General features: G+C 42.7%; 1 protein-coding gene across 4 annotated transcripts; it reads right to left on the bottom strand.

The window, feature by feature from the left end:
• Positions 1-16,247: 16,247 nt before the first annotated feature.
• LOC127577660 (Wilms tumor protein homolog) lies at positions 16,248-99,814 on the bottom strand. Of its 4 annotated transcripts, none has more exons than XM_052029033.1 (8): positions 99,162-99,814; positions 84,292-84,414; positions 79,654-79,756; positions 50,785-50,887; positions 45,131-45,281; positions 30,079-30,168; positions 26,182-26,274; positions 16,248-17,530 (listed from the first exon to the last, which is right to left on the bottom strand). In XM_052029033.1, the coding sequence occupies exons 1-8, from the start codon at positions 99,556-99,558 to the stop codon at positions 17,409-17,411; spliced, it is 1,182 nt and encodes a 393-aa protein (XP_051884993.1). In that variant the 5' UTR covers positions 99,559-99,814; the 3' UTR covers positions 16,248-17,408. The 4 variants fall into 4 exon arrangements, with proteins under 4 accessions (XP_051884993.1, XP_051884994.1, XP_051884996.1 ...); XM_052029034.1 differs by having other exon boundaries at positions 26,191-26,274; positions 99,162-99,778; XM_052029036.1 differs by lacking the exon at positions 16,248-17,530 and adding an exon at positions 17,550-25,960 and having other exon boundaries at positions 26,191-26,274.
• Positions 99,815-144,179: the final 44,365 nt, after the last annotated feature.

Below are 144,179 nucleotides of genomic sequence, written 5' to 3' on the forward strand. Positions count from 1 at the left end.
AAACGTCAACTCTGTTCCTCCTTCCACAGATGCTGTCTGACCTGCTGAGTGTTTCCAGCATCTTCAGTTTTTCGAGCTTCAAGGTGACAGAGACATGAAGTGGGAGCAAGAAGTAGTGAAAGTACACAGCAAGCTCCCACAAATAGGACAATGACCAGAAAATCAGTTCTGGTGATATTGGTTAAGGAAGAAATATTAGCCGTGATTCGTGCAACACTCCCTTGCTGTTCTTCAGACACAGAACCAGGATATTTCAGAAGGCAGGTCGCACACCATTCTCACTGATGACACCTCCAACAGTACAACTGTCCTTCCAACTCCCAGCAGTGGAGTAAACCACTTGTTCAAGTCTCTGGAGTGAGACTTGAACCCATGGCCTCTGACTCAGAGGCAGGAGTGGAAAGTAATCTACATAAGCCAGCAGCGGCCCTGTGTTTCCGTAAGTGAGGAATGTTTCCCCGATGTCGTGGCTGTGTTACAGTAAGTTAACATATGTTAGTCAAGCAATAAGACTCTTCTACAATGAGCAATGATTTCCCCAGAAACATGACTGTTATAGTAATGAGGTAGCCCAGTCTAGTAGCAGGAATGTGTTACAGTCTGTGAGATCTTATTTCCAGTGAGATGGTGAGGCCACTGTGACAATGATTGGCCATTAGGAGAATTGTTTATTATTTTTAGCTGTCTTCTAACATGAGGACAGACAAATCTTTCAAACAGGTAGAGAGGAGCTGAGGATGAGAACTCTTCTCATATTTCCTTATGACATAGAGACCATTCAGCCCATCAAGTCTTACTGGTTCTCGGAGCCTCCCTGCAATAATTTGCCATTTATATTGCCCTCAATTATTTACTGTTTTTATATTTACTATTTATACTATTTATATTAATAGCTTAGAGAAGGGCCAGAATGTAAAGTGTCCAAGTTTGCCAATGACTCAAAAATAAGTGGAAAGGTACAATATGATGAGGCTACTGTGGTTCTGCAACAGGATATGGACAGATTTGGTGAAGGGGTGAAATGGAGTTTAATGTGGGAAGGTGTGAGGTCATGCGTTTTGGTAAGAGGAATCAGAAGGCTGATTATTATCTGTGGTCCAACGGGAATCTGCTGTGTCATGAAGGAGAACACCTGGCCCATGTGGAAGCCAACATCTCCCTGTTGGGTTGTACGAAAGCAATAAGTGAAACAGAAAAATAGTGAAGACTCCACCGACCTTTGAGGGTTCTTCCAATCCCGGCTCAGTTAGCAGGACCCAATCCACATGAATAATGAAGCAATAACAACAAAAGTAAGGATAGAAATACTCAACAGGACAGGCAGCATCTGTGGAGAGAGAAACAAACAATGTTTCAGGTTGATGAGCTAGAAGTTACATACGTTTTAAGTTGCAGAGAGGGGTGAGTATGGTGGGAACAGGGAGAATGTTTGTGACAGGCCAGAGAATGGGAGAGTAATAAGACAGAGGGAGGTGGTGGCAGCTGAGAGAGGGAGGTGGAGACTTGTTATCACAGCTGAACTCTGAAGGAGGTGCAGATAGGGAGAGAATAGAAATAAAAGGTGGGCAGGCACGGTAGTGTAGCGGTTAGTGTAACGCTTTACAGCGCCAGCGACCTGGGTTCAATTCCCGACACTGTCTGTAAGGAGTTTGTATGTTCTCCCCGTGTCTGCGTGAGTTTCCTCCGGGTGCTCCGGCTTCCTCCCACATTCCAAAGACATATGGGTTAGGAAGTTGTGGGCATGCTGTGTTGGCGCCGGAAGCGTGGCAACACTTGTGGGCTGCCCCCAGAACACTGTACGCAAAAAGATGCATTTCACTGTGTGTTTCGATGTACATGTGACTAATAAAGAGATCTTATCTTATCTTAAAAACAATGCTGTGAGATACATTAATCAGAAATAAAGGAGAATGTTGGAAATACCCTGCAGGTCAGGCAGCGACTGTGGGGGAACCAAAAAACTGATTTAACTTTACAGATGGTGACCTTTCAGCAGAGCTAGCGAGCTCTGAAGAAAAGCTGGAGCGGCTGGTTATCTGAAATTGTTGAGACCGGAGGGCTAGAACATGGCTTGTCGAAAGGTGAAGCACTGTTCCTCAACCTTACAGTGGGTTTCATTGGAACAGTGCAGGAAGCCACAGACAGAGAGGTCAAAGCAGGAGTCGGGTAGAGGAGTAAGCTGAAAGCCCAGGGTCAACCTTGCAGACTGAATGGAGGTGTTCTTCAAAGTAGCTCCTCAATCTGCATTTGGTTTCTCTGTAGTAGAGACAGCAATGTGAACATTAACTAACAAGAACACACAAACAGTTGCTTCATCTGGAAAGAGTGCTTGGGTTACTGATACTGGAAAGGGAAGAGGTGTTACGTCCCCTGCTGTTACATGGGAAGCAGCTGTGCGAGTGGTAGAGCCACCCGTGAGTGAGGTTACATGATTCACCTCTGCTTTTCCTTTACTCCTCTGTCTCTTTCGGAGGGGATCATTTAGTGCATCCATTGCAGGCCCACAGCTATGATTATTCCACTCCCTCCTCCTCTGCATCCTGTCAGGGTGATTTTCCTTCCCCGCCCCCCCCCCCCCCCCCCCCACCCCCAGCTCTGCCGCATCTGTTCCAATGAACGCCGGTGCTACCGAAATGTCTTCCTTTGTTCTTTACTGTGGCCTTTCCTCCACTGGGCCCTCAACATTATCTGTTCTGTCTCCCTCACTTCTACTCTCCCTCCCTCTCCTCCTCCCCTCCACCTCCACCAGCCTCCACATTCAACAGATCACCCTCCAGAATTTATGCTGCCTTCAATGTAATGCTGTCACCAGGCACATTTTCCTCTCCTCCCTTTTCAGCATTCCAAAGGTATCATTAGTCCAGCACAGGAACAGGCCCTTTGGCCCATGATATCTGTGCCAAACTAATTAAACCATTAGTTAAATGCCTAACTAAACATCTCTTCTGCCGACACAATGTCCATATCCCTCCATTCTCTGCACATTCATGTGCCTGTCTAAGACCGTCTTAAATATCTCTACCGTATCTGCCTCCACCCCCACCCCTGGCAGCCCATTCCAGACACCCACCACACTGTGTAAAAAAACTTGCCCTGCACATGTCCTTTGAACTTACCCCCTCTCACTTTGTACATGCCCTCTAGTATCAGACATTTCGATCCTGGGAAAAAGATAACAGCTGCCTATTCTATCTATGCTTCTAATAATCTTTTAAACCTCTATCAGGTCTCTTCTCAGCCTCCACCGCTCCAGGGTAAACAACCCAAACCTGTCCAACCTCTCCTTATATCACTTGCCCTGTAATCCAGGCAGCGTCCTGGTAAACCTCTTCTGCTCCCTCTCCAAAGCCTCCACATCCTTCCTATAATGGGGCGACCAGAAATGAATGCAATACTCCAGATGCAGCCTAACCAGAGTTTTATAACTACAACATAACTTCCAGACTCTTGAACTCAGTGCCTCGAATAATAAAGGCAGGCCTGCCATACACCTTCTTTACCACTCTATCAACCTGCGCAGCCACTTTCAGGGAACTACGGGCTTGGACCCCAAGAAAGAGGATCCTTTACTATAAAGAGGAGCTGAATGGTAGTGTCTTGTTAGAAGCACTAGGTGCAAGAACTTGAAAAGGTCTCCAAGGCCAACCGAGATACTGACTGTCAATAGTTTGATGAACAACGTCAGGGAGGTAAACATCACAGACCATGGAATGTTCACGCAGAGAACCAGAGACACATCCCAGCGCATCATGGACAACTGCCTCCCCTCCTCAGACTGTCTTTACCTCTTGCTGCCTGGGTGATGCAGCCAGCATAGTCAAAGACCCCACCCACCTGGGCCATTCTCTCTTCTCTCCTCTTCCATCAGGTAGAAGATACAGGAGCCTGAAGGCACATACCACAGACTTAAGGACAGCTTCTATCCCACTGTGATAAGACTATCGAATGGTTCCCTTATACGATGAGATGGACTCTGACCTCACGATCTACCTTGTTGTGACCTTGCACCTTATTGCACTGCACTTTCTCTGTAGCTGTGACACTTTACTCTGCACTGTTATTGTTTTTACCTGTACTACATCAATGCACTCTGTACTAACTCAATGTAACTGCACTGTGTAATGAATTGACCTGTACGAACGGTATGCAAGACAAGTTTTTCACTGTACCTCGGTACAAGTGACTATAGTAAACCAAGACCAATACCAGAGGGCAGTGATTCAGCTCAAACTTTGAAGATGTTGGATAATGTGAGAGTTAATAATGTTGTTGCAACTGTACTGGTGAGGCCACACCTGGAGTACTGCACATTCTGCTCCCCTCATTTAAGAAAGGATATTCTGGAATTGGAAGCAGTCCAAAAGAGATTCTCGAGGCCAATTCCTAAGATGAGAGAGTTATCCTATCACAAGCAACTAAAGAAATTAGACCTATATTCTTTGGAGTTTAGAAGAATGAAGGTGACCTTACTGAAAAATATAAGATCCTGAGGCAGAATAACAAAGAAGTGAAAATGGCAACACGTGTGCATAGGGTGGTAGAGAAGGCATGCGGCACACTTGCCTTCATCAGTCGGGGCATTGAGTAGGAAATCATGTTGCAGCTGTATAAAACTTTGGTTAGGCCACATCTGGAGTGTTGCGTGCAGTTCTGGCCGCCACATTACAGGAAGGATGTGGAGGCTGTAGAGAGGGTGCAGAAGAGGTTCACCAGGATGTTGCCTAGATTGGAGAGTATTAGCTATAAGGAGAGGCTGGACAAACTTGGATTGTTTTCTCTGGAGCATCAAAGGCTGATGGACAACCTGATAGAAAAATATAAAATTATGAGAGGCATAGGTAGGGTAGACAGTCAGAGTTTCTTTTTCCCAGGGTGGAAATGTCAAATACTAGAGGGCACTGGTTTAAGGTGAGATGGGAAAAGTTTAAGGGAGATTTGTGAGGCGAGTTTTTTACACACAGAGTGGTGGGTGCCTGGAACGTGCTGCCAGGTGGTGGGGGAAGCAGATATGAGAGTGACGTTTAAGAGGCATTTGGACAGACACATGAACAGGCAGGGAATGGAGGGATGTGGAACACATGCAGGTGATGGGATTAGTTTAGGTTGGCATTATGGTCGGTACAGACATGGTGGGCCGAAGGTCCTGTTCCTGTGCTGCACTGTTCTATGTTCTATATTCTTTGTTGTAGATGTCGAGCTTGGAGGAAGGTATAAGGGGTAAGTTTTGTACACAGAGAGTGGTGGGTGCGTGGAACGCACTGCTGGCAGAGGTTGTGGGGGCAGATACATTAGGGACATTTAAGAGTCTCTTAGCTGGACACATGAATGATAGAGAAATGGGGGGCAAGGTAGGAGGGAAGGGTTAGATAGATCTTAGAGCAGGATAAAACGTCGGCACAACATTGTCGGTCGAAGGGCCTGTACTGTGTTGTAGTGTTCTATGTCCTATGTTTCCACCAGTGGTAGAATCTCGAATGAAGGGACATAGTTACAAGATTTGCGGGCAGGGCAGTCATCTAAAACTGAAGTTTGTAGAGATTTTCTCTCAGAGAGCGTGGTGAATCTCTGGAATTCTCTACACTGAAGAGCTGTGGAGGCTAGACCATCGGGGGTATTTAAAGAGGAACTAGATATATTTTTGAAACATCAGTGAATTGAGGGCTATCGGGATCTGGCACAGAAGAAGAGTTGAAGCCTGGGGCAGACTAGTTACATTTAATGGTGGGGCAGGCACGAGGGATCAATGGCCTACTCCTGCTCCCATTTTCTTATGTTCTTATATTTTTTATAACTTTAGTAGATACAAAATGTAAGTTGATGGGTGAGAGGAGTCACTTTTCATGAAGAAAGCTAAACACGAGTTAGTTCCAAAGAAAGAAGACTATGCTGGGTCATAAGAGAAAATAATGAGATTGGGGCTGGACAGGGTTAATCTCAGAGACGTGATGGGAATTATATCATCGGGGTAATAAATCCTATTGCACTCCGGATTGGCTAGTGTTAGACAATGCCAGTCAAAATCATCGGAGAGGGAAACATTGAGACATTTTTTTAAATGGAAATCATCAAGATTAGAGGCAGAGAGAAATGGGAGCCAAAATGGTCAGATTTCTCTCCGGGAAACCTTATTAGAAGAAGAAGTGGAAAAGAGGATTCAAAAAAGTTCCAGCTTTGGCCATGGCCCAGTGAAGTTGAGAAGCCAGAAGCTGATGCACTGTCTCAATAAAATTGCATTTAGCAGTCTTAATGGTAAAGTTACGATCAGGGATAAAGTTGCCTTAAGTGATCAAGAGCCCAGGCAGAAGCTTTGGAAGAGTGAGCAGAATTGTAGGCCAAGACAAGGGGAGAATATTGAGGTATGAAACATACCAGAATAACGTCAGACTTTTCTCTGGTGTAAACTGGGAGAAGGATTGGCCTGCATTTCTCTAGCATACTTCACCACCTTGTGGCCATTTCAAGGTCCTTTTTCAAGTGTCCTCACAGTTGTAATGTAGGAAATGCAGCAGTTCATATATTCAACAGCAAGTTCCCACAAACAGCAATGTAATAACAATCAAATAAATTGTTTGTTGAGGGATATATATTGACTGGGTCAACTTCTCTGCTTTATAGTAGTGTCATGGCATCTTTTCCACGACACTGAGAGGACAGGAGGATCTTTGGTTAAGTATATCTGAAAGACAGCATCTCCAACAGTGCAGCACCCCCTCAGCACTGCACAAGAACATCAGCCCGGATTTTGTGCTCAAGTTTCTAGAGTGGGATGAAGCCACTGTCCCCTGACTCACAACCAAGGTTGCTTCCTACTGAGCAACATCTGATAGCTGAGGATTCCCTAGAAAGATTAGGAAAAAGTGAAAGCAACAATTGAACTGGAGATAGTCAATAAAAAGCTCTTGGCCACCATCGTGCTTGGTTGATTTACTTTGCAAACCACAAAATGAGGATGTGTGGGAGGTTCTCTGAAGCAGAAATTCTACAAGGAGTATATCAGCTAATCACATGGAGTTAGGAAAAAGAACAACTAGTCTCAGTAATGATGACATGAAAACTACCAGATTGTTGTAAGAAACTATCTGATTCATAAATGGTTCTCAGGGGAGGAGATCTGCCATCCTTACCTGGATCTGGCCTATGTGTGACTCCATACCCATCCCATGTAGTTGACTCTTGTGCCTTCTGAAGGCAATCACCACTATTTTCAACGGAAGTATCTGAATGAGGTGCTGCCTCAAGAAGACAGCATCTATCATCAAAGATCCCCAGGTTCATGAACAGTTACTTCCTTTCAGCCATCCGATTCTTGAACCAACCTGCATAACCCTAATCACTACCTCAGTATGGCAACACCGTGACCACTTTGCACTACAGTGGACTTTGTTTTTTTGTTCTAATTGTGTTCCTTCTTGTATAATTTATGTTTAATTTGTTTTTCTTGTGAATGTTGTGTATCTGATGCTATGTGCCTGTGATGCTGCTGCAAGTAGGTTTTGCACCTGTGCACACATGTACGAGTGCATATGACAATAAAGATATCTTTATTAGTCACATGTACATCGAATACACACAATGAAATGCATCTTTTGCATAGAGTGTTCTGGGGGCAGCCCGCAAATGTCGCCACGCTTCCAGCGCCAACATAGCATGCCCACAACTTCCTAACGCATACATATTTGGAATGTGGGAGGAAACCGGAGCACCCGGAGGAAACCCACAAAGACACGGGGAGAACATACAAACTCCTTACAGACAGCGGCCGGAATTGAACCAGAGTCGCTGGCGTCATAATAGCGTTATGCTAACTGCTACACTACCGTGCCTGCCCTTGACTTGACTTGAAAGAGCAAAAGAATGTAATTGGGCATATGTAATCTTATTCAATGGCAGAACAAGCTCAAAGGGCCAAATGGCCTCATGCTACTCTTGTTTCTCTTGTTACTGTGTCGGCGGCATGGTAGTGTAGCAGTTAGCGAAACATTCTTACTGCACCAGCGACCGGGGTTCAATTCCCGCCACTGTCTGTAAGGAGTTTGTACGTTCTCCCCGTGTCTGCGTGGGTTTCCTCCAGGTGCTCCGGTTTCCTCCCACATTCCAAAGACGTACGGGTTAGGAGCTGTGGGCATGCTATGTTGGCGCCGGAAGTGTGGCGACACTTGCGGGCTGCCCCCAGCACGTTCTCAATAACGCAAAAAGACGCATTTCACTGTGTGTTGATGTACATGTGACTAATAAATAAATATCTTTTCTTATTATGATCTTGTGTTCACTGACCAAGCTCACAGAGTCATAGAGTTATACAGCACAGAAACAGGCCCTTCAGCCTAACTCATCCATACTGACCAAGATATCTATCCAAGCCAGTCCCATTTGCTTGTGTTTGGCCCATATTCCTCTAAACCTTTCCTATCCATGAACTTGTCCAAATGTCTTTTAAACATAGTCATTTACCTGCCTCTACCGTATCCTCTGGCAGCTCATTCCACATACCTACCACCCTCTGTGAAACAGTTGCCCCTCAGGTCTCTTTTCAATCTTTCCCCTCTCACCTTAAATCTACACCCTCTAGTTTTAGACTTCCCTACCCAGGGGAATAGACTGTGACCATCCTCCTTATCTATGCCTTTCATGATTTTATAAGATCTCTTTATTAGTCACATATACATCGAAACACAGAGTGAAATGCATTTTTTGCGTAGAGTGTTCTGGGGGCAGCCCGCAAGTGTCGCCACACTTCTGGCGCCAACATAGCATGCCCACAACTTCCTAACCCGTACATCCTTGGAACGTGGGAGGAAACTGGAGCACCTGGAGGAAACCCACGCAGACATGGGGAGAACGTATAAAATCCTTGCAGACAGCAGCCGGAATTGAACCAGGGTCACTGGCACTGTAAAAGCGTAACGCTAACCATTACACTATCGTGCCGCCAAACACACTACCATGCGGGGTTAAAAGAGAAAGGGAACCATTGCTCTTGAAGGAGACTGAAGGGTTAGCAGGAGACAGATCAATGTTGGGCTGAATGGCCTGATTTGTCCTCCAGCCTCCATGTTCTATTCTGTGTTTCTCCCTCCCAACGTCTGACTACTCAAGTCTTGGCTCATTCTGTTTCCTGGAGCATTTACAATCAGCCTGATATCAAAGTATGTTGAATTAACGCCTGGGATAATGAACAGCAAACCTCCTGCAGATCCACTGCCTCCCTCCACCAGCTTCCCTCTTGTCTGTGGGAAGTGACAGAACATCACCACAGGGGCCTTACTTTTGGCTTTGCTGCCAAATCGATTTCCTTGCAAGGCGTCAATCTCTGCTCACTGCCAGTATAGCAGCAAATAATAAATCATTTGCAATACTGTACTAAATTAATTATAATCAATCTTCTCACACAATGTATGTTTTTCACTTTGCTCATCAACTGCAGGAGTCAAATACCTTAACACTTTCCACTTGACATCTGCAAGGGCTCGAGTTGAACTTCATTGTTTTGAACAGTGTGGGTGTAGAAATATCCCTGGAATAATTACCAATGGATTGCAAGTTTGTAGAGTTGCCTGCTAAAGTCAAAACAAACCCAACAATCAGAGGCACCTTGGAAGAGATCACTAAGCATGTTTGTGCTTGAAATCACTGCACCAGCTCCATCTTGACGTGCTTGGAGTTTAAAATGGGGTAGGTGGAACTGGGTGATACATCTATCTACCTGTAGATTTAAGGTTGATATTGATGGAACCATGGATGCCACTTTACGCAGGGTCTAGATAGATAGATATTTATTCATTAGTCACATGTACATCGAAACACACAGTGAAATGCATCTTTTTGTGTTCCTGCGCTGGGGGGCAGCCCATGAGTGTCACCACGCTTCTGGCGCCAACATAGCATGCCCGCAACTTCCTAACCCGTACGTCTTTGGAATGTGGGAGGAAACTGGAGCACCCGGAGGAAACCCACGCAGACACGGGGAGAACGTACAAACTCCTTACAGACAGTGGCCGGAATTGAACCCGGGTCGCTGGCGCTGTAATAGTGTTACGCTAACCGCTACACTACCGTGACCGCAAGTTTGGAAGATGCTGTCAAAAATGGGGATAATTTGGCTTTAGCTTTTGCAAGCTGCAAGAGTCAACAGTCAAACCACTGTAGGCGCCAATTAACTCCGGAATCTTTGCCTTTTCTTTTAATCTCAATTACTTGGAAATGCAGCAGCCTGGATTTCATCTGAACTAATTATGGAGTCATAGAGTCATAGAGAAATACAGCACAGAAATAGGCCCTTTGGCCCACCAGTCTATACTGACCATTGAGTACTCATTTTCACACTCATTCCACCTTAACTCATTTTTTTATGCTCTCCATACTCCCATCAATTCTCCCCTAGAATCCACCACTCATCTTCACACCAGGGATAATTTAGAACATAGAACAGCACAGCACAGTACAGGCCCTTTGGCCCACGATGTTGTGCCAACACACCAGAGATAATTTACAATCCATAATTAACCAACCAACCCATACATTATTTTGAGATGTGGGAGAAAACCAGGGCACCTGGAAGAAACCCATGTGGTCACAGGGAGAACGTACAAACTCCTTACAGACAGCACCAAAGACACAAGGGAGACTGCAGATGCTGGAAATCTGGAGCAACACACACAAAATGCTGGAGGAAATCTGCAGGTCAGGCAGCATCTATGAGGGAAATGACCAGTTGATGTTTGGGGCCAAGACCCTTCATCAGGACTGAAACGTCGACTGTTTCCCTCAGAGACAGCACCGGAGGTCAGGATTGTACCTGGGTCTCTGGAGCTGCGAGGCAGCGGCCACTGTGATGCCTCAATTCAGGAAGTTCAATCAAACTACAAAACTTTGCAGAGCGCCTTCAGTACAAATTGCACCACATTGCACGCGTTTACTCATTTGACCAGGTATCCCCTGTTCCAAGTTCATTATCTTGTCTGTGACACTTTTCAGGATTGATCTTTTTCTATAAAATTTACCATCATTTATCTAAACTCCGAAAGTGCAGGAAGTGCTCAGCAGGCCAGGCAGCAGCCGTGGAGGGAGAAACAGTTGATGTTTCAAGTCAATGAATTTTCATCTGTTCTGATCATCCTGAAGCATTCAATCAGTTTCTCCACATTCGTTGCCTGTTCTGCTGAGTATTGTCAGCATTTTATGGTTTATTTCAGATTTCAAGCAACTGTGGTATTTTTCTTTTGCTATGAATCCCCAAAGTCCCATTTGAGTTAGTTCCTTTGTTTTTTTCATTCTCTTGGGTAAGCCTAGTAATTTCTAAGGTAGGGACTTGTTCGGCACAGCTTTATGGGCCGGAGGGCCTGAATTGTGCTGTAGATTTTCTATGTTTCTATGTTTCTAGAAACATTACTATGAACCATTTTCTGACTGGGACTTGTCTTCAACTCACCTCTGAACTCTCCACAAGGTCTAACTACCTTGGTAAAGAGAAGAGGGGACAGAAGACAGGTCCTTAAAATTGTGAGCAATTTTGGACCCCATATCTTAGTGGCCCTGGAGAGGGTCCAGAGGAGGTTCACAAGAATGATCCCAGGAATGAAATGTTTAATGTATGAGGAGCGTTTGATGGCTCTGGACCTGTACTCACTGGGGTTCAGAAGGATGAGGGGGGGGGGAATCTCATTGAAACCTACCAGATACTGAAAGGCCTGGATAGAGTGGACGTGGAGAGGATGTTTCCATCAGTAGGAGAGTCTAGGATCTGAGGGCACAGCCTCAGAATAAAGGGACATCCCTTTAGAACAGAGATGAGGAGGAATTTCTTCAGCCAGAGGGTGGTGAATCTGTGGAATTCGTGCTATGGAGGCCAAGTCATTAGGTGTACTGAAGGCAGAGATTGATAGGTTCTTGATTGGTGGGGGGGGGGGGGGTTAATGGTTTTGGGCAGAATGGGGCTGATATATAAAAATCAGCCATGATCAAATGGCGGAGAAGACTCGATGGGCCAAATGGCCTAATTCTGCTCCTATATCTTATGATCTTATGGTTTTAACCTTGTGTGTTCCACCATGGGGGTAGAATCTCTGCTACAGGTACATAGTGTCCTAGTTTGCCCCCCAGGGCATTTTGAGTATTGTGTTCAGTTTGAGATCTGCCTCAGAGAGGATATGTGGGTGCAGTGCTGATTTGAACTAAAATGGTAAAAATATGAGGCTGGTATTCCTTTAAAAATAAAAGATTTAAGGTCTGGTCTAATCAAGGCACTTAAGATGATTAAAACATTGGATAAGGTAAATAAACAGAAGCTCCTTCCTCTGGTGGGAGAGACCTGAACAGGAGAGCATAACATTGAAGCTCAACTCTTCAACCACAAGGAATTTCTTCACACAAAGGGTCAGCAGAGACATTTTTGTTGGTCAAAGGTTTAAGGTTTACATAACCAAGGAAGGTAGATGTTTTTGGGTACTAACCAGGCAAGATCTAATTGAATGGTGGAACAGATGAATAACTTAACCTTTTGCTAATTTACTTATTTATTCGAACACAGAAAGAGACCACTTGGTCCATCAGATCCATGACAGTTCCCAGCAGAGTATCCCACCAATACCTCCCCCCCACACTTCAATATAACAAGTATCTTACTTTCGGTCACATGTCCATCAACTGCCCTTTGAATCTTTTGCCACTTACCTACACTAGAAGTAATATCAAGTTGATGATTAACCTGCCCGTACATCTCTGGGTTGTGGGAAGAAACAGGAGCATCTGCAGAGGGAGAACATGCAAGTTCCCGAGACATCACCCAAGATCAGAATCAAACCTTGACTAAAGAATAGATTGTCCAGACCACTGTACAGTTAAAAAAGGCTATTATTTTTATTTTAAAAGTAATTAAAATACTGACAAAAAATTAAAAACATTAAAATAAAGTAACTAAAGCACATACCTTCTTCAAGGGGTTGGTCACCCCAATCAGATAAATGGAGCCACCATTCCTACACCAACCCTCGCTGGTGTATAGCTGAGGGTGCAGGCAAAGCCCTCAGTCCGAACGCTCGCTGTGGCACCTCTGAGCTCAATGGTGAAACGACCAGTAGACACGCCAGCAGCCTGTCTCAGACCTCTGCCTTTCACCTCACATGAAATTTAAAGCATGAAGGCTGAGTAGCCAGTTTGTTTGCTTCAGAACCATCAGCTGCCACTCAGCTCAATTCGAGCTATAGTTCAGGAAAAAATATTTCTGGTACTTGGAGTATCATGTTCAGTTCTGGTTGCCTCACTATAGGAAGGATGTGGAAGCTTTAGAGAGGGTGCAGAGGAGATTTACCAGGATGCTGCCTGGATTGGAGAGCATGTCTTATGAGGATAGGTTGAGCGAGCTGGGGCTTTTCTCTTTGGAGAGAAGGAGGATGTGAGGGGACTTGATAGAGGTGTACAAGATGATAAGAGGCATAGATCGAGTGGACAGTCAGAGACTTTTTCCCAGGGCGACAATGGCTAACACGAGGGGACATAATTTTAAGGTGATTGGAGGAAGATATAAGGGGGATGTGAGGAATAAGTTTTTTACACAGAGAGTGGTGGGTGCGTGGAACGCACTGCCGGCAGAGGTTGTGGGGGCAGATACATTGGGGACATTTAAGAGACTCTTAGATAGACACATGAATGATAGAGAAATGGAGGGCTATGTGGGAGGGAAGGGTTAGATAGACCTCAGAGCAGGATAAAATGTTGGCACAACATTGTGGGCTGAAGGACCTGTACTGTGCTGTAATGTTCTATGTTCTATTTGTTTTTTGGAGCAGTAGTCACATGGTGGGAATCACAGCTGGATGTTAAAAGTTCCAAAAGAGATGTAATAAATAGTAAAGTGCAGTAAAACGTAGAAAACTAGTAAAGTGAATGGTTTAGTCTAAATCAGTCTGCAGCCTGACCCACTGGGACTCATTTCCAACCATTTCTGCTGGAACATACTGGATGGTGCTTCTTTGAGGATATAACAAACAGGGCAGATCAAGGGGACCCAGTAGATGTAGTGAATTTGGATTTCTAGAAGGCATTCACTAAGGCACCACATAAAAAGTTTTTGCCAGAGAGTGGAGATGAATGGTTCATTTGAAGATTGGCAATCCACAACTTGTGTTCTGCCATGGGGATCATGCTGGGGCCTCAATTATTCACAACCTATACTAATGACAGATGAAGGGACCAGGTAGGAGATTGCGGGGTGACCTGATAGAGGTATATAAGATCATGAAGATCACAAGAGATATGGAAAATAAAAGTAGGGAAGTTTTGATGCAACCTTACAGGGTCTGATCAGACTATATCTGGAGCACTGCAGTTTTGGTCTCCACATTTAAGTTAGAATATGCCTGTACTGATGCCAGTGCCAAGAAGGTTCACTAGTTTGATTCCTGGGACAAAAGGGTTAATATATGAAGAAAAGCTGAGCAGGTTGGGCCTATACTCTTTGGAGTATAGAAGAAGGAGAGGTGATTTTATTGAAGCCTATCGGATTCTGAAGGACTGCAGATGCTGGAATCTAGATGAAAAACACGACGATGCTGGAGGAACTCAGCAGGCCAGGCAGCATCCGTGGAGAAAAGCAGGCGATCAACGTTTCGGGTCAGGACCCTTCTTCAGGACTTCCTAAGGGGAAGCCCAATATATAGGAGGGAAAAGCAGAGCAGCGATAGGTGGACAAAAGAGGGGAGGTGGGATGGGCACAGGGTGGTGATAGGTAGATGCAGGGTAGAGACAGTGATAGGCAGGTGCGGGGGAGGAGGGGAGAGCAGATCCACCGGGGGGATGGGTCAAGGGTAAGGAGAGAGAGGAAAAAAGGGTAGAAAAAAGACAATAGGCTAGGAAAGGGAAGAAGAGAAGAACCATGTTGGGGGGGGGGTGTGGGGAAGGAGGGTGGGGATTACCTAAAGTGGGAGAATTCAATGTTCATGCCGTTTGGCTGCAAGGTTCTGAAGGGAATTGATGGGGTGGATGTTGAGTGGATGTTTGCTCTGTTAGAGGTATCTGGAACTAGGAGGTTTAGTGTCAGAAGGCGTTGCCTATTTAAGGTGGAGATGAAGAGGAATTTCTCCTCTGAAAGGTCGTGACTCTTTGAAATTCTCTCCCCCAGACAGATGTGGAGGCAGAGTTATTGAATACATTCAAAGCGGTGATTGACAGGTGCTTTAACTACAAAGGAGTCGAGGGATGTGGGTGAGGGTTATTGAGGCCAAGAGTGAATCAGCCATGATGTGTCTGAACAACAGAGCAGGCTTGTAGGGCAAATTGACCTCTTCCTGCTCTTGTTCCTTATGTTCTACACCGAACAGTTCATGTCCCACTGGTCTGCAAAATCCATATTGAGGAACAGCTTCAGTGGTAGAGGTGCAAACTTTCAGATAAGCTGTTGACCAATGGTCTATCTGCCTTCTGAGATCCAATGGCTTTATATTAAGGAGCCTTTCCCTCGTATCCAATATTTATCACTCATTCAGTAGCATTAAAACAGATCAGGAGTATTTATTATGGGAGCTTGCCGTGAACAAACGGCTGCCTTGTTTCTCGAAGACTGCAGACACTGGAATCTGGAGCAACACACAAAATGCTGGAGGAACTCAGTGGGTCAGGCAGCACCTATGGAGGGAAGTGGACAGTCGATGTTTCAGGTCGAGACCCTTCTTCAGAACTGGGCCTGTCTCTGCCTTATATTATTTCAGAAGTATATCTTTGGTTGCAAAGCATTTTGGGGGATTCTGGGGTTGTGAAAGGATCTATACAAATGCAAGTCTTTATTTCTTAAATATTGTCCACGTCCCAATTCCTCACTTACCTTTGAGCAGCCAGTCAGAATGCCAAGCCAATATTTATGAAGCGGCATTCATAGCATAAGCCAGAGAGCCCCTGATGTTCAACATTCATCGTCTGACCTTCCCGATAATGTAGGCACCGCTTGAGAAGTGCTTTGCTGCTGCTGATTTAGCTCATGTGTAGCGAGCCGATTGCAGGAGGTGGTGAGAGTGGGGTTAAGCAATGATCAGAGCTGGAGTTCGTTTGTGAGACACATTAATATTCAAATGACAACAAGGGCTTGAAGGTTGGCCGGTGACCAAAGTAGCTGCTGGATTTTCGTTGCCTTCTCCTGTCTGAACATTTTCAGTTGAGCGGGTGGGGAGGGTATTGGGTGAGGGCTAGGTGGTTGGATTGAGAGACCGCTGATAGATTTTCAGTCTTATTGCAGAGTAAAGCAAACAAACCAAACCTGTGACGTACCTAATTCACCTGTTTATTCTCTACTTTTAATAACTCTTCTATTTTAGCCACAGCAATACATTATCAGATATATACATAATAATTTCCAGCTGGTAATAGTAAATAGATGAACAAAGAAATTTGGATACAGTACAATCCATTACACTACAACCTTTCTCTTCATATATACTTGAAGATTTTGAAAGTCATTAAGTTACTTGTTTTCAAGAGGAATGGTTAATGGTAGTTTGTGGTCCAGCCTCTTTGTCTTACGGTGTTTGTTAACATAACAACTAATCAGCCACATCGCCAGCATGGCCTCTCAATATATAGTGTACAACTTCGGAGCAGAGTCCTTCTAAAACATCGCTCATCAACCTCTCTTATTGTATCTAGTCAAAGGTTATCTCAAATGGATAAACAGTGTGATTATCCCAGCTAAAATGTCCCTCTATGGATCTACACGATTGATTAAACACCCATCAGCAATGCCCGCTAGTTTTAACTTACGTTCAGTGGCTACATGTTACATGGGATGAATTTGGATTTCAGAGTTAAAAGAGAAACAAAATACAGTAGTATTCAATTCTAACAGCTCCCTATATTTACATTATTTACAGAGGAGTTGAGTGGTACAGTACTGCAGCACGTTACTCAATCAGCACCACCATAGCTCTATATACAGTGTCTCACTACTGGTTTCCACAAACAATGGTCACATGCTTCTTCTAACACACTCATTGGCGACTCTCCAAGATTGACATGGACTCTTTTGGAATCTCCTGGGATTCTGGGAGTTACATTCTACAGGGTATTACAGAAAGTGTGTGCTTTCTGAATGTTCTTTGAAGGTGTTGGTTTATCAGTGTCAACAGTATTGGAGGAGGGAGGGAAGGTGACTAGGTAGGGCGCTTGGGAGGCTGGATGTCAAACGATTAAACCTCCAGGAGCAGAGCTGGCGACGCCAATTTGACACGGCAAATGGGAGCAAGAGACGCTGACCCAAAGGCGGTCACAGAGATGTGGGCATCGATTCTGTCGCGTTAGCTGCTGAACATTTAGAACAGGGTGGTGGTGGGGGGGGGGGGTTGCGGGGGGAGGAGGTGAAGAGGAGAAAGCAGACTTCTGCAGCAGTGCGCCGTCACCTTTCTGTGCAGTGGAGTCCCGTTCACCGCTCAGAGAGCGAGTTGAAGCTTGGTCAGATTTCTCTGGTGCATGTTATGGTGGCGAACCAGTTCATCGGATCTCGCAAACTTCTTCTGACAGTTCGGCCACCTACAGCTAAAGGGCTTTTCACCTGTTAAAACAGCAGCTGCAATGAACTTTGAATATTTTTGTCAACAAAGAACAGATACAGTCACTGATTACACCAAAGCACAATTTATTAAGGATTAGATTTATTAGAGTTTAGCTCGACTCCAGAGATTTTTCTCTCTGATTCAGTTAGGCAGGACTTTTTGAAGTGGGTTAATTTATGGGATGCCTCTTCGTAGGTTGTCCCCTCCCTCTCTGGATGTGTCATTTCTTACAAGGGAAGAAAGATTGGTCACACTGAAATCCCATCAATTTATGAGGGGGAGGGAGCAGGGCAGATGGATGCGAAAGGCGACTTGGCAGAGGAAAGAGAGGAAAAGGCCAAATCACGGGTGGTGATGAGTCAGCGTACAGGAGTGAGATGGAACATCTGGTCGAGTGGTGTCTCAATAACAACCTCACACTGAACATCAACAAACCCAAGGAGCTAATCATTGACTTCAGGAAGGGAAAGTCAGGAGACCACGTGCCAGTTCCCATTTTGTGTGTCAGAGGTGGAGAGAGTCAGCAGCTTCAAATTCCTGGGCATTAACATCTCAGATGATCTATCCTGGGCCCAGCACATAGATGCAATCACAAGGAAGGCATGCCAGCATGTTTACTTTCTTAGAAGCTTAGGGAGATTAGGCATGTCACCAAATACTCTAACAAACTTCCACAGATGCTCTGATGAAAGTGTCCTGACTGATTGCATCATGGCCTGGTACGGCAATTCCAACACACTGGAATGCAAGGGGCTGCAGAGAGTAGTGGACACAGCCCGGTCCATCACGGGCACAGCCTTCCCCACCATTGACAGCATCTACAAGAGGTGCTGCCTCAAGGATCACCATCTATCATCAAGGATCCCCACCATCTGGGTCATGCCCTCTTATAACTGCTACCGTTGGGCAGGAGGTACAGAAGCCTGAAGTCCCACACCACCAGGTTCAGGAACAGCTACTTTCCTACAACCATCAGGTTCTTGAACCGACCTGCACAACCCTAACCCTACCTCAGCAACGGAACACTACAGACCACCTCTTGCACTACCACGGATGTGTCTCTGTTTGTGTTATTTTGCACTAATGTCTTGCATTGCAGTCTTGTTTTCTCTTCACTGTCTTGTATAATTTACGCATCATTTATGTTCCATGTATTTTCTGAACCTATATGCCTGTGATGCTGCTGCAAGCAAGTTTTCCACTGTACCTGGACCTCACCGACCTTGTGCACGTGATAATAAATTCGATTTGACTTGACGACTTGAGAGTTTACAAGGACGGCATTGTGGAGGAACCAGAGACTGTAAATGCTGGAGTCTGGATCAACAAAAGAAGCGGGAGGAACTCAGCAGGTCAGGCAGCATCTGTGGAGGGAAATGGACGGTCGACCTTTCAGGTCGAGACCCTTCATCAGGGCTGAAAGATAGAGAGGCGGTAGCCAGTATAAAGAGGTGAGGGGAAGGGTTGGGGCAAGAGCTGGAAGGTGAGGAGGGGTGATCGGCAGGTGGAGGAGGGGAGGGTGGGAATAGCGACAGAGGCTGGGAGGTGGTAGGTGGAGGTGAAAAGGGCTGCAGATGGTGGGATCTGATAGGAGAGGAAGGTGGAGCATGGAACCAAATAACTGAGGTGGGGAGGGGGCAGGTGGGAACAGTGGGGGGAGGGGACCCAGTGGGAGGAGTGTGTGGGTGATGGGTGGATGAAGTGGGCTGGGGTGGAATTGTAGGAACCGGGTAGGTCAGGAGGAGACAGCACTTTCCTCGCTGTCATCAATATGGCATCGTTTGGGAAGTCAACATTTAGAAAAATGTTGGCCATTTATAAGAGATTAAATGCTGGAAACACTGGCATTGCTATGCCGGTTACACAGCATCTACAGAGAACGAGGGAACCTGATGAAAGATCATTAACCTGAAACATTAACAGTTTCTCCCTCCACAGTTGCTGCCTGACCTGCATTTTCTCTTCTTATTTCAAACTTCCAGCAAGCACACTGTTGCCCATCACAGGACATTAAACAAAAAATGGGCACCACACCATCTATTAGGGCAAAGGTTCGGCCAAGAGGTAGGTTATAAGGAGGGAAAAGGTTCAGAGGCAGAAAGGATTAGAACGTAGAACACAGAACACTACAGCAGTGTACAGGCCCTTCAGCCCACAATGTTGTGCCGACACTTTATCCTGCATTTTAGGATGCCGGCATTTTAGGATGGGAGTTCCCAAGCTGAGGACCTTGGCTGCTGATGGCACAGTCAGCAACTGGAGCCCTTACATTTGGGAAGTTCAAGAGGCCAGAACTGAAGGAGAGAGAGGAGAAGATTCCAGAAGTAGACAGTGATGTGATGAGTACATGGAAGGATTTGAAAACATGGATGTGAATTTTAAAGTCAAAGAGTTGATGAACCGTAATCCAACAGGGATTGGGAAGCAGAGGGTCGGCGGGTGAACTTCATGAGCTAGGATAGAGAGAGCAGAGTGTGGATGAGCTGGGGAAAAGAATGAGGGAGGAAAGCCAGGAATAGAGTTCAGAAGTAACAGGGGCACGGATCAGGTGTCTTAAACAGAATACAGCCCAAGTTAAATACTGATTACACCTACACACAGTATTTTAAAGACGTGGATTATTTCACCCACTCACTTCCAGTCCCAACAAACTCATCTAAGAGAAGCCTGTTCTTGTAACTCAGGATTCTAGGTCCATGAATCATGTTCCCTCTTTCTCTGAACTGCTTCCAATGCAGTTTCTGAAGATGAACTGCCTGGATCCTGATAGTCATTGCAGATTCAGCGCACTAACAACTGAAACAAGGCCAGTTGATTCAATTCACTGAAACAGTGTCAAGGCCTTGAGGAGGGGTGGTACCAGGGATGAGGACTTCATCTGGATGGACAGAATGACGTGGTTATTAGAGCAGAGGCTGTAAAGGTGAGTTGGGTAGTGGTGTTCAAATGGCAAAGGTTTTTGATGCAATAAGAAAGGAGAAGCTGAGTCAACGGGCAGATAATCTGAGGGTGGGCAATTGAGTCAAGTCAATATAAGGCATGGAGATACAAGAGACTGCAGACGGTGGAACCTGGAGCAACACACAGTCAGCTGGAGGAACTCAGCGGGAACTCAACCCAAAATGTCGACAACTCCTTTCCTCCCATAGATGCAGCTCGACCCCCAGGAGATTGTGTGTTGCTCAATTTAAGGCACAGAGTCTTAGAGTCATGGAACCATAACAGCCCTTCAGCCCAACCTTTCCATGCTGACCAAACTGCCTACCTGAGCGAGTCCCATTGCCCTGTGCTTGGCCCACATCCCTCTAAACGTTTCCTAACCCTGTACCTGTCCGACTGTCCTTTAAACACTGTAATTGTACCCGGCTCCTGTACCACTTACTCCACCAGCTGTTCCACATACCCACCGGCCTCTGTGTGAAAAAGTTGCCCCTCAGGTCATTTTTAAATCTTTCCCCCTCTCACCTTAAACCTCTGCCCTCTAGTTTTAGACTCTCCTACCCCAGGAAAAAGACTGTGACCATTCACCTTATCAATGCTGCATAAGATCACTCTTCAGCCTTCTACGCTTCAGCGAAGAAAGCCCCACCCTATCTTATCTCTCCTTATAACACAAGCCCTCCAGTCCCAGTAACATTCCTGGAAATCTTTTTTGTCCCTTTCCAGCTTAATGACATCTTTCCTATAGCTGGGCGACCAAAACTGCACACGATATTTCAAGTGTGTTCTCACCAACATATGAAGTCCCAAATGTGGGAGAGAGTAGGTCACAGGGAAATAAGTAGGGGAATGGGATGACTCTGGAAGCCGGCATGGATTTGATGGGACAAATGGTCTCCTGATATGTCGCATGAAAATATGAAATGCGGAGTGAACTGAGGAGCTCTGCCTAAGAGCTAGCACGGTCTTGAGGAACTGAATGGCCTCTTCTCTGCTGTTTCATTCTATTAAGGGTGACTTTGGGACTACCGCTCCCCATGGGAATGGCTGTCCAAGGAGAACCCTGGGATCTCAGAGGGAGTGGGCTTCTGGTTTCTAGTTCATTAAACAAGGGTCCAGAAAGTCCACCATTTCCCAACATTCACTCCCCTTTGATCACCCTTACAAGGGTAGGGAATATTGAGAAGACATCGGATCAAACGGAAGGATTAAAACTAGCTACATGAACTACAAGCTACAAACTAGCTACAAGACAGCAACATGAACCTAAACAGGACACATGGCTTGTGATAGTACTTCCAAAGGTCATCTCTTTATATCTTAAAAAAATAAAATCATTTCTATACAGGAAGGTGGCTTCTTAAACGTAACAACATTTTTTTTTGTAAAGATCTAAAACCAGGCTTCTGAAAATTAAAATATTGCAGATGCTGGGAAAACTGAAATAAAAACAGAAAATTCCAGGCACAACCCTCCCCATCATCGAGGACATCTTCAAGAGGCTGTGCCTCAAGAAGGCAGCATCCGTCACTAAGGACCCTCACCACCCAGGACATGCCATCTTCTCGTTACTACCATCAAGGAGGAGGTACAGGAGCCTGAAGACCTAAACTCAATGATTCAGGAATGACTTCTTCCCTTCCGCCATCAGATGTTTGAACGATCCATGAATCTGTGAATACTACTTCATTATTCTTTTTTTGCACTATTTATTTATTCTTGTAATTTGTAGATTTTATGTCTTGCACTGTACTGCTGCCTGACCTGCTGAGCATTTCCAGCGTCTTCTGTTTTTAAAACCATACTTCTGCCTTCTTTAGTCACAATGTTATCCTGCTTTGAGTAATTACACTCATCATGGACTGACACAAAACCTTTGAGGCCTTGACATTAGGGCACCCAATGATTTAAGGGAAGAGAAAGAAATCAAAGCTGTGAGATGTGCTAAAGAAATTACATCTGTAGTTTTTGGAGTTTATAAGACTGAGGGGTGATCTTACAGATACATATAAGATCCTAAGGGGGAATGACAAGCTAAATGTTCAGATGATTCCACTGGTGGGAGAGTCTCAAACAAGGCGACATGGATACAAGATAAGGAACAGTCATTTAAAATAGGGATTTCTTCTCACAAAGGGTGATAAACCTCTGGAATTCTTTGCCTTGGAGGATTGTGGGGGGTTAATCACTGGGGGTATTTGAAGAGGAAGTAGATACATTTTTGAAAGATCGGGGAATCAAGGGCTGTGGGGAACTGGCACAGAAAAGAAGTTGAGGCCTGGGTAGATCATCATCCTATTAAATGGAGGGGTAATCTTGAGGGACCAGGTGGCTTAATCAGGGGTTAGCTAGTCTTGGGCAATGTTTAAGGGTCGGCACAACATTGTGGGCCGAAGGGCCTGTATTGTGCTGTACTGTTCTATGATTCTATGATAATCCTGCTCGTATTCCTGTGTAAAGAATGCATTTATGATTATATATTTTTGGTTATTATGTTATTTTTGATTCCCATTCACTTTTTGTCCTGAAGAGGGGAAGTGTAAGTGCTGGGGAATGGGATATCGCCTTCACCAGGACATAGTTCTCAGACTCTGATGGGTCAGATGCAGCACAGTCAGTTACAGCTTCAAACTCCTTCACCCCTACATTGAGTCTTGTCTCAGCTGTGGCACTGAGAGGAAGTGCTCTTCTTACTTTAAGGTCCAAGAAGAGCACTTCCTCTCCAAGAAGAGTGTCTCCTCCTGGACTAGAAGGAAAGTTATTCAAGCCCAGCACCAGAGAGATACACGCACTCATGGAATGAATGTTGAGTCATGTTAAGATGTGGGAGAACATCAGACTGAATGTGTCATGTCCCTGCATAAACTCAGCATTTCTTGCAAACTCTGTAACATCTTCAAGCAAGGAAATTATTGTAGATGACATAAAGTTGGGACTTTATTCATTGGAGCGTAGAAGAATGAGGGGTGACCTTATAGAGGTGTGAAAATCATGAGGGGCATTGATAGGGTGAGTGAATAGTCTTTTTCCCAAGATTGGGGAATCAAGAACTAGAGGACATAGGTTTAGGGTGAGAGGGGGGAGATTTAATATGAACCTGAAGACAACTTTTTCATCCAGAGGGTGGTCCATATATGGAATGAGCTGCCAGAGGAAGTGGTTGGGGCAGATGCATTAACAACACTTAAGAGGAACTTGGACAGGGACACGGATAAGAAAGGTTTAGAGGGATATGGGCCAAACAAAGACCAGCTTAGATGGGAATCTTGGTCGGCATGGACCAGTTGGGCCAAAAGGCCTGTTTCTGTGCTTCATAGCCCTTTGATTCGATGACATTACTGTTCCATTAGTTGTTTATCTAGATACTGTGTTTTACCGTGTTTGGGGTGGCACACTAGCATAGCGATTAGCGTAACACTCTTACAGCACCAGCAACCTGGGTTCAATTCCCACCGCTGTCTTTAAGGAGTTTGTACGTCCTCCCCATGACTGCGTGGGTTTCCTCCGGGTGCTCTGGTTTCCTCCCACATTCCAAAGACGTACGGGTTAGTAGATTAACGTGGGCGTAATTGGGCGGCGCAGGCTTGTTGGGCCGGAAGTTTTTATAAGGTTTTTTTTAATGGATTGGATCTCTATTAAAATGGAGGGAGGGGAATTCATATCCATGGACATTACTTTGTTATTCCTTTTCTTGCACTCTTTATTTATTTTGTAATTTATAATAATTTGATGTCTGCACTGTACTGCTGCCGCAAATTTCACAACATATAAGTCAGTGATAATAAACCTGATTCTGATTCTGAATTTAATACATTTTTAAAGCTTTCATACAAAGATATGATTACAAGGAATCTCCACTAATTTTCCTTTTAACTGTGTGTTACAGAAGCTTGGGGGAAGGGTGGTGCAATGTTAAACTAATTAGGCTAGCCAAAAGCCCTTGGAATTGGGTGCAATATTGGTTGATATATCCTGCCCGATATTGACTTCATTGGAGAGTAAAGTCATGCTGAGTGTAAAATCAGTGTTGCATCTTTTCCCAACATGAAGGTTAAATTGAAGCTATCACCCTAGAGACCCTGCTCCCTCTGTATTAGGCCAACTGTTATATTACTTTGTGTTATAAGACCATTTCAGGCTGCCCATAAACCACGTAACTTTAAAAGTCCTGCTGTGTATTGAGTTTAGGTTTTACATATTAAACAAAAGCTAAATAATTTATACATGTTTACATGAAAATGCTGTCAAGAAACACAAGTGAAAGCTACCAAATTAAAGAGATTTAATATTTTGCAATAATTAATGATGCAAAAGGCTGGAGCAGAATTTAACCCTTTGAGTACTATGTTACTTCAGTGTAAAAATAGCCAGAAGTACAATTTAGTCAACAAATGTTGAAATTCCAAAAGAGACAAAAAATATTTTAGAAATAACTGTTGGTTCCTTAGATGAATTCTTGGGAGGTTGTAGATGGTGAGTAAGGTTCCTTTGAGATCGAGGGTTACTCTAAGAGGCTCCAGAAGTACAAAACCTACCTGCCATGGTCACTTGGACATGCAGTAACCTGGACTATGGTGGTCAGTTGTACTCTGGGACACTGCTGATGGGCTTCTTAATGGAGTATAGTCCTGCCTTTGGGGGCTTAGATCTTTTTAAAATACTTTCTATAAACCTGCCAAGCAACACTGATGGGCAAGGGTAGTGTGCTCTCACTGGGTGGAGATTTACGTGTGTGTGTGTGTGTGTGTGTGTGTGTGTGTGTGTGTGTGTGTGTGTGTGTGTGTGTGTGTGTGTGTGTGTGTGTGTGTGTGTGTGTGTGTGTAGGTGTATTTGTGAGTGTGTGTTGTTGCATGCACACACTTCAGGTGGCTTAACCAGCACCTCCCTTGTACAGACTCAAAGGGCTCCCCAAGCCTTGGATCAGGCCAAGCATTTAGTTCCCTGATCTTTGATAGGCAGGATATGTCCTCATAGATAGAGAGTACCACTCCATATTGACAGGGAGAGCTTCTACTACTTAGAAAATCGGTCTAGACACTGATAAAGGTGGTGGTAGATTCGATTGATAGCTGAGGTCAAATATTATTACTATATTAAAAAAACTGCTTTAGAGAACAGATCACCAAATGTGGAATTTAGGACAGGACCCCCAGATCCTGTGACCAACCTCTACTGGAGCCAATGTTCTAGTCTTAGAATTTGGCTTGGCTTCCAAATAGTGTATCTAAGATGGTGACGGGATTCCCTACTGAGTGCACAGTTAGGGGAGATGTGAGTGGGGCTGGGTGGGTTGGAGGTGGTGAGGTGGTGGGAAGTCGGGAAAAGGTGTTAAACAAAACCAAAACTAGCGCGTCTGTTTCACCCCCTGCTACAGTCACCCTTCCATGTTGGCCCTTCATGGAGTGGCATTGATGGTGGTCATGGAGAAGATGCAGCCCCAACCATCCTGCCCTCCCAGTTCAAGGAGGCTGCGTTTCGACCAGCAGCTCCTGTGGGGAAAATAGAGGGAATCAATTGGTGGTAAAACTTGAAAGAAACCTCACTTAAGAATCATCCTTTTTTTTTAATAAGGTTAAACATTTTAGGTCCAAAAAGAACATTTAGTGCTCAAAGGGTTCAGGTATTACAAAAGTGGCAGATGAATATTAGCTGTTAAAACATTAATGTCTGCGACTAAGAAAGTAAAAGTCAAAAAAAATTGTTTACGCACTTGTTTTACCTGTATGAGTTCGGGTGTGAGTCTTTAAGTGGTCAGAGCGAGAGAATTTACGCTGACAGGTTTTACACTGGAATGGCTTTACCCCTAAGGGAGAACAAAGAGCAACATGATTTGAATCAGGTCGTCACGTTCACACACAGATACACAGTATAAGAGAGCTTGCTGAATGTACAATTAATGCCAATAACAGACACATCCTCTATCAGAGGAAATACAGGATAATATTCTTGCACTAATCATGAGTCTGGGCACAAGTAGACGCTGCAGTTGATAACATGCACTCACATACATGCTGTCATGCACCTCCTGAGAAGAACCATGAGGAGAGAGTAGCAAACTCCAGGACTACATTGTCCACTGGTAAATTGGTTCATTATTGTCACATGCACCAAGGTACAGTGAAAAACTTTGTTTTGCATGCCATCCATACAGATCATGTCAATAGCAAAAAAATGAATAGCAAACAGTTGGACAAGTACATGGATAGGAAAGGTTTAGAAGGATAGGGGCCAAATGTGGGCAGATGGGACTACTTTAGATGGGCATCTTGGTCGGCACGGACAAGTTGGGCTGAAGGGCCTGTTTCCATCTATAACTCTATGACTCTAAAAGACTGTAGATTGTGGAAATCTGAAATGAAAACAGAAAGTGTTGGAAACACTCAGTAGGTCAGGCAGCATCTGTGGTAAGGGAAACAGAGTTAACGTCTCCGGTTGTAACCATTCATTAGAACTGACCAGTTGCAATACAACCTGAAAAAGCTGGTTATCTGAACTGAAGGTACTGAAGACTGCAACCTAATTAGTCATAAGATGCTACTCCTGGAACTTGGGATGGGCTTCGCTCTAGGAAGCCCAGACCATGAGCAGAGCAGATGCAGGGTGACACAATTTCAAGTCTCCTCTCCATCCCACTTCTATGACCTTTCTGTCCTTGGCCTCTTGCACTGTTCCAATGAAGCCCAATGTATCAGAACTGGTCAGCAGCCTGAAACATTAATCACTATTTCTCTCATCACATATACTGACTGATGTGCTGAGATTTTCCAACATTCTCTGCTTTTATTTGATTTGGAAGGTTGGTTTCCCAGTTATTGGCAGCTGGTCAGTAGTACATAGAGTTATACAGCACGGAAACAGGCCCTTTGGCCCAATTCGTCCAGGCTGACCAAGCTGTCCATCTGAGCTAATCCCATTTGCCTGCATTTAGCCCATATCCCTCTAAGCCTTTCCTACCATGTACCTGTCTAAGTGTCTCTTAAACATTCTAAGCTGTAAACATTTTCACTACTCTGTGTGAAAAAGTTGCTGCTCAGATGCCTTTTAAATCTTTCCCCTCTCACCTTAGATCTACGTCCTCTAGTTTTAGACTCCCCTATGCCGGGAAAAAGACTGTGACAATCCACCTTCTCTATGCCCCTCATAATGTTATAAACCTCTAGCAGGTCACCCCTCAGCCTCCCATGCTCCAGGGGAAAAAGTCCCAGCCTGTCCAGCCTCTCCTTAGAACTTAAGCCCTCCAGTCCCAGTAACATCCTTGTGACTCTTTCCTGCACCCTTTCCAGCTTAATGACATCTTTTCTATAGCTGGGCGACCAGAACTACACACAATACTCCAAGTCTGGTCTCACTAGCTACTTGTACAATTGCAACATAATGTCCCAGCTCCTGTACTCAATGCAAGCAAGCTTGCCAAATGCCTTGTTTGCTACCCTGTCTACCTGTGTTGCCACTTTCAGGGAACTATTTACCTGCACCTCTGCGTCCCTCTGTTCTACAACACTCTTCAGGGCCCTGCCATTTACTTTGTAATAGCCCTGGTTTAACCTACCAAAATGCAACACCTCGCACTTGTCTGAGTGAAATTCCATTTGCCATTCCTGCATCCAGATCCTGTTGTAAATGCTGGTGCCTCACAGCTCCAGGGATCCGTGTTTGATGCTTTGTTGGGTGCTTTCTGTGTGGGGCCTGCATTCCCACTCCATGACAGAGTGGCTTTTCTCCGGGTGCTCCAGTTTCCTCCCACATCCCAAAGACGTGCTGGCAGATAAACTGGCTATTATAAATCACTACTTAGGGTAGATTAATGGCAAAAAGAACTAAAGGGAAGTTGATGGGCATGTGTGAAGTTGAAGGGATAAAGGGAACTAAGCAAAGGGAGAATGGGACTAATGGGATTGTTTCCTGGGAGAAACATGATGGGCCAAATGGCCTCCTTTAGTGTTGTTATACGACAAATTCATGTATAATGACAGCATCACATTGCTCTGAGGTTCAGTTCCACTGAAGCCAGAAAGTCATTTCAAGCAAAGGCCATTTGACCTATCAAGTGTGTGCTGAAAATTAATTTAAATTCCACATCAGCTCTGGAGAGATTTGAACCCACAGCTTAGGATCATCAAACCAGGCTTCGCACATCCTCTTGCAGTGATGTAATCACTGCACCACCATACTTAATTCGGCATTAAAACTGAACGCAGTGCAGAGTACAGCACAGTTCCACCCTTAAACACTATGTTTAACTCTACCAACTAGGTGTGACTTTTAATGCAAACCTCCTCTTCCATCTCAGTCATTTATTTGCTCCTGTGTTTCTCTCTGAGCCTCCTTCCTTCCCCGCCCTTTCTTCACATCATGCTTTTCTCCAAACTTTTCCTCTGAAATACTAATTCTCCTGCCTGCGATGCTGCTTGTGAAGGGTTTCCAGAAGTAGATGGGCAGGCACGGTAGTGTGGCGGTTAGTGTAACGCTTTACAGCGCCAGTGACTCGGGTTCAATTCCACCCACTGTCTGTAAGGAGTTTGTATGTTCTCCCCGTGTCTGCGCGGGTTTCCTCCGGGTGCTCCGGTTTCCTCCCACATTCCAAAGACGTACGGGTTAGGAGGTAGTGGGTATGCTATGTTGGCGCCGGAAGCGTGGCAATACTTGTGGGCTGCCTCCAGAACCCTCTGCGCAAAAGATGCATTTCACTGTGTGTTTCGATGTGACTAATAAAGATATCTTATCTTAGTTTTTATTTTTAGTTCAGATTTGCAGCATCTGCAGTATTTTGCTTCTGCAAGTTCCCTTCTGGGTCCATGTGATCTCCTGAACTGGTTTCAATGGCCTGATGGCTCGGAGTGGCATTTGGCAGAGTAACAGACAGTCTGCTGGAGGGACTCAGTGAGTCGAGCAGCATCTGTGGGAGGATAGGTACTGATGACATTTCGGGTCTAAAGTCCTGATACAGGCAAAATATCGACAATTCTTCCCCTCCCCACAGATGCTGCTCGACCTGCTGAGTTCCTCCAGCAGACTGTTTGTTGCTCCAGATTCGAGCATCTGCAGTCTCTTGTGTCTCAATTTTCCGGAGTATACCTCATTTTGTTTCCTCATTTTTGTGTGTTTTCTCCCCTCTCCCAATATCGTGGCACTTAGCCCTCTCCCTGTTGTCTCTTCCGAGTGTGGATGTCAGGAAGAATGGGCGCCATCATCCCATACGACATCAAAAGAGGCTATTCATCCCATCTAGTTTGTGCCAGCTCTCAGAGCAACCCCATCAATCCCATTCTCCCTGCTGATTTCCCTGTACCTTATTCTCTCTCACGTGCCTGTCGACTCCTCCCTAGTTCTCTTGGCACCCATCTACACATGTAGCCAATTCACCTACCAACATGTCTTTGGCATGTGGGAAGAAACCCAGATGAAAGCCAAGCGATCATAGGGAGAACATGCAAGCTCCACACAGACAGCACCTGAGCTCAGAATCAAACCTGGGCTGCTGGATCTGGTTGCATCACTGTGGTGTCTTGGTGTGACATCAGGTCAGAAGTGGGTCAGAGAACCAACTGCTCTCAACTGGTAGCCCTTAGTTCAGTGTATAACATCTTCAGTGCCAACTTATTCTTACCAGTGTGTCTTCGCTGGTGTCGTTTCAGCTGATCTGAACGGGAGAATCTTCGTCCACAGTCCTTGAAATCACACTGGTAAGGCTTCTCACCTTATCAGAAATAAATAAAGATTGGTTACGCTTCACGGTTGTTATCTGAACAATGTGCTTAAACGTGACTGAATTGTTAACTGTTTCTATCTCCACAAATGCTGCCTGACTTGCTGAGTGTTTCTTGTCATTTTATTTCCAATTTCCAGCTCCTGTTACATTTTGCATTTGGGCTACTTGAAGTTTATTCACTGCTAGGCTTATGATATTGTAACAATAACTTAGTGTTTCAGAAATAAACAAAGGCATTTTAAAAGAAATGTACATGACATAGAGAGAGAGAGGCTCCAAGATTTAAAACACAGGGAACTCTAGAGATTTAAACAAACCAATGTCATAGAGTCATAGAGTAATACAGCACAGATACAGGCCCTTCAGCCCAACTCGTCCATGCCAACCATGGTGCCCACCAAGCTGGTCCCATTTGCCTGCGTTTGGCCCATATCCTTCTAAACCCCTCCTATCCATGTACTTATCCAAATATCTTTTGAATGCTGTTATTGCACCTGCCTCAACCACTTCCTCTGGCAGGTCATTCCATAAACCCACCAACCTCTGCGTGAAGAAGTTGCACCTCAGGACTCTTTTAAATCTTTCACCTCTCACTTTAAACCTGTGGCCTCTAGTTTTAGATTCCCCTACCCTGGGAAAAAGACTGTGAACATTCATATTATCTACGTCCATGATTTTATACACCTTTATAAGGGTCCTTAATGATGAATGCTGCCTTCTTGAGGCACCGCCTCTAGAAGATGTCCTCGATGGCGGAGAGGGTCGTCCTCTATAAGGTCATCCTTACTGTATGTTGGCTGCTATGAGGCAGCGGGAAGTATAGACGGAGTCAATGGAAGGGAGGCTGGTTTGTGAGGAATTTCAGGACTCTTCAGAGTGTGTATGCTGCTCTCAAACTGATTCTCAGCATTGGAGTCTGCTGAGAGTAACACACTTCGAAGGAATGTAGTCTAGACCATGTTACTAATGGAAAAGGCTCTACACAAGTAGGATGAGTAAGTGTTACAGGACATTCCACATTTAAGGGGCAGACAGACACTTCTTTAACCATTGTGAGTCACCTATAGAGTGGTGCCTCTTTGGTGCTGGAGTAAAAGATGTCATAGAGAGGGTGCAGAACATTCTGGAGTGGGGAGAGAGTGAGACAGCACATTGAGGGGGCAGGTATTGAAGTCCATTAGGCAGACTTTCAGGAGCTTAGCTGGAAGTTGAGAAAGTAGGACCTTGAAAATAGTGATCTCTGTGTTACGTCCAGTATCAGGTGGCAACAAGAGTAGAAATCGGAGGATGGGTAATGTGTTAAAGCCTGGTGCACGAGGGAAGACTTCATATTCATGGGGAACTGAGACTAAGTCTGCAGCGGGAGCAGAAAGGGGAGGTGGCACCTCAACAAGAGTGGGGCAGGGATGTTCACCGGAGTAGGTAGAGAGGTGGCTCTGGCTGGGCAGCAGCACATAGAAATAGGAAAGAGAAATACAGTGCATAAAAGAGTCAGAACATTGAACAGTATCAGGGATTAGATAGAAACAGATTGAGGACTACAAGGAAAACAAAGGCAGATTGAGAATGCATTACAGAAATGCAGAGTTTGGTGAATATGTCAGTCATGGATAAGGTTCTGGAAATAATAATCAGGGGGAGAAAAGGGAGTTGCAGAGGTTTGAGTTAATTAAGGAGAACCAGCAAGGTAGATTGTGTTTGACTAACCTAACTGAATTTTTTGATGAAGGAAGAGAAGAATTATTTGAAGAAAATGCAGTGGATGTTGTTTACATAGATTTAAAGTAAGTGTTTGACAAAATACTGGATAAAGGTAGTGACACGACATACTGAAAGTAGTCAGCAAAGCATAAGGGGTCCTGAGCACAACAGAGGTATTGAGCACCAAAGGAGGAGATCTTTTAGGAGTTTAAGGAGATTTGGTATGTCACCAAAGACTTTTGCAGATTTCTACAGATGTACAGTGGAGAGCATTCTGACTGGTTGCATCACCGCCTGGTAAGGAGGCTCCAATGCGCGGGATCAGAAGAGGCTGCAGAGGGTTGTAGACTCAGCCAGCTCCATCACGGCACAACCCTCCCCACCATCGAGGACATCTTCAAGAGGCGGTGCCTCAAGAAGGCGGCATCCATCATTAAGGGCCCTCACCATCCGGGACATGCCCTCTTCATGTTACTACCATCGGGAAGGAGGTACAGGAGCCTGAAGACCCACACTCAATGATTCAGGAACAGCTTCTTCCCCTCCGTCATCAGATTTCAGAACAGTCCATGACCCTATGAACACTACCTCATTATTCCTTTTTTGCACTATTTATTTATTTTTGTAACTTATAGTAATTCTTATGTCTTTACGTCTCGCACTGTACTGCTGCTGCAAAACAACAAATTTCATGATATACGTCAGTGATAATAAACCTGATCCTGATTCTAAGCAAGCAAGTTAAGTTGAACCTTTATAAAACTCCGGTTCGGCAATATCTGGAGAATTGAATCCAGTTCTGGTCACCAAACCTTAGGAAGGATGTGAAGGTCCCAGAGAGAGTGCAGTGGAGATTTACCAGAATGCTTTCAGGGATGAGGGATTTTAGCTCCAAAGTTAGAAGGGAGAAGCTGGAGTTGTACTTGAAACAAAGGTGGGCAAAGAAAAATGAGAAGACATGTAGGGAGATGTGAAGAAGAACTTGCTTCTACTTGCTGCCTCGGGAGCTGGTAGTTGAAGAGATAATTAATGATGTCAGAAGGAAATTAGAAAAGCACTTGAAGCAAGTAAATGAAGGGCAGTAAATGAAGTAAATGAATGGTGAAGGGGGAGGAATAGGAGAATACAACTGAGTGGATGGCTTTATAAAAAGCCAGCACAAAGTAGATGGGCTGAAAGACCTCATTCTGTGATGCGGTGACTCTATGACTCTAAAATGACCACTGAGCCACATGGAAGGAGATGTTAGGACAGAAGAGCAAATGCTCGGTCAAAGAGAAAGATTTTAAGCAGGGTCTTAAATGAGGAGGAGGGTTGTGGTGAGAGAGGACAATGCAGGGATTGTGTTTGGCAGCTAAGAGCACGGACTGCTGAACTGGGCGATGAACGAACGATGAGCAAATGGCCGGGGTTGTATTCACAGGTTTTAGACTATCGACAAGTAAAACTCCAATAATCTGACACCCTTGGGTGCTTTTGGTGATGTCAAGCCAGCAGATTTTCCAAACTATTGGATGTTACTCCTATTAACACCCAAACACACTTCTATTTCACTTGTTGTACATGTTACACAGTGGTATGATAAATTCTCCAGTGAACCAGCGAGTTGAAAGGGAGTGGGGAATATACAAGCACTCCATACCTTGAGTTCGGACACGTTTCTGACCCCCAGTGTTCTGGACTCCAGTCCCAGTTCTAGCCACCCCTTGTCGCACAGTCTGGATGCAGGTCTGCTCTGCAGTCCAGATGAAGGGTCTCAATGTGAAACATTGACTGTCCATTTCCCTCCATAGATGCTGCCTGACCCTCTGTGTGTTGCTCCAGGTCTACTCTGTTCTCACACCTCGCTTCACCTTGAACCCCCAGCCCACTTTCTGGATTAATACCAGGCGTCCAGAGTGCAAGTGGGGCGTGTAGCCAGATGCCTGGATTATCAGGATTTCTGAACAATCTGATGCCAGATTACTGGAGTTTGGGAAAGGATGAAGCCATGCAGGAATTATAACAGGACAGAAGTGCGTAGCAGGGTATGAACAGGAACTTAAATTTGCTGTCATTTAGAGGGGCAGATGATCAAGTCATTAATGTTGATTTTAACATGGAAAGATAAAACTAAGCTCTTTCTGAAAATGTTCTCAGTATCATTAGATAGCATTGGAAGCTTGGAATGCTTGCAAACACATGAGAACAATCATTTATAATATTCATCACTAATACATCCATTAGTTCTAATACGACTAATATTCACATTAGCCTTGCAGGAAGCAGCACTTGTTAATGCATTTCCAATACTGACGTATGATAGCCATAATGTACTAGGTGTAGTTTAGTTGTTAGTAGAATTAACCCCAAGGCAGATCAATACTGGCTCTAGAGATCTGGTATTCCACTGTAGTGTGAAGGGGTCTATACTGTTGGAGGGCAATATTTTGGATGGACCATTGAGTAGCTAGATTTGAAAAGTTACATGAAGATATTGTGAAGAAGAGCAGGCAAGTTATTGTCTCAGCCAGGCCAGTGCTTAACCACTATTAGGACTGAAAGGTCTAATCACTGCTTTCATTGCTATATGTGGGTTCTTACTGTGCATGCATTTAACAGAAAGCATAGAACAGTATAGCAGAACAGGCCCTTCAGCCCACGATGTTGTGCCGATCTAATTAAGCTAATGACACCTAATCCCTTCTGCCTGCATCTGGTCCATATCTCTCCATTCTCTACAAACTCGTCCGTATCTAAGAGCCCCTTGAATGCTCCACCACCACCCCTGGCAGTGCGTTCCAGGTACCCACCACTCTGTGTGTAAATAAAAACTTGCCCCGCACATCTCCTTTGAACTATCTCCCTCCCACCTTAAATGAGACATTTTGACCCTGAGAAAAAGATACCGGCTGTCTATTCTATCTATGCCTCTCATAATTTTAGAAACCTCTATTAGGTCTCCCCTCTGCCTCTGCTGCTCCAGAGAAAACAACCCTAGTTTGTCCAACCTCTCCTTATAGCACCTGCCCTCTTATCCAGGAAGCATCCCGGTGAACCTCTTCTGCACCCTCTCCTTCCTATAATAGCCTCCACATCCTTCCTATAATGGGGCGACCAGAACTGAATGCAATACTCCAGATGCGGCCTAAACATTGGCCACTACGTTTCATACATTACAGCAGAAGCCGCACTTCAAAGGTCCCTCATTCGTAGCAAAATGTTTTAAGACATCCTGAAGTCACGAAAGTTAATATATAAATCAGAATAGAGTATACCCCAAGCTGCCTTACTTTTTTTTTCATCTGCACGTTTAGATAATTTACAGCCCATGAAGTTCAACTGAAGTGATCTATGTCAATGTGGCCTCCTCCCATTGTTCACTCGGCCTATTAATATTGCTTTATTCTCCCTCTTGCTCCCATCTACCTTCTCCTTGAGGCTATCTCTGCTGGTCACCTTACCTACTCCTTGTGTCCTCCTGGCGGTGTGTTAAGAGTTAAATGGTTGCATTTGTTTGATTGTAAAAACACGCAAAATCGTAGCCACATGCAACCGGGGAAAGTAGCAGGGGCTTGGGGGTTCGTGCAACATTTCAGTGTCGCTTCAGCTTAATTGATATCATGTTGTCTACTGAAACTGCCACTGGTGCTGAAAATGGTCAATTACACTCTGACCACAGAACCTCCTCCAGGAATTGTAGCTCTTTGCAGGAACTAATCTCTGGGGGTCGAGTTAGTCTTTGACATATTAAAACAAATTCTGGTGGTACAATGCGGCAACAAAAAAATAAAGTCTTTGTTAAAAGGAAAGTTAATGCTCAAGAAATGTTCCTGCAATTAAAACGGTTTGAATTAATACGTATCTTTGATTCTCCAACATTTTAGTAAAGCCATATGTTTTAGATATCAGAATGAAGTAAAAAGGTTATGGATTGAATTAAAACTTGGAAGATAATGTATGTCCTTTTTTTTAAGTATTATTTAAGTGTTCATGTTTTAAAACATCTGGCTTAGGCTGTGTCAGATGTTATGCTTGGCTATCGTATGCAATATCTCAAGACAACCTGACATGTGCTCACTGCTGTCTTCAGCCCCTGACAGCATTGCCTTCAAGGTTCAGCTCTTTCTGATGTGTTTTTGCAGCAACCAAATGTCAATTGTAGGTCAATTTCACTAAAGCAGAGTCCAAAAAGAAAAGCTTTCATAAACCCAGGTGGGATGACTTTTAACATGGGGATCAGGTGGTACTCTTTAAATAATCTTCCAGTAAAAATAAATTAACCACAAGTTTCTTGTTGGATGAGACGTACCAAGAGATGCAGAGAATAGATGGGCCTGAATATAGATTGGCCGTGATCTAGTTGAGTGGCTTGATGGGCTTATTGGCCTTTCCCTGTTGTTAACTTCATAAAGTTTCCATTTTCCTATTGGCACTTTGCTTCTGATTTATATTTTGATATGGACCCAGTGCAAAAGGGGTATGAAATAGGATGACAACATTTTAAGAAACAGATGTGTGTTGGCCTCATCCAAAAAAGAGGAAGTAAGCACATCCAAATGCTGCCATCATCTGCAAACACTCCGATTCACAATAGCTGCTTCAAAGAAAACGTCTATGGGATCTTTGTGGAGGATTTATTTCTATTTTGTTTGGTCCCACTGCATCTCTGAAGACATCATCTGACAATCCTATGGAATTTTAACTAAAACTGCAGTCCCATCCATTTCTACAATCCTGCAGAAGGATTTTGCTTCGAATGACAAATTGCCCTCCCGTTTCAACAGCTCTTGGTGCTCGCTCACAACTGTCCCGGGTCTGTTCAAAGTGAGTTTCTCTCCCTTCAAGAGGAGGGTGGGGAGTTGGTTGGGGGATGCGGGGGTGGGGGGGGTAAGATTTAGAGGAACTGCTATTGAGAGAGGCAAACATATGGGAGGGGCTTTGAGAACGGGTCCATAAAGGTGGACTCCAGGGAGGTGATAGAGTCCTTTGTTGTGGGGGGAGAGCAGTGGTTGGACCCCTTAATATGGGGTCAGGTGGAAAGACTTCAACCATCTCCACAATCGTGCACCTTGCTAATCTTCATGACTGTAATATGTTCCTTCTGAACATGGCAGCATGCAAATAGGATCTTATCTTGGCATCACATAGAACATAGAACAGTACAGCACAGTACAGGCCCTTCAGCCCATGATGTTGTGCCAACCCACATAAACCTTATCCCCATTCAATCTAGCCCCCTCTCTACTTCACCTCCCATAACCCTCTATTTTTCTTTCATCCATGTGCCTATCTAGTAGTCTTTTAAATGACCCAATCGTAGTCTTTTAAATGCCCCTACCAACACCTCGCCCATTGATTCCTTAACATCTTAAAATCTATCTCAGCTTTAAATATACTTAATGACTCAGTTTCCACAGCAGTCTGGGTTAGACATTTATAAAGGTTCACTGAGAAAAAAAACTTCCTGTTCATTTCAGAGTTAAATGACCAATCCCTTAACCTGAAGCTATGTCCCCTCTAGATGTAGATTCCTCCATGTGTCGAATCTTCCTCTCAGCTTTATCCCTGTGAACTTTCCTCTGGATCTTATACTTTGCAATAAGATCATCTCTCATTCTTCTAAATTCTCAAAAGTATGAGCCCGATCTGCTTTACCTTTCCTTGTAAAATAATCCCCTCATACCTGGAATCAATCTAGTAAATGTTTTCTGCACTGCCTCCAAGGCAAATATATCCTTCCTGAAATAACGAGACCAAAACTGTACCCAGTATTCCAGATGTGGTCTTACCAAAGTCCTGAACAATTGTAACAAGAATTTACTTTTGTATTCCATCCCCTTTGCAATGAAGGCCATTATTCCACTTACCATCCTGATTACTTGCTGTACTTGTGATCAATTTTAGGCCCCGTATCTAAGTAAAGATGTGCTAGCGCAGGAGACGGTCCAGAGGAGGTTCACAAGAATGATCCCAGGAATGAAAGGCTTAACATATGAGGAGTGTTTGATGTCTCTGGGCCTGTACTCATTGGAGTTCAGAAGGATGAGGGGGGGATCTCATTGAAACCTATTGGATACTGAAAGGCCTGGATGGAGTGGATGTGGAGAGGATGGTTCCAGTAGTGGGAGAGTCTGGGATTTGAGGGCACAGCCTCAGAATAAAGGGATGTCGCTTTACAACTGAGATGAGGAGGAATTTCTTCAGCCAGCGGGTGGTGAATCTGTGGAAGTCATTGTCACAGAGGGCTGTGGAGGTCAAGTCATTGGGTGTATTTAAGGCAGAGATTGATAGGTTCTTGACTGGTAAGAGGGTTAGGGGAGGTTACAGGGAGAAGGCGGGAGAATGGGGTTGAAAAAAATCAGCCATGATTGAATGGCAGAAAAAACTTGATGGGCCAAATGGCCTAATTCTGCTCCTATATCCTATGGTCTTATGGTCTTACTTGGATTCTGTGTGGTCAGTAATGGCATTGAGTGACTTAGGGCAAAGTAACATGGAGAGGGGTAAAGTAGGTGTTAACCCCCTTATTAACATTCCCAGATGTTGGTAAAGTATGTTCAAAGTAGCCTTCATAGGGAAATGTACCATCTCTGGGAATATCTGGTCCATGACAACTCAAAGCAGAGAAGAAGCCTTTGGGATAGTATAGAGAATCCCGAGACTATGCACTGGAGAAAGGAGTGCACCACCTCACAAAACCCACACCTACCCCCTTGAGGGCACCTCCTGCCCCATCTGTGGCAGTTCCAACACTGACTTCATCAGCCACCTCAGAACCCACCAAACCAGGTCACCCTCAATCTCTTGGAACTGCCCAAAAACAAGAAAGTCTCATCAAGCAGAGGTGCAGTTTCTGGTTGGATGAGTACATGTGCTTCCTGTGCTTTCATTTTGGGACTTTAATAGGCCACATCGGACTGAAGCAGTGGGAGTCAGATGCAGGTCACTCTGTGCTGGGAGGTGTGGTAATCTGACCTCGTGGAAATGATCTCAATGGATCAGATGTGGATTCATTCCACTGTTCCTGAAGTGGATCCAAGGGGAATTTTTATCACATTTTGTGTTATCATTCAAATATTATTCATGTCTTTAAACTTGTCCCAGAACTATACACATTCTTTCATCATTTGCTGGATACGTTTATATTTTTGATCAGTTTTGCAGCCACACCAAGCTCAGTTTATGCTTATCTCCTCTACCAGTGACCTTGAAACAAGGCTTGTGCACGGCTACAGAGTCAGGGCTAAGGCCTTGAGGTTCAAAAAAAAGGAAGAACAATTGTCAATCTGTGTGTGACACTTGTCCCACTCATGCGACTAATATAGAAATAATATTCTGTTCCATAGCCAAAGCCACTGGAAGGATATCAAATTTCCTTTGGAACTGCTTAAGATGCATATTTATCCTAGATTTTCATCATGAACTTCCATCTCACAGTAAAATTCCAATGGATTTCCTGAAAGCAAATAGTGGTGCCAAAATTTTGATTCAAAATCATGGAACAAAAAGGAACGTTTACCCCTCATGCCTGTTCTAGCTCTGTGGAATAAAAATCAACTGAGATCACTTGCTTTCTCTGTTTTTTCTGCTCACTGTTAATATATTTCTCTTTCAAATATTAAGCTGCTTTAGAAATAAAAGATAGATTTTGAATCAATCTTTTGTTTCTTAAAATTCATGTCGTGATCTGAAAATTTCTTTTGTTAAAACAATTCTCTAATCTCTCTCTTGCTTCTTAAGTTAATGTCCTCTAGTTACATTCTCACTGACCAATAGTATTTTCCCCAATTTGGCTTGTCATTAAATATTGCAAAAGGCAATGCCTACAAATAAAATGTTTTATTATATAACCTTTTTCATATTTCAACAGTACCCATGACAGCAGTCTTAATGAGATACTTTTTTTTGTGATAACTTCGGAATAATGCTAACAATCGGAGGATTCACACGCTCTACAAAAGACAGAACCTTCAAAAACATCAAGAACTTTAACCTTGGAGCAAGCAGGGCATCGCATCACCCCAACTATTCTATTTGTATGATTATTTTCTGTTTTTAAAAAAAGAGAAAAATGAAAACATTTTTTTGCAAAGAAGGAGGACCAATCGTCCTTCACAGTTAAAATTAAAAATAAACATTGGCTTGAGAATGGTCAAAAGTCACCAATAACTCAGGAGTGGAATGCAATTCTGACAGCTTCAAGAGGAAATGCCAACAACGTGTGGAAAAACATTCCCATAAAATCATCACTTTCTGGAACTGGTCGGGTCCAAACCTTCTGAGTGGATGGTGAAACATTTTGCTGATTACACAACAGTGGATAGACAGGAGTGAGGGACCAATTACACTGGAAGATCACACAGCAGCTAAAGTGTAAAACTTCTCAAATCAATCTCTCTTGACAGCACATTTTGTTCAAATTTACTATCAAATATCTTACAGATTCTATATCCAAGAGGGAAACCCTTGTTTAAAAACAGCTCTGATGTCTAAAACGACAGGGCATAGGTTTAAGGTGAGAGAGGAAAGATTTAAAGGGGACCTGAGGGGCAGGTTTTTCACACAGAGGGTGAGGTGGATATATCAAAAGACCTGCCAGAGGAAGTGGTAGAGGCGGGTACAATTACAATGTTTAAAAGATGTTTGGACAGGTACATGGATGAGAAAGGTTTAGAGGGATATGGGCCAAATGCGGGCAAATGGGACTAGCTCAAGAAGGCATGGACAAGTTGGGCTGAAGGGCCTGTTTCCATGATCTATGACTCTCCCTTTGATTTCTTGCTGACGATTTTAAGTCTGTGATTTCTGATCAACAAGAGTACATAATAGCTCACATCACAGCCCCAGCACTGGGATGTCCCAGTGGAAGCACCAAATTCTAGTGTCAGCTTAGATACATGTGAGTGGCAGCATCTTCTACTCTGTCTCAAGCCTTGCAGTGCACAGGCAGACTCCTCATTGATTCCGTATTTATATTTATTGTAAGGGGGTTGGATTTTAAAGATTGTTACAATGGTGAAATGACACCCTGAATACTGCATACTGTTGTGGTCCCTTTATTTAAGAAATGGAGCCGGTCAAGAAGTGGTTAACTGAGCTAAACCCAAAGATGAGAAGGTTGCTTTATCACAGCTACACTTGTTAGAAGTGTATTCTTTTAAATTTCGAGGAGTGATCTTATTGGAATGTATAAGATCCTGAGGGGGCATCACAGGAAAGATGTTGAGATATTTCCTTGATATAGTTTCAAGAGCAGGGGTGGTCATTTAAAACTGAGCTGCATAGGAATTTCTTCTGGTAAATCTCTGGAATTTCCTACCTGGAAGGGTTGAGGAGACTAGATCATTGGATGCATTTAAAGAGGTGGTAGATACATCGTTGAAAGATCAGTGAATTGAGGACTGTGGAACACTGGCGCAGAAAGGAAGTTAAGGCTTGGTGCAAATCAGCCATGATGCTACCGGAGGGTGGAGCAGGCTTAAGGGATCAGGTAGCCTACTCCTGCTCCTGTTTTCTTGCATTCTTGTGAGTCCAATTGGCCATTACAAATTTCCACAGCCTCTCCAGCTCACAGACCTGAACATCTGCCCTCCAGATTAAACCTGGAACAAAGATTACAGCCTCCATATGAATGAATGGGAGAAACCAGCTGACGGGGAAAAGGTAACTGGAGTTTCTTCTATTAGTTATTTGTTATTTTCTATGTTTTTCATTGTCTATTAGTGTGCAAATGAATTTTTGTGTTAAATGTTTGAAAGGTGTAATATTTTTAACATTTTAACAGATTATATGTAACTGAATAGTGTCCCTAAGAACAGTGATAGTTTTAACAGCTTATAAACCTGGGAGCCTAGCCACAATGGCTGTCGAAACCATTCTGTGAGTGCGACCATGGTGTGCACTGAGATAGCCCCCACCCTGCATTCCACCTTGCTCATGTGCTGGGAGATAAGTTCCCAGTGGAAGAATGAGCCAGGAGCTACCTTGAAACCAATCTCAAAGCAGTAGAAGGTCCACCTCAATAATTTCCCTACTGAATTTCTTTATAACTTAGAACCATTTGGTCAGATCTCCTTTTAGACTCTACTCAAAAGAGAAAGCTCATTGACAACACTGTGTCAACAAATGAGTTAGATGTGGGGCAGGGCACATACCTGGATTTTGACGAGTTGACAAACTCAATTTACTTAAAGAATAAATCCACTTAAAAAGCAGAGGAAACAAACTAATGAAAGGATCTACAGCAACGTCTCCCAATAAAACCAGGTAAGTTCTCCAGAAAGGCAGGGAGTGAAGTGTAGATATACACGAATAACGTGCTTCAATCTAATCTTGGCTAAATACAGCAACATGGTAAGCAGGTTCATCGATAGTGGAATTACCCAATCATGTCCATTTTGTCTTGGAATAATATTGTCAAATGTACCCATTTGATTTACAGACCTCTAACTTAGTGGTAACTAAAGTTTCTGATCTCTTAGATCAGTATGCTGAATAGTTTTACATCCAACCCAACTGTTGCGGAATATTAGCTGGATTCTTGTGCAGCCTAATTGGTGATTTCTGACTTGTTAGTCATTCTTTTAAGATGTTGACCTATTTGAAGCTTTCATGTGGTTCTTGGTCTGGAGATTCCTCTTTAATCTTGGACATGAGAATTTGCCATTGTTTTAATATATATGGATAGCTGTTTCAACTAATGTATGGCCAGTTTAAGACACTTGGCTTTACCAAATTCTGATTCATGACCACAGATTAATACAGTCACAGGAGGTTATAATCATAATCTCTTTTGGAGAAGAATGTATGCAAATTCCACATCTATACATATTTGCTTGTACATCTAGCCTATGTATGCAAATTCATAAGTGCAACTAACATATACGTATACAAAGGAAAGATGCATTTTAAGTGGTTTTGCAAAGCCAGAACATACTTGAGCCATTTACATCATAAATCACACAGGGAATGTTTTTAACCTGGGTTGTATATGATCAAACTATAAATATGTTCTTTATAAATGTGTTTATGATTTTATTATGCAGTGTGCACAGAAAAATCCCTCCATTATGCAAGTTCAAAGCACAAGGGTTACACACTGAAGCAACCTGCCCTAGAGTTATTTTTTTTAAATCGATAAATGTAATATCTGCAGCTTGTCAGCAAGCTTATTCCGCTTGCGTTTCCCACTGGAGTTCTTATTTCCTGTTACTGACAACGTTCTCCTATTCTTGCCAGTATTTATTATCAAGACTCTCATTGGGAAAATGTTGCTCAACTTGACAAGACGATCTTTCTCTTTTTTTTGTATGATTATGATATTAGATTTAAGTTGTAGCTCAAGTCAAGAGAGTGCTCTACCATTCAAAAAAAGTCTATTATATTGGTTAACAATCTTCCTGAACTGAGTACATAAAGGACAAATCTTGGCCAGTCATACAATATAATAAATTAGACTTCCTTTGGGGTTTAGAAGTTAGGGATTTTATAATTGGCAGGCATTTAAACCATTAATGGCCATAAGTTTTTAGACATTTGGCTAAGTTTCAAATAGGAAATTTGGATTTCAAGGTAATATGTCCCAAATCCCCCATATGGTGGAAGCAATTCTGGATAAATACCTTTATTCAGGAGGCAACCATAACTCACCCCCATCTTTGTCACTCATTCAGATATTTATTGCATTACCCCTAACAGATTCTACCTGGAAAGAATTGAATTATAACTGGGATAATAGTCCAAGAATAGAAGATGGAGTTGTTTTTGATGTCACCTTGTCCTCAGGATGCTGTATTCATCAAAATCTGATTCTGATTTTCAGGAGTGCTTCCCTAAACAACTGTTATAAATTGCATCCAGTGTGTGGGAGGGTGGGGAGTGGAGGAGAATGCTGAGTGGAGAGCCAAGAACTGTTTTAAGGGATCCCTACTGTTTCGAGTTTGCAACTTAAACCAGTAAAATTTGTAGATGTCGTTACTTTAGGACGGAGCCTGGGAATTTCTAAATGGACCAGGCAGAGTATATAAATGGAAAGGAGATCAAACTTAACACAGACTAATGGATATGGAACAAAAACATTAATGAGCAGTATTTTCTATTTTTTAGGTCAATGGATTGCTTTACTAAGAGCCAGCATAGGTTCAATGGGCTGTACAGCCTCCTCTGAGCTGTAACGATTCTATGATTCTAACTACCATGTGAATGATGTTGAAATAAGGATAATGTTGAAAGAGATGATGATTTTGAAAGAATTGCTGCTCAATTTGTTCAATCAATGTGAAAGTGCATTCAACGAAACAAGACCTCTGCACCCTGAACAGAGGAGGTCATGCTCAAACAGAACTGTGCCTTGGTCTGATTGGGTCTTTCAGTCCAAAAGGAAAAGCATTAATGTAGCACTTCACATCCTCAGAATATCTCAAATCCAAAGAAATACTGGTGTAATGTAACACACCAGTTTATTTGCACAATTTAATGAGAACCCAGTGGTATTTTCTCTGAAGGGCAGTTGATTGAGGGTTGGCCATTGACCAGGGAGAGTCCTTTCTTCTCTTCAATTGACTGAGGATCCTTCAAATCTATTTCTTTTCCTGCATCTAAGACAATTTAACCAAGCAGGGCAGTCATCAAATCAACACACCAATGAGTCCTTGGACCAGCGATATGCTAGAGGATGAGTTCATGAGCGGGAATGGGAGAGACTTCCAAGGAAAGCAATGGAGAGATGACTCCAATCTATATGAGCTGACACAGAAAGGTAAACATTGAACACTTCTTTAAGTAACACAGTGAGCATGGACAGGTTCAAAAGAAAATTCAGCCTGATGTCAGGAAATTCTTCTCCAGGCAGCAACTGGTGGTGTGCAAGATGGGAACGGGCTGAGCTTCATTATTCAATCCCAGAAAACCAAAGCTGTACCATTAGAGAAGAATGACTGAGATGTTGAGCTGCTGGACCCTGCAAAAGGAGTGTAGTATAGACAGCGGATACACATATGCAATCCCTATCGTGGTTTTAAAACCAGTTTAAGTGGTGCATAACCAAGATCCACGCCAAGGCAGCTCCATCGTTTTCTATACATGCTGGTAGCGGTTTACAAGTAGCGGTGTATATTTGAATAAACTCGACTTTGATTTTACTTGCAGTTTTTTGGGGAATTCCTGAGCCTGGCCAAGATATTTGGTGAATTTGGCACATGCAACGAGTTATTCACTGTTGCTGAGTTACAGGAGACACCCCAATGAGCTAAAGCCATGCTGCACTTACCTGTGTGCTTTCTGCTGTGCATCTGCAGGTGGGAGAGCTTGAAGTAACGTTTGTTACATCCGGGGTACGGACACATGAAGGGGCGTTTCTCATTGGCTTCTGTGTTCGCTCTGACAATGGTGGGAGCCACACCTGGGACTCTCCGAACATCCTGAAACAATAAAAATGCGGCAAATTACATTGACACTGCATGACCTATCACCTCCTCTTTGGTCTTAATCCATTCTTGGTATCAAAAGCAATAATGATATAATGTTGCACAGTCATAAATTACGATGCAGTTCCAAAACACTGAGCAGTTCCCCAGTCTACCACGGTTGGTATAAACTGTCAGTGTGGCTATCACTGACTCCTTCTCACAGCACAGAGGAGAGGACACTATTTGACCTAGCACACCTGTGTATGTTCGTGTCCAATAAACCTGCTTATTCCCCATAACCCTACTGTTTTTTGTTCCCCCTCCTTTTCCAACATTTTTCCAATGCCCTTTTGGAAGTTGCTTTGGAATCTACTTCCACTATCCTTTCAGACCCTGCACCTCAGAACAAAATAAGTCAAAATGTAAAACTTTTGCTCATCGATACTTCTCTGATTGACAGTTCTGGCAATTAAAACTGATCTTGCTCCTAATCTATTCCATCAAAATCAATCACAATTTTAATAGACACCTCTGTTAAATCTCCTCCTAGCATTCTTTGCTCCCAACAGAATAATCCCAGCCATCCTGGTCTCTCCACAAATTACAGCTCATCTCTCTGGCTTTACAAGTAGCGGCGTATATTTGAATAAACTCGACTTTGACTTTACTTGCAGTTTTTTAATCCCTCTTTCCTCCTGTAATTATCTGAAATCCCTCTGTGACAATTGCAATGCCTTAAATGAAAAGTGAAGTGTAACAAGTGTTTCAGTTACTTAATTAGCTAAAACCAGGGGTTCAATCCCTCCACTCCCGTGTCAAAGTTTGACCAAATCAAACAAAAGTCAAGCCCTTCTGAGGAAGGCTTAAACTACATGGTTTTACTGCTCGATTGAGAGTGATATGGGATGTTGCCTCCCGGGTGCCAGGATCAGGGATGTCTCAGATCAGGTCCACAGCATTCTGAAGGGGGCAGGAGAACAGCCAGAGGTCGTGGTACATATTGGTAGGAAAAGAGATGAGATCCTGAAGAGGGAATATACGGAGCTAGGTAGGAAGCTGAAAAGCAGGACCTTAAGGGTAGTAATCTCTGGATTGCTGCCTGTGCCACGTGCCAGTGTGGATAAGAATAGTTTGATTTGGCAAATGAATGAGTGGCTGAGGAGTTGGTGCAGGGGGCAGGGTTTCAGATTTGTGGATCATTGAGATCTCATCTGGGGAAGGTACGACCTGTACAAAAGGGATGGGTTACACTTGAACTGGAGGCGGACCAATATTCTTGCGGGCAGGTTTGCTAGAGCTGTTGTGGAGGGTTTAAACTAGTTTTGCAGGGGGATGAGAACCTGAGTGATAGGTCAGAGGTTGGTGTATTTAGCGTACAAGTAGATACAGCATGTAGAAAGACTGTGAGGAAGGATAGGCAGCTGAAAGGGCAAAGTTGCAGTCAGTTGGATGGGCTGAAGTGTATCTACTTTAATGAGAAACTTGGCTGTGTGAATTCAGAATTGGATCACCCATAGAAGGCAGAGGGTGGTTGTAGATGGAGCATATTCTGTCTGGAGGTCGGTGACCAATGGTGTTCTGCAGGGATCTGTTCTGGGATCTCTGCTGTTTGTGATTTTTATAAATGACTTGGATGAGGATGTGGAAGGGTGGGTTAGTAAGTTTGCAGATGACATGAAGGTTGGTGGTGTTGTGGATAGTGCAGAAGGTTGCTGTAGCTTACAACAGGACATTGATAGGATACAGAGCTGGGCTGAGAAGTGGCAGATGGAGTTCAACCCAGAAAAGTCTGAAGTGATACACTTTGGAAGATCGAATTTGAAGGCAGAATACAAGGTTAATGGCAGGACTCTTAGCAGTGTGGAGGAACAGAGGGTTCTTGGAGTCCACGTCCATAGATCCCTCTGAGATGGACTATGACCTCACGATCTACCTTGTTGTGACCTTGCACCTTATTGCACTGCACTTTCTCTGCAGCTGTGACACTTTACTCTGTACTGTTATTGTTTTTACCTGTACTACTTCAATGCACTCTGTACTAACTCAATGTAACTGCACTGTGTAATGAATTGACCTGTATGATCGGTTTGCAAGACAAGCTTTTCACTGTACCTCGGTAGAAGTGACAATAATAAACCAATACCAATACAATTACCTCAATGTTGCCATGCAGGTCGATAGGGTTATTAAGAAGGCGTATGGTGTGTTGGCCTTCATTAGTTGGGGAATTGAGTTCAAGAGCCGTGAGGTAATATTGCAGCTCTATAAAACTCTGGTTAGGCCACACTTGGAGTATTGTGTTCAGTTCTGGTCACCTCATAATCAGAAGGGTGTGGAAGCTTTAGAGAGGGTGCAGAGGAAATTTACCAGGATGCTGCCTGGATTGGCGAGCTAGGGCTTTTCTCTTTGGAGAGAAGGAGGATGAGAGGTGATTTTATAGAGGTTTTACAAGATGATAAGAGGCATCGATCGAGTGGACAGTCAGAGACTTTTTCCCAGGGCAAAAATGGCTAACACGGGGGGGGGGGTGCATAATTTGAAGGTGATTGGGGGAAGGTATAAGGGGGATGTCAGAGGTAAGTTTTTTACACAGAGAATGGTGGGTGCGTGGAACGCACTGCCGGCAGAGGTGGTGGGGGCAGATACATTAGGGACATTTAAGAGACTCTTAGATAGACACATGAATGAGAGAGAAATGGAGGGCTCTGTGGGTCACACCGACTACCTTGCACCCATTTACACTAATCCTACATTAGTCCCATTTTATACTCCCCACATCCCCAAAAACACCCCCTAGATTCTACCCACACACTAAGGGCAACTTATCAACCTGCACACCTTTGGGATGTGAGAGGAACCTGAAGCACCCAAAGGAAATCTGTGTGTTCACAGTGAGAACATGCAAACTCCACACAGACAGCACCCTAGGTCAGGACTGGACGCAGTTCGCTGGAGATGTGAGGTAGCAGCTCTACTAGCTGTGCCACTGAGCTACCCCAGTGCTCACGTGTTGAAATTTAGGCAAACTCTTCCAGCAGTGCAGCGGGTAGTGCTGCTGCCTCAGAGCTCCAGTGACCGAGGTCTGAACCTAACCTCGGCTGCTGTGTAAGTGGAGCTTTCACGTTCCTCCTGTGACCACTCGCTCCTCTCCCACATCCAAAGGAAAGCTGTTAGGTTATTTGGTTACTGTAAATTACCCCTGTTCAAAGTCGAGTTTATTGTCATATGAACAAGTACATGTCTGCACAGGTGCAATGAAAATATTACCTGCAGCAGCATCACAGGCACATAGCATTAGAGTGACAATATTCACAAGAAAAACACAAACTGAACATAAATTATACACAATTTTAACAAGAGGCAACACAATTAGAACAAAAATAAAGTCCATTTGTAGTGCAAAGTTGTCAAAATGGTCCTAGTGTTGCTGGACTGTAGTGATTAGGGTTTTGCCAGTTGGTTCAAGAAGCGAATGGTTGAAGGGAAGTAGCTGTTCCTGAACCTGATGGTGTGGGACTTCAGGCTTCTGTACCTCCTGCCTGATGGTAGCTGCTAGAAGATGGCACGGCCCGGATGGTGGGGATCTTTGATGATGGATGTTGCCTTCTTGAAGCAGCACCCCATGTAGATACTTTTGATGGTGGGGAGGGAGGTGCCCGTGATGGAATGGGTTGAGTATGTGAAAGAATGCAGGGGAATAAGACTGAATGCTCAAACCCAATGTGCTAAATGGTTCCGTTTCTGTGTCATAATAAGTAAAAATTAAGTTATACCAGCCACCTCTACTACCTCAGAGGACAAGGGCAGCAGGTCCTTGGGAACATTACTATCTGCTAAGTTGGAAATATTGTTCTATTCATTTCACTACTGCTAGGTCTAAACACTGGAATACTCAACTTAACAACACCTCAGGAGAAACTTGGACAGCAGTCGTTTAAGAAGGTGTCTCCCCATTATCTTCTCAAGGGCAACTAGGAACAGGCATTAGATGTTAACCTTGTCACCTAAAAGATAATTTTTTTATAAATGTGTTGGATTGCCTAAGAATGCTGGAGTAAACCAGTAGGTTCAAGCCACAGCTCTCCACACCAATACTCCTGAACTTAACCAAGGTAGGAGGAATCCTGGAGAGATTGATTCCATGTATGAGGGCCCAGTCAAAATTGAGCAGATTTAGCTCAGTCATTTAGAAGATTAAGAGATGATCTCAATTTCAAATAAAAAAAATAGTGTAAATAGGGGCTTGATGGTTGGCATGAAGTTGGTGGGCTGAAGGGCCTGTACCTCTCTGTGACTCCACGATATGTATAAGTTTCCAATGGGGCTTGATAGGATAGAAACTGAGAGGCTGTTTACCCTCGAGGGGGAATCTAGATTTAGAGCACATAGCTTCAGAATAAGGGGTTACCAATTTAAGATGTAGGTGAGGAGGAATTTCTTCTCTTAGGCGGTTGCGAACCTTTGCAAGTCACTACTCCAGAGAACTATCCAAGGCTGAAATGGATAGCTCTTTGAACTGCATAAGAGTCAAAAATTATGGAGATCATATAGGAAAGTAGAATTAAGCCTAATGATCAGATCAGCCGTGATCTTATTGGATAGCAGAGAAGACGGGCAGTGCTGTGTCCTGCTCCTGTTTCTTGTGTCTGTGTGTAAATTGGAAATCTTGTCAATTTTTAGAGTCCTGTACATCAACCTTCTCTTTTGGATTAATGTGCACTCCACAGGAGCCCATAAAGTAGGAGGGAGAATTAACTGAAATAGTAAGTGAGGATAGAAGAAGTCTTTGTCTTTCAATAGGCAGCCCTTCTTAAACAAGAATGCAACACTACAACAAATTATTACCTGCTGTGCATAACCTCCCTGTCTCTTATCCTTAGAGCCTGATACACCATCTGTTTGGAAGAGTGTGGAAGGCAACTCTATAGTGTCAGTGGGGTCAATGTGTTTGCATTTTCATTTTCCATGGACAAAAACCATGGCACAGATAGAAGAGTGCTGTACAGTCAGGGTGTTAATCATTGTCTCCCTGTCAGAGAGGAAACCATAAATAACCTGTTATATCAGTGGTTGTGATATATCAGAGAGATAGATTTCACTGAGAAGATAGTGTAATGATTAATATTTAGAATGAATGCAACAAGTGGAGATAAAATCAGTACTGATTGAAACTATTCTGCCAGTTTCTCAAAAATATCCAGCAGACTGGGTTGATAGTTGTAAATCTTCAGACAACTGCCATCTTGACTGGTTTGCAAGCCGATGATAGAATGAGTGTCAAATCCACATTTTTTTTCAATCTGTTGATACAAAACAGGATCTCTTGTCTCCTGCTTCTGAAGCACTGGGAAAGCCTCAAATTAGAACCATCTGCGTACACAAGTGGTCTTGTAGTTCAACCTACTTTCACACTGCCTGCAATCAGCTTTCTCAAGGTCAAGTGCAAAGGGGTTGGTTGGCTTTCTCAGAAGACAGAGCAGAAACATATGGGGAAATATAAACCAGCAGTACTCACCTGAAGCCCTCTGAAGACCCCGTGCGTGTGTATTCTGTACTGCGTGCTACAGCTGTACAACATTGGGGCATTGTGATTGTCAGTCTCGTATCCCGCTGTGTGGCTGAAAGCAGATGATTGGTCAGTCAGGACAGGACGACAGACTCAACTCTTCATGGTCACATTTCCCCCTATTTGTTAAATTTTGCTTTTAAGAAACATGTTGACAATTATTCCCTTAAGGATAGAACATAACACAAGTCATGTTAGACATTTATACAGTTCTTTTCACCTCTTCAGGATGTCTCAGAGTCCTTTACGGAGAATGACATGTTTTTTGAAATGCAGTCACTGTTGTACTGTAGAGAAATGCAGCATCCAACATACCCACTGTAAGCTCCCAAAAGCAGCAATGTGATCATCTACCTGGTCATCGCTTTTGGTGAAGTTGGCTGAAGGACAAACATTAGCCAGGACACCAGGGAGAACTTCCCTCCCCTCCTACAAAAGGTGCCATGGGGTATTTTGCATTAATGCACCACTCCAGCTGTTATAGAAATCCTCGAAGCTTCTCTTGGTCCTATAGAACATAGAACAGTACAGTACAGGAACAGGCCCTTCAGCCATGCAGACCGTGATGCCAATTTAAACTAATCCCATCTGCCTGCACATGGTCTATGTCACTGCATTCCCTGCCTGCTCATGTGCCTGTCTAAATGTTGCTGTCGTATCTGCTTCCACCACTTCCCCAGCAGCGCGTTCCAGCTACCCACCGCTCTCTGTGTAAAAAGCTTGCCATGTAAACCCCCTCTCACCTCTAAAGCTGTGCCCTCTAGATTTGACTTTTTCACCCTGGTGAATAAAACTCTATTTACCCTATCGAAGCCTCACATAATTTTTCATACTTCTATCAGGTCTCCCCTCAGCCTCTGAGGCTGCAGAGAAAACTATCCAAGCTTTTCAACTTCTGCTTGTAGCTAATACTCTCTAATCCAGGCAACATCCTGGTGAACCTCTTCTGAACCACCTCCACGTCCTTCCTGTAATGCTACAGCCAGAACTGTACAAAATACTCCAAATGTGGCCTAACCAAAGTTTCACACAGCTGCAACATGACTTCCCGACTTTTATACTCAACACCCTACTGATAAAGGCCAAGATGCTGTACACCTTCTTCACCACCCTGTTCACTTGTGTTGCCACTTTCAGGGAGCTATGGACTTGCACCCCAAGATCCCTCTGTACGTCAGTCCTAGCATTTACTGAAAACCCTCCTCTCACATTTGACCTCCCAAAGTGCAACACCTCACACTTGTCCAGATTAAACTCCATCTGCCATTTCTCTCCATCCCCCTGTCACCAATCTGTCACCACTCCCCTCTGTCCCCACCCCCCCTTTGTTTACCCTTATCTCCCTGGCCCCTTTACCCATCTTTCCCCTCCCCTGCCCTCACGACCTGCCGACAACCCACACTTTCCTCGCTCTGGTTCCCCACCTCCTTCCCTATATTCCATGGTCTACTGTCCTCTCCTATCAGATTCCATCTTCTTCAGCACTTTACCTCTTCCACCTATCAGCTTCTCACATCATTCTCACTTCCCCCTCTCCCCCACCCCCCTACCCTCCCCCTCTCACCTGGATTCACCTATCACCTGCCAGCTCGTTCTCCTCCCCCTCCTCCCACCCTTTCATTCCGGCTTCTGCCCTCTTCCTTTCCAGTCCTGCTGAAGGGTCTCAGCCCGAAACATCGACTGCTCATTTCCTTCCATAGATGCTGCCTGACCTGCTGAGCTCCTCCAGCATTTTGTGTGTGTTGCTCCAGATTTCCAGCATCTGCAGTCTCTCCTGTGTCTGCCATTTCTCTGCCCACACTTCCAACTGGTCTGTATCCAGTTAATAAATTATTAGGTTTAAGTTCTCACCGTCATGTAATTTAAACTCACAATATTCACAGCACCATCAAATCCATTAGATTTTAAGAAAATGAAGGATCACTTGGGATGTGATTACAAACTAATTAAAAATTCTTATTGGGGATGCAGTGACCTGAAATATCATTTGATGCTCAGTAGTTTACACTCATCTGGATTCAAATGCAATTGGGTCAAACTTTGCTACAAATACAAAATCTGGGCTGATTTTTCTAAGGTTGAGTTGCTGTCTCTGGATAAGATGTTGAACCAAAATCTTGTCTAACCTTCACAGACAGGCATGGTAGTACTGTTTTGAAGGAGGGTTCCGTGACTTGTCCAAGCTGTGGCTCGTTTTCATGTTGCTGTTTGGGGGAGCTTCCTATGTGCAAACTGATTGCTGTTTTTCCTGCTTTAAGCAGCAAATGCCCTTCAAAGAATTAACTTAGCTGTAAAACTCATTGAAATGTGCAGTGGTCGTAAAAGATGCTATACAACTTTATCTACGTAGAACATAGAACATAGAACAGTACAGCACAGAACAGGCCCTTCAGCCCACAATGTTGTGCCAACATAGCTATTCCATCCTACCTACAGAATGCCCATATCCCTCTATTTTCCTCTCATTCATGTGCCCATCCAAGCCCCTCTTAAAGCCCCCAATAAATTTGTCTCCACCACCCTATCAGGCAACGCATTCCAGGCATCCACCAGTCTCTGAGTAAAAAACGTACCCCTCACGTCTGTTCTGAACCTACCCCCTCTCACCTTAAATGCGTGCCCTCTGGTATTGGATCACTCAATAATGGGAAGAAAAGATTGCTTATCCACCCTATCTATGCCCCTCATAATTTTATACACCTCCAACAGATCACCTCTCAGTTTCCACCACTCCAGAGAAAAGAGCCCAAGTTTGTCCAGCCTCTCCTGATAGCACATGCCCTCTAATCCAGGCAGCATCCTACTAAACCTCCTCTGCACCCTCTCTAAAACCTCGACATCCTTCCTATAGTGAGGTGACCAGAATTGCACGCAATACTCCAAATGCGGCCTAACCAGAGTTCTATAGAGATCCATCATAACTTCTTGACCCCTGCACGCAATACCCCGATTAATAAATGCAAGCATTCCATAAGCCTTCTTAACCACCCTGTCTACCTGTGTAGCCACTTTCAACGAGTCACGGACTTGCACCCCAAGGTCTCTCTGCTCTTCAACACTGTTAAGGGTCTTGTCCTTAGCAGTGTCCTGCCTCTTGACATTAGTAAAGAGGCATTAGATGCCTCTTGACATCTAGACAAGCACTTTTAATCACCAACACATAGAGGACTATGGACCAAGTGCTGGTACATGGCATTAATCTAGATGGTTGGTATGGACATGGTGGGCTGAAGGACCTGTTTCTGTGCTGGATGACTCTATCACTCTATAATGTCAACTTTCCACTCATCCTTTTGGGGTGCATCTCTCTTCTCTAGCCTTTCTGTATGATTTGCAGTGGAGGTATCAAATCTTTGCACTGTATTTTAGTGGGAAGAATAGGTTTGCATGGAGAAAACAGCGGCTTTATTGGAAAGGCTCCTGAATCTTCTATGATTCTTTATTTTTGATGTGTTCTTTAATTTGTAGTGTGGTAAGATCAAGTGAAGCATGTCCAGACCATAGTAAGGCTCCATCATCACAATATATTGGAGATACTGTGCATTTAAAGTACAGATTGCAGGCTGGTACGTCACCAAAGACTCTTGCATATTTCTATAGATGTACAGTGGAGAGCATTGTGACTAGTTGCATCACCACCTGGTATGGAAGCTCCATGGTATGGGATCGTAAGAGGCTGCAGAGGGTTGTAGACTCAGCCAGCTCTATCATGGGCACAACCCTCCCCACCATCGAGGACATCTTCAGGAGTCCATGCCTTAAGAAAGTGGCATCCATCACTGAAAAGATGATGTCCTCACTATCTGGGACATGCCCCCTTCTCAGTACTACCATCAGGGAGGAGGTGCAGGAGCCTGAAGACCCACACTCAATGTTTCAGAAACAGCTTCTTCCCCTCCGCCATCAGATTGCAGAATGATCCATGAACCCATAAACACTGCCTCATTGTTCCCTTTTCTTTGCACTACTTATTTATTTTGTAATTTTTAGTCATTTTTATGTCTTTGCACTGTACTGTTTCTGCAAAACAACAAATTTCACGTCATAGGACAGTGATAATAAATCTGATTCTGATTAATATCAGGATAAATCTTCCTGGGTGTATAGATCCTTGCTTCAGTCTTTTTTTCCAGTGTGGAGGACCCAAATAAACCTCCTCTGTTGGAAACAATTTATAGCTCACATTGGATTGTCATGTTACACCTAACAAGTCACAGCAGTGGCCCTAACTGCTGAAAATGATACTTTTACACTGTGCAGAAAAGCACTCTGAGAATCTATGGTGACCCCAATATAAATGTTCATGCTCCCCCACCATCCTCCTCATGAGCCCCCAGAACTTGCTCTCCGTCCTGGCCAGAGAATAATCGAACTGGACAATTTTTAGGGAAATCCACTTGCGTGGCTAGTTAGAAGGGGGAATAAAAAAAGCAAACTGAAAGGGCTTTTATTTCGCAGTGAGATGGCAGAAAGTTAACGCACGAAAACCAGCTATTCCCGAGCCAGCAGTTTGTAATCGCATTGCAGCCTCCCATTTCAGCACAGGGCAGGCAGCTCACGTCACCCTCTAAATCCACTGCTGTCAAAATCACTCCAGGCTTCATTTCAACCCTTAAAAATTGAACGTGAGTTATATTCAGCTATTGATTCTAATCCCTAAGGATTTTTAAATATGACTTAAATGATGGGCTGCCAAAGAGCTTCAGCCATCTATTTATGCATGTAATATAATCTGTCTGGACTAATTTTCTTTCTTTGAAAGCAGTAACCTGACCATGACAGAAGTTTATTATTCAGTCCTTTGACTGTATGCAAGTGTACACTCAGTGTGAAGGTTTACTCGATAGACCCACAAACAGGGTCGGAGAATGATACAGCACAGAATCGCAGCATTGTATGAATGTGCAGCCCAGGGGCAAGCTGTTCAGCCCATCAGTCCTGAAGGCAGTCCAGAAGAGATTCACTAGACTAATACTTGAGGTGAAAAGATCAACCTACCACAAGCAGCTGAAGAAGTTGGATCTGTATTCTTTGGAGCTTAGAAGAATGAGGGGTGATCTTATTCAGAGATACAAGATCCTAACTGGACACGACCAGGTCGTGTGTGGCCTCCTCTCCCTTGGTGAGACCATACGCAGACTCGGTGACCGTTTCGCTCTGCCTGTAACCGCGATCTGCATCTCCCCGTTGCCAGTCACTTCAACTCCCCCTCCCACTCCATCACTGATATGTCAGTCCTCGGCCTCCTCCACCGCCAGGAGAATTCCAAGCACAAGCTGGAGGAACAGCACCTCATCTTCCGTCTTGGAACCTTGCAGCCTAACGGAATGAACATTGAATTCTCCCACTTTAAGTAATCCCCACAACCTTCCCCACACCCACCCCCAACCATGTCTCTTCTTTTCTTCCCTCTCCCAGCTTATCTCTCTTTTTTCTACCCCCTTTTTACCTCCTTACCTTTGACCCGTCCCCCGGTGGATCTGCTCTCCCCTCCTCCCCCACACCTGCCTATCACTATCTCCTACCTGCATCTACCTATCACCACTTTGTGTCCACCCCGCCTCCCCTCTTTTGTCCACCTATCACTGCTCTGCTTTCCCCTCCTATATATTGGGCTTCCCCTTTTCCTAGCTTCAGTACTGAAGAAGGGTCCTGACCCAAAACGTTGATCGCCTGCTTTTCTCCACGGATGCTGCCTGGCCTGCTGAGTTCCTCCAGCATCATAGTGTTTTTCATCCAGGTTCCAGCAGCTGCAGTCCCTTGTTTCTCACGACCAGGTAGATGTTGAGATGGCTCCACCCATGGGAGAAACGTGAACAAGGGGACATGGTTACAAGATAAAGGAGCAGTCATTTAAAACTGAGGTGCATAAGAATTCCTCCTTGCAGAAGGCATTCTCTACTCCAGTGGGTTGTGGAGGCTCGAACATTGGAGGTACTTAAAGAGGAGGTAGGTAACTTTTTGAAAGATCAGGGATATGGGAAACTCGCAAAGAGGAGTTGAGCCTGGGGCAGATCAGCCATGATCATGTTATATGTCAGGGTAGGTTTAGGGGGGGCCAGGTTTCCTGCTCTTATTTTCTTGTGTTCTTAGATTCTTGTGCAATGACCCTTTGGAAGAGCTATTCTCTGCTGTTTGCCCAAAGCTGGAAAAAAGGACATTCCCTTTTCAACCATAAATCCCATTATTCGTCCATCATGAACACTAGCCTCCCCTCCGTGGACTCTGTCTACACTTCCCGCTGCCTCAAGAAAGCAGCCAGTAATAATCAAAAACCCCTCCCACTCTGGACATTCTCTCTTCTACCCCCTTCCATCGGGCAGAAGATACAAAAGCGTGAAAACGCGCCACTAGGCTCAAGGACAGCTTCTGATCCACTAGTCTGAGACTCTTGAACGGACCACTTGTACGATAAAGCTGAACTCTTGACCTCACAATCTACCTCGTCGTGGCCCTTGCACCTTATTGTCTACCTGCTCTGCACTTTCTCTGTAACTGTAACTGTAACATTTTATCATTGTTCTTCCCTTGTACTACCTCAATGTACTTATGGTTTGAAATGATCTGTATGGATGACATGCAAAAGAAAGTTTTTCACTGTACCTCAGTGCACGTGACAATAATAAACCAATTACCAATTCTTGAAAATTGCAAACAAATTTGCTTCTACTACCTTCTCACACAACACAATTCCATTCTTCCTGCAATAAAAATGTCTCCTCCTTTCATCCTGGTTTGATGACCAAAATCTTCAATCACTCTCCCATTGGTGACCAAGGGAGAGACCTTGATCCTTGGCTGTTTACTCTCAGTACAGGTAAGCATACAAAGGTTGAATTGAAGAGGCTGCCAATACTCTCATACACAGTTAATGCAAGTGACCAAAGATCATTTCTCCTGATCTGCTTCAGCAAAACTCTTAATGATTTTGAGTCACTTAAGAAGAAAATATTTCTGACGCTTTTTAGCTCAAATGAGGGAGGGGCATGGCTGGTTTGACTCTCTGGTGAAAATATGGAATCCAGTGCCACAGGGGATTTACAGCCAATAGTACTCTTAAACATTTATTTTGGGATTCAGCAAAGCCAGAATTTAATGACCATATTTAATTGTCCTTAAGAAGGGAGCATGGTGCCAACCTCTTGACCCACTGCAGTCATTCTGCAGTGAGATTGCAGAGAGTAGTGGACACAACCCGGTCCATCACGGGCACAGCCCTCCCCACCACTGACAGCATTTATAGGAGGCACTGCTTCATCTAACATCAAGGATCACCACCATCCGGGTCATCCCCTCTTCATGCTGCTACTGTCAGGCAGGAGGTATAGAAGCCTGAAGTCCCACACCACCAGGTTCAGGGACAGCAACTTTCCTACAACCATCAGGTTCTTGAAGCGACCTGCACAACCTTAACCTCACCTCAGCAACAGAACACTAAAGACCACCTCTTGCACTGCCGTGGACTTGTCTCTGTGTTTTTGTTTTGCACTTATGTCTTGTTTCACATGGTCTTTTTTTCTCTTCATTATCTTACATAATCTATGTATAATTTACGTTTTGTGTGTTGCCTGTACCTACGTGCCTGTGATGCTGCTGCAAGCAAGCGGTTCATTGTACCTATACCTCACCTTACTTGTGCACATTACAAAAAACTTGATTTGACTTCTAATGAAGCTGCACCCACAGTGTTGTTAGGAGGAAGTTCCAGGATTCAGTTCCAGCACTAAAGAAATTCCAAATTCAGAGGCGACCTACAGAAAAACCATCCCCGTGATGCAAAGCCAGCTATTCAAGGTTATTTGGATCACAGATTTAAAAACTGGTCACCTTGTTCTGTCTTCTGACATCATTCCCAAACAGAGCAAACAATACCAGTAGGATATGGGTAGCAGTTAGCGTAACACTATTACAGTGCTAGCGACCCGGGTTCAATTCCAGCCGCTGTCTGTAAGGAGTTTGTACGTTCTCCCCATGTCTGCATGGGTTTCCTCCGGGTGCTCTGGTTTCCTCCCATATTCCAAAGATGTACGGGTTGGGAAGTTGTGGGCATGCTATGTTGGCGCCGGAAGTGTGGCAACAATTGCAGGCTGCCCCCAGAACAGTCTACGTAAAAGATGCATTTCACTGTGTGTTTCGATGTACCTGTACATGTGACTAATAAAGATATCTTACATCCATACTGGAAGAGTGAAAGGACAATTTCTATACAGAATAATTTAATCAAACCTGTGGCATCATGTGATTCAGCCAACAACAACCTGGGATTCAGATGGTGCCTTTAATGGAGTAAACCATCCCAAGATTACTTCATGGGACAGTAATCTAACAAAATCTGCTACAAAGCAACATAAAAATATTGGAAGAAGTATTAAAAGCATAGCCAAAGATTTAGGTTTGAGGAAGAAAGAGCTGGAATCGGGAGGTACAGCAGGTGATAGTGGAGTCATTAAATCTGGGGATCCAGAACTGTTGGAGTGCAGGGATCTGGGAGATTTGTCAGTCTGGAGGAAGATTCAGAGATGGTGAGACCGGGGAGGGAGATGAAATAAAGGAGGGAAAGTTGAAAATCAAGGCATTGTCAATTCAGGAGAGTGAGCAGAGGGATGGATGGTCAAAGGAATGGAGCAGATTAGGATACTGGCAGTGGAATGCTGTATTAATTACTAATACCTATTTCAGCTTTCTGATATATTCCTCTGTACCGAACAATTCTTTATATTAAGTGCAGAGAACCCTTACCCTGCTTTAGAGTCATAGAGTAATACAGCATAAAACAGGCCCTTCAGCCCAACTTGTCCATGCTGACCATGGTGCCCATCTAAGCTAGTCTCATTTGCCCAAGTTTGGCCCATATCCCTCTAAATCTTTCCTATGCATGTATGTATCAAAATGTCTTTTAAATGTTGTTATTGTACCTGCCTCAACACTTTCTCTGGAAGCTTGTTCCACATACGCACTACCCGGTGTGTGAAGTTGCCGATCAGATCCTTTTTAAATCTGTCACCTCTTGCCTTAAATTTATGCCTTCTACCTTTTAGTTCCCCTTCCCTGTGAAAAAGACTGAGTGCATTCACCCTATCTATGCCCCTCATGATTTTATACACCTCTATAAGGTTACCCCTCAATCTGCTACACTCCAAGGAATAAGGTCCAAGCCTGCCCAACCTCTCCCTATAATTCAGACCCCTGAGTCCTGGCAGCGTTGTCGTAACTCTTCTCCGCACTCTTTCCTGTTTAAAGATGTCTTTCCTATAACAGGACGTCCAAAACTGTGCACAATACTCCAAGTGTGGTCTCACCAACATCTTGTTCAAATGCATCATAACATCCCGGCTCCTATACTGAATGTCCCGACTGATGAAGGCCAACGTGTCAAATGCCTTCTTCACCACTCTGTCCAGCTGTGACACTGCTTTCAGCAAATTTTAAAAGTAATGAACCAGAATCTGCTGGTGTTTGCCAATTAGTGAAGATTTTTCCTTCACCTTTTAGCTTAAAAAGGGCGGCATGGTAGCGTAGCGGTTAGTGTGACGCTATTACAGTGCCAGCGATTGGGATTCGATTCCCGTCGCTGTCTGTAAGGACTTTGTACATTCTCCCTGTGTCTGCATAGGTTTCTTCTGGGTGCTCCGGGTTCCTCCCACATTCCAAACACGTACGGGTAGGTTAACATGGGTTTAAATATGCGGCGCGGACTCGTTGGGCTGGAAAGGCCTGTTACTGTGCTGTATAAATAACGTTTAAAATTTAAAGTTTTAAAGTTTAAATTTCTTTTTACCCCAGAACTTTGAGGTGATACCGGTGCAGAGAGGGAAACAAGGCACCTGGGAGCAGGGTAAATGATGGCATTAATAGGGTGCATCCTTAACTAATATTAAAATTGATTAGTCTGCATTTTGAGTATTGTGTACAGTTCTGATCTCCACACTACAGAAAGCATGTGGTAGCAATAGAGAGAGTGCAGAGGAGATTCACCATAGTGTTGCCTGGACATGGAGGGCTGTAGTTACAAGGAGAGATTGGATAGGCTGGGTTTATTCTCACTGGAACGTAGGAAGGTGAGGTTTATAAAATTATGAGAGGCACAGATAGAATAGAGAGTTACAGTTTATTTTCCCCCAGGGCTGGGAAGTCTAGAACTAGGGGGACTAGGTTTAAGGTGAGAGGGGAGAAATTGAAAGGAGATATGAAGGGTAAGTTTTTCACACAGAGGGTGGTGATTATATGGAACAAGCTGCCAGAGGTAGTGGGAGAGGCAGATACAGTTACAATGTTTGAAAGGAATTTGGACAGGTACTTAGATAGGAAAAGCATAGAGAGATACGGGCCCAATACAAGGCAAATAGGATTAGCAAGGTGGGCCAACAGGGTCGGGTTCTGTGCTGTGTGATCCTATGATTCTATAATTCCCAAAATTAACAGAGGAAGAGCAGTGCAATTCCCTTGATTGTTAAATCTTCATCTCACTGTCCTAATCTCTCCTCGGCTTCATCTCTTCCTAGCTCTGTAGTCTTCACTAGCTCTACAACTCACTGAACCTGTCTCACGTAATTTAAAATTATTAATTTATGTAATATAACAGAATCTGTTCTGCAATGACAAAGGAAAGCACTTTGTATGAGCCAGTGTACTTCAGATCAGATGGTGGATTGGTTGTCAAACCAAGAACAGAAAGCAAAGTAGCAATGGAAAGAAAATAGGATTTGGAGAAAGAAAAAGATGGAAAGGAAAAGTAAAATAGAACCATGTATCTGAAAAAATCTGATACTTTTTTATAAAGAAGTGGGAAAGGAATAAGTCTCCAGAGGAGGAATAATCAGCCAGAGCGTTTGATTAGCAGGCCTGCATTGCTAATTGGATACTTGTGCTATCAATTACTAGGCTTGCATTGATAAGTTTAATGGCCAATTTATGTGCAATTGTAGTAATAAGCAAAACTGTGGGGAGGTTATGGCCAAAACCTTGCCTGTGCAAAGCCAATACAGAACAACGTAAATTGACCAGCAGTTTGAGGTACTTGTAACTCATGGAGGCTCTCTTGTCAATTGTGTCACCGGCAGATCTTCACATGAACAACCACACAAATAAATTTACGGCAGAATGTGTGAATGGACAGATTTCTAAAGAATTAAAGAGAATTCCTCAATTATATCTTGATGTTCAGGGTGATTAGAATGTCAAGGGTTATCTTGGAAAGGACGAATATTGAAGAATATGGAAAACAACCGAGAGAGTGGAATTAGGCTGGTGGAGCACAGAGTAGATGGGTTGAATGGCCTTTTCTGGTGCTAGCAAAATCTATTCTACTTTAATTAGATCTCCTTGTGGTAGCTCGAGGTTTAGCTTGTTAGTGTAAAACTAAGCCAGTGGAGACACAAGAGACTGCAGATGCTGGAATCTGTAGCAACACACAATCTACTGGAAGAACGCAGCTGGTCGAGCAGCATCTATGGAGGGGAAAAGAATTGTCGATGTTTCGGGTCAAAACCCTGCTTCAGGGCTGCAAAATTACATTGTGTAATAATTTAAACAGGTGTAATGTGATTAGATTGTGTTAATTTAATTGATGACGGTAATCTGGGCTATGGCCCTGGTGCAGTCATGAAGGAAAGCTGTGTTATCAAAGGCACCGTCTTTTTTCCAGGGGCTGTGTAATTTGGGACATGATTCGACAAGGAGCAGGGGGTTGGCCTGGTGCTTAGGTCAACATTTGCCCCTCAACCATCACAAAGCAGCAACACACAGTGACAACATGTCAAGGACAGCTTCTATCCCACTGTGATAAGACTATCGAATGGTTCCCTTATACGATGAGATGGACTCTGACCTCACGATCTACCTTGTTGTGACCTTGCACCTTATTACACTGTACTTTCTCTGTAGCTGTGACACTTTACTCTGTACTGTTACTGTTTTTACCTGTACTACCACAATGCACTCTGTACTAACTCAATGTAACTGCACTGTGTAATGAATTGACCTGTACGATCGGTATGCAAGACGAGTTTTTCACTGTACCTCGGTACAAGTGACAATAATAAACCAATACCAATACCAATATGTCTGCCTTATTACCCACATATCATGGTAAACTGACTCACTGCATGAGAAGACCTTTGGGACATTCTCAAGAAGGATGTCCCAAAATGCCACCACGCAGCTCCGGCGATCAGAGTTCCTTCCTGACCGCTGGTGCATTGATGCGGAGTTTGCATGTTCTCTCTGTGTCCGCATGGGTTTCCCTCTGGGTGTTCCAGTTTCCTCCCTCATCCCAGACAGGTGCAAGTTGATAGGTTAATTGACCACTGTAAATTGCTCCTAATGTGTAGGCGAGTGGTACAATCTGAGGGTGTTTATGGGAAAAAGGGTCAGGGTAGGATCGGTGTAAAAATGGGTGCTCGATGGTGGGCACAGACTCAGTGGGCTGAAGGGTCTGCTTCCAAGTTGTATGACCTTCAAAGAATGAGGAGACATCGTCATTCCATCATTTTCTGAAGTTAATACACAGAGAATTAGTTGGGTAATATCCACATTGTTCTGGAACAGCAAGAAAACCTTATATCAACATGTTAATCCTGGCAAGCTGCCAGGGGAAATTTAAATCTCTAGATTTTTGAGTTTAAGACAGCTATGCCATGAAAAAATATTTAGATCTCATAAAACAATGACAAAGGTATCAACCAATTCTTTACAGAAAGGAACAAATGTAGATTCCTTAACAACATCAACACATGCAAAGTTGACCAGTTACTGAAGTACTTTTGAAATAAGGTCACTGCTGTGATGTAGGAAGCAGGAACATAGAATAGGACAAGGGTACTTAGCCCCTCAAGGTGGGGCTATGGCTTCATTGTGACTGTGGCTGATCAGTGGCCATATACCTGCCTTATCTCCATTTCCAGTTTTTATCGATGCACCATGGAAAGCATCCTATCCGGATGCATCACAGCTTGGTACTGCAACTGCTCTGCCCGAGACTGCAAGGAACTGCAGATAGTTGTAGACACAGCCCAGCACATCACGGAAACCAGCCTCCCCTCCATGGACTGTCCATACTTCTCGCTGCCTCGGTAAAACTGCCAACATAATCAAAGACCCCACCCACCCCGGACATCCTCTCTTCTCCCGCCTCCCATCGGGCAGAAGACACAAAAGCCTGAAAGTACGTACCACCAGGCTCAAGGACAGCTTCTATCCCACTGTTATAAAACTATCAAACAGTCCCCTTGCACAACAAGCTGGACTCTTGACCTCACAATCTACCTTGTTATGGCCTTGCACCTTATTGTCTGCCAGCACTGCACTTTCTCTGTAGCTGTAACAGTTTACTCTGCATTCTGTTATTGTTTTTCCCTTGAACTACCTCAATATACTGATGTGATGAAATTATCTCTATGGATGCCATGCAAAACAAAGTTTTTCACTGTACATGTGACAATAATAAACCAATTGAACAATTTATCAATTTAATTTCCATTAATACCTTTGGGTACCTAGAAGCTATTGAACTCAGATTTAAAATTAACAGTTCACCCCGCATCAACTGTCCTCATAAGGTCCTGAAAGGCCAGGCCCTAATCTTTAGACGCTGGCCCCTAGCCCCAGATTCCTCAACCAGTGGGAAAAGTAACCAAAAGGCAACTAATTGCAAGTGCTGGAGACCTTAAGTAAAATCTGAGAATGCAGTAAAGACCCAATAGGTCGGGCAGCTTCTGTGGAGAAAGAAACAGGGTTAAAATTTCACCAGAACTGGAAGAAGTTACAGAAAGAAAGACTTGCATTGTGTAACACCTCTCTCAATTCTTTCAGACTTTCCAAATACTTTACAGGCACTGAAATATGATGTTTCTCTCCTTTAAACCTACTAATTCCCCTTAGCATTTTGAAGACTTCAATCAAATCAAAATATGTGCCCATTTGTACATAGCAATCTCCCACTAAGACCATGTGATAATGACCAGATATTTTCTTATAAAGAAAGTCAGCTGAGGGATAAATATCTCCAGGACACTAGGGAAAACATCTGTCTCTTCCTTGAAGCAACATTGTGGGATTTTTACGGTCAGTGAGGGCAATCTGGTTCTTGGTTTTACATCTCATCCGAAGGATAGCATCCTCAAAGTTGCATCACATCCTCAGTTCAGCCCTTCAAAACCTGCTTTCACATCCCCTTCCTGGTGGTGCTGCCATGTTCTCCAACCCCTAATGCTACCTCTTCCATTACTGTCACTTTAACATTTCCTTTTGCACTACTATACTTTGCAGCATTCCATTGTTTTTGCGTCCATCACTGTACTTATTGCTGTATTTATTATAACCATGTATAATTGAGAGTTGTGGACACAGCTCAGCACATCATGGAAACCAGCCTACCCGCCATGGACTCTGTCTACACTTCTCACTGCCTCAGGAAAGAGGCCAACATAATCAAAGGCCCCACCCACCCCAGACATTCTCTCTTCTCCCCCCTCCCATCAGGCAGAAGATACAAAAGCCTGAAAGCACGTACCAGCAGGCTCAAGGACAGCTTCTATCCCGCCATTATAAGACTTGTAGGTTAAGATGGACTCTTGACCTCACAATCTACCTTGTCATGGCCCTACCTTGTCATTGTCTACCTGCACTGCACTTATACATTCTGCATTCTGTTATTGCTTTTCCCTTGTACCACCTCGTTGTACTGATGTGATAAAATGATCTGTATGGATGGCATGCAACACAATGTTTTTTCACTGTACCTTGGTACACATGACAATAATAAACCAATCTGCCAATTTACTGTTTACTCTGTGAGCTTCACTTGAGCAAGGAATTTCATTGCACCTTGGCATATAAGACAATAAACTAATCTGAATCTAATTCAAGTGATAGTTGCCACTGTAACTTTAATGCAAAGCAACAGATTTAATTTGAAAGATCCATGGGTGAGGGTATTGTTAATACCGAAATATTAAGTGGGTTGTGTCTATAGTCGCTGGAGTTCAGAAGAATGAGATGTGAAGGAGTTTGACAGGGTTGTCACTGAGGGCATGATCCCCCTGGTGAGAGGGGTATAGAACTAAGAGACACAATCTCAAGAAAAGGGGTCGACCACTCAAGAATGAGATAAGGAATTACTTCTCTCTGAGGCTCGTGAATCTTTGTAATTCTCTACCCAGAGAACTGTGGAGACTTACCTTTTGGGTTTATTCAAGGCTAAGGAAAACTTTTCTGGATACAGCAAACCCTAGGGTTAAGAGAGTCAGGCCACCAGGTGTAGACCAATATCAAACCGGACATAATCTTATCATATGTTGACAGAGGCTTAAAGGGCTGAATGGCCTGTTCTGCTCCCATGTTCCCATGCTGTGGAACTCTATCATCATGTAATAGTCTTCAGACTCACTCTGTAATGACTGTTCCCCCCACACACCCAGTCTCCCACAGTGAGGCTATAGACCACCATCAGATGTCCAATGTCTCCTGTCAGCAGAGGGTGATTCTCCCCAGATGAATCACACTGGAAAAACTTGTTGACATCTTGTGGGCACACACTCCACCCTCCACAGAACGGGAACTGTTTTATCCCATGGGCCAGCCAAAAATAATAGTTTGGAATATTCATGAATTATAATTACAGTCAAAGTGCATATGAAGCATTTTCTCTAATGTTGGCTACTAAATTTCAAGTTTGTCTTTGGTGATGTTTTCTTGATTAACACACAACTGGGAAAAATGTTAATAGGCATCACTCCTTCAGATAAAATGTCTCTGGTAACTATCGGTGGTGGTGATGTACTGGACATTTTAACCATCAGTTTGATAAGCTAGCTAAATACCTTGGCTTCACTTCTTAGCGATGAGGCTATGTCTAGAATTAAATTTCCACAGGATCCTCATTACTGCTCTGAAGAAACCATTGCTCGGATTAATTTTCAAAATTTTCTGTCAAAATGTAACTCACAAAAGATTAAATTCTTTAAAGAGAGTGGGAAGAAAATAGCTGTTTGTGTATGTTTGTAGATTCTTGGAGCACATTTAGCTTGGTGTTGCAATACGTTAATGCAATATCATGTCCAATTTTCTCAGAGTTCCCCAGGGATGACCTCTTCCTTTATTTTATATCTTGGAACTCTGTCAAGGTTGATGTGCTTCTTTCTCACAGAGCAGACATAACAGCGTCTACCATTACATTAAGACCTCTTGGGTAAGAACCCAGTAGCTTTGAAAAATAGAACATTTTTTTTAGCTGACATGTGCCTGAAAGGCAGCTGGAGTTAATGCAGTCACACTGTCAGTGCGTGTGTCTGTGCGCGTGTGTCATTTGTCTGCCCCTTTTCCTGCTGGTGAAGGAGATATATCTAGAGGAAGAATTTCAGCATGGAACAGAAGCTCTCCAAAACTAGCACTGATCACTCTACTGGGTGTGCATCTTAAATCCATGGATAAAATGTAACTGCAAAAACTTAGCGAGAGCATGCATGCAACTCGACAATGTTAATTCATGACTGCCAAGGCACTTAATACTTGCATTTCTATAGCACCCTTCACAACCTTGACATAATGAAGTGCTTTACAGCTAATGAAATGTATATAATGTTATAATTTACCAACACAGCAGCAAATCTCCATACAGAAAACTCCCACAAACTGCAGTGTAATAATGACCAAATAATTTGTTATGCATGATGTTAGTTGGGAGATAAATATATACCAGGACCTGGCCAACTTTGCTCTTCCCCATAGTGCTCCTTGATGTTCTACACCCAGCTGAGAGACTGATAGTTTTAACATTTCATCTACAGGGCAACACCACCCTCAGTACAGCTCTTGGAGTACATCTGGATTGGGTATTGAACCCACAAAACCTCTGATTCAGAGTAAGAGTGCTTCCAATTGAGACACAGCTGACATTACTGAATCAGAGTAAAATGAGTCTAACAAAAGAAAAAACACATTGGTGTAAAGAGAACAGATAGCAAGAATGCACAGAAGGTTGTAACATCATCTGATTACTAGAGAGAAGAATGTGGAGACCAACCAATAGCTGGTTTATCAAGTTTATATTGACTATTGCAGCACAGTCAGTGAAAACATAGTGTGGAAAGAAGCTGAATGTTGTAGCTTCATCGTCAAGCCCAGACTTCTGAACCCATTCAGACCAACAGAATGACCTTCTTCCCTTCACTGTTATAGAGTTATACAGCACAGAAGCAGGCCCTTGTGCCCACCATGTCTATGCTGACCATCGACCGCCTGTTGATATTGGTCCCATTTACCAGCACTTAGTTCTTAGCATTCTATGCCTTGGTGATTCAAGTGCTCGTCCAGATACTTGTAATTGGAATTGGTTTATTATTGTCAAATGTACTGAGGTACAGAGAAAAACTTGTCTTGCCTACTGTTCATACAGATTAATTCATTACACAGTGCATTGAGGTAGTACAGGGTAAAACAATAACAGAATAAAGTGTTACAGTACAGAGAAAGTGCAGTGCAGGCAGACAATAAGGTGCAAGGCCATTATGAGGTAGATTGTGAGGTCAAGTGTCCACCTTATCGTACTAGGGAACCATTTAATAGTCTTATAACAGCGGGATAGAAGCTGTCCTTGAGCCTGGTGGTATGTGCTTTCAGGCTTTTGTATCTTCTGCCCGATGGGAGAGGGGAGAAGAAAGAATGTCCGGGGTGGGTGGGGTCTTTGACTATGCTGGCTGCTTTACCGAGGCAGCGAGAAGTGCAGACAGAGTCCATGGAGGGGAGGCTGGTTTCCATGATGTACATTTAAGAAACTTCTTAAATGTTGTGAGTGTACCTGCCTCCACCACCCCCTCAGCTAGAGCATTCCTAAATCACTCTCTAGTGAAAAAAGTTCCCCCTTAGATTCCCTCTAGACTTTACCCTAAGCCTATGCCCTCGAGTTATAAATACCTCTGCTATGGGGAAAAGTTTCCTACCATCTATGCCTCTCATAATTTTGTATGCCTTTAACATTTCCCCCTCAGCCTCTTCTGAAAATGGACCCAGCCTATCCGGAAACTCCTCGTAATGGAAAGGCTCCATCCCAGTCAACATCGCAGTGAATCTCCTCTGCACCCTCTCCAGGGCAACCCCACCCTTTCCAGAACTGCACACTGTTCTCCAGCTGTGACATAACCAATGTTTTATACTCTACCATAACCTCCCTGCTCTGATATTATGTGCTCTGGCTAATGAAGGCAAATATGCCTTCTTCAGCAACTTATCTCCTGGCACTGCCACCTTCAAGGATCTTTGGATTTGTCACCAAGGTCCCTCCACTGCTCAAAACTCCCTTTTATATTCATTGTGTATGTCCTTCCCTAATTTGTCCTCCCAAAGCGTATCCCCTCACACTCATCAGGATTTGATTCCATCTGCCACTTTCTCTGAGCTGAGATGAGGTTTTGGTTGCCTCTCCCCAGTTCCTCGGAGCAGGGTTCCGTGGCACAAGCCTCATCCCTCTGCACAATTCGGTACCAAGCTATCCACTTTTCCGAAACAGGCCGCGGGTAATGATGGGACAGAGATTTGAGAAAGGTGGACACACGAAGTCCAGGAGCTTCTGCTCTGGGATCTGGTCAATATCCATCTTGTGATTCAGGACATCCTAATGAGGATGCACTGTTCCTAAATTGGAAAGCTATCATTCTGTTGGATTTACCTTGGGAAAGCACAAAAGCCCAGTTGTATATTCATACCCTCTAATATCATCCTTCATGCTGCAAGCTATTTTGCATTAATCGTTGGATATAATGAAGTTGAAGGGTCAGTTCATGTTTAATTTGTTTACTATCACCCTTCCACATGTGTACCTTTGCATTAATTTCCCTTCACTGCATAAGCTCATTCATTCAAGCCCAATGGATGGGCATTGTGAAAACACCTATTTCATTGCCACAGGAAATCATTGAATAATTGGGGGTGAATGCTGACACAAGAGTTTATCCCCCAATCTGCTTGCTGCATCCCCATCACCACTAACAACCTTTTTCCCCTTTCTCACAGTGAGTTCGACCTTGCCCTATTTGAATGCTCCTCTAGGAGCTGGCATAGGTTTGATGGACCAAATGGCCTCCTTCGGCATTATAACAGTTCGGTGATTCCGTAAGTGTAAGTGGCATTCACAACTAGCTCAACTCAGCTTAAAACCTGACAACACTTTCTCCAATACTACAGTTTGAGGACAAGCTAACTTCACTTTTAAACCAATACTTCTGCAGAGAACTGATGAGTGGTGCTTTTAACAAAGGAAAATGTGACCTTTTCGGCAAATCCATTGTTAGGAAACGTATATGTGTGTGGTTCAATCGTTCTGTGTGTGTGTGTGGATGTGTGGGGGTGTGTGTGTGTGCATTTGTGTGCATGTGTGTGTATGTGAAAGTGTGTGTGAGAGTGTACATGTGTGAGTGTGTGTGTGTGTACGTGTGTGAGTGTGTGTGAGTGTGTGTATGGGGGTGTGTGTGTATGCGTGTGAGTGAGAGTGTATGTTTGTGTTCCTCTGCATGTGTGGGTGTGTTTCTGTGGGTCTGTATGTGTGTTTGTGTGTATGTGTGTGTGTGTATGTATGCATGTGTGTGTGTGTGTGTGTGTGTGTGTATGCATATGTGTGTGTGTGTGTGTGTGTGTGTGTGTGTGTGTGTGTGTGTGTGCAGGAGAGGAGGATGGGGAGAGGGAGGGGTTTTAACATTAAAATGGTGGAATGCAGAAGAGGTATGACAAATGAAGTAACCCTGAGAAATGTGAGTGATGTCTGTGCAGGGAAGGAAAAAAAGTGCTGATAGTTGTAAACTCCTGAACCGCAAACTCCAAGGTGGCCGCTGATGGATAGCCAAGCTCCGCCTGGCCTGACAAAAGCAAGAGAAATGCGACAGAGGTGTGATGAATGGAAGCGGTACCTGCTATTTTTATAGCCAAGGACTCTACCCCTTCTATCATTAGTTAAAAAGAAAGTTTCAGTTTTAGCCAGCAGGACACAGGAGATCAGTTGGAATGCAGGGGACCTCTCCACTGCAGTTTACCTTTAATGATCTAGTGCTAAAACAGACTCCACCTCGCATACATCAGCATCTTTCGACAGCGTTATCCATTATCGTGACTGCTTTTCTTTTATTCTGCCACAACGTTGCCTCCATATCAGGCTTGCAAATTATTAAACTCTCCTGGAGTTTCTCCCCATCAGCAGCTGCCTCTCCGTGCTGGTCGGTGCCACAAGCTCTGCAATTCCACAAATTCTTCCTGTAATGCTCTTGTAATTAATTCCTTCAGGAACCCGATTTGGTGCTTTATTGGGAGGTGCCAGGCCGATACAGTTGCTGCAGGAGATTTTCTGTCACCTTCTCTCATCCTGACACTCCATTTATAACTGTCTCCCCCACAATCTTGACGGGGTTAGTTCTTTCTTTGTTTTCTCCAACCCAATACACTTACTCATCAGATCTTTGCCCCCTTATTTTCACAGGGTTACTCAGGCTTCAGTGGTTTAGTGGACTGCATCCTACAGCCACACAAATCACTAGAAAACCTTAACAGGGTGGCAAACCGTGTTAAATTTGCCCTCTTCTCGTTACTACCATCGGGAAGGAGGTACAGGAGCCTGAAGACCCACACTCAGCGATTCAGAAACAGCTTCTTCGCCTCCACATTAGATTTCTGAACGGTCCATGAATCCATGAACACTACCTCGTTATTCCATTTATTTGCATTATTATTTATGTTTGTAATTTATAGTAATTTTATGTCTTTGCACTATACTGCTGCCACAAAACAACACATTTCAAGTCATATGATAATGAAGTGATAATAAATCTGAATCTGATTCTGATTCTTTTCACATCACAAGACATTTTGGACATTCATTGTCATAAGGAGTTTATGAAAGCTTAACGCACTATATTATGTGACGTTTACTGTCAGTTCATTCACAAGGTAAGGTCATTCAGCCCTACTATCCAGTTCTACTGCTCAATTAGATCATGGTTGAATGGTATGTTAGTCCATTGCTCAACTCTGGTCAAGACATTTGACAAACAAAAGTCTGCAATATCAATCAAGAGATTTGCAAATGAAGTGCCTCCTGTCATCACTCCTCTGTTCCAGTTGTACTTGTAAGATTATGTTCCCTTGTTCTTAATCCCCACCTCTCAACCAGAGGAATGAGTTCCTCACTATCTGCCTCTGTTATCCATTCTATCTGTTTTCACAAAGGATTTCCCCGACTCTCCGAGGTCTGATTTTTGCCTGTCATCATTTGGTCCAACTTTTTTTCTTTTCCTATTAGTATAGTCTGGCCTGCTGAACATGTCCCAGAGCCCCGCTATTAGCAACACATTACAGGGATAAAAAAGCAAAATCCAATCCTAAATGTTACTCATACTGCTTAAGCCTTTTGGTCTCAACCTATCAGAGATATTCCCTTTGTTCTACCCACCCCCTCCACTACCTTTGCTCCTACTGAAAACTAACTTGTTTTTTCCCATTCCCAGTTCTGATGAAGGATTCTGGATCTGAAATGGTAATTGTTTCCCTTTCCGTAGGTGCTGCCTGACCTGCTGAGTGTTTCCAGCATTTTCTGTTTATATTCCTCATTAGGGACTTGCTTCATTATTCATTCTGGTCTGGTTTTAAATAGAATAGAACATGCAAAAGTTTATATCATGGAAAAGCACAGTTAACTGCCCATCAAATACCCCCATGAGATGTACGTGTCCATCAGGTAAGTTGATTAGAATCACAGAATGGGAATCTCATTTCCAATCTCTTTTAACAGCCCTAGAGATCTTTTCAAGTAGTCACCCAATTAACACTTAATCTGCTCCATTCAATCAATGCTCTCCAGATCCTAACAAGTCATGGAGTCACAGAGTCATACAGCACGGACACAGGCCTTTTGGCCCAACTGGTCCACGCCAACCAAGATGCTCGTTCAAGCTAGTCCCATTTGCCATATTTGGCCCATGACCTTCTAAACCTTTCCTATCCATGTTCCTGCCTTTTGAAAGTTGTTATTGTACCTGCCTCACCACTTCCTCTGGCAGTTCATTCCATATACATACCACACTGCGTAAAAAAGTTGCCCCTCAAGTTCCTACTAAACCTTTCCACCCTCACCTTAAACCTATGCCCTCTAGTTCTTGATTCCCCAACCCTGGGAAAAAGACTGAGGGCATTCACCCTATCTATGCCCTTCATATGATAGGGTGAATGCAAGTCACATTAAAAAAATTGTAAAAATAATTTTGGGGTGCACTTAATTTTTGAAGGACGCCTTGAGTGCAAAGTCCCCGAATACATTGTCACTTCTGTACTTAGTTGTGACCTACCCTGCCTCCATGCTTTGAGTAAGCCTGTGCTCTGCAGAAACCCAGTTACTCTGCTACTCCAGCAATAACACTGATTGTGACAAGTACATTAGACAGAGAGGCAATGAAATATCCCATCTCTAAAATTAGATCCAATTGTAAAATGAATACCTAATCCTTAAATGTAACCCAAGCTCTAATAATAGTGCCACCTTTCAACAATATATCCCAAACCCTGATCCTAATCCTGTAACAGTTTATTAAAAAAAAACACAGCCTAGTTTTAGGGGCGGAAAAGGGATTAGGAAAAACTCTCTCTGACTAAGAACAATAGTTTCTGTTATGCAATTGAAAGTTGATTAATGCAGAGAGTTGTTATAATATAAAATTCACTACCTAAAACAAACACACTCAATGTTTTTCCTTGGTGCTCGATTTTCCACTAGCCCCACAACATGTTATCACTTTTTCTTTCTGGAAAGAAAAAAAGCAGTGAGACAATTTTCTTATTTTAATTTCCATTGTGATTCCCAGAACTGCTTCTCCCTTGGCTAGGATCCACGGCTAACATTAAAAAAAACTTTTTTCCCTTGTTGCCCAGGTACTCCGGTCTGTATCCTGTGGAGAAGGTCACCCTAGTCACCATTTGGATGAGATGTTACATTCAGTGCTGCGCTCTAAGTCATATTTATAGATTCTGTGGGAGATTCTGTACACTTTTCACCAATACCAGCTCCAAAAGCCTCCCTGTCATCATTGTACCATACACCATCCATCTTGATAAGCTTCTTTCCTTCCTTTATTACATCACTATCTCCTTCCCTTGACGTTGACGGGAGTACTCAAAGTATTTTTGGACATGTTCATTTCACTGTTTTTTTCACTGAAACATACAAAATTCTTAAAGGGCTTGACAGACGAGATGCATGGGAGATGATTCCCCTGGCGATAGGAGTCTACGACCAGGGGGCACAGTTTCACAATGGGGGGAGCAGGTCCTTTTGAACTGAGACAAGGAGACATTTGTTCATTGGGGGCAGTGAATCTTTGGATTTCTTTACCCTGGAGAGCTGCTTTCATTGAAAACACAGATCAGGACATTAAGGGAATCGAAAGTTATGGGGATAGCACTGGAAAATGACACTGGTAAAAGATCAGCCACGATCTTAATGAATGGCTGAGCAAGGTCAAAGGACAAGCCGGCTAATTCCTGCTTTTATTTCTTAGGTTTGTCTTATGTCCTTAACATGATGACTTCCATTAAATAGGCTGTTTGATCTTCACAAGACGGTAAGTACTGGGAGTAGGGGAAGACCACCTGTCCCTTGAGCCTGCTCCACCATTCAGATGTGGCCTCATCCACTTCCCCACTCGATCCTCATATCCCTCTATTCCCCTTATGCCTAAAAATCAATCCACCCCAGAGTACATCTAGTGGCTCAGCATCCACAGCTCTCTGAGGTAGAGAACACCAAAGACTTCGACCTTCCCCACTCCTCAGCTCAGCCCTGAATGATAGCCCCCTCACCTTTTCCCGAGACTCTGCCCCCACCCCCCAGTTACACCTCTAAGTCAGAGGAAACTGCCTCTTTGCCCCTGCCCACCCAAGTGCTTTCAAATTTCTTTGTACACTTATTGAGAATTATTTCTGGAATTCCTATGGCTCTGGGGAGTATTGTAGAACAGAGGGGCCCAAGAGTGCAAGTACATGGTTCACAGGTAGACAATGAAGTGAAGAAGGCTTTTGGCACGCTGGCCTTCATCAATAAGGCATTGAGTATAGAAATTGGGATGAAATGTTACAGTTGTACAAGGTGTTGGAGAGGTCGCATTTGTAATATTGTGTCCAGTTTCGGTCACCCTGCTATAGAAAAGATGGGATTAAGCTGGAAAGAGTGCAGAGGAAAATTACAAGGATGTTGCCAGGACTCGTGGGACTGAGTTATGGAGAGAGGTTGAGTGGGCTGAGACTTTATTCATTGGAGTGTAGGAGAATGAGGGGTGATCTTACTGAGGTGTATAAGATTGAGAGGGGCATAGATAGGGTGAATGCACTCAGTCTTTTTCTCAGGGTTGGAGAATCAAGAACTGGAGGGCATAGGTTTAAGGTGAGAGGGGAGAGAGTTAATAGGAACCTGAAGGACTACTTTTTCACCCAGAGAATAGACTGTATATGGAATGAGCTGCCAGAGGAAGTGGTTGAGGCAGGTACATTAACAACATTTAAAAGACACTCAGATAGGTACATGGATAGGAAAGGTTTAGAGGGATATGGGCCAAATGTGGGCAAGTGGGACCAGCTTAGATGGGCGTCTTGGTCGGCATGGACCAGTTGGGCCGAAGGGCCTGTTTCTGTGCTGATGACTCTATGACTTGGGTTCGAAGCTATTTATTCCTGTAAAATGCTGGCAGCACAAAGGGAATCAAGGGATATGGAGATCAGGTAGGAAAGTGGATCGGCCTTGATGGTACTAAATGGCAGAACAGACTCCAGGTTAAACAGCCCACTCCTGCTTCATTCTGTGGTAAAGAGATAGACTATTGGTCCTGTTTGTCCCAGTTCCCAGACGTGAGCATTAGAACTAAGCAGGAGGAGACGATATGGCCCCCAGGAGGAGACGTTATGGCCCCTTCAGCCTCCTCCACCATGGAAACCCAAGGAAGAAATAGAGGAATGAGAGGGAGATAGAGTGATTATGCCGGCGCAGTGGCACAGCTGGTAGAGCAGCTGCCTTATAGCTTCAACAGCCCGGGTTCAATCCTAACCCCAGGCGCTGTCCATGTGGAGTTTGCACGTTCTTCCTCTAACCATATGGGTCTCCACTGAATGCTCTGACTTCTCCCACATCCCAAGTGAGTTGGTAGGTTAATTGGCCACTGTAAATTGCTCCTAGTGTGTAGGTGAGGGGTAGGATCTGGGGGGGGGGGGAGTTGATGGGAATGTAGGGGGAATAAAATGGGACTGTGTAAATGGATGCTTGACGGTTGGTGCGGACACAGTCGGCCAAAGAAGTTACTTCTCTGAGGAGTTGAATGGTGGGCAGGGAGGGAAGGAAAGAGAGAGTGAGAGTGAGAAAGATTGGAGGAGGAGACAGAGAAAAAAAGTGATGGTAAGGAAAAGTAAGATTTTTTAAAAAGTAAGTTAAATCTCAGAGAATGAGAGTTCACAGCTTGAATTGTTCCATTTAAGGGTCAGAGATGGAGTGGCATTTGAAGAATATAAATGTGATCATTAAAATCTCGTCCTGTGAAACCAGCTTTATCTTTAAATGGAAAGTTTTATAGTCAATTAATGCACAAGCATCACAAATTGATGCTACCTGTGGGCAGGCTGTGCGTGAACATTAGTTGGGGACTCACAGCACCTTGTGACTTGAGGGGGCAACCCTCCCTCACTGCAAGTTGCTGGTCAATTTACACAGGACCTTTAAGATACCCTTGATTTTGGCTGCAAAATCCTGGAATTCTGGAATACTGAAAGGTCTGGACATAGGGGATGTGGAGAGGATGTTTCTATCAGGGGGAGAGTCTCGGATCCGAGGGCACAGCCTCAGAATAAATGGACGTCCCTTTAGAACTGAGATCAGGAGGAATTTTTTCAGTCAGAGGGTGGTGAATCTGTGAATTCTTTGCCATAGAAGGTTGTGGAGGCCAAGTCATTGGGTGTTTTTGAGGCAGAGATTGACAGGTTCTTGATTGGTAAGGGGGTTAAGGGTTATGGGGAGAAGGCGGAAGAACGGAGTTTAAAAAATCAGCCATGATTGAATGGTGGAGCAGACAGTCAAGAGTTCATTCTTCATTAGCCATGAAAGGTAAGGTTAGCTTGCACTGTAATGTCAAGGTCATCTAGTCCTTGCAGCTATGGTGCATTCTGGAATTACTTGTTGTTTTACATAACTTGCTTCAAATTTATGGGTTTAACCTGTAAAACCGGTGCACATCTCTTGAGCAAACAAGAACATTTTTTATTGATTTGCCCACACAAGGGAAGCGGATCTCGGTAATGCCAGCATTTATTGTCCATCTCTAACTGCCCCTGAACTGAGGAGGCAGTGAAGAGTCAACCACATCGGTGAATCAGGAGTCACATGTAGACAGACTGGTTAAGGATGGCAGAGTTCCTTTCCTGAAGGACATTAGTAAGTCGGATATGTTTTTGCGAGAATGTAATATTTTTATGGTTACTATTACAAAGATTCTTTCTTTAAAATTCCAGACTTGTTTAATTGAGATGCAAGGGACTGCAGATGCTGGAATCTGGAGTAACAAACAATCTGCCGGAGAAACTCACTGGGTCGAGCAGCATCTGTGGGGAGAGAGGAATTGTCGATGTTTTGGGTCAAAACCCTGCATCAGGACTGATTTAATTAATTGACATTTAATTTCTTGAACTTAACTTCCCAGCTGACATGACGGGAGGTGAACTCGTGTGTCTGAGATAATGGTTGAGGTGTCTGGATACTTTTCCAGTAACAACCACTGAGATACCGTGGCTCCTCGAAGATAAACTAATACAAACCACAGAGGTTGCAATAATCATCGTGACCTAGGCAAGTCGCGTACAAGGTTGTAAAAAAGCTTGAGTTGTTCCCTGAGTTAACGTCATTTCTTATATTTATCGTGGGTAAACAGCAAAATAACTCCTTGAACAGCAACAGCCATGACTCAGTTTGTAGCATGCCTACCTCTGAGTTAGAAGATCAATAATTCAAGTTCCATTTTGGAGACTTCAGCACAAAAATCTAGCAGGGCCAGTAATGAGAGGGCCCTGTACTGTTGGAGATGCTGTTAAACCAAGTGTCTGTATATTCGTTCAGTGGGAGTATGATGAAGAAGAGCATGGGGCACTCACCTAATAACCTGGTTAATATTTACCTTCACAGATACTGCTGTTTGTGAGAACTTGCTGTGTTCAAAGTGTCCTCTGTGTTCCTTATATGCAGGGGTGACTGTACTTCAAAAGTAATGCTTCAGCTCTCAAGTACTGGGGTTTGGAAAGGCGCTATAGAAATGCAAGTCCTTCTCAACTCATTTTCTGGATTATGCAAATACGAGAGCATATGTGGGCCAGTCACGCATTCAAGTATCAATCCAGACTCTTGTGCTTAAATCCTCAGACTGAATGACTACGAATGATGAATAAGAAAAATTAATGAGTCACCTTTGACTGCATTGATCACCAAGGCTGGAGATACAGTGTGTCTGATTTTTTGTTAATCCTATTTCTGCTACCTTCTATTATATTTCTGCAACTTACTTGGTTATTGAAGGCTGTTACCACAAGGTTCTAATAGCAGAATGCTGGATGCAGTACAGAGGGTCAGAGTTCAAATACAAATGTTAACCAGCACTAGAAGAAAGTTAGTACCATTTAATAAAGGAACATTTTCCACTGGTCAAGGAAAACCCAGCAATGGTTCTGCCAACACCATTGATACCAATACTCATTCTGCTAATGTTGGAATGGTTTTCTGGGGCTGGACAAACACAGCCTGAGAGCAGACTATGGAGGTAAAGAATGGTATTGGTTTGGAGGGGACCCAGAGAGAGAAAGATGGAGATCATGATAAGTTTTCAATCCTTATGACCAAATGGAATTGGGTGGAGCTCCAATGTAAAACAGACAATCATTTTACACCCTTCATGGAGTTTGGGGCTGAAAATAAGAGTGACCGTTGACCAAGAGGCTTTGTGAGTGCGTGAAAGTAACTTACATTTCTTGCCAGCGTGGTTGTTTCACTAAGACTGCCGATTTAACTCAGTTGTACTGATCGCACCAGCCACCTTCTTACTGACACGTCCAGTACTGGCTTACTTTTGAATCAAATAGCAGATTAGGACATCCCAAATCCCTTCACGATAGTGTTATCAAGCAAACAAACAGATTCTGAACCTTGTGAGGAGAAATTTTGTGAGCCAAAGGGCCTGTTCCTGTGCTGTACTGTTCTCTGCTCTACAAAATAGGACATTTCTCTCAAAGAGGGCCGTTTTAAGCAGCATCTTAACAGAGGAAATAGGTGGCAAGTTGGATAGGTATGGGCAGGGAATTCCAGAGCTCAGGACCATGACAGCTTGCCAGTGGTGGAATGATTACATTGCACTGAATCATTAAAATTTATGACATGGAATGAGGCCATTCAGCCCACTGTTCCTGTGCCTGATCAAGGAGGCAGAGTTTGCAGGAGGTCGGAGATCTTGTAGTGCTGGAGCAGATTACAGAGATGGGGAGTCTTTTGAAAACAGATGTTAGGATTTTAATATCAAGTGATGCTCAGTGAACACGGGCATGCTGGATAAAGGGACTGGGTGCAGATAATTCCAAAGGCATAGTCCGCCATCTTGCCTTGGCACTCAGCTCACAACAGGAAACAGTGGGCTATATTCTCGGAGAACCATCTCAAACTCTGAAGACTTTGATTGAGGTGCAAACCCTATAAAGAAATGCTATAGCTCCTGGTAATGCACAGCAATACAGAACAAGGACTGTCTTATCCAGCTAGAAGTGATGCAAAGACATTACCTGTTGTACGGGGACCTTAACAGCAGGGCCTGGCTCCCAGCACAACTGTCTGTTGAGTTGTGGCAGCCATAGACTGGTGGGGCCACTGGGTACTGTTGCTCTCCTGTGGAATAAGTGACAGAGACAAGTTTACTCATAGCCTTGTCAGGCAATTGTAAAGTATGAGCTGCTGTGGAACGATTTAAAGACAGTGTTAAAGTAGCGTAGATGTGATCCAGATATTACGTGACACTGTGCTTGACTCCAATGGGCACAAATGGGATTTAGTAAATGCATAACATTTTTGTCGTAATTGCCATTACCTTAGATTGTATGGCAAACTCAGTTCACCCTGTCTGACCAATATATCCCATTTAACACTCAGAGATTCAGTCAACATGGTATAAAGTACCTGTATATACTCTGACAGAGAATATGAACTAAAGCAGTCACTAGCTATCAACTGGAAATAAAGCAAGATTAATGACAAGTGTGAATAAGATTCATACTTCGACATCCTGAGAACAGGAAGGTCATATGTGGAGGCTGGGGGCTGGGAAAAACTCAGATTCTCTCCAGCTCTTCCCAAAATATTCCCAATATTCAGAGCATCTCTGAACTAATGACTGCACAGACTTGCTGGCAGTTAGAAATCAGGAACTCCCCCAGCCCATGGACAATTTTATTTTATGAACCATCGCTTATGCTTTGTCCATTTTTGCGTACCCTAATATCCACACTGACAGAAATAATTGCCTTTAAATTTTCCAAATTCTGCCTTTATGTAAATCAATTCAACAGAAATATTTGTACTGAGCCCAAACAATCAACTGTTAATTGTATGATGGTCAACTGGAAATTCACCACAGGATCAAGCAAAGCTAAACTAAGCTTTGAATGTTAAATATTAACATACTAAACATCATTTTGGAGGGTTTTGGTGTCCTTCTCAAATTGAGTGTTAAGATGTGACCAAGTTGTGGCTACCCCACGAATTCTGCTTCCCTTGTTATAATATTACTTAGAAAATTAGCCTAACCTATTACAAGAGCTGCATCATTTCTTTGAAGAATAATGTTCATGCAACTCTGGAGACTAAAGTAAGCATTATCTGAGATGTGTATCTGTTTTGATTCTATTGCTTATGTAAACAATGCTTTGAATGCAGTCAACTTACTTGCCCTTGGTGCGGTGTAAGTAAAAGTTAAAGTCACATCTAGAAGCATACTCTGATCAGGTTAGGTGAAGGAGATTAGGGGAAAGGAGCAGGACTGGACTGCTTGGACTCTCAAACCTGTTCTGCAGTGAATGGCTGGTAAGTGACCTAACTCCTTCTCCACATATCCCCACGTGGCTAACAAAGTCTATCAACCTCAGATTTAAATTAGCAATTGACTCAGCACCAGATGGTATCTAAGCTGATTCTGAGCATCTACCACCATCTGCCCATGAAGACCTAAGTCCTTCTGGCAATGGCTGCAAGTTCCCAGTGGAACCACTGACATTCATCGAATTCCTCTCTTTGCTCTACCAACCAGGCTTTCAACCTATTTAACTTACATCTCCAATAAAGCAGGACTTCAAACAAGTTCATTGACAATCAGCATTTGCAGCTAAAAGAAAGACCAGTTTTAGGTGCACGCACTGTGAACTATGGAGGTTGGTGATCACTGACAGAACCCCGAACACAACCTGTTCCCCAGTGCCAACATACTCGTCGTTACTACGCAAGAGATTGTCACCCAGATCCTGCAACAGCTCAGATCTGATGCAGGATTTGAGACCCTATTGATTTCAATGGTATTTGTAGGGCACAACTTAGGAGGCAAAAGAAAAAGTAAGTTGCTTTAACATAATTCTGCTTTAGTTTCTAATTACTTCTGTGCTTTTATTTGCTTTTAATTAACTTGTTTTTTGGTTTTTAAAGCCCTTCTTTATTATTGTTTACTTCAATTTTAATAGGTTTTAGCTGTCCCTGAATGCCAGAGACAATTAAAAACTGTTAGAATCAACAGAGGCACAAGAGACTGCAGATGCTGGAATCTGGAGAAACAATCTACCAGAAGAACTCAGCGGGTCGGGCAGCATCTGTGGAGGAAAGGAATTGTCGATGTTTCAGGTCCTGATGCTGGGTTTCGACCCAAAGCGTCGACATTTCCTTTCCTCCACAGATGCTGCTCAACCGGGTGAGTTCTTCCAGCAGACTGTTTGTTGTTACAGTCACCGATTGGTTTGACAGAAGGCCCCCCGGCTTTCTTTCTACTGTGCCACTCCAAGAGGGAAGGCTTCTACACTGTGCCAGCCGAGGTCCAGACACCACAAGATTCTTTTCACTGGACTCAGGAGTGTGAAGAGCAAGTGAGATCGGTCCTCTATTTGAAAATATTTGATCTGCTGTTGTAATGATTATCTTGAAAACTTTCTGTTCCTCTATAATTAAATAAATTATAACTTTGGGTAAACTGCTGCGTGCTTGAGGTGACTCTTCAGTGAAAAGTCTTTCTCAATTACTTAAAGACTGCCTGCTGCATATTTAAGATTTTATTAATGGTGGCCTCAGTGTGAAGTTTTCATTATAATAACTGAGGAAATCACTGCCCCTGTACAATCATGTGGCAATAATAACACAGTAAAAAGAAATGTTTCATTAACTTTCTAAACTGTTTAAAAGTGAGTTGAAAATCTTAACCAATGGATGTTTCCAAAGTCATGACATGGGATCTCCAGTTATATTGCTGCAATCTATTTAAATTTATACAGTGCAATATTTGCCCAGTTGTATCTGTGACGTATTGCAGTAATCTGAAATTATGTACATAATGTGCTAGGGAGCTGTAACAAGTCACTGTTGAACGTGCATTAGGAGCAGTTTCAGAACAGCATATTTATAAAAGGCAATGTTGTTACAGTCTTTTCTGGCAGGGAGCAAGTGTAAACTTTTTCATGTGAATGAATAAACAGGCTGCAGCTGCAGTGATTTTGGAGCCTGGTTTTAGCACAATTGGAACCGGTGTGAAATTAAAATGGAAGGGTCAGACTTCTATTCACTGCTGGGGGTGGTGGCTAGGGATGGTCCTGGGTGTAAAACCGATGGTAAACCACTTCATTCTCCTTCCTATTGATGTCAATGGAATGCAAAACTGTGAGTGATGTGGTGGTTGGGGCGATGGAGAGAGGGGGGTTTATCATGGCCACCTGATTCACACCTCACCAATGTTGTAAGTTCTGCCCAGGGTAACTCTGGTTATAATTAAAATTACATCCCATACTACCGTACATCTTCAGGATGAAGGTTGTTTAGTGTGGCAAACAGCATCACGCTTCTTTGTGAACCAGGTCAATGAAAAGTTTAAAGTATTGTTACATTTCTGACTAAATTTACAACAAGTTGCAACAAAAGGGGACTGGATGCGTTGTGTCATGAACTGTAGAATTCTTTCAGCATAGCAGGACTACACTGAGAGCAGCAATACTAGAGAAACAAAGGGCTGCAGATGCTGAAATCTAGATGAAAAACACGATGATGCATGATGATTCTCCACGGATGCTGCCCGGCCTGCTGAGAGCAGCAAGTCTCTCTGGAACATTTATCGGGCAGTTTCAGTGACAATAACTCACTGCAGTCTTAATAATTAATAAAAGGTCCAAATAATCCAAAAAAAATTCTAAAGAATATATATCTACCCTCAACTCAGATTTAAATGACATGTAAACCACTTTGTAGTTAATTCTGATTAATATTCTCATTTTCTCTTCACAATTAATAGATATTCATTTTTGCCCCAGCATTTAACTGCCAAATTTGATGCTCAGATGCTGAGGGTTATCTAGAGAAGCCATATAATGTGTCCAATAATGTAATTGATATCTAAATACATAATGTGAAATTATATCTTGCTATATTAGGCTATGATGGGGTAGCAAATTCACACCTTTCTTTGTGAACGAACCTTTCAATCCATTTAACCTACACTACCACTAAAGTAGAACTTCAGACAAGTTTTATTGAGGTTTTGCCTACCAGTTTCACATGGAGTCCTTGAGAATCACAAACTTTATTACCTAAATAAAAACACAGGGCCTAAATACTCCCTTACAGCTCTGTAGATAAATCATACAGGCATTGCCACCTGTTATAGACTGAATGTGGATGAACAGCATTTCTTTCCACATTTATGCCCAATAAGCCATGTAAACTGGGTATTACAGCTCTCCCAACATCCCGCTACTGAAGCCATTTTAATGTCATGAAACATAGACCACCACCTTCTCTGGGACAATTAGGGATGGACATCAAATGCAGCATTGACATTAATGCTCTCATTCTGGGAGGAGATAAACATATTAGCCTGTTTAGTAACATTAGTAAAATGAATTTGCTTCTGACTTTTTTACAGCTTAAATATTTAATCAATCTGGCTATTAGCTATTGTGAATTGCACAGATACAAACATATTCCAGACTTTTCAAAATTAGTTTTTAGGAACTTTTAAAATATTAAAAACTACTTCACAGCCCAGAATGGACCAAGGCATTGGAACTTTACACTAAGAGTAATATTCTTTCAACTGTTAGGATTGATAGAAAGGAGAAGAAAAACTGGTTTGGTGTTTTAACAAAGATCATTTAACCTTGAGGTGTGGAGTACTGAAGTGTTACCTATACTGCTCTGCTGGGTGATGGGGTCCTCGTGCTTGAAGGCATGATTGGAGAACTGAGGAGTGTGATGGCTGGGAGTGTGACCGTAACCTGGAGTCGTGTCGAAAGCCACAGCGCTGTAACCTGAAACAGACACAAAGATATACAGTGAGGAATTGATGATGGTCTTAAACCAGCCACTAATAGAATTCTGCTACTCCCCAAACTTCTATCAACCGAGTACATTTAAAGTACAGGCACGGCTGGTGTATTTGGTAAAAGCAATAATTAATTTTCATACAGCAAGATCCCACAATTAATGCACCTGATTTTAAGGGTTTTGGTTGAGGGGGAGATATTGGCTCTTCACTTCTTCCAACAGGACCATAGAGCGGGTTAGATCCAACTAATCTGTCAGAGGAGACAGGTATTAAACATCAACCCCGTAAATGCAAGACAGTTGTTAATGGACAGTGGCCACTCACTGTACACCCTGTGGGTTGGATCATGAAAGTGCAACAGTATAAAGTGGGGGACAATGAATCAACAATCTGACTTACATTGTTCCTACTGGAGTTGAGAGAAATGAGACTCCCCATCACTTGTGTCACACTGTGTCAATTCTATCCCAGTGCCTATTCAGAAAGAGGACACGCCCCAGCTGTGCCGCAGTCCTCAGTACCGCACAGAAATTGGCACGGCTTTTAATTAAAACAACTATTCAATCTATATGTTAAATGAATTCAAAGATTAAATTCTTCCCTACAAAATAATTGTCATAACAATTCAAAGCAACTTGTTTCAAAAAGGTTGTGAAATGTTTCTGAGAGACACGGGAAGTAGTCACGTAGCATCGTTAGCACAGAGAAGGCCATTGGCCCATTGAGTCAGCACAGGCTCTCAGCATTACCAGTCCTGTCACTGCCACTACCCACCATTTCTTTGTCCCGTACATATCTCTTCAATTCCCCTTTAAAAGCTGGGATTGAATCTGCTTCCGTTAGCCAATTGGACGGTGAGTTCCTGATCACAACTTGCTGAGTGAGGAACACTTTCCTCATATCACAGCTGGCTCGCTTCCCTTCATCAGAAATCTGGATTCCCAGTTCTTGAGCCAATGGAAACATTTTCTTTTTACTTACTTTGTCTGAACCCTTGATGATTTTGAGCAGTCCTATCAATTCACCCTTTGCTGTTCTAAGAACATGGAACATAGAACAGTACAGCACAGGAACAGGCCCTTAGGCCCACACTGTCTGTGCCGACCATGACCCCAATCCAAACTAATCCCATCTGCCTGCACATGGTCCATATCCCTCCGCTCCCTGCCTGTTCAGATGCCGGCCTCTTAAACATTACCAGCTTCTCCTCTCTACCAGAGGGCACAGCTTTAAGGTGAGAGGGGGAAAGTTTACAGGAGATGTGGAGGGGTAAGTTTTTTACAAGTGTAGTGGTGGAATCAGACATGATAGTGGTATTTACGGGGCATTTAGACAGGCACATGAACATAATAGAAGGATATGGATCACGTGTGGGCAGATAAGTAGATCTAGTTTAATTTGGCATCATGGTCGGCACAGACATTGTGGGCCGAAGGGCCTGTTCCTGTGCTGCACTGTTCCAAGTAAGTGAGGTCCTTCATCTGAGGACCATTCTAAGGGTTTTCTGCACCTGCCCTGAGTGTCCTCAGTCAATAGTGCAGTGATCAGAATTGCCCTTGAACTGGTATTTTACAGAGGTTCAACATAACCACCACTGGTTTTGTATTCCAGAAACATATGACTGTATTACATAAGGCATATTGTGGCAATTTCACATTTCACTATCACCTACATAAAGAAGTTTTCCACGTGGTGAGGAAACAGTGTCACTCCCTTTGACTTGTTTGCGTGCTGCTGGTCCATGCTCCACATCGCATTGTAAGGAAAGTGATCGAACCATTCCTCCATCCAAAGCAAAACAATGGAGGTTTGGAAAGAGGAAACTGAGGAAGGTGAGGGGAGCAATGGTCAACGTGGTCTGATTCTGGGCCTAGGACCAACTGCATTGACATAAGGGTGGGACACTGCTAAATATGGAACATGCGTCACTGAAAGGAAACCTCAAGCAGTGAAAACAAGGATAAAAGGTGGAAGGAAACTGAAACAAAACAGAATAGGAATGAGGTAGAAGGAAAGGCAATAGTGGATAAAGTGCCTAAGGAATAATATTTCTGTCCAGTTACAGCATTTGTGCTCCAATATAAGCTTAAATATAAAGAAAGTACCCTTAGAAAGATACAGAATGAACACACATGGTGAGTCAAGTTAAATAAAGTTGGAGGACAAGTTCAAGATCTCCAAACAAGGATGGGGAATGGTGCACAGAAGTTAATGGTAGAAAAGATTTATTTTAACATTAGTTTGTGAGTTGTGGCCATTACTGGCAGGGCCACCATTTATTACCTAATGCTGATTGCCCCCGAGAAAGTGGTGGAGAGTGGCCTACATGAAAATCATGGCAGTTCTTTTGCTGGTGTCCTTACCGCATTCATCTTGGGGATGGAGTTCCAGGATTGAAAGCCAATGATGATGAAGAAACAGGGATATATTTCCCAGACAGATAGTGTGTGGTTTGGAGGGTAAACCACCAAGAGACTGGAAAATCAAGTATCTTCTTAGTCCAAGTTAATGGTCGAAATGATTTGTGATTGACAGTATGATAAAATCATTGTGTACACTGGTGAGGTTTGCCATGGGAAGTGAATCAGGTAGATATGTTGTGGAAAAGATGAAGGTTTTGCAAAGTTTATGAGGAGGAAGTAACAGTGGAAGGGTTAGTGTACAGCCACTAGTTCACATGACTGTTAAATCATGCAGTTGGTTGAGATGACATCTTAGATTATAATATGGGGGCATGGGAAGCTTTCTCTGTCATTGGTTGTGCAATGTTAGTTATACATTGGGAATCATACATAACAGTTAAAAACATCAGAATTCATAACTTCAGAAATAAAAACAAAAATATGGACTTAGCCTCGCTTAAGGCATCATTGTAATTAGACCAGGAAATAAAGCCAAGATCTGGATCCAAGTGGTCAAAGCAGTAGTTAAAAGATTAGTGTATGGTATAATGATCTTTCATTTCTATTGTAATTAAAATGACGCAACATTTCCCTTTCCTCATAAACTTATTTCAGGTCAGTACTTTTCTACTGACATCACCATAGTTCCTGAGCTGTAAAGAAAGTGCTGTCCTGAATGAGGAAGACAGTAGGTCAGGCTGAATGGCTGCCTATCTAGAAAGATAAGAAACACTTGCTCGGACATATCAGACATAATGAAGAATCCAACTGTCAAACCTGGCCCTGTAGAGGCTTGTTAATGTAAGCCGGAGGAATGGACAGTCACAGCTACAATGGGAAGACAAAACACTTAATAATTGGCAAGGTTTCCTTTTTGGCTTTGGGGCAGAACTGACATGTCCCAAAGAAATGGTTTACAACAATGAATTGAGGGTGATAAAATATTTTGTCGATTTCAAGGGAGGGAGGAAGGCTGGAAATGAATCAAATGAGTTAACAAGCTTGCATTTATATAAAATTTTTCATGACTTCAGAATGTATCAACATAGTTTACAGCCAAAGTAGTACTTTTGGTGGTCTCGCTATTGGAATGTAAGGGAAGAAAACATTGGCATAACTAGAGACAAAAAAAAACAGACATCCGAAGATATGGCAGAGTTGAATATAACTAATATTAATTAAACCACAGAAGAACAAAGTCTTACAGCAAAGTATGACCACGACCCCCCCTTGATCTCCCAATCTACCTAGTCGTGGTCCTTGCACATTATTTGTCTACCTGCGCTGCACTTTCTCTGTATCTGTAACACTATATTCTGCATTCTGTTTTCTATTTACTACCTCGATGTACTTACGTATGGCACGATCTGACTGGATGGCACGCAAAACAAAGGCTTTTCACTGCATCTCAGTACATATGACAATAATAAACACAAATCAATACCAATACCAACCAGAATGATCATATTAATCATCCTATCAAATTGTATAATCTCACACTTGCATTTATTAAAGTGTGATATATTTGCTAATTACATACCCATTCTACGAGTTCAGTTGTACTTTTTGTCTACAGCAACTGTATCTTCCCAATTTGGTACCATCATTGTACGATGATAGTCAGACTAAACTCCTGGCAGATTTCTGCTGGCTGACTTTTTTGGCACAACATTTTCAATTGTAATTATATTAAATATTCCACTTCTTCCACCAGCTTCTCAGGGGCATTGTTTGTCTGAAGTAGAAGTGTGCTTTAAAAATGTTTCCAGAAATCCAAAGTATTAAACCTGGAACAGTTGTCATGACATTGTAGAAAATGGAAGCACCAGGCAGGGGATAAGTTGAATTTTGGTAAAGTTCCTGTCTATATCAATCATTAAGAACAGGAAAATATCAGAGAACTGGAAAGTGACCCAGTTGAAACCAGCCCAGACTGTGACCTTTAGACGAACTAGTTGTGCCAATTCAATATATCTGAGGCCTCCTCTCTTTTTCTCTCTCTTGAACTTCTGGGCATTTTCTGCATTTATTATACAATGTATGAAAATTTATAATATAGCTTCCTTGGTGGTCCACGGGTAAACTACAACTCCTCAACAGTCAGGAGACATTCATGCTGAATCTCTGGGCCAGTAGATTAGCTGGTCTTACCTGGCACACCAGCAGAGCAAGTGTCTTAATAAAGCAGGAAAGAAAACACTGGTACAAGCAATCCTTCTGATCTCTGTCCAGTGGCTATTAGAAATCACGCTTGTGGTATTGAGTTGGGCTTGGACGAGCTAAGTTGTACCGTCTCATGGCTGAGACTCAGGGCCCGCAAACGAAAAACTTTACTTGATTAAAGACAGAGAGAATCCAAGATTATTTCAGAGTGAGTCACTACTCTCAGAAGAGGAAAAACAAGAATTGAGCAGAATGCAGCAGCAAATGCCTCAGCCTCAGAACATTGATGGTTAATATGCCAACACAGATCTCCAAGGAATAATCCATGACTCAAAAACATATTGCATTGTGACCATAAAAGCATCACTAAAGAAAGACAACATGGGGAATATTACGTATCCCAATATTATTGCTTTCATAACATACCTGGTAAGGTCCCTCACAGGAGAGTTAACGTTAAGCTTCATTTTGAATGTATCTAGTCAATCTATTGGACCTCCTGGGAATTTATAAGTGTAGCCTTGACTTTTGCCAATGTTATGACAAATGAGATGCTTCTTGTTCCCTCGTATCATTAAAAGAAAGCAGCACCTGGGGAAAGGAGCTTTATGTGTCTGTCTAACGTCCATGTGCAGAATTCCCTCATGTTTGAACTCTGTGTAAGGTTTAGGAGATAATTGCAGTCTGCTAACTGAAGGTAGTGTGATTGGTTGCTGGACTAAACATGGAGGCTTAGAGAAGATGGTTGCTCTTGGAAACTGAGAAGAGAATATGCACATATAACGTTTGTGGGATATATACACATGGTGGGCTTAAAATTTCCAGTTTGCCTTTACATTTTCAGAACATAGAACTACATAATTTCATGCCAGAAGCTTGATTAATGGAGTTCCTCGAGGATCATTTGTTTGTTATTCCTTGGTCCTAATCAACAAAATGACCTTCAAATAATGTAAATTGGCTATCTTCAAACAATTATATTCCCAACCATTTATATCTTGCATTTATAAAGGATAGTGTAACAAAGGATCTAGAAAGTCTTAGCACTTTAATGATTGCCAAATGATCTTTTATGCTGAACACCATGTTCTGCTTATATATGGCAAACATTTGGAACACAAATGCACATGCAAATGTAAATAATTTTGTGGAACCCCAAGCAACTTACTGCAAGATGTTTAAGATAATTGACAGAAGAGCCAGAAGGAAAATGAGGGGTTTGTTTTTAACATACAGAATTGCTACAGTCTGGAATGCACCACCTGCATGCACAGCGGAAGCTGTTTTGATAACAACTTAAAAGGGGAAATTGAATAAGTGTTTGAAAAAAAATAAATAAATGCATTTCTGTGGGGGAGAAAAACTGGAACATGAGACTTATTCTTTCAAAATACAGGCAGGACTATGACAGAACAAATGGCCTCCTACTATGCTGTATAGTTCTCTGATTCTCTGAATATATCCCTGCAATATTCTTATACACTCAGTTAATGTTAGTGTGGTATCCTCAGCATTTCCCTCCCAAATAAACCATGTTTGTCTTCTGTTTTTACTTTGCATTCTCCATTCCCTTTGATAATCTGTGTCACAGTTCTTGTTTCAATCTTTCATCATGTTAAAAATAACTTGGCCTTGGAAGCAGAACACAAGAATACATCAAATGACAATAAAAGTAGAAATAAGAACTCCATCAGCAAACTTGGTCTCAACTTTGCCAAGAACACAAATGATACAACTTGGTGGCAGTGGTAGAAACTAAGGAAAAGCTATATGGGAGTGTTCAGTAGGAGAAATGGAATATATTAACCTGTAAGTCTGAATTGTGTGAAGACAGATAGCAAAATTCAATTCCAAAATGGAAAACCTTATTATATAATAAATCAGATGAATAAAATGGCTCTATTCCAGATCATGGGTTATCTATTAATATTGCATAAAATTAATTCAAGAGAACTGCTAGCTAGAAGTGACAGGTCCACATAATAGGAATATTATTTGAAACACACTAACCTAACCCTGATTTATAGTATGTCCATTGAAAGTCCAAGCATCAGTTAGTTTGTACATTGTCCACATGAATGGTTCTGCTCAGATAGTGCTTGTGCCCTAAAGAACTGCCTATCCCATGACCTTGTGTTCCAACTCCACAGTGACTACTCTCCAGGAGATCAGTACCTAGACTACCAGTAAGTACATAAAACAATGGGACCAAGCTACAGAAGGCAGTAAAATCTTTGATTTTGATGAATTTATGATCCATTGCTGGCTGCAGTGAACTCCAGACTTCACTGCTGTTGTCAGAAACGTTCAGTCATGGTACAGCTTTCTGCTCCACTCCCAAAGCAGCCTGTTATACTTTACTTAGTCAAACCTCAATGGTTCATTACGTAATATATAAATCACTTTCCTTCGCACAACAAAATCCAATTTTATCTCTAAACATTTGGTGAGAAGAGGGGAAACTAATAAGATCACACATGGGGTTAGGTTGGAATGTCATCTTGCTCCATTGATGCAATCTGACAAAAATTACACTACACAGGAGGCAAATCTTTGCAAAAGGCATATGAAGGAAAATAATTTAGGAATGGTAGCTGACCCTCTCATTTAAACCTTCCCCACATTATAACAGGGCAATTAATAATACAAATAGAATGATGCTGTGTTTGGCTCAAAGCATTGATTATTATTCCAAGGTAGTGTCACTGGTGTGCGGACCCAAGCAGGCCTGTGCTTCAAAGAGGTAACGAGGAAAATAAATAGACTCGTTCATTATCTTGAAGCCCCGCGTTATGAAAGTAAGTTGATGGAGCTGAAGCTGTTATTGTATTGGTATTGGTTTATTATTGTCAGTTGTACGGAGGTACAGTGAAAAACTTGTCTTGCATACCGATCGTATCTACATTTTTTAAAACTGAGACATGATACAAACACTTAAAATAGTGAATAATCTTGACAAACTTGAAGTTGAACCCGACAAAGATCTCCAAATCTGGAGAGTAAACGGGGCGCTCCAAGGAAATGGATCTTCAGGACACGTCTGAACTCTGGCTAAACTGTTACCGCGTTCAGTAAAACTAGACTCAGCAAACTTATATATCGTTCCCGCAAGAAAAATGCGGGAATAAAATCCTGGTTTCGGCGTTAAGCGATGAGTCGGGAGATAAAACCACATTGAAGAGATTTATTGGTGAATTCAAGGTAAACGAAGACAAGGCATGACTGGGTGTACCTGTTACCCATCATGTGGGAGAAAGTTCTGGGAAAACGAAACAATGGGCTCTTTAGAACAGCCTTTGACCCACCTCAGATGCAGCGTCAATGTATAAGGACCTAAATTATCAAAGTCAGATATCACTTCTCAATGATAAACCTGACCCGTCAGTAGGTCTCCCGACCTTGCAACCAGGAGGTTAATCTTGTCCCATCAATATCCTTTGATTTTCAATTAAACAGTTTTCAAAATTCGTTGAGTCCCTTAAATAATCATGTAGACGTTATAATCCGGGGTTTATACCCAGGGGAAACACCATCAGATATCTGTTCGTCTGCGGCTCCATATTCCCCAATGATTTTGTTCGGCGCGGTATTACAACAATTTGGCTACTTATTTTAATCACAGAATTGCTTGTTCTCTATAGAACAATACAGTTTTTGGATCCAAGTATTCCACAACCAAATCTACACATCTGTACAGATACATTCGTGTGAATTGCGAACTTTTAATTGTTTAAGATTCCGCTGCACATACGTTCAATGTCTATCCGTATCCTTCGACAGAATGTGTGTATTCACTGTTGGAATCAAGGTTACAGCTCCAGAAACATTGTGACTCTGTGGAAATGCAAATCTCTGATTTTACATCTTCCTCCCGCACGACTTTACGTGTGGAGTTTGGAATCGGCGGAAGACTTTAATAAAAGCGCAAGAGAGGGCGGTTTGGAACTGGTTAAGAATCAAAGCGGAAACCTTAAAATAAAAGTACACCAAAAAATAGAATTTATACGAAGTTTTGATAATGAGGTATGAAATAACCGACACCAAATATGGGCCAAGGAATGAAGAAGCGAAATGTTGCTAACGTTAAACGCAGAGTTAACAGCCCCGGTCGTTGCTGTTGCAATAGTTTTAGCAGAAACAAAACGCGCTGTTTCGTCGCAATTGGCGAAATTCTGTGCGCTGTGCAATACAACCTTCCCACTGAATTAATGCATTGGCTCCTATCGAATGTCCAAAAGCCTGTTACAAGACATGGCTACCTAACATCGGTGAGACAATTCAGGCATGCAAAATTCCTGTCATAACTTGTGCATAACGATAAATGAAGTGTTGCAACTAATTTTGCAGTAAATTTGCAATTATTTAAAACCTAGATTTCAACTCTTCCGACTTTTGATTGCTATAAACAAGATTGTGATCATGGAACAGTACTCGTTCACCTTTCCCAATTTTAAACAGCAATGTTAATTACAGTCGCAGCCTGCGAACATTCGTTATGCTTTTTTTTCCTCGAATAGCTGATAAAGATCGGTGAAGTTATTTCGGAGACCTGCGTCTATTCGAGTTCGCTCTGAGTTGGAAATGGGATTTTAACCCTGCGAATGTTCAATCCGCGCCATTTAAGGATAATCCATCTGAAGTTTAAAGATTTAGAGTGCTCCTTTAGAGGAACTCGTCTTAAAATAAAATCAAAACCACTTAAAATGGCGAGTTTCCTCCAGGTAAACAGTGCATTTGGAAATATCCCTATGGCGAGGCGGATAACAAAATGTACGGAATGTAATTCCTGAATATTCGGGGATAGTTTAATTTAATTCAACAAAACAAAGGACAATGTCCCAAAATTCAGAGCAAAACGTGCTCCATTGCAGGAATAGCTTTAAAACGAATGTCTTTAGTTTGTGAAATTCCCTGGTTCTTCTGTTCAGAGTACATTTATTCCACGTTTGTCTTTTCAGATGTAGCTGCCGACTTCTATTATCTGTGAAATCCTCGCTTTGAGCTGATCTTCGCTGTACTGTGGGCGCGGAGACAACACCTGTGCGTTAACGCTGCAGTGTTTGGTAATTGGTTTATTAATTGTCACATGCACCAAGATACAGTGAAAAGTTTTTGTCTATGTGCCATCCAGACAGATCGTTCCATACGTAAGTACACCGAGGTTACGCAAAAGGAGAACAACACAATGCAGAATATAGTGTTCCGGTTACAGAGAAAGTGCAAGGCAAGTAGACATATAAGGTGAAAGGGCCACAACGAGGTAGATTGGAAGATCAGGAGTTCAGGATTTGGGATAATGCCCTACCTCACGATCACTTGGTTTGATAGCACTTAGATTTAATTCCCAAATGTGCGCGGTATTAAATTCAATGGGAATTTATAAGACGCTGTTGTGTTGGTACAAGTCCCTTCCCGGAAAGCGTCTGCACGTTTATAAGAAAATAACAAAATCAATTGCATTCAACATGCAGTAAACCGAGCCTTTTTGGTGATGGAATCAAAACACAAGAGGGACGTTGATTCCAAATAAATGCGTGTAATTTATAACAGGAAGGCTTCTCTTGATAGCCGTGTGAGTGGGCTGTCTTCGCGTTTGTTCTTCTCACCGTCTTCATCTCCGCGCCGACAATGTGCAAGGTGTGGGATTAATCGGGAATGTGCTCCCGGGGTCACGCCCGAGTCTGCGCCCGAAATAAGGGGGAAAAAACCGCCGCCGCTCCATCGCTCTGTACAAAAAATTAAATTGCCTTCGTCCACCTAAAGCAAACTGGCTCAGTGCAAATAAATAACCAAGTAACTCCTCGCCCCCAATTAACACAGACTTTCAATTGTCTCGTCTGTTTATAAATCAGCGTCGGATTCCTGATCTAATTGAAATTGTGTGTGTGTGTGTGTGTGTGTGTGTGTGCGCGCTTTTAAAGAGTCCTTTTCGTTCATAAACTCAGCCGGCGGTCAACTTGAACTGCGGTTAAGGGCCGATTCACGCCCATTTGACGCATAATTCGATAAGACTGAAAATCGCGCGTGTTCCTTTCTCCCGGAATTGCCACAAACACGTCCCATCCATGGAATCATATCGGTTATAATCCTTTACCGGAGTCAACGACCGAATCAAATGCAATATTCGGGTTTCTTTGTAACACCCAACAAGTACACTTCACGCATAAATCGGTTGTCATGATTTGATGCACGCTTATATTTTCGGGGTTAAATCCACAGGACAACAGTTGGGTGGACCCGATGATATTTCAGCACACGGCTTCGGGCCGAGTTGAGCGAGTTACCTGTCCTCGATCCAGCTATAAACTCGCCGACACTGATATCCACCGAGCGACCAGCTCCCCAAACCCTCCCCCACTTTAATGGTAAATTCACCGACAACACGAGCAAAAAAAAAGCTTAAAGTGGCAAGGAGATTATTTCCGATTCCCGAAATATGCACAAATGTCAAAATTTAAATTTATGCTAAAGTTTATTTAAGAGGATCCCGATTTAAAATTTCGCGAATCCAACTATATCGGATTGGATATAGTTATATATATAGTTATATCCAATATATATAGTTATATCCAATCCCCCAGACCTAATAGCATGGGAAAGAAATATAGAATGAATATATAAAACGGATTAATAGCGGATCTGCAATTCTCCGCCGCTGGTGGTCCCTGCTACGGTTTCTGAGGTTTAGTATGTAACGAAATAAAAATATAAACCTCAAACTTAAGGTGGTGGAGACTACAGAGAATCCATCGGCTAACACTTGACAATGTCGGTGGATTATCTCCAAACGCTGATAGATTTGAAATCGGTTATCAAACACACATAGAATGGTTTAGGCTGGGCATTGTAAACTACCTTGGGAAAGTCCTTCAGAATAACAGGATAAATTATATTGTTCATTTATCATATTATTTTGGCGATAATGATCGAAAAGTTATTTTTTCGATCCGAAACCGGATGGTTAAAATAAATAAAATCACGTTATTGTAGTTTAAAATATCCCCGCGAGCAACTGAGATATTACTAATGGGCAAAACAAGGCGGCCTCAACCTCATTTAGAAATGAGAGTTCGAAAATTAACACGGGTAAACAAAACGTAACGCAGATCCGGAGTTTGGAATTCTGTTCCCAAATAACCCCCAAGATTTATCAATCACTCTGTAACGCGTGAAACTGCGCTGTTCAAATATTCCTACTCGGGTTGTAATTTCAAGGTTCTATGATGAAACCTTATGGAATTAAACTAAACGTGTTTGCTGTGTTTTGACATTTCTACTTTTTCGAATCTTCCTGTGCAACGAACCTTCCAGTAAATAGAACTTCGAATAGACAACACACGTCTGTTTAATGGCTGTATTTTGTTTCACTGATACCTTTATCAAGTCTGCATTTTTGGGAGGAATAACGGCAGCTTTTGGCAGTCCAACACATTAGGAAATGCCGCAGAGATTATACTGCGGCTCGTTTTTGAGAAGCAAAGCAACTCGGGCGATGACCTTCAAATTTGCTCAAAGCAATAGAATTAGATTCTTTGCGGCTGCCGTTCTTCCGGTATAAATTGGTCTCGCAAAGTTTGGGGGTTGTGATATCGCCCTCTATACTCCCCCCTCCCCCACCCCACCTTTAGTTCCGAACAAATTATTTGATAACCAGGTCCCTTTTTAATTAAAAGGCCTTATCGGGGATGTCAAAAGGGGGGAATTGATTGGAATGTGCTGAAAAATCGCTGATCTTCCCCCGATTTCTGAGACTTTCGTTATTCGGAAGAGGACCGCAGCTGTGCCCTCTGTTAAGGGAGATGTCGCGTTTCAACACCGCCCGGGACAAACTTGGCAGAAGGTAATCTTCGCACCAAGGTAACGTCTTTCCCACGACCGGCATTCCGGCCAGACAGTGAACCTTGAGATGCCTTACACCAAAACTACTCTGCAGTATGTGCGTCTGTAGCAGGCCACTCGGCCCACCTGATTCGGGCTGTGCGGAAACCTCCTACCCTTGGTGATCCTGCACACAGCAGCGACGTCAACAAGTGCAAAGGAACAATTTAGAACGGGCGCCGCTAGTCACAACAGTCCTGCTCTCAAACGAAATGTTTCTTTTTTAAGAAGACGTAAGCATTTCCCCATTGGCCAAGCCAAACGGATGCAGAATAAATAAAAACAGAAAATGCTGGAAACATTTAGCAGGTTAGGCAGCACCTGTGAGTGTTTCCAATATTTTCTGGTTTTATTTCAGAATACCGGTATCTGGAGTTTTTTAATGTTCAGATGCAACCGACTCACTCCCAGTTACTGACACTTTACTCTGTGGTAACAGCGTTCCTTGATAAAACACTCTGCTTCCCCCGTTCATTCCATGCCTTCGTTGTTAAAAGTCAGATTCCAGTGAAATTCCTTTTTATTTCAGCAAGTCTGAGGGGAGTTAAGGACAGCATTCCCATTTTTAAGTGTGTGTGTGTGGAATAAATCGACCGCCCGAGTTATTTAAAAATGAGGATTTTCAAAGAAAAGTGAATTATGAATTTACAAGAGACACCAGGTAAAAAAAATCATCAAACCATTAGCTAGAGATCCGCTATGGTAACTGTTAATGCAACACATGTTACCAGCTCCCTAGTTGTAGAATAGGACCGATGAGTTTAAAAATAACTCGGTCTCCTTCCTTCCCGCAGTACAACATTCACAACAATGATGTAACTCTCATCTATTCAATAAACTCTTTAGTGGCGCACCAGCCGTCACCGGTGTCCTCTCTGTACAAACACCGAGTGGATCCCTCCCGTTAAAACTAATGGCTTGGGGTTATCGCCGTTTTAAGATCTTGCACACTTTCCCTTTTACTTGGCTACAGATTCCAATTACTTGGGTTCATGTCACGCACTGACCTTTAAGTTGCCCTTCAAAAGCAAGATTATATGACTCATTAAAAATGAGCTACAACTCATTGGCAGTAATGTTCGAGGTTTGTGTGTATTATAAATAACGAAGGGATTATTATCTCGGTAGAACCTCGGTATAGTCAGTTAATATTTCCTACAAAGAAACAAGTTTATTTTCCCTCCAGGCATTACATCAGGAATTAGTCTTTCTTCCACCTGTCAGTTTTTACGCTGGAAATCAAGATTATACGAGTATATTACCAAAAAAAACAAAAAAATCACTTCATTTGAACAAAATTGGCAGCGCGGGAACGAGAAAAGAAAAATCATCTGCAATGCATTTTATATTTTCTTCACTATCCTCGTGATGGTTCATTTTGTACAGGACATTGCCACATCTCGAAAGGGGGCCTTTATAAACCTAGTCAGTGTTTTTCGCTATTTAGAGCAAACGCCTCCACATTCAAGTGGATATCTGCATGAAGTTTACAATAAGACTTCTGTCAAATTTTCATTTCGCCCTCAAATAACCTGCACTAGCTCCAAGATTCCTCTGACAATTAGAGCACCACTTAAACAGTAAATAACCATGTTAGAAATCTGGAAACAAAAGCAGAATATGTTGGAAGCACTCAGCAGATCAGACAACATCTGAGTGACTCCAGTATTTTCTGCTTTAATTTAGTCCATTAAACGAGAACTGATGCCGGGTTGTGAAATTCGGGCCAGGAAGTATTCTGGAATAAATCAGTGCGCACTCACAGTCAGATACCAGCTGAGAAACATTATTATTCTTTAAATAAAAAGTGTCCAGATTTTGTTTAAGAACTTTGCCCGACTTCTGCTTCACAAGAGTCGCGGAGCGTCTCCTGACACCGACCTGGGAAATCGTTGCGCCCTCTCGGGGAATCCTCGCCCGGATTTGCACTCTTACCAAAGCACAAACTTTGCTTTTTGATCCCTCACCTCTCCTCAACACTAACCCAAAACTTGGCTCCTTTGCGATTCATCCCGAAATGACCGCTAACTCATTGCAAGCCCGCAGCTGCGACGTCGCAGCACAACCCGTCGCTGTCCGGCTGAATAAACGGGGTCTTGTTACTGGTTTCAGGTCAGTTTTGCCGCATTGGCGAAGGACGGTGAAGATAAACCCGATTTTCACAAGTGAAATCGCCCTTAACAGCGCAGAATACGGACCCCCGATCTGGCTGACGATTGGTGTTAATTTGTTGCACGACTAATAAACAAAACTTTCCCTATTTTGTGTGCGCTTTTTTTTTCCTTACCCTGATTCCTGCTCGCGGTCTGCGTGTCAACGCAATGGTTAAGGTAGCCTCCGTTGGTAAACATTCTCGCCTGGCTGGGCGGTGCTTGACTCGGTGCGGGGGCACCGAACGCTCCGTAGCGACAAGCCCCGGCCGTGCCGGTGAACTGGCCAGAGAAGTGCACGGTGAAGGCGCTGAGACAGTGGTCCTCGTGCGGTTCCGTCGTGCTCCAGCTCGGCTCCTGCTTGATGAAGGAAGGGTGGCCGATCGGAGCGCTGTAGGACGCGCCCGGGTGAAAGTCCAACACCGGAGCCCACTGAGGCGCGCCGCTGCCCGGCATCGCGCAGCTACCGTTACCCGGAGTCAGCGTGGAGACCGCGGGGAGCAAAGAGTTCAGGTCTCGCACGTCCGAGCCCATGGTATCCACCGTCTCTTTAAACCAAGACGAATCAATCGTTTATTTATTTCTCTCTGTCTCTAAATGAACCAAATTTCAGTTCCCCCCTCCTCCTCCCCTCCCCTCCAACAATCCCAGCACCGGCTGCCCAGTCTCCAGGGTTCCAGACTCCTCAACAATGGAAGGGTTATTGTTTTGAGACAATCAGTGGTGTCGCTGATGGGATGGCGAGGTGTGGGTGTTGGAACACCAGTCACTCTATGACCACATGTGTCGGATCGGATTGGAGACTCCCGGCTTGAAATAGTGGAGGAGGTGGAGTCTGCAACTTCTGACCGGGGATCTCCTCCCTGGTTGAGCGGGAGAACATCCCCCCAACCCTCCCCCCTCCCCTCCCGAGCTGGTTTTGGCGATGAGGAGGCATAAAATCGGGATGGGAAGGAGAGGAGTTGGGGGGGGGGGGGGATGGTGTGGAGGGGGGTGGGGGAGGTGGAATTCAGCCCTAACATTGAATGAGGCTGCCATTCACGCCGGCAAACGACAAGTTGAATTCGATCAAACTTGCCCCACATTTTCTGAAGAGCTTCTTCAATAGCGGGACCCGTGGATCGGACGAGTAAGTGGGATTGTCCATTCGGCCGCAAACTCTGGTTAAACACTTCTCTTCGGGCTGGAAGCGAGATGCATCAAATTGAAATTTGGCAGTTTATAACTCTGGCAAGAAATTACGTTTTCGTATTTGTTGGGCGTTTTAAACCTGTGGATGAACTTCCAAAGAAGATGTTTTTGTTTTTTTTAAAAAAAGAATAAATCCTTTTCGATTTTAGTTCGACAATCACTTACTTCACCATTCCAGTAACATCTCGGTGACGAGCGTGGGTCTTTAAAAAATATTTTTTTTCAATTTATTCTGTGGTCACTGCTCAGTTATGGGGCAATGTATTTAGCTGTACACTGAGTTAATTGTAGATTGAGTTACATAGAGCAACAACAATAAGATGTTGGTCTTTTGCCCTGAATGTGTTAACTATCAAATTATTGCATAATCTTAGTCTGCACACGACGGGGTTATTGACCGGTGTGCTGGCTATTTGGAACGAGGAGATGATGTAAATATAAATGAACCATTAGCTTTACAGAAGAAAAAAAAATTCACCGAACAGGAGAGAGGCATCAGTTCCAAGTGACAGACCTCAATCCATTAAAGAAGCGCGCAGCACATAAACGGCATTTAAACGTTAATGAAGTCTCCCCTCGCAGGCGATTACTTGTTGCCTGGCATGTTTTCCTTTTAATTTTCACACGGTCCAGGGGTCCGACGGTCAGTTAAACAGAGCTCGTTAAATTTGCTGTCTTAAAAAACACAGGTCAGGTTAATGGAGACTGGAGTTAGTACACAGGTGAAATCCACACCAGCGGACAGCTAGTGGCAAGGGTTCAGGGAAACAGGTGCGAGTCGCGCAGTTATGTCATGCATTTCACACGCTTCTATTTTTTTAAAACATACTGTTAATTTGTTAACATTTTATAATCAACTCTGCAGTGTGACATGCTGGACCGAATTTGCTCCCCAGTGCTGGAACACTTACAGTGACACAGAAAGAGTTCTACAGAGTAATTCAGTAAATGAGTTTGCAGTCTGTTGCTGTGTTTACGCACACGCTGAATACACTGAGCTGTAAATTATATTCATTCATATCTTGCCGCCGCTCTAATCGCAGGCATTCATAAAATTCACAGCCACAAAATTTGAAGAGTGAAACGGCGTAATGTTCAACTTTCCCCGTCGGATTGCGTCTTTATGATTTCTTTACAGTAACAACTATGTTAGAAGAATGGTTCATTTTGGATAATATACCCCGGAGCTCCCATACAAACGCTGTGCTAGAACTTCGACACACTTAGGAAGGGCATGTGTGCTGGTGAAGGTACAAAATGGCACCATGGCTTTATTGTTACGGCCCAAAAACAATAATCACATCAAAAGTTCAAAATAGTTTTGTGAAGGTTAGGGAAAAGACCCATTAATCAATAATCACGAGAAAAAGTTACCGAAAGACAACAATCATTTTTTGACCACTCAAAATGCTTCACATAAAGAGCAAGACGAGCATGTCCCATTTTGGGGCATCTTTTTTATCTGATAAACGATTGAGAGGAAGAAAAATGAAGTTGTTTCTGTCCCTATCTGCTGAGATCTGGCACACCTTCTTTAAATCGAGTTGAGCTCTCGGCATAATGTGGGAGATAATTGCGTGTTTTATTGAAATTAATATTATTATTATTATTATTTCGCTTACAGCTAGTTACACCGCACGATCCTTCGATAAATCGCTCTGACTTGTGACTGGGATCGCAGTTGGAAGGAAAACACAAAAGGGTTTGAATGGGAAGGCGGACCGGCCAGGTGTATGATGGATTTTACAACACACAAACTTAACAAAATGTGAACGTGTCGGGGTGTCTGGAAAAGCTTATTATTTCCCGTAGAAAGTTGAATATTTCAAAATTATTTTTAAACATGTCTTAAGCAGTTGATTTTTGTTTTAAATGATTAGTTAAGAAAAAATAAGACGAAGAGAAAATTTAAAAGAGGGTATTAATTTATTCAAAAATCCAAGTTGAATGGTGAAACTTGAACATTGCAGGAAGACTTTAAATCAGTTGAGTTTTTTCTTTGTTTAAAGCGAATGAAAAGGCAGATTAAGAACGAATTTTGCAGGTTGAGAAATGGCGGGGTGATGAAAATTATTTGAATTTGAAAGATTCTTTGGATAGAGAGGGTGTGTAGAAAGCTGAGTTGATATGTTTGGAGGTTCAGAATTAATCCTGTAAAAAAACACTTTGGGAAAGGCAGTGTTGTCGGTACAGCGAGAGTGGCAGTGAGCTGGAACACTGTCCAAAATTACACTCTAGGGACCGAAGGCAAATTTATTTTCGCGTGCATTGGAAATACAGCAACCATTGTAAAGGTAATGTCTGTGGCGCTCAGTGCGGGAAGAGGGATTTGTTTACACCAGTTGATCCCAGGATCAGCAAACTCGCTGCTGCCTCAAACGGTTATCCGGAGAGTCATTTGCAACTTGCATTGTCTTCTCGCCATCTCCTCTCCCCCGCCTCCAACCCCCATCCTTAGTGCAAACTTGACGTTTTATTTCCACTGTCGCTAGTTAAATTCAGAACACTTGACAAAACTGCACATATCACACATCGAAGTTTGCAACTTCGTTCGGCGGGCGTCTTTTCGTTCAATTCTGTTCTGAAGTCATTGGTGAGAACGTTAAGGACTCCCCATCTCTTCCAGTTATATTTCGAGCTCCTCGTTCTATGTAACCCATCAACACTGCAGGCACGGCAGAGATTGTGTATTCCCCTTCTCGTTAGGTGTCCATCTTAGGTGGCATGTTTCAATATTCACTGGAAGAGAACCAGTTCACCGTCCAATTTATTATACAAAACCCCGAGCCCCATTTTTTGTAAGTAATTAAGTTTACTACGAGTGACTTTTTAAAATCTGAAACTTTATCAGAATTAACTATACTTTTGTTTTAACGAAAAGAGCCAGTCCGCGCGGTTATATCATTTTCTACACACTGCCCGTTTCGCGGGGGGACATCTCCTGTTCATTTCTACAAAGTTTGGAACCAAAGGAAACTGACAACCGTGTGTATTTCGGGTACATCGCCGACCCGGGGCTTTTACTTCAGGATGTGTTGGGATGAGTGGAACGTGACGGGGGTCAACGAATGAGCTAGGATTGTCTACCTGGCTGTTTGTGCAGCTCATGGGAGCATCTAAAGGAAACTCTTAATCCCTATCAGGCGAAATTCTTCCTGCTCGCACTGATGTTGGGTGTTGACTGGGGGTTTGAGAGCGAGATTGCGGGGCTGTGTGTTTTCTGCATAGGTCTAATGCTGTGAAATAAAGCCCTTGTCCTGGATGGTGGAACTGTCAAGGAAGATCCCCCGCGCAATGTCTGCCTATCTCAAAGGACAATCGCCTGAATGCTTGGTCCGAATCCAAATCTTGCGCTTGGACGGAAAGTTGCCCGGTCTCGTTTGCGTCGATCCAAGAGCAATATTGCAGCTTTCTAAAGAGCAACACTGGGCCGTTTCGCAACTTGGGCGGAACGTTGGCGCAACGTCGCAGTTGGCTCAAAGTTGGATGCAGCACAACTCGAGTGGAACAGAAAGGATGGGGAGAGTGCAGGAGACAGTTTGAGCTTTTCGCTTCCGCCACCGCCAAGAAACGGCGAGTGTTGGTCGCGGTCACGTTTGGGAATCGGTTGGAATTCCAGATTTTCCAGTTTGAGGGTCCTGGGAATGTGCGGAACGCCTCTTACCAAGTTCTTATGTCCAGAGAATGTGGATGGGACATCCTGCTAGTTAAATACAACCGCAGGAGTTTCATCCCTGAATCCCCCCGCTGCTCTTACACCTGACGTGGCGAAGGGAAGTTGAATGCAAAGTTTGTAACAATGGGGCCAAGTGGCGGGAGACCCTTCCCAGGAACTCCTGACACCTCCTCTCGTTAATCCAAACTTTAATTCCGATTTATAACCCAGCCGGCCAATAAAGGGAAACCACTTGATGCAGGTGAACACTTGCAAAGGAACAGGAAGAGGCCATTCAGCCCTGAAGTCTGTTGGCCAGTCAGTTAAACCCGGGCAGATCAGAATGTTGACTCAATCTCCTCACCACACTCCCCTGATTCGTCAACACCCCTGCTGACAAAAGTAGTCCAAGTGCACCTTGCACCTGGGTTGAAAGGTGTATTGGAAACAGGGATCAAATCAGAAAATACTCAGTCGGTCAGGGAACATCAGTGGAGACAAGGAAGGAGTTAATATAAAAGGTCATGAACCTGGAAAGTCAACTCTGCACAACTGCTGCCTGACCTGCCTGTGTGTTTCCAATTCCTTCCATTTTTAATTTCAGATTTCCAGCATCTGCCGTATTTTGCTTGACATTAAATCAGCTCTGTGCGGCTGGTGTTGAGGGAGCCATCTCTCTGGACTAACTGCTGGCGGAGGAGGCTTGAGACTGGATGCATGGGGTATGGCAGACGGTAACCCCCCGGACTTGCTGGTGTCAGTCTCAATCCAACAGATGGCAAACTGCTCATCTGATGTTGAGAGAGGGACCACCTTGATGCAGATAGTGGACCTCAGTTTCGCAGGGACGGTCTCAGGGAAAATTCCATGAAAGTCCAGTTGCTGCCTTGACACTGCAAGTAACATTGCTTGCTTTGAAAGTAAATATATATGCTGATTTTCACAACTTCAGGGCTTTCCGAACTGCGTTACAGCAAATGAAGTATGTTTGATGTGTATCGATCACATGCTGCCTGACCCACTGAGTGTTTCCAGCACTCTCTGTTTTCATTTATTCTGCATCTGTTCAAATAATTGACCAATGAAATAAGACAAATAATTGACCCTCCATCTTCTTAAAAAAAACATTTTATCTGAGATCAGGGCTATTTTGTCTGGCTGTGTGTATTCTAAGTTGGTCTTTTGCACTTATGCTTGGTCATATTGCCGATGTGTGTTGGAGCACTGAGGCTGGGAGGAGATTTTGGTACAGCCCAAACCAAATGGGCCGATTGGCCCACTATTGGACATGGTAGGAAATATAACTGTCAATTTGTTACAGAGTATGGTCATCCAATGCAAAATAATAATGCTCAGATAATGAGGTTTCAGGAGTAATGTAGCAGAGAGGTAACTCTTTAATGTTTAAGAGTTTCATTCATTGGAAAGACAAAGTCTTCGATAGTGATAGGCTTCGATAGTGTACTCTTGCAGTAATTGCTTGCATTGTCTCCCCATTGCTGTTCTCAGCCCAGGAAAACACCTACATCTGTATGCGAGCACTTAAGTAAAAGATGGAATTTTGAAAATTGCCATTGCAAATTGTTCATTTACAATTGTTACAGTTGTATTGACAGTATAGGTAGGAAGTTCCTTGCAAACTTACAAACGTTCATCAAATTCCCATTGGTTTACTGCTGTATGTTTGCATTGAACAAATCATATAAAATTACGGTTTATTTGTACACCTTTAACCCAACCTGATATTCCTTTGTATTCTGTGGTCCTGTTAAAGGCAGATAAAGAAATTGCAAGACAACTGAGATAACAACTTGGACTATTTATGATAAACTCTAACCTAAAAATTAATTGATCTCGTATCAAAGGTATAATGCAAAGAAGGTTTAAATTCAATAATTTGGTTTCCTCATGGTCTCACTTAACTATTACTACAAACCCTTTCATTTGCTGTAACTCCCTTTATTCATTTCTGGAATCAATAAAGCAGGGAATGTATGGTAAGAGATGAAGGTAGTATAAACCCAGTAATAAGCTAAAGATATAAAACTCTGAGGCCTAATAAGGGAGCCAGAGACAACCAAAAGTTAAAAGGTGGCCTGATGGATTGTAGTTTACCATAAAAGAAAAAAATCTCTGTATTAATACATCATTCTGTAATCTTTGCTCACTTACAATGAGTTTGAACAGGTCTGTGCTAGCTTCCTATGCCATCATTTCCACACTAATACCACATGTTGCCACATCATACTACTGTTGCCTCAGGTCTGGTCTGGTTGAAACCTTTCCTGCTGGTGGATTCTTTCCAGAGAAAGCTGCTTATGGAGATATTCAGTGAAATAAGACTGAGTTTCGCTGAGATAAGTGCAATAAATCAAATTTGAGGTCAAGAGAGATAGGGAGCATCAGCAAGTTGCACAGTGCCACATTCAAAGCCAAGAGATGATAGAATAATATTCCACAAATCACCACTCTGTCCAGACACCTTTGTTTAAAAGGTTCTTTATAGCCATGGAGTCTTTTCCACATAAGTATCAAAACAGTGAACAAATATGAAAATCTCAGCAGTGCTCATTAAAGAAGATAAGAAAGACTTGCATTTGCATAGTGCCTTCAACAATATTAGGAAGTCATAAAAGACTGTACAACTAAATTTTTGAAACTATATGGTTGTGGCAACAATTCATGCACAGGAATTCACACACTAGGAAGTGTGGCAACAATTCATGTACAGGAATTCACACACTAGGAAGTGTGGCAACAATTCATGTACAGGAATTCACACACTAGGAAGTGTGGCAACAATTCATGTACAGGAATTCACACACTAGGAAGTGTGGCAACCAATTCATGTACAGGAATTCACACACTAGGAAGTGTGGCAACAATTCATGTACAGGAATTCACACACTAGGAAGTGTGGCAACCAATTCATGTACAGCAAGATTCAACATAATGATTATGATCTCATAAAGATGAATACAAACAGTCCCAGAACCGATACATTAAAATATTTTTCTTTCAACAAATGCTGAATCACCTGCGGTGGGTTTCCAATCTTTTGTTTTTATTTGACATGAAAGTGATGTGGTCAAAATTCTACATTAAAAATTGTAAGTTAAATCACCTTACCTTTGTGCTATTCAGTCTGGTAAACTGAATTTCAAGTATTTGCCAGCTGATCCCAGTACAGTTCACTATTTATGGTAGGTTGTACTGCTTTATGTGTCAGAGAGAGTCACAGCTACTATTCACTGTGTCCTAATTGGGCACTAACTGGAAATGACTATTCAAACTTCTTGTATGCTCTACAAACTAAGGGAGAGTAGATAAGACGATCCTTCTGCTTCTGCAGGAAGGTAGTTTAAAAGTACAGCTATTTTATTAACAATTTAATCGTGATTTTGTTACACAGGCCTTTTTAACAAACACATTGGAATGTGTATTTGGTGTTCTGCCAGCTTTGAGTGAGGGATAGAGATTTCTTACTATGCAATTGCAAAACAATGAACTGGGCTTATAGAATGTCTTAGGAATAAAGGAACAGAAGTAGGCTATTCGGGTTCCATCGATCAATTAGATTATTATGCTCTGTAACTTAACTCCATTTATTTGCTTTGCAAACTTTAATACTGCTTTGCAAAAAATTATCCACTTGTTTTGAACCCTCCACCTACTAAACGTGCTTCATTTTAGTGAATGTTCAGTGTATACGGGTGCTTGATGATGCATGCAGACGTGGTGGACTAAAGGAACTGGTTCAGTACTGTATGACTTTATGATTCCTTCTCATCATGAAAAACAGCATTTGGAAAGAGAGCCCTACGCTTCTGCTGCCCTTTGCATGAAGAAGTCCTTTCTGACATCGGCATTGAGTAGTCCAGAGTTAATTTTAAGGATATGTTCTCTAATTCTGAACTCTGCAACCAAAATAAATGCTTTCACTCTATCAACCTTATCAAATCCTTGAATCATCTTCAACATGTCAATTAGATCACCCTTAATCTTTTCTTCATTTCAAACTTTCAGACAGTTCCTCTGTATTGGAGTAGATTTTATGCTAAAATTCACGGTGAACCTAAAGGGATTCGCCACAATTATTGGCTGAAACAGATAGGAACCTTGGGGTGACAATCAGCTAGAGGAACTCTGAGGAAATCTGTAGGGGGGAAGGAATTGTCGCCGTTTCAGGTCCACATCAGGACTTTGGGATTCCCATGCATGCCTAGTTTAATCCCCTAGTTACTACGCTGTTTGCAGCCTTTGCTGCCAGAGTCAAGAAATCACTTACATTTTCAGAGCTATTTCTGAACTAAAATACACCGAAAATATTGCACTGTTACATGAGGTCTAATTGAATTTTTATCGGGTATTAAGCCATATTTACTGCTTCATCAAACTACTTGTTTCAAAACAAAAGGATATGTATTGCAACCCCTTTGCATTAATACTTCAAAATAAAATTGATTTTATTTTTAACAATTAGTTATCTTGTGATATTTCATCTTTGACCTTAAATCATATGTGTATATCTCAGTCATTATTCAGTATTTTGGATAATATTTGGAAAATTATTTTTTTTTCTGTTTCCTTCCATTTTTCCTTCTGTGAGAATTTTTTTAATGTAATTAGCTGCACGGCCAGCTTGATGACATCAAGGCTGCTGGACATCAGGGGTCCCTTTGAACTGAGGCCTGGTTCCTGCAGCCTACAGAGGAAGGGAAAGTGCTTGCTTACGAGATTGCAGTATCCCTGGAACAGATTTCCTCAAGGTCGGCAGCAAATCCAAAACTGACCACAAATTCTGGGATTCAAAAAAAGTTCACAGAAATAAAAGAAATTAATGTAGAATTTAGTTTGCATGTCCTCAGGATTGCAATTTACTGATAAGTCAATGGAGAGGGAAGCATAATTAGTTCTGACGCACTTTGCATATCACTTTAACTATAATGAATAAACACAAAGCTATATTTTCACACCAACTGAAGCAGCTCCAGTTCCAGGAGCTAAATCATCTGCAATGGGGTTTTGTGAGTTGAGGAAAATGAAGCATTCTCTATCCCAGCCGTACCCCGAATAGCAATTCTGACTATCAATGGTGAAGGTCAATGTCAGTGTGTCTCAGTACAGGTGAGCAAGACAGCCTCAGTATCTTAGACAAAAGGTGATTGTTCTCACAATCCTGTTTACTTAAAATTTAAAAAGAACAACACAGAGGGGAAAAAAAGCATTGAAGTTTTATCACAGAAAATGCTTATTAGATTCAGTGTTATTCCTCTATTGCATTATTTATTTATTTCTGTAACTTACAGTAATTTTTATGTTTTTATGTCTTGCACTGTACTGCTGCCGCAAAACAACAGATTTCACGACATACGTCAGTGATAATAAACCGGATTCTGATTCTGAGCATAGCTATCCCACCAAGTCTATTGGCAGTAGACAATTTCCTGACAATGGTAGTCCATCTGCCAAGGAAAATAACCTGCATTTAGCTAGTGCCTATTACAACCTCAGGACATTTCAAAGCACTTGATGGCCAATTAATGACTTTTGAAGCATAGTCACTATTGCAAAGAAGGAAATCCGGCAGGCAATTTGTACACTGTGAGATCCCACAAACACGTCAGATGATCCGATAACTGGTTTTAATAGTGTTGGTTGAGGACTAAAAATTGGCCCAGATGCCAGAGAAATTCTTTGACCTTCTTCCGTCTGAGAAGGCAGGCAGGGCCATGGTATACTGGCCTGGATCTAGTGCAGCAGCATGGCATGACTGCATCTTGCTGACAGTTCCCAGCACTTATGCTGGGGAGAGGCTCTCAGATCCCATGCCAAGTTAATCTTGGAACAGGACCTAGGAGTCCTCTGATTTCAATGGAGATTGTTGGAGGTGTTTCAAATTAGCTAAAAAGGGATTTGCGGCATTCAGAAACATTTAATTTCTTGACCACTTTGACAAACAGCAAAGCAGGAGCATGGCTTTGCAGTCTGTCAAAAACTTCTAAAGGAGTTGCAGTTTGCTCTCCTGTTGTTTGGAGCCTTGTTCCAGAACTCTGGGATGCTTTGGGTTGGAAGCATAGACCTTCAGATTCCGCTGAGGTAAACTTAAATAACGGTTAGAGTTGGGGCAATAAGTATAGGCCATAAAATCTGGACCTATATCTCAATGACCACAGAAGCTCTTACACTGCAGCACTCAGAATCCCACACAGTTATGTGCTTAAATTACCAGATGGAGATTTGAACCTTCTGACTCAGAGGAGCGAGCTGTTGAACCTTTGACACTTGGCTCCTTTGACACTGAACTCCAAGTTTGTTTGCTTATAGCCACCGACAGATAAAAACAAAGGGAGTGTGCTTCTGCGGTGAATGAAGCCATGGTTTCTGGGCTGCTTGTTAAACTGAAATATGCAACAATAGTTTTCAAATGAGTCCAATTTGAATATATACAACAATGAATAGTTATGTGAGTCACAGGACAGATGGACAATCCAACAATTCAGTTGATATCAGAAATGTCTGCTGTTGTAATTGTTCATAGTGTTAATCGAATACACAACTTTCAAAAACCACCAGCAACTTCCTGTTGTTACTGCTTATTTCCTGCAATACTCTGAATGACGGCTTTCTTGAATTCTTTTTAAACATTGACTCTTTTGACAAAAGCACTCTCATGCCCTCTAGCTTTCGGTTTGGAATCAGTGCGTGAGATCTAACATTATCGGGAGTTGATCCTAGTTTGCTGCATACAGTACACCGTGCTGCACTGCACTCAGCACTGTATTGTCCTGTTTTAACAAACCAGTTACCAATCCTGTGAATAACAAAAGAACTTATAGATGTTTTCATCCTTTAGTGAATAAGTTTCTACATTCTGGGAACCACATACATTCATATCAACAATGTTATTGGGAAGCATTAATAAGGTGCCTCACAAAACAGAATTAAGATGTTACTTTAAGTTCTGTTCATGCCTCATTCTAATAAAAAGAAACATTTTTCCTTAAAGAAAAATGGAATTTTGCATTCCTATAGCAACTATAAGGTGCGCCAAATCATTTTATAATCCACAAGACAGTTTTTAAATGAGGTGTTGATACTATTTTGACATAGAAAACATCGAACCAAGCTGCGCACAGCAAGCTCCCACACCCAGCATTGACATAACAGACCAGAGTTTTAGGAATAATTATTGACAAGGACACCTTCTTCTAACAGTGTGTGGCGGAGGGACCCCTCTGCTTAACAGCCTATTCAGGAGTCACCACTTTCAACGTTGCAGCATTCCCCCAGTACTAAATTATAGTGTCAGCCTGGATTTTGTTAAGGTTCCTAGAGAGGGATTGAAGCCATGGCCTTTCAACTCAGAAAAAGTATTGACACCTGTTACTGATAAACTGACAATTGTTCGGTGTTGCTCTACATATTAATGAGAATCTTTCAGGTCCTAAAGTGCAGGACACTATGAAAGTCCCAGAGAGTATCTCTCCATAGACTTGAGCACTGCATTCATGTTGACATTCCAGTGCGGTACTGTGGGACAACTGCATTGTCGGAGATGCCAAATTCTAGGACATTAAATCAAGGTCCCAGCTACCTTCCCAGCTGGATATAAAATATCCATGGCTCTATTTTGAAGAGTAATAGTATAATTCTTCCCGCTATTGTGGACAATATTTATCACTGTTAGACTATTTGGTCATTATCACATTGACACCTGTGGGATCTTACAATGGAGATATAAAGGCCCCTCATGATAAAGGGAAGTGAAAACTAGAGAAGTAGGAACAATCCTGGGAAAGAATAAATTAGAATGGGCTGAGGTGTAATAAGTCCTGATGTTATAATAAAGAAATGGTACTAAAAGAAAGTTATTGCTTCGACTTTTAAACATACTATACATAAATATGTGTCAAACATTCAACTGATATTCAGTCACATACTTACTGCATGGTTTTCCTTTTAAAACGGCAGCTAAAACATAATGAGGAATTAATTCTCCATTTAGCATTCAGAGGCAGATTATTTTTAAAATCCTGGCTCATGGATTTAAAAAGGCATTTTATGCTTAATTTAAGAAACTGCAAAAAGGCCAAAAGTATGCACCTCTCAGTTTAGTAAGATCTCCAAGTACCAGATATGTGATATTTTAACAGCATAATAAATCTGTAGACCACAATAAAACAGCTTGCTTCTATTCCCCATTAGGCTTACATAGTGTTCTGCTTTTAGTAGGAGCAGACCCAGCTGCAGTAGCTTACTCCTTGTATCTTTTGTGTCACCTTCTGTAGAGCACTCTTTATCTGAGTTTAATATCCATGGTTAGTGTTTCATGTTGAAGATGGAGGTCAGTGCGGTAAAGCAAAAAAAAACCATCCTTTTTAAGGTTTTCTCCAATTAATTAATGTTAAACTTTTCAAGTCTTTTTGCAGCCTCTAGTTAGGCATTTTTCTCTTGCAGGATTTCAGTCTTCCTTTGTTGGCAAAACTCTCAGATCTGAGTTATAGAGGTTCAAGCTTTACTCTGGGGCTGAAGTCCCATGTTCTGCAGTGATGCTTCAGTACAACTCAGAGGGATATACATATTGAGGTACCGTCTTTCAGATTTATTTATTCATGGGAAGCAGACCAGTACCAACGCTGGCATTGATTGTCCATAGATCATCCGTTGGGCAGTTAAGAATCAATCACAACAGTGGACCAGGTCATGTATAATGCAGACAGGTAACAATGGCAAACTTCCTTCCCTGATAAACATTAGTTAACTGGATGGTTTTTAAGACAATCCATTATTGATACTGGCTTTTTAGTTCTTTATTTATTTAAATACTTTAGTCATACAGCATGGAAATAGGTCCTTTGGCCCAACTCATCCATGCTGACCACGGTGCCCACCAAGTTAGTCCCATTTGCCCGTGCTTGGCCCATATCCCTCTAAATCCCTCCTATCCATGTACTTAACCAAATGTTCTTTTTAATGCTATAATTGTACCTGCCTCAACCACTTCCTCTGGCAGTTCATTCCATATACCCACCACCCTCTGTGTGAAGAAGTTGCCCCTCAGGTCCCTTTTAGATCTTTCACCTCTCATCTTAAACCTATGCCCTCTTTAACTCCCCTTTCCTTCCCTGGGAAAAAGACTATGTGCATTCTCCCTATCTATACCCCTCATAACTTTATACTCCTCTATAGGGTCACCCCTCAATCTCCTACATTCCAAGGAATAAAGTCCTAGCCTGCCCACCCTGTCCCTGTAACTCAGTCCTGGCAGCATCCTCGTAAATCTTCCCTGCACTCTTTCCACTTGTTCCATCGATCAATACACAAGCTTGTGCCAGTCAATTTAACCCTATGTATACTTGTTTATATTTGTGTCTTCCTAACCCATGCACTCATAACACAGGAGAGCGCAACAGTATTTGTAAATGTGCACACAGGCATTTACGGCATTTAATTGGGTCTTGTAGCATGAGTTAATCACAAATGACTGCTGACATTAAAACCAGCAAGGAGCTGGAAGTAGTTCGAGAGCAATGGGTGAAACCTGAACAAGGCCCTCATTGTTGTGAGGTGTGTTGGACTGAGAGAGGACTTTTGGGGTGGCGGGGGTGAATGAACCAATGACCGAAAGTATGGGGGGGGGGCAAAAGAGAGAAAGAAAGAAAGAAAGAGAGAGAGAGAGAGAGAGAAAGAAAGAGAGACAGAAGTTTAAGTTTACCATCTGCCATGGTGGGACTTAAACACTGGCACTGGTCTATGCATACGAGCCCTGTAATTTATCCATCACCACCAGACCACAGAGGTGAGATGTTAAATATTCACCATATTAGTCATAGTCATAGCCCTTCAGCCCAACTGGTCCACGCTGACCACAGCATCCTCCCTGCTAGTCTCAGTTGCCCACATTCAGCCCATAACCTTCCAAGCCTCTCCCGTCCATGTACCTATCCAAATGCCTCTTAGATGTTGCAATTGTACCTGCCTTGACTAATTCCCCTGGCAGCTCATTCCAGGTACTCACTATCCTCTGTGTAAAGAAGTTAGGTCTCTTTAAAATCTCACCCCTCTTATCTCATATCTGTACCCTCTAGTTATGGACTCCCCAACCCTGGGGAAAACCTATGACCGTCCACCTTATCCATATCCCTCATGATTTTATAAACATCTGTGACGTCACCCATCATTCTCCAAGGAATAAAGATCCAGTGTGGCCAACCTCTCCCTATAACCCAGGCCTCTAGTCCAGCTAGTATCCTCATATTATTTATATGATAGGCACAAAAGATCAAGTGGCACTGATTAAAGAGCAGGGTCCTGACTTACAGCTGGCCCTCAGTCTGAAAAGCTTAACTGATTGTTATCATAATATGATAGAATTGTTGCAGCACCGACAAGGGTTATTTGGCCTATCTGGGATCATGCTGTGCATGGACCAGATGCCCGAAGCACAACTGTAAACTGTAACTGATTGCAAAGTACTTTGAGGCATCAAGAAGATGTAAAAGGTGTCACATAGGACAGATGGTAGAAGTAAGTTGTGTATTAGTGAGTACAGGGCCTCCACCTCCCCTGTAAAGCCTTCTTGCAAGTGAATAAAACCAGAGGTGGGTTTCCTATTAAAACACCCAAATTCAAGACCACCCTTATTTCTAGTCTGCAAACCAGCCAATGACCTCTCACCAGGTCTAAAGAGGTGAGCATAGAACATGTGCCTCAGAGAACACAGAGACAGCTGCAACACATTTTGCAGCAAGCAAACAGACAGGAGTGAATAATGAAATGAATGACCTACCAATTGTAGTTAATTCCACCTTCAGGTTATAATTCAGAAGGCTCTTCTGGCATTTGTGAAACACTTGAATGATGCACTCACAGTTTACGATATCATCAGGATCTCAAATGAATTACAGCCTTATAACTTACCTCTGGCAATCATTATTCTGCAATTCTGCCTTTTTTGTTTCTTAAAAAAAGACATTGTCTCTGCACCTGCCTTAACTGGACATCTCGAGCCAATTTACAAAATTCTCTCCAGGTTTTAGAGGCGGCTTGATGAGACATGAGGTGGGATGGTGCAGGAAATGATTGATGTTGATACTCCAGCTAGCATCTACCCCTCCTTCCACTGAGGCAAGGATTTTACACACAGATAGCAAGAGAATTTCACTGCAACCCTGGCTTCCTAGTGCCTTCCAACAAATGCTGACAATCTACTTCATTCAGAAAGGCAGCCACATCGCCTAGTGCTTTGCGGTTCGTTCTGTTGTGCCACAGATCGTGACAAGATAGGCTGAAATAAAGGAAAGTGTACAAGTGCATAATCAGGCTTAATGCTTTCATGAATCACACATAGCTCCACCCTCATGTAGGAAGCCACCAATAAGTATCCTCCCCCACCCTCCCACCTCCTCATTCCAGTTTAGTAAATAAAACCATATTAACACTGAAAGACAATTGGTTTAATGAACACCGTATCACTACATGCTGGGGTTGTATCTAGGTGTTGTGAAGGATGGGTCTGGCCATGTTGCTGGACACATTCGTTTTAGTTGCATTGAGAGAATGCTTTACACAGAAGAAAACCTTTGATCACTATCCAATCATGCAATGGTCTGCACGAAATGTCGTCAGAGTCCTGCAGGCAAAGGAGGCAGTGTATCCTATTGGGTGGTTCCCCAAGCAGAGTGTCAAAGTTGAGACACGAGACTGCAGATGCAGGAATCTGGAGCAACACCCAATCTGCTGGAGGAACTCAGCGGGTCGAGCAGCATCTGTGGGAGGAAAGAGCTTGTCGACATTTCACATCAAAACCCAGCATCAGGACCCTGCAGGGTTTTGACCTGAAACGTCAACAATTCCTTTCTTCACACAGATGCTGCTCGACTCGCTGAGTTCCTTCAGTGGACTGTTAAAAGTCATGCGGTAAAACGCTTCACCGCCAGGTTTCCATCAAGCACCAAGACCTCGCGGGAAGTCGGAGTATCGGTGACATGCCCAATACTGTCTGTGCGATGGCTCCACTGGAAATGAGAACCATTGCCCATCGCCTTCAGGATTGCACTTTTACCAAGAAGGACTGGAAAAAGATGCATGGGTTTTTGTCTAGGTGTGTCCTGAGCAGTTGTGTAATGAAGGACTCGGCAAGGAATTTAGGATTATAGAAATTTATAGGGCCCGAGGAGGCCATTCAGCTTATTACATCCATGCCAAATATAAACTACTTCTCAGTCTTCGTTCTTAAGTCTTGTACGTTATGGCTCTTTAAGTGCTCGTCCAGGTATTTTTTCAGCATTATGTGCGCAATAATCCCCCACAGGTTACATGGGATGAATTGATACAGCAACTTCATAAATCACTTGTCAGCCTTTGCCTGGAGCCCTGAGCTCAGTTCTGAAAAGACGTGAAGGCCTTCAGGAGATTTACTAGAAAGATTCAGAGGAATGGAGGTTACTGGAGAATTCGAGATTGTTCCCCTTAGAATAAATATGGCTAAGAGGACACTTAATGGAAGTGTTCATAATTTTTGATAGAGTAGATTAAGTGAAACCGTTTTTACTGCCAACAGGGTCTGTAACCAAAGGACTTAGATTTAAGGGAATTGGCAGAAGCAGCAGAGAAGAGGCGAAAGTTTAATATGCAGTGAGTTGCTGGGATGTGGAATGATTGCCTAAAAGGCTGATGAAAGCTGGCTCAACAGTGACTTCCCAAAGGAACTCTGTGGATATCTGAAAGGAAAAAATTGCAGAGCTTTGGAGAAAGTGGAGAGAAATGGGACCAATTGGATGGCTCTTTCACAGGGACAATAGGCCAAGGGGAAAATGGCTCAGGATCTGAAGCCATTCAATAATTGTGGGTCACCTGTTAATAAATAGCAGGTATTAAGCATAATGTTTGAGAGTTCATCCTTTACAATGCTCAACATTTAAATGAGAAAAAAAAGCTTAATTTATTCTTAGTATAGAAAATTGTTGAAATACTGTATTAAAGTCTTATGTTTACAGGAAACTAAATATGCTTTCACAGTTATAAACTCCCAGGTCCAATAAACTGCAGCAAAAATAAACTTAATGGCTGTCAAACAATTTAGTAAAGGCTTGTATTTATACAGCACCTGATCATATCTCTGAGAAGGACTTAAAGTCCTTCACATGAATCAGTATTTCCATCAAGCAGTCCACTGTTGTAATGTAGCCAAACATGGCAGCTATCTTCCACACCGCAGGATCCCACAAACAGCAATGAAACAAATGGCAGGTTAAGCTGTTCTGTTTTTGATTAATTTAAGGATGTTAGCCAGGTCATTAGGAAAACTTCCTGTTTAAGAGATCTTCAACAGCCTCCAGATAGGACCTTGGTTGAACATCAAAGCCAAAGGATATCTGTCTCCAGATTGAGTGAAGACTCACTGGGGCATGAATCCACAACCTTTGGGTTCTGGTGTGATAGCAGTTTCAAGCTGAGATGCAAACCTCCCTGAGTAGTTGTGGATTAGTTGTTCTGACACAATCTTATGTTCGTTCCAAATAAAACATTTATAAAATTAAAATGTCTACTGCATTTACCTACAGGGATCTTGGTATACTTTACCATCCGTTGTGGATCAAACAGATTATTTATTAGGATGGATTGTACCTTATGCTGGATAGCTATAAAAGGACTTCTTCAATATTTGGTCATGGAGTGTTAAAAAACTAGTGATAACAGAGAGCCACCTCCGCTTGGCCGTTTTACATGACTTAACCATATAAGAAATGTTTCCAGTGAATGCATTGATGCTACATCAAAGCACCAATTGGCAATTGTAAAAGTACCTTCGTAGTATTAATACAAGGGCTTTGGGGAATACATCCTGAGATTTGTTTTCCTAGCACATCATATTTTTTAATCAACAACTTTTATGTGACTTTTGTGAAAGATGCACATAATAGAATAAACACACAGTACTTGGATTAGTCTCATCCCAAAACATTACAATATTTCCATTGTATTGACATTTTGGAACCTTGAATCTCCATAACTTTTCTCATGGGTAGAATGGGGACAATATTCAAATGACCTTCCATTGTACAGAAAATATTAGCTATGTCCATTACATTTGATTCAGTTGACAGCACTCTTATCCATGAATTAAGTTCAACAAAAACAAGCCCTGCTTCAGAGTTTATGAAACGTAATGTAGCTCAATGTCCCACCCCAGTGTAGTACTGAGAGAGTATTGAAAAAGACATCCCACTGTTGGGACTTGGCGGCCTGTTTAGGTCAACATTTTTGAAGAGGAACTGTGAGCATTCCCAGAGACCAGATAACCATTGCCTCCTCCAATAAAGTGAGTGGGATTTCTGCTATTGTCATTTATACCACCTTTTGTTTCTTTACTTGGCTGGTTACATCCCATTTGCCTCGTTACCTCACCCCTTCAGCCAGTTAATTACAGAATTATAGAAATGGAAATTTATAGCACAGAAGACACGCCTTCATCAGTCAGGGGAGTGAGTATAGAAGTTAGGGCATAATGTTGCAATTGTACAAGCCATTGGTGAGGCCGCATTTGGAATATTGTGTTGAGTTTTGATCACCCTGCTATAGGAAAGATGCCCTTAAGCTGGAAAGAGTGCAGAGAAGATTTACGAGGATGTTGCTGGAACTCGAGGGACTGAGTTATGGAGAGAGGTTGAGCAGGATGGGATGTTTTGCGTTGGAGTGTAGGAGCATGAGGGGTGATCTTATGGAGGTGTATAAAATTACAAGGGGCATAGATACTGTCAATGCACACTGTCTTTTTCCCAGGGTTGGGGAATCAGAAGTAAAGGGCATAGGTTTAAGGTGAGACGGGAGAGATTTAATAGGAACCCAAGGGGCAACTTTTTCACCCAGAGAGTGGTCAGTATATGGAATGAGCTGCCAGAGGAAGTGGTTGAGGCAGGTACAATAACAACTTTTAAAAGACAATTGGACAAGTACATGGATAGGAAAGGCTTAGAGGGATATGAGCCAAACACGGGCAAATGGGAGTAGCTTAGATGGGCATCTTGGGCGGCATGGGCCAATTGGGCTGATGGGTCTGTTTCCGTGCTGGGTGACTCTATGACTCTAAGAGGCCATTTACCCCATTGTTTCCATAGTCAATTTTTCTTGATTTCCACCTTGTCATAGACCCTGCCTGCTGTTCATTTCCTCCTCCTTCCCCTTTTCCAGCCCTTCTGCCTACTTACAGCCTAAAATCCTTGGAAAGGTGGGTTGGATTTGGGCATGATGATAACATTTTAAGATTTGAAACTGACCCTGCCCTGCCTTTTGCCCAACCTGCCCTGCCCCATTATTTTACCCTGCTCAACTATTTGCAGGTTTAACAAAGGTGGGACCCTTCCTGGAGGTGACTGCAGTTAATTCGAGTTTGGAGTTCTCTGCTCTGACCTGCTTTGTAGGTTCAACAATACATCAGGAAGCCTGGCAGCTGAAGTAAGAGAAGGGTAGTATTTGGGGGATGGTAAGTGTCCTTACGAACTGCCTGTGGGTGAAGAGGAACTGGGGTAATTTTCTGCAACTCATCATCTGACCCAAGATCCATCACATCAGACCCTCTTAGTCTTGCAAGGTCCCTGGAATAAGAACTTTCTGAGAATTTGCCTTCCACGAGACTACACACCCTAATAAAGGTGTCAGACACCCCTTCACAACCTCCCCACCTCCATCCAAGATCTGACTCACCCCAGGATAGGTGTTCTGAAAACCTCTGAGATTGGGATCGGAACTCAAAAAGTCGTTCTGCTGTCATCGTCATCTGTATTATTGGTTCAGTTTTTCTTTCTCTAATGACACAGCCTGACTTGCTAGACATTTCCTACAGCTCTGCATTTCACAGCTTTTATATTCCTTTGTTCATGTTCTCTTTCTCAATCTTCCCTCATTAACCTATCAACCAGATGATTTCATCTACAGTGTATAGCACAGACCTCACCCTATCAGAATATCCTCTCTGTCCCATCCATCCCTCCCCATCCCTCTCTGCAACTTAGAACTTGTTTTCTCTCTTTCCCAATGTTGACAAAGGGTCTTTGACCCAAAACTTTAACTCTGCTTCTCTTTCTACAGATGCTGCCCGACCTGATGAGTACTTCCAGCAGTTTCTGTTTTTATTTTAGATTTGCAGCATCAATAGTTTTTTGACTTGTATTTATTGTAACTAATTGTGTGTGTGTGTGTGTGTGTGTGTGTGTGTGTGTGTGTGAAACACTTCAGGGTGACATTGAACAAGGGGACTATGTCAATCGTCTTCTTCACATCATGGAAAGCGTGATTTAGGCACACTATTGAAAGCAGGATTGTGTGGAATAAGCAGGGGATGAGGTTATTTGGGAAAGGTCCTTCAAAGAGCTACTGCAGGGATAAAGGAGGTGTGCAGGGCAAGTTTTTTGCACAGAGAGCGGTAGGTGCCTGGAAAAAGCTGCCAGGGGAGAGGGTGGAGGCAGATACGATAGCAACATTTAGGAGGTTTTTAGAAAGGCACATGAACAGGCAGGGGATGGAGGGATACAGACCATGTGCAGGCAGATGGGATGAGTTTAAATTGGCATCATGGTCGGCACAGACACGGTGGGCCGAAGGGCCTGTTCCTGTGCTGTACTGTTCTATGTTCAATGATAATGAGCCAAAATGACCTTCTTCTTTACTTTATGAATTCATGTTTCTAAATGTTTCATACCACATGTTTCTAATTAATATCTGGAAGGTTTCTGTCCAAAATGTGTTCTAAAGAATGGCTGTTAGCCAAATCTGTGGGGGCACCTCAATGATGCTGGATGTTAGAACAATGCATGCAGTGTGACTTCACATTTGTGTATAGTGCTGTGTTGCCTTAATGTATGTTATCTGTTTGTCTGTCAGTTATCCTGAGCGGGATCCAGGATAACAAACATACATTTATAGAGTATCCTGTTAAAATAGTTCCAATAATACTGTACATTTGTATAACCTTGATCTGCATTCCCCACATTTACTTCCAAAGGAAGTTTTATCTTAATCATAACATAAGAATATTTCAAATCTTTTATGTCAAGGACCCATGCTGTTATTTCCATTGCCAACTAATAGGTTACTTCCTGCGCTTCTGTGACATAACTAACTGTACTTTTGTTTTTCTTAAAGATGTGTCAGACATGGGTCTGTTGAGGATGCTCTCATTTGTAATGCCGTGAGTTCATAACCTAGTGCAGTGCAGTGGGATTGCTGCACTGTTGTCGGTGCTGTCTTTTGAGGAAAAATTATGCCAAGATCCCATTTGATCCATTAAGTAAACTTACAAATCCCATGGCAAAGAGAAGGGCAGTTATACCTGATGACCTAGCCAATAGTTATCCCTCAATCCACAATATTAAAAATATTATTTGATTGCTATTACATTTCTAATTATATTTCTGTGTGACCCAGCACTTAAATTGGCTGCTTCATTTCCTACATTACAACAGTGAATGGGCTTCAAAAGTATGTCACAGAATGTCACTAAAGACATTCCGAATGAATGACTCTATATAGAAAAAAAAATAAGATTTGTATTTCTACAGGATGTCTGAAAAGGCTTTATGGCCAATGACATATTTCTGCAGTGTACTGATTTACTGGAGCCAATTCTGCCACTGTGTTCTTCTACTGGGCTCCAGGTGAAGACTGGCAGCAGTGTGAAGTCTTACTGGGATTCTCCAGCATTAGACTGGGGAATCTCCAATGGGATGTTGTTCCAGTTCAGACCTGGGCAGGATCTCAAACCTTATATATTTCAATGGGGGTTTGAGGCCTGAAGATTTAGAGGCAAGGGAATAAATTTTAATTATTTAGCTTTCGTTTAATGTTTTGAATTACTTGAATTTTCAAAATACTATTTTTAATTTTTAAAAGTTGTTTAATCATTTTTATTTCATTTATTTTTTATTTCTTGTAAATGTACGTTGGTGTGTGGCTCATGTATAAGCACCTGGTAATATTCAAGTTTGTAATGTTGCTACTACCTCAGGAAACAATGACGCATAGTTGTTGAAGGCAATATTATATGCACCATGTTTCAAGTTTAGCTGAGTCACTGTCAAAACAAGCATACTTTTTCCCCTCAATGCTCCTAGTATAAATGAGTTAAGGTTATATTTGTTAGTGCAAGCAATACATTTCACTTTTAATAGTTTTTATAGATCTCTGAATGACAGAGACATTTAAAATCTGATAAAAATCAATGATAGCTTTGACAGAAGACAAAGCTTTGCCACCCAGTTTTTCCAGCTGTCAAATACTGTTAGCAGGATTTTGGGGTGGGATCTCCACCTGGGGCCAGTTACTAGTGAGATCTTACCACTGTATCTAAGGGTATGGAGGGCCAGTGAGATTAGCTAGGCAGGAGGGGTCCACAAGTAGTGATTCCAGGCAATGGGTTGGGTCCATCACAATCAGTCTAGGACATATTAAACTTAGGGACACAATTATATCACAGGAAAGTAATGAGTTTGATGTATTTCTGTTCATAATGAGTCTTCAGAATCTGGAACATGTTACTAAGGGTGTGGGAAATCGGCAAAGAAACCCAAAAAGACCTGAGAAAGGAGCATAAAGGCCAGGTTTTGTGGATTACAAGATATAGAGAAACCCAATAATATTGAATTGATTGTAAGATATTTGATGACATAAATGAATAGTCACTGCTGACACTGTTGAACCCAATTTAGACACAGAAACCTCCCTCATCAACCTTGTGATATTGACCAGGGAATCTGGATTTTCTTGAAGCTGGTTGAAATATAATATTTGCCAGGACATCACATTTTTCAGAAAACGTTCACATTTTTCAGAATCATGGAATAGGATGTCTTAATTTGCCCGCAAGATAAGATGCAGCTGGACTTTGGTGTCTCGTCCAAAACGTGTCCCTCCTGGTAGTGCAGCATCCTCTCAAGAGTGCACCTGAGTATCAGTCTAGATTTTGCACAGAGCTAGTACTAGTATACACAGCCTTCTGCTTCAAAGGCAAGCATGTAACCTATTGACACACAGGTGACCCCTGAAAAATAACTTACCAATAAGGGAGAGAAAGCTTAAATGCAGATAATCCTGTTGTCCAGCTTTGAGAGTCAATGGGACTATTATAAGAGTACAGGATGGAACTGTGTTTCTTGGCTGCGGTATAATTTTCTTCAGGCATGCTTCATTGCATCTTCTGTCTGTCACTCCTTCAGCCTCTTGAACTTAGTTTTGTCTAGGGACCAATAATAACTAATGATCCTCGACACGTGTTACAGTAACATCCCAACAAGCAAACATGGACCAAATAGATAATCTGCGTAGGATGGAGCTATGCAATGCCAGTAAATAGTGGAGCCAAACATTTCCCAAATACTGAACCCTGTTGTTCCACAGCACAAGGTACATTGGCAAACAGAACTGAGGTGAGAGAGCAAACTATTTTCAGTCCTGTGATCATTAGGGATGAGCTCAATGGGAAAAGGGAATTCTCTTAACCCCTTGATTCTTCCTTTGAACTCTGGCCTCTTCTTCCAAGCATCCAAGGTAGTCAATCTCTAAAGGGAATCACAAGTATTTCTAGACAGGCCCTTTGCTGTTTCCTTTGTAAGTTCAGAGTCCAACTGTAAAAACAGGCAACCAACCAGATATCTGTCAAAACTTACATTCTCTTTACAACTTTTAACCAATAGCCTCAGAGAGTAGAGCAACCACAGACAGTAGATGGATAGTGAACGTGACCCTCTTTTGGCCCTAGTAGGAATAACAGCCGCCAGTAACTCATTCTATAGATGAATACAGCTTAACCCATTGGGAGCCATGTCAAGCTGCCATTTCCTTTATTTAGACAAGAGAAAGAGGCTTGAATGTATGCTGAAATTGATTAAACAAAGAGGAGAAAGATAATCTTTTATGTTGCTTTCATGCAAGATTTGACTGACTTCTCTCATTGAGTTCAGCCAGCAGAAAGGCTGGTACATGGGTAGTGCATTTCCTTCTGAGCCAAGATCATCTTCCAATGGCCTAATTAAAAGCCTGCATTATTCATTACCAAAAGGCCAATGAGAAATTGAGATTGTTCTCAAGAGAAAGTTAAGGGGAGATTTAACTGTGGAGTTCAAAATCATCAAGGGTTTTGACAGCGGCAAGAAACGATCTAGCTCCTTGAGGAACTCTGTGGAACTCTGTGGGGGGAAGGAACTGTCGAAATTTCGGGTCAAAACCCTTCATTGGGTCCTGACAATTTCTCAACAATTCCTTCCCCACCACCCACCGCCCCCCCCCCCAACAGATGCTGCTCGACCTGCAGAGTTCCTCCAGCAGATCGCTTGCTGCTCCAGGTTCCAGCATCTGCAGTCTCTTGTGTCTCCTTTTGACAGTGGCAGGTGGGTTGATAACCAGAGGACACACATTTGATTTCCCAAATCACCAGAGGGGATGGCAGGCGGAGATTATAATTTCATACTGTAATCAGTGAAAGGATTAGAGAGAGATGAGGAAGAACATTTTCACTCATTTGGGGTCTGGAAGTCTGCCTGAGGGGCTGGTAGAGGCAAAAAACCCTCATCACATTTAAACAGTGTACTTGAAGATCTGTAACCCACAAGATTGTAGACCTGGAAGGCTGGATTAGACCAGTAGTGAATTGAGGGGCTGAATGGCCTCCTTCTGTGATTTAGTAATCCAAGGGATAAATGGCACTAAATGGACACTGGCATTTTGATCTGCCTTGAGTCCCCATCCTCACATTCCCCTCCCACCCACTCCTATCCCTGCTTTACACTGTGGTCAATGGAGCCAAGCGTCAAGAACTGTAGCACAATGGATGTTGGTGTTTAGCAGAAGCAATCACAGATGAAATCCTACCCCCGGTTCAATGAATAAGTTCAAGTTCAAGTTACTTTATTGTCATTCACCCACATGCTATAAAAACACATGGAGGAACAAAATGTTGTTCCCCCAGACTCACACAACAGAGGACATACATAAAACAGAAGACATACAATAAATGCAGACAAGAAAAATTGTGCAAGTACAAATAGTGGAAAAAATGGTATATACAGAATACAAATTTAGTGCAGAGTTAGTGCAAAACCGAGTTGAACGAAGAAAATACAGAACTCATTGTGTTGCACTAAATGTATAAACATGTTCAGCAGCAGCCAAAGTTCTTATACGCCGTTGTGTAAACCAGGGCTTTTGTGACCTGGACATCAACTTAACTTCTCTACAAGCATCCAATAAGTATAGAGAATGATCCCAGCTCCTAAAGACAGAGGGTTATGGATGGCAAGTAATTGAGGAAAGCTACTCCTGTCTGGTGGACTCCACAGGCAATCTGACCTCTGAAGGAAACTTTGGTCATCCTGTCTAGAGGGCAGTGTGTCCCTTGACTACAGTAGGCTGGAGGGTGGGAGGGAAGACAAAAGGGATGAAGCTGATTGTAGCTGGAGATGCACTTCTGGTATCTGGCTTCTGTCGAGGCCTCACCCAGAGCCAGGAGGTCGATGGCTTCTCCTGCCAGGGCAGTCAATTCTCCAGAGGAATTCCTAACCCAGGTTTTAAACCTCCTAATTATGACATCAGGCAGAGCGTCAGGCCTCATTGTGCTGGTTTGCACAAAGAACGGAGAAATTAAGTACAAGAAACCTGGGTTAAAAGACTTCACGTTCTAAGGATCATGAAGTATTGCACCATGAGGAATCCCATGTGAGGACGAAGAAAGATGAGAAGGATTTACTCCCGCAGGAGTGCCCTTGCACCTGCAGAACCCAGCTTCTGTCTATTAATCATATAACACTTCCTCCTCACCCTTCAAACATGAGCTCTGTTAAGCTGCTTTGTTTAGGTTATGTGGAAGTTCCAACAGTGGCTGGGCAAGGAGAGGCTGCAGGCAAATAACATTAAGCAATGCCCTCACCTTCCTCTGAACAGGTGACTGAGGTGCCTGCTCTTCCATTCACTTAGCTATTGAGGAGGTTATAGAAAAAGAAAGATCTTATATTGATGAGTTTCTCTTGAGGTGTAGTCATTGCGTGGACAAACGTGCCAGGCAGGTTATGCACAGCAAGGTGCCAAAGACGGCAAATGAAATAAATGACTTGTTAGTCTGTTTTATGTTGAGGGATGAACACCAGCCCAAATTGTACAGCCCCCCGTTCTTTCATGCGCCACTGAAGTTTGCAGTGAAGGGTCTACATCAAACAGTTGTTGGTACACTGTACTGTATGACTGCTGAGCGGTGCACCAGCAACCCATAGCTGCAAACCCCAGCAGTGCCTGAGGCCTTCGAAAAATATGTTCCTCCAAAGGAAAAGGTGCCATCAGGGACAGGTCTGATTCGAGGGAGCCCCATGGGTGATGGAAAGAGCACCATCTGGGATGGGGGTGATGACGGGGGGAGCAGGGTAGTAGTATGAGTCAGGTTGGAGGGTTAGGGGTGGTGCAGGATCATGGGGTGGGTTGGGTTTGGTTGTCAATCAGATAAGGAACTGGATTGAAGTGGAGACCGAGGGCTCTGTGGGGTTGGAAGATGGGGGGCCTTGGGGGATCAGTGAGCTTGGAGGCCTTGGGTGATTGGGGTGTGGAAGTCAGATCAGTGAGCAGTGGGGGAAATGGTCAGTACAATTCTGGGGCCAGTGGAGGATTGAAGGAAGTAGGTCCAGCAATAAAAGGCAACCCCAGGACTTAACTCACTATTCTTCTACTCAAAACCTCTTGCAATTAAGGCCAACATACCTTCCTAAATGCTTGCTGAACATTCAAATTACTTTGTAGAAGGACATCCATGTCTTCTGAAAACATTTCAATCTCTCACCAATTAAAAAATATTCCGCTTTCAATATTCTTCCACCAAATGGTTGTTCCAATCTTTATTTATCACTCAGTGCAGTAGATAAGAAGTTAATTAAAAGTTATGCTTCTTATTTCCTGGCATACTTGAATAATATTTTAATGTTCTGCTGATATCAGAGCAGCAAGTTGCTTGGGGACCTGCGGAACTGATGCCTGACATTGCAAAAGAGAGCTCTTGCTTCAGAGGTTGCTAGGACTTTATGAGGAGTTTTCCTCGAGGTTATCAGGGTGGCTGTTCCTTTGTCATTGACCACAAATATTGGGCCTACCTTCTCATTGCCTAGGGGAGTTCTGAAGCTGCCAAACTGGCACTTGGAACTTCAAGGCAATTATTCAAGGAGGAATTTCAAACAGGTACGACTGTATAACCAGCAGTCATTAATTTTAAGTCCAGATGAAGGGTCTCGACCAGAAACATCGACTGTCCATTTCCCTCCACAGATACTGCCTGACCCACTGAGTTTCTCTAGTTCTTTGTTTGTTGCCCCAGGTTCCAGTATCTGCAGTTTCTTGTGTTGCCACTAATCTTTGCTCATCATTTATGGCTTGATTAAAGATTTATTGTCATATTTCCCTTGCAACAATAACTTAAAAGGGATCTGAGGGGCAACTTTTTCACACAGAGGGTGGTGGATGTATAAGGTAAGATATCTTTATTAGTCACATGTACATTAAAACACACAGTGAAATGCATCTTTTCCACAGAGTATTCTGGGGACATCTTTTGCGGAGAGTGTTCTGGGGGCAGCCTGCAAGTGTCGCCATGCTTCTGGTGCCGACATAGTATGCCCACAACTTCCTAACCCGTACGCCTTTGGAATGTGGGAGGAAACTGGAGCACCCGGAGGAAACCCACGCAGACACGGGAAGAACTTACAAACTCCTTACAGACAGTGGCTGGAATTGAACCTGGGTCGCTGGCGCTGTAGTAGCGTTATGCTAACTCTATTAGTGTTACACTACACTACCATGAAGTTGATAGAGAAAGTGGTAGAGATGGATACAATTACAACATGTAAACAGTTCATGGATAGGAAAGGTTTAAAGGGATATGGACAAACCTGGGGAAATGGGACTAGCTTGGGTAGGCAAATTGATCGGCATGGATGAGTTGGGCTGAAAGGCCTGTTTCCCTGCTGTATAAATAACTTTTCAAGAGTAACATCATATTATGGCTCTCAGAGGTGGACTGCTCCTCTGTTACTTACCCAGCAATGACAATCCTTCTCATTCTCATCTGTCCTTCCAAATCCCTCCATAGTCTTGTCTCTTCCTATCTCTATAATCTTATCCAGCCCGGAACATTCCAAATGCTTTTCTTCTCTTTTGTCCCTCTTGCAATCTCTAATTTCCTTTGCTCCAGCTTTAGCAGCCATATCTACCCACCTGGAATTCTCCCCTGGTCTTGACCTCTCTGCTCTTCTATCCTTTTTTTCCCCAAATTAAAGTGCTTTTATTTCTCTCAGAAAGATACGTATCTTTGGAATCCTTCAAAGGGCAGTGGAAGCAGTTGTGGTTCAGGCTAATCATTTGGGGTCTTAGAGCTTTGTTCTCACGTATCAATATATTTGGGTGAAATTACGTCCTGAAGTACAACCTGCTCCATTAGTTATGGCTCGCTGGCAGCATCCTCCCCTCCCACTTCAGAAGTTGCTGGTTTCAAGTCCCACTCCAGAAATAAGCCCAAAAACCTGATGCTCCAGTGCAGTTCTGAGGAGGCTTAGCACTGTCAGAGCAACTGTCTGTCATATGAGATGTTCGAAAGCCACATCTGCTCTCTCAGATGAATATAAGGGATCCTATTGCATTATTCTGAATATCCCTGTTATCCTGGTCAATATTTACCCTTCAATGATCATCATTAAAAAATGTGATCTGCTCAAAGTCACAAAGCTGTTTTGTGGGATCTTGCTGTGCAGAATCTGGCTGCCTTGCTTCCTATGCAACAACAGAAGTTAGCATTCAACAGATAAAGATCCCCAGTCTGAATATCCCAAATACATCCAAAATCCAAAAACTCACACATTTGGGATTCCTGAAGTGGATCATAAGCTTCCAAAAACTTTACTCAGTTTCCCTTGTGCTGCTTCATCCTGCATTATAAGTACCATGTATAAATGTTTTTTAAATTCTTTTACATAATATATAGTTACACATAAAGCCCAGAGTTACTTACAAATAACATTCAACAATTACATTCTCCCCATTCTCCCCGTGTCTGTGTGGCTTTCCTCCGGGTGCTCCGGTTTCCTCCCACATTCCAAAGATGTACGGGTTAGAAAGTTGTGGGCATGCTATGTTGGCGCCGGAAGCGTGGCGACGCTTGCGGGCTGCCCCCAGAACACTCTACGCAAAAAGATGCATTTCATTGCGTGTTTTGATGTACATGTGACTAATAAAGATATCTTATCTTATCTTAGGTGTACGAAAACTGCTGTTAAAGATCAAGGAAGATCAGTATCTACATTCAGAATATATTGAGTTCTTTCAAACCTGCTCAGTCCTAAGCCTTTTGTACTGGAGATCTTCTAGAGTATTTCATTGATTTACAGTACATTGTATGTCTGAAAAGAACATTACTGGTGCTAGTTAAAGTTAAACCTTGCCTTCTTTAAGAATACCACTAGCATTTAACCAGGAATGGAAAGCATAGGAGATCTTCCTACTGTTTACAAAGAATTCAGTGGGTGTGGGATAGTGCAGAATGAGAAAAATAGCTTCTGAGCAGCATATCATAAACTTGCTAAATTTGGAATGGTGAGGGAGACAGTGGGATCTCTGACAAACATTTGTAGTTCCAATCAACCTCAGCTTACAATCATATCCAGCAAACACACCTTTCATAACATGAAAATATGAATGTTATAAATTCAGAAGCAACAATGTGCCTTTATCTGACCACAGATTCATCTATCAGCATGCTGTGAAATGACTTTGATTGGACTAATCTTATTCCTATGAAGGACACTCAATACTTTCAGACCCATTGAAAACACATTCAGTAAACACTATTTGTGAGGTGTCACGAAAATCTTTATTGCCTCACATTTTATCAGGTTGGCAGAACAGAGTTCAGTATTTAGAAACTTTCAACTGGTGGACGGTGAAACAGTCTTGCACGGTCCACTGAGCACTCCTTCTCGTTAAATCTTCACGATTCTGGAACTAATTAAATAGAGGATATGTCTCAATTTGTTCTCCATTAATGCCACATTGGCTTGTGAGGCAGCCCATATACCTAGTGCAGAGATCCCAAGCACATGAAATTGATGAACTGAGAACTACCACTATTCCTGACTTCACCATCTGGAATTCCAGTCTGAGGTTACAGACAAGGGCTTTTGACCCAAGATTCAACTCTTGCAAACACAATAGACCCCTTTAGATGTTACACTCCATTCATGGTTATAAAAACACATATACTGCTCAAAACACACATACACACACGCACAGCATAAAAAAATAAAAAAATACATTTTTCAAAATATACGCATCACATAAAACACGCACACTGCTCAAAACACATATACGCTCTGCTTAAAATATACACATCATATACAGGACACACAATACTTAAAATATACACCATTCACAACAGACACTGTTCAAAACACGTGCGCGCGCACACACACACACACACACACACTCGCACACACACACACACACACACACACACACACACACACACACACACACACACACACACACACACACACACACACACACACACACACACACACACCTGGCATAAATCAGAAACATTCTGCACAGAAAATACAGACTCCAAACGTACAGAGACTGCACAAAACACATTGACTGCACAAACCACACACACTATACAAAACAAACACATTATGCACAGCTCAGACAGTGCTCAAAGCACTGCACTCTCCAATTACACAAAAAAAATCAGAACACAGGAAGTATGCACAGCACATGAATTTGTACACTTGTGTTAGCGAGACCCACAAACATTCACACATGTTCACACACTCACACACATATACACTCAAACACACATACTCGTACTTACTAGTTCAAACACTCACTATCTTTGGGAAACCACAACCTTTATGTTCTGGCTGTTTCAGATTGATTTATTAAAGATTACTGCAGTGAGATATTAAAGCAGCATTATTCAGCTTTATAAGGTTATTTGTTGATATCTGTCACACAGTTTACTTGGCAGCTGGTCATGTACACATCATGTCATAGGTTAAAAGTATCCAATAAATGAAAGGGCATGGAATGGGATGGGGTAGGGTTGAAGGTCAAAGGAATTGAGGGCATGGGAATAGAGGGAATGGGGTTGGAGGGGAAGAGACTGGAAGGAATGTGATTGGAGAGCATGGAGGTTGAAGGGAATGGGAATGGAGAAGAGGGAGACTGGGGCATGGGAAACGAGGACATGGGGTTGGAGGGGAGAGGATTGGAGTACATGGAATTGGAGGCCATGGGATTGAAGGGAGTGGGATTGAAAGTCCTGGGATTGGAGGGGGTGGGATTATAGGGCATGGGACTGGAAGTGCCTTCAGGTTGTATTGAGATTATTCCTGTATATTTACTTTAGTTGTTTAGATGTAATGTTACAGTAACAGACTTACTAACATTAGGGTTTGTATCTGCGTGACAGAATACAACCTGTGAACTTTAAACAATAAAGGACAATCCAGGAAAATTGAAACTCCCTAGAGCCATTTATAGGTTAGGGGGTCGAGAGATTATTGTACATATATCTACCCTCACATTAAAATCAGGAAGATGAAGGTTAGCTCGAAAGTCAATATGATTCATTAAAATAAATATAAATGCTTTCTCTGCCTGTCCGACAGTGGTGAGAATAGTCTCAATGTTACAAAAGACAGCATTTTCACATCAAAACTATTTGTCTTACTGACCAAAACCATTAGCTTCCTGATCTCTATTTCTGTATAAATAATACAAACTGTTATTTTAATCAATTAAAAGTTATTTTTTAACTTGATATCAATCTGCTGGAGATTTAACCCACGGTACTGTGCGAAGAATTATGTGACACTATGCAAAAATGTTTTTATTTCTTGATTGCAGTCCAAATTCTTATGATTTATTTAGTCGCCAGCAATAAAATTGGATAAACATAGATGGCCAATATAAGCTATGTGTCTACTGAGAGCTATGTATTTCATTTCTTTATAGGGGCAATGTTAACTTATTGTAGGTTTTATACAGCTTTTTGCAAGGAATGGAAGCAATTTCAAAACCCTCTCTTTATTTAATGGAGGCATTGTACAGGTGCTTCTGTCTCTCTTGAATCTCCCCTTTCATTGCTGAAGTCAATGGAGATGAATATTGGATTCAGAGCACAGTGTGCCCAGTTCTAAAGACTAATTTCTACCCCAACAAAGAATCCAAAAGGTTTGGAGTTCCCTAACTCACAATGCATTTCGATAGCTTTATTCTGAACCCTTTTATGCACGTGAAGCAAAAAACAAAATTCTGGAGGAACACAGTGGATCAGGCAGCACCTGTGTGAGGAAATGGTCAGTCAATGTTTCGTGTCGAGGCCCTTCATCTGACGAATGAAGGGTTGACAGATGAAGGTCCAGATGAAGGGTCTCGACCCGAAACGTTGACTGTCAATTTCCCCCCCATTGATCTGCTGAGTCCCTCCAGCACTTTGTTTTTTGCTCCAGATTCCGGCACCTGCAGTCTCTTGTAACTGACTTTTATGCATGTGGTGCCCATAGAATTATGAAGGGGCTGATAGGGTGGCCACAACAAAACTTTCCACGTGCGCGTGTCTGGAACAATGGGAACAAGGCAACAGTGGGTTCCCGATAGCTAAGGTAGCTATTAGCAAAGACAATACACAAATGAGGAAGAATGTCATTATGCAGAGGGTTGTGAGATTGCTGCATCGTGGAGTGGTTTAGAGAAGATGGTGTTGATGCATTTAAGTCGAGTCTTAGAACATGAGAACAAGAAGTAGGAGCAGGCCACTTGGATCCTAGTGCCTGCTCTGCCATTCAATAAGACCACTGCTGACTTTACCTCATCATCACTTTCCTGCACTAACCCCATATCCCTTGGTTTCCTTAATGTCTAAAAGTCTCTTGATCTCTGCCTCCAAAATGAAGCACTGATGAGGGAGCAGGATGGTACAGGTCTGTGATGAGATGGAATCAGAACAAGAAGCTTCTGAGTCATGGAGTAGGACGGGGAACATAAAAATAGAAGAAACAGGAGCAGGAATAGGCCACTAGGCCCTTCAAGTCTGTTCAACATTCATCAAGATCACAGCTGATCTTTTGCCTCATCACAATTTTCCTGCATTTTTCCAGTGTCCCTCATTTCTCTTAATATCCAGAAGCCCCCTGACCTCTGTTTTGAATGAACTCAATGATTGAGTCACCACAGCCCTCATGGAGAAAGAAATCCAAAGAATGACTAACTTCTGGGTGAAGGAATTTCTCCTCCTGTCCATCCCAAATGGCTTGCCCCTCATACTGAGACTGTGACCCCCTGGTTCTCGATTCCTCAGCCTGGGGAAACATCCTGCCTGCATCCAGCCTGGCAAATCCTGTATGAATTTTATATATTTCCATGAGTTTTCCCCTCATCCTTCTAAACTCTGGAGAATGCAGTCCTAACCTACTCAATCTCTCCTTGTATGGAAAACCCACCATCTCTGGAACCAGTCTAGTGTATTTCTGTTGCACTCTCTCTGTGGCAAGTATATCCTGGAAGAAGACAAAAACTGTGCAAAATGCTCCAGGTATGGACTCACCAAGGCCCCATATAATTGCAGTAGCACACCAACATAGCACTTACATTATTAATTACTTGTCCAGCTGCATGTTGGCTTTCAGTGCCTTGTGTATAACATACTTCAGTTCTTTGAACGTCAACAGCACCTAATCTCTCACCATATAAAAAATACTCTGTTTTTCTGGTCTATGCATCAAGTAGAAAATTCACATTTTTCCACATTATATTGAATCTACTACGTTCTTCCCCATTCCCTCAGCCTGTCTAAATCACTTCAAGTCTCATAAGTTCCTCTTCCCTACTTAGAATCCCACCTAGTTTTGTTTGATCATAAACTTGGAAATATGATATTTGGACCCCTTAGCCAAATTGTTGATATAGGTTGTGAATGGCTGGGACCAAGTTCTGAACCCTATGGTACCCCACCAGTCATAGCCTCTCCACCTGAGATGGATTGTTTATTCCCACTCTTTGCTTTCTGTCCCATAGCCAATCCTCAATCCATGGCACTATGTTACACCAGTTCCGTATGCTCTAACCTTGTTGACCAACCTATTCTGTGGGACCTTTTTTGGAAGCCTTCTGAAAATCCAGATACACCACATCCATTGGTTCCTCCTTATCTATTCTACTAGACTCATCTTCAAAGAACTCTGGCAAATTGGTCAGACATGATTTCCCCCTCATGAATCCATGCTGACTCTCCACAATTCTATTATTCTTTTCAATGTGTTCTGTAATTATATCCTTCAATATAGATTCCAGCATTTTCCTTACTAGTCACATTAGCCAACAAGTTGGTAGTTCCCTGTTTTCTCTCTCCGTGGAGTCACACTTACCACCCTCCAATCTGCAGGAATAATTCCAGAGTCTATAACATTTCGGAAAATGATAACCAGAGCATTCACTGACTCTATAGTCAACTCTTTCAAAACTTCATTGTATTCAACACTTCTTTCTTTTCACCTATCTGCACCTTTGTGGTGCTTGTTTTAAAATAATGCAAAGGTGAAATAAGATGAAAAATGGAAACAGGAACAGGTTATATGCATCTTTTCATCATGGCCCTTGCACTTTATTTGTCTACCTGCACTGCACTTCCTCTGTAAATGCAACACAATATTCTGCATTCTGTTTTCTTTCTACCGCCTCGATGTATTTATGTATGGAATGATCTGTCTGGATGGCACGCAAGCAAAAGCTTTTCACTGTATCTCAGTACATGTGACATTATTAATAAAGTAAACTAAACCAAACAGAACTATCTTGAGGTAAATACTAGGCTTGACAATTTGGGCCAAATGGTCTGTTTCTGCAGCCGAGCTCAGAGGCAACATTCTTAGCTTTGTTAAAAACATTGTAGGTTTAATCCTGCATACACAAAAATATGGTGACATTTCAGTACAGTACTCTGTGTTGCTGGAGATTAAGTCTTTGAGGCAAGATGTTAATCCAAGGCCCTTTGGGCCCTCCAGGTAGAAAATTCCATCACAGAAGAGCAGGAACATTCCTTCGATACTTCAGCTCACATTCCACTGCCAACCAATAGTGCCAAAAAATAGAATGACTCGTTATTTACATTTTTTGTGTGTATATGGGAGCTCTGTCTGTGTAAATTAGCTGCCACACTTGCATTCATATCAACAGTGGTTTTATTTCGAAAATAATGCATTGGCCGTGAAGGTCTTTGTCCCACCTGAGAAGGTGAAAACTACAATGCGAACGTATTTCTGTGTGCTTAGGTTAATCAGTTGCATCTCTGTTGGTTGCTCTCTTATCTCTGAGTCGGAAGGTAATGGGTTCAAGACCCCTCCAAATACTTAAATATAAAAATCCCAAAAGGGGTGCAAATTATTGGAGGTTGTGTTTTAAAATGAGGCATGATTGACTCTCTCAAATGGGCATCAAAACTCCAAAGGTTCTACTTTAAAGGGCTGATACTTATTCCTCAATCAACATCATTTAGGCCTGTTACTTCTTATAATGACACAGAAGGAGGACATTTGACCCACTGGGTCCATGCAAGCTCCCAGGGGAACAAACCCATTAGTTCCATTCCCCCTCTCCTTATTTGCCTGAACCACTGCAGCTTATTCTCTCTTGCACATGCCTATCAACTCCCCTTTGATTCTCTTTGCCATTGACCTAAGGGATAATTACCATTAGCTAATTAAAATAATGGCATATCTTTAGGATCTGGAAGGAAAACAGAGCACCCAGAGGAAACCCACACAGTCACAGAGAGAATGTGCAAACTTGGCACAATCCAAGGTCAGGATCGAACTGGTTCCCTGGAACTGTGAGGCAGAAGTACTGAATGCTATGTTACTATGCTGCTCCCATCTAGCTATGATCAGAATGCTGTTCCTGGGAGCTTGCTGGGCATAAACCAGCTGCTGTGTTTCCTACATTACATCTGTGACAATGCTTTAAGAAATACTTCATTGGCTATAAAGTAACATGAAAAGTGGAATGCAAATGTACAGCTTGCTTCTTACAATATTAAGGATTGATAGAGTAGATTTGGAGAGGCTGTTTCCCCAGACTGGAGGTCTAACATTACAGGGGCAGTGTCTCAAACTAAGAAGACAGCACCTTAGGACCAAGATGAGGAGAAATTTCCCTACTCAGAGATCTGACTACCCCAGAGGGCTATTGATCCTCAGTCACTGAGGCAGACATCTGCAGATTTTTGGACACTCAGTGAACAAAAGGATACAGAGATGGGGCAGGGAGATGTACAGGAACAGCCATAAATGTATTGAATGGTGCAACAGGTTCAAGGTGCAATATGGCCATGGGATGGATTGCCCCTATATCTATTGGTTATATTCTCATTGTATCTCACCTTTTGATTATATTACAATACTAAAAGTGCTGAAACAGAGGAAAGGAATTGTAAAGAAGAGAACCAGTATTGATTCATATCCATTTCTGTAACTTATGTATAACTGATATTCTGTGTGTTGCTTGTACCATGTGCCTGTGATGCTGCTGCAAGTTTTTCATTGTACTGTACCTCACTGTACTTGTGCACATGACAATAACCTCAGCTTGACCCATCAAAGCAATTTTTCTGTAAGGTTTCCACCTTGTAAAGATGCCACAGCACTTGTGCTTTTATGTCCTGTAGGTTTGGTAACAAGTCTTGAGTATAATTATAAACATTTTCAATACCACTACTGCCCCCTGCCTGCCATACCTCTCCTCACCATGCAGGCTAGGTCACCGCTGCTGGTACCACACTCTGTGGCTGTACCCAGCGGCACAATATTGTGGGCCGGATCTCATAGGTTCTGAGCCAAACTACCAGAGTTCTGCCATTTAAATGGAAGTACGTTCTGGACTTCCGTGCATGTGCTATCATAGCGGAAGGATGAATCTGTCAGTTTGCTCCATTGCTGGACCCCACAGGAGGCTTGCAAAAGATCCAAGTCTTAGTTGGGATGGGGATTGAAGGGCTCCAGATTAGAAGGCAAAGGTGAAGTTATATTAATTTTCCTTATATGTATTCTATTACATTTAATGCTTGTAATTATTTATATGATTTAGTTTTGGCGATGTTTTTATTTTGTAAGATGTATTTTTAATCATTTTAATACTTTTTAAATATTTACTTCAATACCAGAGAGATTTAAATATACTGCATGACCCTCATCTTTTACAGCCAGCAAAGCTGGGGGCGGGACTTCTCCAGCCATCAAAGCTTCTGGGAAGTTTCAGGGGCAGAGCCTCCTCTCTGCATCACCAGTGGTCGATGGATTTAGGGATGCCTCAGGCCAGTGAGATTGGCTCTCTGCAGCAGAAGAGCACAGACTTTGGTGACTGCAAATGGCAATTGCAGAGTTGGCGGGATCATGTCAAACAGATCTGGCCCCCTTGGTGAACACAGTAAACACTCCAAGTGGGACAGTGTGTGTGGTGTTGAACCATAATATGTGTGTCACTTGCCAAAGTGCCTTCTGTGACTTTACAAATTCTCAAGAGACTAATAACGTGGTAGTTACTTAGGACTGAATTGTACATTACAAAGGAATGAGGAAGCACTTCTGTCCATTGTTCCAATATGACTCTTTGATAGATCTAACTAATTGGACCCATTCTCCCCGCTCTTTCATCACAACCCTATTTTTAGACAATCCCCCTTTGCAATTTTCCCATCAAATCTCCTTCTACTGCCCTTTCTGTCAGTTCATCCCAGCTGTCTGTGTAGAAGGAAGTTGCCTCTAAAGCTTTTGATTGGTACTGAAGTTTGTAGCTGCTGATATCAGCTGTGGCTCAGCTGGTAGAACTGTAGACTCTCTCTCAGGAGGTTGTGAGTTCAAATCCCACTCCAGAGGCTGGAACACAAAAGTTTCAACTGAGGGAGTGGTGCACCTTTGGAAACACTATTTGGGCAAGTAGCAATAGGCCTTTCAAGCCCAAATAGGTGCAACATTAATCCAAAGCCCCAGTTGCTCTGTTAGACATAGAAGACCCCATGGAATTATTGCTTTGAAGTTCAGAGAGGCATCTTCAATCTCCGGGCAACTTTTATCCCTCAATTGATATTCCTAAAATGAATCATTGTCCTCTCCTATCGGATTCCTACTTCTTCAGCCCTTTGCCTCTTCCACCTATCACCTCCCAGCTTCTCACATCATTCCCTTTCATCACCCCTCACCCACCCCCCTACCTTCCCCCTCTCACCTGGACTCACCAATCACCTGCCAGCCTGTCCTCCTCCTCCTCCTCCTCCCCCTACTTTTTATTCTGGCTTCTGCCCTCTTCCTTTCCAGTCGTGATGAAGGGTCTCATCCTGAAACATCGACTATTTATTTCCCTCCATAGATGCTGCCTGACCTGCTGAGTTCCTCCAGCATTTTGTGTGTGTCGCTCCAGATTCCAGCATCTGCAGAATCTCTTGTGTCTCCATTATTACCGTCATTACTACGTTGTTGCTTGTGGGAGTTTGGGGTGGGAAAAGTGACTGCCTATTTTCTCCACAAAAGCAGTGTCAACATTTCAAAAGTGCTTCTTCGATTTCCATCCAGTTTGGGACGTGCTAAAAAAATTTGCAAGTCTGTCTGATGGGAGATTGACATTAGGTGCTGACCACCATTGGAATCTACGGAGATACTTATTGAGGCGGAAAAGCTGGCTGACTTTCTGGTGAGTTCTGTATTCAAAAAAAAAGTTACCTTAAGACAGATAAGGAGGAGTCAGGAGGGTGGAAATGTTTATTTGTGACATCCAGACACCCATGGAGCAATCAGGTTTAATGTATCAGCTGACAATTCCAAAATGAAAAATTCATTTGCTGCTAAAACATGCAGCATTTAAAAAGAAATGCATTGGACTGAAACACTTAAACTCGTTCAATTATAATGTTTAATTTTCAGTCATTTTCCTGTGGATTTAAAAAGCAGCAGTGGTGCTACAAGTTTACAAAGTAATTGTTTAAGAAATAATCCATACAGAGTAACTGAAAAGTCAAATGCTTTATGATGAATTCTGAGCACTACAATTGGACTGATGTTGGGGCCTTAGTAAGGATATGGAAGAGATTTCTAGAGGTTAGCAGGAATGGGAGTTCAGTTATGTGGAAATACAAGAAAAATTAGGATTATTCTCTTTGGAGGACATTGAAGGCAATTTTGAAGTTAATGTGTAAGAGGCAAAAAGAAACCATCTATTTTTGCTGACCCAAAAGGTCAACTATCCATTTCCTTCCACAGATGCTGCCTAACCCACAGAGTTCTTCCAGCATCTTGTTAGATATTGTGCTTCATTCTCCGGAGATGGAATGAACACTCTTTAAGCACTTTAATGCTGCAATCCATTCAGTCCAACTCACCCTGGCTTTTCCTGTTGACCTGCACACTTTTCCCCTTCAAGTGTTTACTCAGGTTTTTGAAAGATCCCATTGAACCTCCTTCCACCGCTCTTTCAGGTTGCACATTCCTGGTGGTGAAAAAGCAATCTCCTCATCTCCTCTCTGGTTCTTTTGCCAATTATCTTACTTTGGTTCCTACCAGGCCTCCCACCCAGGGAAAAATCTTTGCCCTATCCATCGAAGCCTTTCATTATTTTCAACATCTCTAGTAAATCCTCCCTTAACCTTGTTTCCTCCAAAGAGAATAATCCTAATTTTTCTTGTCTTTCCACATAACTGAACTCCCATTCCTGCTAACCTCTGGAAATCTCCTCCATATCCTTGCTAAGGCCCCAACATCAGTCCTAATTGTAATGCTCAGATCATAAAGCTGTGATTCATAAATTGAAAAGCAAACAACTGTGGATGCTGCAAATCTGAAAGAAATACAGGAAATACTAGAAATTCCCAGCAGGTCAGGCAGCTTCTGTGTAGAGAGGATCCGAATGAATGTTTCAGGCTGATGGCCTTTTATCAAAACTGGGAAAATAGGAAGTTTATCAGAACTGAGAAAATAGGAAAATAGGAAATCAAGCATGTTTTGATTTGCAGAACGGGGGATAGATAGAGAGAAATATCAGCTGCAGCACAGTGGCACAGCTGAACAGCTGCCTTTCAGTGTCAGAGACCTGGGTTAAATCCTGGTTGCTGTCTGTGTAGAGTTTGCATGTGCTCCCTGTGACTACATGGTTTTTATCCGGGTGCTCCAGTTTCCTCCCACATCCCAAAGAAGTGCAGTTTGGTAGGTTAATTGACCACTGTAATAGAACAGTAGTGTAGCAGTTAGAGTAACACTATTACAGCGCCAGCGACCCGCGTTCAAATCCAGCCACTGTCTTTAAGGAGTTTGTATGTTCTCCCCGCGTCTGCGTGGGTTTCCTCCAGGTGCTCCAGTTTCCTCCCATATTCCAAAGACGTACAGGTTAGGAAGATGTGGGCATGCTATGTTGGCGCTGGAAGCATGGCGACACTTGCAGGCTGCCTCCCCCAGAACACTACTCAAAAAGATGTACTTCACTGTGTGTTTTAATGTACATGTGACTAATAAAGATATCTTATCTTAAGTGGTAGAATCTGGGAGGAGTTGAGGGGAATATGGGGGAACGGGATTAACGTAGGACTGCTGTAAATGGGTGGTTGGCACAGATTCCGGGGCTGAAGGACCTGTTTCCGTGCTGTATCTCTCTAAGAATCTATGACTGAAAACAAAAGGAATGTTTGTGATTGGGTAGAGATCAGGGAGTCAGGATGACGCAAATGCTGTTGGAGCTGTGTAAGAGAGGGCGATGAATGCTTGTTAATCATAGCTGATCTGTCTGGAGGACTGAAAGATGAGGAAGCAAGATTCAGTCAACACCTCATCAGAAACAAGAAGGGAAACAGAAACCATCAGGGGTGAGCAAGGTAAAAGAGAAAATCATAGAAATCATAGAGTAATACAGCACAGAAACAGGCCCTTCGGCCTATCTGCTCCATGCCAACCACAGCATCCTCCCTGCTAGTCCCAGTTGCCCGTGTTCGTCCCATAACCCTCCAAGCCCCTCCCCTCCATGTACCTATCCAAATGCCTCTTAAACATTGCAATTGTACCTGCCTCGACCATTTCCTCTGGCAGCTCATTCCAGGCACTCACCACCCACTGTGTAAAGAAGTTACCTCTCAGGTCTCTTTTAAATCTCTCCCCTCTTATCACGTATCTGTGCCCCCTAACTTATGGACTCCCCAACCCTGGGGAAACAACTGTGACCGTCCACCTTATCCATACCCCTCATGATTTTATAAACTTCTATGAGGTGAACTAAAATGTGAATTCTGTTTCTCTCTCAATAGATCTGCCTGACCTGATACATACCTCCATCATTTCCTGTTTTTATTTCAAATCTGCTGTATCTGCAGTTGTTTTGTTTTTGATTACTGTTAAACACTTTGCCATTTCTCTTGTAGGAATGCCTACTATAAAAAAAGTTCTGTTCCTCTCTTCAACGAAGTTTCCTTTCTCTCTTTTACTTTTCAGTGACTTATAAAGGTTTGCTAAAATTTCCTTGCTCTAGAACCCTAATCATAAAGACAAAAATTTGAGGAGATTTGGTATGTCACCAAAGACCTTTACAAATTTCTACAGATGTACGGTGGAGAGCATCCTGACTGGTTGTATCACAGCCTGGTATGGAGGCTCCAGTGCACAGAATTTCAAGAGGCTGCAGAGGGTCATAGACTCAGCCAGCTCCGTCACGGGCACAACCTGCCCCACCATTGAGGACATCTTCAAGAGGCGGTGATTCAGGAAGGTGGCATCCATCATTAAGGACCTTCACTATCTGGGATATGCCCCCTTCTTGTTACTACCATCGGGGAGGAGGTACAGGAGCCTGAAGACCCACACTTTCAGGAACAGCTTCTTCCCCTCCACCATTAGATTTCTGAATGGTCCATGAACCCATGAACACTACCTCATCAGTCCTTTCTTTTTACTACTTATTTATTTTGTAACTTATAGTAATTTTCATGTTTTTGCACTGTACTGTTGACGCAAAACAACAAATTTCACATCATATTAGTCAGTGATAATAAACCTGATTCTGATTTTGAAAAATCCTTCTTACTTTTTTACAGCTTTCCCTTTGCCACACTAGATTTAAGTATTGGTATTGGTTTATTATTGTCACTTGTACCGAGGTACAGTGAAAAACTTGTCTTGCATACCGATCATACAGGTCAATTCATTACACAGTGCAGTTACATTGAGTTAGTACTGAGTGCATTGATGTAATACAGGTAAAAACAATAACAGTACAGAGTACACAAATCCATAGGTATATCCATTCACCTCATTAATTGGTGCGTGTGGAACTGCATTAAATGCAAATTGGCTGCTTCGTTCCCTATGCCATGACAGTAATTACACTCAGAAAGGAACTGTGTTGGCTCTAAAGCACTTTAGGATGTTCTGAGACTGTAAAAAGTGCAGCATAAATGTCAATCTTTTCTGCCTTCTGTCTTTATTTCTCTTTCTTCCTTTATTTTCTTCCTTTATTTTTATTCTCGTTTTCTCCCTGTCTTCCTTTCCTTTTTTCTTTCATTCTGTTTCTCCTTCCTTTTCTTTCTTCCTTTCACTCCTTCTTTCCTTCCCTTTTCCACAGCCTTTCATTCCTTTTCCTTTCCTTTATTCTGTTTTCCTATTTTCTTTCCTTTCTTCCATTCTTTTTTCCTCTTCCTTCCGTTCGTCCTTCTTTCTTTTTATTTTTTCCTACTTCTTCCTCCTTTTTGATCTTTTTCTTTCTTTTTAATCTCCTCTCTTTCCTTTCAGTTATTCCTCTGCTGTAGCACCAGCCTACAGATGAAGTTCTCCTCTTTCAATCTTCCATTTGTCTGACCTTCCCCAGAAAAATATTTTACGTATCTTACTCAACAACACAAATACATGAATTATTGTTTTTCCTTTTATTGCAGGTTATTTATTTAAGCCACTTTTAGACAACTTTAGCAAGCAAGAATGGCATGTACGTCAAAGCTCTGAGTCTCCAAAGTGATCCCACAAATGTCCCCAAAGAATAGAAAGATATTTCTTAATTATCCAAGGAGACATTAACCATAATAGCACACAAAAGTAATTGCTCCCTTGGAAGTACAGTGAATTTATCTTCAAAAATGAAAGAAGATGGAGAATGGTTCTCGAAATAGATATTATTGGGTCTATCTTGCCCCTGAGGTCCACAGCGGAAAAGGTTTTCCTGTATTTCCATCTTTCGTTGGAACAGCCTCAGATTATCAAGCTTGAGATGCATTATCACAAGTGGCCCGGGCCCCAGACAGAATGTCTGCAATGGTTTAAAGCAGAGGTTTGAGCAGCGTTAAGGCAGAGGTCCCAGTCTTGGTATCTTTTCACTACAACCCTGTTTCTGTAACTTTTGCCAAAAGATAAATGGTGGGAGTTACTAATGTTTTGACCTCCGAACTTTAACTTATTGCATCTTGTCCATAAAGTTTAATGGATGCATCTGTCTTTAAAAATGCTAGGCTTCTAGATTCAGTTTCTTTCATTCTGTTAAGTTTAATTTAAAACCTATCAAGGTTGGAATTGTAAAGTGCAAATATACCCTTTTATTGTCTGACCTGCTGAATTCCTCCAGCATTTTGTGTATTACTATACCATTTTATTCCAACATTAGTGTCCTTGCTGGGACTCTCCAGCATTACATGGGGGAATTGCCACTCAGATCCTGTCCCAGGATTGGACACTCCATCCACTGCATTGGGAATTCTACGCCTGTGGATTACGAGGCAGAAGGGGTTTTTTAATTATTTGCTTTACAGGCTCACAGGAATGCTGCAGCCTGGAAGGAGGCCATTCACTCCATCACGTCCATTCTGGCTCAGTGCAAGAGCAATCCAGCTGATCCAACTTTGACCTGAAACATTAACTCTGTCTCTCTTTCTACAGCTGCTGCCTGACCTGCTGAGTGTTTCCAGCATTTTCTGGTTTGGCATCCATACTATATCTGCCCCTTTGTGTGATGTGAAGCATTCATAATCTCAGACTTAGTCAGGTTTTGACCTTTCTCCAGTACATTGATGACGATACCAGTATTGCTTCCTGATCTTTGGAAAAGTTAAACTTCGCTGCGATTTCCATCCTTGCTTCACCTTCCACCTCCAACTCTTCTTTTCCTCAGGAGGCTAAGGAAATTCAGCATGTCCTCTTTGACCCTCACCAATTTTTATAGATGCACCATAGAAAGCACCCTATCCAGGCTTGGTATGGCAACTGCTCTGCCCGAGACCGCAAGAAAC

Source organism: Pristis pectinata, chromosome 14 (genome assembly GCF_009764475.1).
Source record: "Pristis pectinata isolate sPriPec2 chromosome 14, sPriPec2.1.pri, whole genome shotgun sequence".
NCBI lineage: Eukaryota > Metazoa > Chordata > Chondrichthyes > Rhinopristiformes > Pristidae > Pristis > Pristis pectinata.

What these genes read in the sequence shown, in the direction of transcription:
- LOC127577660 (XM_052029033.1), bottom strand. Translation starts at nt 99,558, where the DNA reads ATGGGCTCGGACGTGCGAGACCTGAACTCTTTGCTCCCCGCGGTCTCC. An exon ending in TTAAGGTCCCCGTACAACAG is followed by an intron (nt 50,888 to 79,653) that starts GTAATGTCTTTG and finishes ATCTGCTTTCAG; the next exon opens with CCACACAGCGGGATACGAGA. An exon ending in ACACCAGCGAAGACACACTG is followed by an intron (nt 26,275 to 30,078) that starts GTAAGAATAAGT and finishes GTTCTCCCTTAG; the next exon opens with GGGTAAAGCCATTCCAGTGT.